The 104741-nt window shown below is 42.8% G+C and overlaps 2 protein-coding genes across 2 annotated transcripts; both read left to right on the forward strand.

Annotated features, from left to right (window-relative positions):
• The first annotated feature begins 279 nt into the window (after positions 1–279).
• On the forward strand, positions 280–38404 carry IGBP1 (immunoglobulin binding protein 1). Its single transcript, XM_082681799.1, has 6 exons — positions 280–501; positions 883–1176; positions 9536–9731; positions 11304–11383; positions 12096–12208; positions 37991–38404. Exons 1-6 carry the CDS (start codon positions 311–313, stop codon positions 38128–38130), a joined length of 1014 nt encoding a protein of 337 aa, XP_082537925.1. The 5' UTR covers positions 280–310; the 3' UTR covers positions 38131–38404.
• Positions 38405–47995: 9591 nt separating this feature from the next.
• Positions 47996–72608, forward strand: LOC309839333 (diacylglycerol O-acyltransferase 2-like protein 6; the record flags this gene model as incomplete). Its single annotated transcript, XM_082681066.1, is given in 11 exon segments — positions 47996–48086; positions 59630–59720; positions 59722–59738; positions 60270–60317; positions 60320–60339; positions 60708–60912; positions 62320–62494; positions 71799–71889; positions 71892–72012; positions 72461–72538; positions 72541–72608. Coding segments are annotated over 11 exon segments (1005 nt in total).
• Between the last annotated feature and the right edge of the window lie 32133 nt (positions 72609–104741).

The following is a 104741-nucleotide window of genomic DNA, read 5'->3' on the forward strand; positions in this document are numbered from 1 at the left end:
CCTACGGCACTGCCCAGACCCGGATCGGCGACGAGTAGCCACGCGAAAAGCAGCACCTAGGGTTTGCTTGTTTGCGCGTTGTGTGTCTGTAACAGATGCCTACTACCGGTAATAGGCAGCCTGGTAAAATGAGTCTATGGAAACAGTTGCTCGATTTAGCTAACAGCCGCTTCTGGCAGTTGTCCGACGCTTAGTTAACAGTGGAGCCGCTGGACCGATGCTGCGCCCCTTCCGGTTTCGTTGCTGGCAGCCCAGCCCATCTGTCCCAGGGCCGGAAGTGAGCTCTTCCCGTGTTCGTCCCTTCCCCAAGATGGCAACAGCCGGAGACGAGTTGCTGCTGCCGCGGCTCCCCGAGCTGTTCGAAACCAGCAAGCAGCTTCTGGACGAAGTGGAAGTCGCGACTGAACCCACCGGCTCCCGGATTATCCAAGATAAGGTGTTCAAGGGACTGGACCTCCTGAAGAAGGCTGCCGAAATGTTACTGGAGCTCGACTTGTTCAGGTATGGCGAGAGGGTAGTATGACTGAGAACGTAGGTAATAACAGTTACCAATGGCGGAACCATTGATCCTGGGTGCAGGAGACCTTTAAAACCCGGAGCCTTTCTTTCCTACCTCCCACTGCGACCTTGTGTACATTGTTTACATTCTCCACCTCTCTTCCGAGATACTTAGTATCACACGATTGTGCTCCCTAGTGTTGGCTATTTGCATAGGCATTGGGTGTGAGCGCACAGCCACTGTCAGTGAAGAAAACTGGCAGCTGTTCCCGGTGCCTCCTCCCTTTGTCCCACCCACACCCCAGCCCTTCCCTCCCCCAGGAAGCCAGGGCCACAGTTTGAATGCCCAGCCAGACTTCACAGCCTCCTCTTTGCTCTTTCCAGCCGAAATGAAGATTTGGAAGAGATTGCTTCCACCGATCTGAAGTACCTGATGGTGCCAGCATTTCAAGGAGCATTCGCCATGAAACAAGTCAACCCCAGCAAGCGTCTAGATCATTTGCAGTGGGCTCGAGAACACTTTTTAAACTACTTAACTCAGTGCCGATACTATCATGTGGCAGAGTTTGAGCTGCCCAAAACCAAGGCCAACTCTGCTGAAAATAACACTGCTGATTCCTCCATGGCCTATCCTAGCCTCGTTGCTATGGCATCTCAGAGACAGGCTAAAATAGAGAGGTGGGTCATTTGAAGACTGCCCAATGGCAGTGCTGTTGGCGGGGAGGGGTGCATGTTTTTTTTTTCTGGGGGGGTGGGAAAAAAATGGTGTGTGTCACTCTTTGGGTTCGTATTTAGCATAGGCCCTGGTGATAGAAAACTCCTGAGTTTTTCAAGAAGCCTCTGCCTTGGTTGAAATGACTATACCTAACTGTCAGACCCCTAGCACCTTATGGTTGCCAGCAACAGCAATGTAGTTTAGCAGAGTGTCTCCCAGTCTCTCCCACATCACAGCATAGCAATACTCACATGGTACAGTGAGATAAGTATCTCTGAAGGGCACAAATATCTTGTAGCTATAGTCCATTTATGGTCAATTGATTGAGAAACTCTGTTCTAACAATATTGGATCAGGTGTATAACATCCTGAACTAATCTTAGTACTGGCATAGCGTCATTATGTGACCTTGAACACCTTGCTTACTCTCTTAGTTTAGTTTTTTAAAAAGAGTGCTCACAGTGTTTAGGAGCTATACTAGGCACCGGGGATTCAAACTGAGTATGGGCGTTTGTATGGATATGGGTGGTGTCTGCCTTGGAGGAGCATACAGTGTGGTGAGGAAAAGAGGCATAGAAACAGTATAAATTATAAAATGATGTGATAGGGAAATGCACAAGGTATCGGGAGAGCAGACAGGAGGGGCACCTAACCAAAGAGGGAGCAGGAGAGACCAGAAGGCTCCCTGGATGAGGTGACTCCTGTGATGAGTTGTTTAAGGATGCATAGGAGTACCATCTAGAGGAAGAGGAAAGGAGGGCCAGCAGAGATAATAGCATTAGTAAAGCTACAGGGACATTGAAGACCACAGTGCTGGGGTGGGGAACAACCGTAAGCAATTAGGTGATGCTAGAACACAAAGTGGGTGGTGAAGAAGGGGAAAGAATGATGCTGAAGAATGTTGTAGGGTTCAGACCAAGGAGAGCTTGGGGTGTGAGGAAGGTGAAAGAACGACCTTGTTCCTGAGAACTTGGGAAGGGGGTTTGAATCCCAGCTCCAAAATTTAATCTTTCTGATTTTGGGTAGGTTGCTTAATCCCTCAGTGCCTTAATTTCCCCAGATGGCAAATTGGATAATCATAGGTCCTATAAAATAGAAGAGAAATGCATATAAAGCTCTTACCACATTGTCTGATACAGTAAGCACTCAAAGTCAGCTATTGTCGTATCTTTGTAGCTGAGTACAGGTCGTGGAATGAGAGACCTGGGTTTGAGACCCAGCTTTACTTATAAGCCATTGGATTTTGGGTAACTTGTGTAACCTGTCTGAGCCTCAGGTTTCCTCATATGTGAAGTCTAAGTAACAATGGTACCTATCTCATAGGGTTAAGAGGCATTAATAAAATAAACCACATAAAACAGCTAGCACAGTATCTGTTACATAGTAAATATTCTATAAATGTTACCTATTATTAGGCCATGCTAAAGAGCCTGAGATTTGTTTGGTGACTAGGGATCCACTGGAGGTTTTTTTTTTTCCTTGAAGAGTCGGAAGGTCATATTTGCATTTTAACTAGCATACTCTAGCAGCAGTTAGGAAGCATTCTGAGGGAGAAATTAGATCCAGTTAGGTCACAGAGGTGATGAGACTTTACTACTGCAATGGCAGAAGGGATGGAGGGGATATATTTATTTATAGGGTTGAATCTGCAGAAAACGATCAGTTGGTTGTGACAGGTAGGGTAGAATGAAGCAGCAAGGAAGATGTCCATGTTTCTGATGTAGGTGGGTGGCTGTGGAACTCATTGAGATGGGGGAATAGAAGAGGAAGAACAGATAGGGGAGAGTATGAATTGTATATTGAGACATGTTGCATTTAAGGTGCCTGGGAGACATCCAAGTCAAGGTATCTGTAGCATGAAGCTCAGTGGAGAGGCCTGGTCTAGAGAGCTGTAAACTGATTGATTCATTTAGCATATTTATTGAGCCTTTACTGTGTGCTGAGTAATGGAGACCCAGACAAAGTCCGTGCCCTCATGGAGCTCTTGTTTTGGTGGAGGAGATAGACAGTAAGCTAGTAAATAAAAATGTGATTTTAGGTGGTAAGGGCTTTAAAGAATAATAAAGTATGGTTAAGAGCTGCTGAGTGACAGAGAATGATTTTTGAGGAAATGGGATAGACTGATATGAAGTGGAATTCAGTATCATGTCCTTTGTGAGAAGGTCGGGGCAGCCCGTTGGCATATAACAGATAGTTTAAACAGTGAATTTGGTATCCAAATAATCGTAATATATCCAAAAAAAAAAAAAAGACTGTAAATGCACTAGAGAGATACAAATGGTGTTGTGGACAAAGACCAGGGAGTGATCACATCTGGTTGGAGGGTTAAGGAAAAGGTTTCCGAATGTAGTAGCATTTGAGGTGAGACTAGAAGGATGCAAATTAAAAATGCAAATTACAGGTTAGCCTGAATGTAAAAGTAATAATACTCATTGTAGAAAGTTGGAAAACAACATTTTTTAAATTAAAAATAAGTCTTCATCCTAGCACTCAGATGAGCTTTGTTAACTATCTGATGTATTTCCTTCCAGATACATAGTTATTTTAGTTAATAAATTTGGAAGAATACCATAAATATAGTTTTTTATCCTTTTTTTTAAACCTAACATCCTGATTTCCCCGTGTCTTTTGAAGCCATGGTATTTAATGGTTAAATAGTATTTCAGCTTACAGTCATATAATTATTTAAACTAATCTTTTATTGTCAAATGCTTAGCCTGTTTATGGGTTGATTTTTTATTTGCTATTCTAAGTAATGTTATGAGGAAACATAACTGCATCTGTCACTGTTCCTGTAGGACAGATTTCTAGAAGGACCAGTGCCTAAATCAAAAGGTTTGAATATTTTGACTCTTGATGGTAATTATATTGCTTTCCACAATAACAAAGTTTCAAAGTATGTCCCACTGCAATAGTACTGAATGGCAACACTTAGAAAATCCAGATGGGCAAGCAGGAAGGATACCTCATTGTTTTGATTTGCATTTCTTTGGTTAGAAAGCTTGATCTTTTTTTTTTTTTCTGTATGCGGGCCTCTCACTGTTGTGGCCTCTCCCGTTGCGGAGCACAGGCTCCAGACGCACAGGCTCAGCGGCCATGGCTCACAGGCCCAGCCGCTCCGTGGCATGTGGGATCTTCCCGGACCGGGGCACGAACCCATGTCCCCTGCATCAGCAGGCGGACTCTCAACCACTGCGCCACCAGGGGAGCCCAGAAAGCTTGATCTTTGAATTTTTTTTTTTTTTATGCCTGACAGACGGGATACCAACACTATCTTTTCGCTAATGGCTCCCATATTTATATCACTAACCCAGACCTCTCCTGACTTTGAATACCATACGTGGATGTTTCACAGACATCTCAAACTTAACATGCCCTAAATTGAACTGCTGGCTTTTTAATCCCCCAATGTGCCCCCACACTCATGTCTTTACCATCTCAATAAACAGACCACCACTCACCCAGGTTTTAAGCTAGAAACCTAGGAGTTAGCTTCAGTTCCTCTCTTCTGAATTGCCACATCCAGTCCATCAACAAGGCCTGCCATTTCTAGCTACAAAATGTACCTTATGTCCTTCTGTTTCTGTCTTTCTCCACTATCATACCTTCATCTAGGCCACCAGCATCTCTCACCTGAAATATCCAAGCCATTAACTATAAAGACCTGGATGATCTGGCATCTGCCTCTCTCCAATCTCGTCATATATCACACTCCCCTTGTTCACTAGACTGCTGCCATAATAGCCTTCTTTCAGTTCCGAACAGATCCAGTTCTTTCTTTCTACAGAGTCTTAGTACATGTTGTTCTCTTTGCATGGAATGCTCTTCATTTATCTGTCTTTCTGGGTTTTGTCTTTCTCCCCTACTAGAATGTATACTCCATGAGAGCAGTAGCCATTTCTCTCTTGTTCTCTGTGTGGTATGTCTAGCACAGGGCTTGGTATATAGAAGGTGCTCAAAAAATATTTATTCTTGACAAGCAAGGGGGAGCAACATGAGCAAGAGCCCAAGGCAGGGTAGTTGGAGGTATGTACAGGAAATGGAAAATAGTCTGATTTGGCAGAAGGTAAGAGTAGTATGGTTGGAGGACTGTAAGGAAGTGATGTGTATGGAACATTGAAAAGGAAGAGAGGGGCAGAAAGACAAGTTAACGTGTTATAATAGTACTTCAACTGGGAAGAAGTGATAAAAATGAAGTTACAACTATCAGAGATATTACTTTTGCAAGAAGCATTTATATGATTAGAAAACAAATTGTTCAAATCCTTATTTAATTTCTGTAAGTCCTCCATCCCCCACCTCATGACTTTACACAGTGAGGCCATCCGACATAAAACACCTAAATGGTATGTCCTCTCTCTCCCTCAAAACCTGTTTCTTCACATATCTTCTCTACTCTAATTCCCATCTTTGAGGCGTAAGTGTAAGTCTTGATTAACTGTACCTACATTCTTTTTTTTTTTTGCAATACGCGGGCCTCTCACTGTTGTGGCCTCTCCGGTTGCGGAGCACAAGCTCCGGACGCGCAGGCTCAGTGGCCATGGCTCACGGGCCCAGCCGCTCCGCGGCATGTGGGATCTTCCCGGACCGGGGCACGAACCCGTGTCCCCTGCATCGGCAGGCAGACTCTCAACCACTGCGCCACCTGGGAAGCCCTGTACCTACATTCTTTTGACAGAAATGGAGAAGTAGAAGCTGGGTAAGTAATGAGTCTAGTTTTAGATTTACTGAATTTAGGTCCTAAAGTGACAACTGGACAGCCATGTCCATAGACAGATGGAAACGTGTAACTAAAACTTATCAGGCTGTTTTGCTGCTAGTGGTAAAAATTCAGGAGTGTTGCTGGGTGTGGATAGTTTGCCAAGAAAAAACATGTAGAGAGAAAAAAAAGCCAAGGATAAAACCTTGGGGCAAATTAAGGGAGAAGGAAGAGGAAAGAAAGAACAGAGGTAAGAGACTCAACAAGGTACAGGTAAAAGTACTTATAGAAAGAAGCCTGGGGAAGAGAGAGGACAAATGTCATGTCCTCTATGAAGCTTCTCTCTACCTGTCTCCCCTCCCAGATATTGTAGCACTTAGTTTATGTTACTTATCAGGCCATAACAATCTGTTATGTTCTAGACTTGGAACTTCTAAAGGTCAGAGACCTTGACTAATTATATCCTTAATATCCTAATTATATCATCATATCCTTGGTACCCAACCAGTAATTGGATCATAGTAGATACTTGAGGTATCTTTGGGAAGGACAGATAGAGTGGTCATCAGAAAGATGGAAACAATATGGTATAGCAGAAAAAGCCTGGGCTTTGGAGTCAGACCTGGGGTGACCAGTCCAATTTCTGCCACCTAGTAGATGGGGCATCATCTAGCCACCCTTAACCTCAATTTTTCCCATCAGATAACAATATATTGCTGCTTACAAAGCACTTTCGTGAGTATTGTTCATTTGGTCCTCTTAACAGCCCCATGAAGCAGATATTATCCCATTTTAGAAATAAGGAAATGGGCTCTGAGTACTGACTTGTCCAAAGTTACATGGCTGGTAAGTGGCCAGGCTTTAAACTTAGGTCTTCAAATTCCCAGTTCTAGTGCTGTTTAGAAAAGAGAGAAGAGTGGTCATTTGAAAAGGCAGAACATGGATTGAGGGAAGGTGTTTCTAGGATAGGGGAAAGGCACCAGTAGGGTGAAAAATTGTAACTGCTAATGACAGGGAGGATGATTGATTGAGTGAGGCTTGGAAGAGTGTGGGTGGAGACAGGATTGATAGCCAAAGTGGAATGGTAAAGACAACATAAGCTCCTTAAAGGCAAGAGGAGAGGAGGAAAGGTGAAGCTATAGAGATTTTAAGGTAAAAAGGGAAATTGAATTTCTACATTGGCTGGCCATCTGGTGAGCATGATGTTGGCATGGATCCACAAAAGATGAGCAAAAAGATAGCTGAACAAGAGTGACCGTTCCGCTGAAGTTTGATCATATGAATTTGTAGTTGACTCATCTGACACAAATTTGTAGTTCGTTACCTCTCTTCAGCAGCTTGGGAACAGAAAAGGGGAATGAATGATGAAAGTGGCCCAGAGTCAGAAGGGTGACAAGCACTGGGGGATTCTAGGGTGATAGGGAGTGTTTGCATGCAACAGCTCACCATAGGAAATCTAGAACAGTGACAAAGGTCTAGGACAGTGGTTTACAATCTGTTCCTTCGAGCCCTAAGATTTTACCACAGTGCCTGGGTAGGGGGCATGTTGGGAGCCCTCCTCTGATTTAACCAAGGCGGATTTTATCTTTTATTACTTTCTGGAGTTCCAAATAAGCTCTCATAAGAAGAAAGGGTTCTTCTGCTAAGACAGAAAGGTTTAAAAAACACTGGCCTCAAAGAATAGGAGTTCAGGAACTTAGAAGTCCCAAAGATGACTAGGAGCAAAGTCATAGAAGCAAAGGAAGTAGAGAAGAAGGAAAGACCAGAGAGTGTGACTAGACCACATGCATGCAGAGGATGGGAAAGGAAGCACAGGAACCGAGTGGCACCAGAGTTAAATGTTCTCAAGTGATATCTGTAATAGCATTCATGAACTAGGAATTGACCTGTGTAGTGTTTTACTCAGAAGGCCACCTATGATGGTGCTGTGACAGTTACTTGTAACATTACATAAAGTGCCCACTTGTTGATTAAAAGGAGCAGAAGAGCCTAAGTTTTTATAATAAAGAATGTTTCCAGAGTGGAGGTTCTTGACTTTTTGTGGGTCATGGACCTCCTTAACCTCTCCCCAGTAAAAAAAAAGAAGAAACATACATGTAGAATTCTATACAAAATTTGGGGGAGTTCAAGAACACCCCTCCCTCCAAACTCTGTCCATGGACCTCAGGTTAAGAACTTCAGATTTGGGTGAACACCCACAGAGGAGCATCTGATTCTGGAGGACTAGAGTGGGGTTCCAGACATAGATATTTCAAGATACTTCTCTTGGGAGTTGTGGAGTTTTCCCTTGATTCCTCTCTTTGCCTCAAGACCTTACATCCAATAAACCAACAAATACTGTTATATTTTAATTATGTCCACATCTCACCACCTCCCTATTTCAAGTCGCTGTCTCTCGCCTGGATTGTGGCAATATCCTCTTAATTGATTTTCCTGCTCCACCCTTGCCTCCCACCACCCCCCACAGTCTACACACAACAGAGTAGTCCATTAAAAAAAAGTTCATTTCATGTATTCTATTTTAAAGCTTCCAGTGGCTTTCTCTTCTCAAAATATCATGACATTTGATATTTCGTGTATTCTTGGCCTACAGGATTCTACAAATTATGGCCCTGGCTATCTCTCTGACCTCACTTCCTATTATTCTTCACACCATGCCAGCCACACTGACCTCCTTGCTATTTCTCAAACATGTCAGGCCAGTACTCTCCCACCCCAGGACCTTCATATTTGCTTTTCCCCCTTAGAACACTGTTTCAGATACCGGCATGGCTTCCATCCTTATTTCCTTGAAGTCTGTGCTCAAATGTCATCTCTTCAAAGAAGTCTCTCCTGATCACCCGTACTTTCACACCATCACTCTATCCACTTTACCTTGCTTTTTTGCTTCTTCAGAGCACTTCACCACCACCTGACTCATCTATTTCTTTTTGTCTGTCTTCTCACACTAGAATGAAAGCTTCAGGAGAGCAAGGACTTTCTTGTATGCACTGTTGTGTCTCAAGCACTGAGAACAGTACCTGTCACACAATAGGTACTCGGTAAATAGTTGTCCAATGAGTGATAGATGACATACTAGAATGCATCTTGAAAAGGGCAGGCAGGGTAGATATGAGTCTTCAAATTATACTAGGATGAGTTAGAGGAGCTGGAAATGTTTTGCCCAGAAGAAAAGAAGAGATGACCATTTTTTAGGCTATTTCACAAGGAATTCCTGCATCAATGGCAGGTAAATGACCCCTAAGATCCTATGACTATTTGAAGCTGTAATTCCCAAGTGGACATTGTATATACTAAGCACCCAACCTAGTAAAGGTTGATGTCATAGAATTACTAAGGCACTCCCATCTCAAAATACGATGGGAAGAGTTGCTCATATCAGGTTACTTCGATTTTTTTCTGGTTTCAGGATGTATTTCTCAGCTTCTGCTGATCCCTTCCTTGCCTTGTAGTCTTGAGAGAACTGACTTGGTGGCAAATTCTGAGGTATAGAATCTGTATTTTTGCCTAAATGGAAATCGGTGTACCTGGTCATTTGTAAAGGTAAAATTGTATTGTGTCCTTCTTTTGAAGGAACACCTCTTTATTTTTAAGTTCATGGCTAATGCGTTTCTGTGGAACAGATACAAGCAGAAGAAGGAGGTGGAGCATAGGTTGTCTGCACTGAAATCTGCTGTGGAAAGTGGTCAAGCAGATGATGAGTGTGTTCGTGAATATTACCTCCTTCACCTTCGAAGGTGGATTGGTATCAGCTTAGAAGAGATTGAGAGCATTGACCAGGAGATAAAGATCTTGAGAGGAAAAGACTCTTCAAAAGAGGTAAGCCTGGTCACTGCCTATATCCCTAAAAAAGCTACTGTCAGAGATTTGGATCTTCTACAAGAGAGTAATCGAATTAAAATCCTTTTAAGTCTCCATAAAATCATTGTTCTTATTAAGATTAGTGGAGGAAGGCTGAAGGTTCACTAGGATAGCTTTCTTTCTAGTTTATAGTATTGTTCCCCAGTGCTTTCTAACCTGTAACACACTTCCAGTCTTTTGTAATTTTGTGACATGCCAGGAGGGAAGGAGGCTTCTCTGAAGTGAAAATTGGTTTGGGCTGTGAGCACTCATGACTCCTGAAAGAAGGCATAGGGAGGTGGGCCTTGAAAACCTGTGCTTGACTGTAATAAACAGGAAGAGGGATAGGATGGGAATGAAGAAGAAGAGTGTAACTGGAGAAGAGAGAGAAAAGAGTAAAAAGATAAAGCAAAAGACATGGAATGTGTTTAGGTTGGGGGAGAAACCAGGATTTAACATTACACAATGATACACCCTCACACCTTAGGTCACCCAAGTATGAAACACAGCAAGGACATCTCTGCACAAAATGTCGGGCATATTGGTAAAGAAAACTTGGTGTAACCCCACTTTGGCTGTCTCTGAAGATCATAACTGTGTTTGGGAGCTGCTACTTCAAAATATTAGGCTCTGCTGCCACTTATTTTTTGGTTCAGAATATAACATGAATTCAGTTGAATTTATCAGTTAGTCACAGGCATTTAAGTCCTCAGAGAAACCTCTTGCTAATTCGATTTGCACTAATTAGCCCAGGAGCTTTTGCCTCAGGGTAACATCAACCTAGTTTCTCTGTGTGAAGGGATCAAAGAATGAACAATTAGTATTCTAAAGCCTTAAGGCCCCTTGGGCATATCTAGATGAGTGGTTTTCAAGCATCATGAGGCTGGACTCCTCTGGCTCCTCCCATCTCCTTAGTTTTTTGTTTTTATGCTCTCTCATTTGGTATTGGGATTGGCTCTGGAAGTGATGGAGTTTAGAACCAAGTGAACATTTTTCTTGACCATAGTTTGTTTTGGTGTGCCCCCGGACAGCCACGTTTCCTTGAAACATTTCTGTGCACCTATATATGAAAGATACTAACCCATTCTTCCCCCCTTGCATTTAGGAACATCCACTTCTAAAACACCCTAGGGAGCTCATGACAATTAATAGCAAAATTACGTTGGACAGGGTTTTAGCAGAAGGGTCTTCATAATTCAACTTTAGCACTGAAGGCCAGGCTAAGGAAAGGGGCTTCAAATTGAGCTCAAGGGTTTTAGATGGAACATGGAAGAAGGCTTTGGAATCTTCCTCTTTGGAGGGGAGTATTTTAAAGTCAGGTAATTTTTCACTTGTGGTGAAATGATTCCTGGGAGAGCTTTCTCTTGCTCCCTTTCCAGCAAGATACTTGGGCCACCTCAGGAGAGCTAACCAACCTCCACCATTAGTACTCTGCAAATATATCTTAGAGACTGATAAATAGGGCTTTTCAAGCACCTAAAGACATAAGAGCCTGCATAGTGGGATGGGCAGAATGACAAGTACACTTCTGATAATTAATTTCCTTTTTAGGCATCAACTTCTCACTCATCTCGTCAGGACAGGCCTCCAATGAAACCGTTTGTTCTCACTCGGAACATGGCCCAAGCCAAGTAGGTAGTATGAAAAAGTGGGTTGCCTTTGCAAGCCCCCTGCTTTTATGGTTCATTTACAGTGCATGAGTAACAGAAGGTAATGGCTTCACCTGGGGAGGCTGTTCTTGCATCAGAGGTATCTCCTCTGATACTTTCTCTGTCTGTCTTCATCAGACATTTCCCTCACAAACTTGAGCTTAAAAATAGGCTAGAAAGGAAACCAACAAAAATTAATTAATTAACTAATTAAAAACAGAAAGAAGAAAAGAATCTAAGGGAGAATTGTAGACCTTAAAATTGTTTCCCACTGTTTCCTTCAGCTGCAGTTCTCAAAAGGACATGTTTGCCTATCTAGGTTTTAATTCTGAGTTTTGGGATGCTTTTCCGTAGGGTGGCAGAAGAGTCTTCTTCCTCTGTGTATCTTTTATACCCTCCAAGTATAAATACTCCTTCCATCGTATCATCACTCCTCTGTGGGGCATTAGCCTCCAGGATTGCTTACTGGGAGATGATTCTGGGCTATTTATCTTCTCATGAAAGCTCTTGCCTTTAATTCTCCTTCCTGGATGCCTCATTTTACATATCGTAACAGGAGTTTTCACAAATCCTCAGAAGATAGCTGGGTAGGGGAGCAAGGATGAAACAGACACAGGCTTTATCACTAAAGAGAAGAGGCTTTTTAATAGAGCTCTTTATGTTTACTTTTCTAAATGCAGTGTGATTCTTGCAGAGTATTTGGAGCTGGTTATCCAAGTCTGGCATCTATGACAGTGAATGACTGGTATGAACAGCATCGGAAATTTGGAGCATTACCTGATCAGGGTATAGCCAAGAAAACATCAGGTATGGAGGGGTGGGAGGAGAGTCGTTATACTACTACACTACCGGTCCCTAACTCTCGAGCAATTAAATTCAGACCAAGTATTGTTGCCCTTTAGATGCAAAAGAAATCTGGACAAAGATTCTGAGTAATAGAAAGATTCTAGTCAGTATTTTGTTTCATTTATTATTAAATAGCACATGATTTTGGGAGGATGGGGGCAGTGGGACAGCATAGTTTTTTAATTTCTCCAAATATCATGGCATAAAAACAGACTGAGCAGCTAGACAGCAAAGCCAAACATCCATAAATAGCAGTTCTGCTTCTGGTAACAGCAGAGTAGGTTGTATCAGACCAACCCCTCCTATAGATAACAGTTACAGACTGGACAGAATATATCAAAACAGCTATCTGAAGGCCCTGAGAGTGACCAAAATCAGACATAGACTGTAGGGCAGTCAACACTTATATAAGAAGGGAACGGTACTTGGAACTTCCTGAGGGCAAGGACTTTGGCTTACTGTGTTCTTGGTGCTCAGTTTGGTAATTAGATCATGGTAGGTACTTGGAGGTGTCTTTGGGAGGGAAAGGTGGAGCTGGTAGTCATTAGAAAGATGGAAGCAATATGGCATAGCAGAAAAAGCATGGACAGATCTGGAGTAACCAGTTACTCCTACCACTTAGATAGGACATCATCTAGCCCCTCTGAGCCTATTTTCCTTATCTCATGTATGATCTCACTTGATACTCTTTAACAACCCCATGAAGCAAACATTCTTATTCCCATTTTAGAATGAGGAAATGGTGTCTGAGGACTAACCCAAAGTAAACATAGCTAGAAAGTGGCCAGGCTAGGATGTTAATACAGGCCCTAAAATTCCCACTTCCAATGCTGTTTCCACTGTAGCAAAGAGAATAGTGGTCATTTGAAAAGGTTTCCTGGGTTTTTTTATAGCTTTTCACCCATGGACAGGCTGCACTTGCTGTAATATGGAGGTGGGTAAAACTTGGATAGAAACCAGTCTTATCGGATGAGGAAGGAGAGAACTGAGTTCAGGGTGACTGTAGCAACTGAAACCTGAGAAGATATCCCAGGAGAGAACCACAGAGGAGGAGCCCTAATTGTATAAAGCCTGCCCAAATCTCTGGCAGACTACTAAGCTATACAGGATCGACTCCAAGCACCCTAGATAGAGCTAAAATAACTGAATGGATAATCCAGCTACTGCCCAATGCAGAGGAAACAGAATTTTGAATTTTCGTTCTAGACAAATGAAAACTAACTAAAATGAAAAATCAGTATGTTTTGGAGGAACAAAACGGAATTCATAATCTCTACAATATAACCATTCAAAAAGTCTGGGATTCAGTCCTCAACTACTATACGTATGGGAAACAAAAAGAAAGAAAACGTGACTTATACTCAAGAGGAAAAGCAATCAATGAAGACCAACCCGAAGATGACTCAGATGTTGAAATTAGCAGATAAGGACTTTAAAGCAGCTTATTTCTATGCTCAAGGGCATAGGGGAAAATATACTTGTAATGAATGAAAAAGTAAGAAATCTCAGAGAAGTAGAAACTATGCACAAAAAATTCTGGAACTGAAAAATACAATATCTGAAGTTTAAAAATCAAACCAGCCTCATAGATACAGACAAAAAAACGGGTGGTTGCCACAGGAGAGGGAGGTTGGAGAGGGGAAATAGGTGAAGGGGATTAAGAGCTATAAACCTCTAGTTATAAAATAAATAAAGCCACGGGGGTGTAATATACAGCATAAGAAACGTGGTCAATAATATTGTGATAACTTTGTGTAGGGACAGATGGTTACCAGATTTATGATGGTGATCATTTCATAATGTATGCAAATGTCAAACCACTGTAATACACCTGAAACTAACATAATATTGTACATCAACTATATTTCAATTTTTTTAAATTGGATGAGATTAATAGCAGATTGGCAATGACAGGAGAAAGGGTTGGTTAACTTGAAATAAGCCAATCTGAAGAAAAAAAAAAGATTGGTTAAAAATGAAGAGCCTCAATGACCTGTGGAACAATGTAAAAAGGTCTACCTTATGTACAATTGGAATACCAGTAGGAGAGAATAAAGAGAGAGAAGGGGCCATTAAAAAAAATTGAAGAAATAATGGCTGAAATGTTCCCCAAATCTGTGAAACACAAATTTAGAAATTTAGAAATAGCAGTAAGCCCTAACTAAGCAGGTTTTAAATACAGTGAAAACCAAGCATAGAGACATCATAGTCAAACTGCCGAAAACAAAAGAAAAAGAGAATCTTAAAAGCAGCCAGAGATAAAGTACATATTACACACAGAAGAACAGTGATATGAATTGTTGTCACCTTCGCATTTGAAAGTGGGTCCCAGAGATAGTGAAGTAATGCCTCAATTAAACACCCCAATTTTATTTATTTATTTATTTATTTTTCATTGTGTTGGGTCTTCGTTGCTGTGCACGGGCTTTCTCTAGTTGCGTTGAGTGAGGGCTGCTCTTTGTTGTGGTGCGTGGGCTTCTCATTGCGGTGGCTTCTCTTGTTGCGGAGCACAGGCTCTAGGCACTTGGGCTTCAGTAGTTGTGGCACGCGGGCTCCGTAGTTGTGGCACAGGGGCTTAGTTGCTCTGCGGCACGTTAGATCTTCCCAGACCAGGGCTCGAACCCGTGTCCCCTGCGTTGGCAGGCAGATTCTTAACTACTGCGCCACCAGGGAAGTCCCTAAACACCCCAATTTAAAAATGAGTAAAAGACCTTAGACACCTCACCAAATAAGATTATAAAGAGGGGAAATAAGCATATGAAAAGATGCCCAACATCATATGTCATTAGGGAATTGCAAATTAAAACAACAGTGATCCCACTACACCCCTATAAGAATGGCCAAGATCCAAAATACTGACAACACCAAATGCTGGCATGGATAATGGAGCAACAGGAACTGTCATTCATTGTTGGTGGGAATGTAAAATGGTACAGACACTTTGGAAGACAGTTTGTCAGAACTAAACATTTCTCTTACCATACTATCAAGCAGTCATGCTCCTTGGTATTTACCCAAATGAGTTGAAGTTAGGTTCACACAAAAATTGCACACAAATGTTTATAGCAGCTTTATTCATAATTGCCAACATTTGGAAGCAACCAAGATGCCCTCAGTAGGCAAATGGATAAACTGTGGTACATACAGACAATGGAATAATATTCATTGCTAAAAACAAATGAGCTATCAAGACATAAAAAGACATGGAGGAACCTTAAATGCGTATTACTAAGTGAAAGAAGCTAATCTGAAAAGGCTACATACTATATGGTTCCAGCTACATGACATTCTGGAAAATGCAAAACTATGGAGAGAGTAAAAGGGTCATTGGTTGCCAGGGATTAGAGGAAAAGGAGGGATGAATAGGCAAAACACAGGATTTTGGGGGCCAGTAGACTATTCAGTATGATGCTGTAATGGTGAATATATGTCATTATACATTTGCCCAAATCCATAGAATGTACAACACCAAGAGTGAACCCTAATGTAAACTGTGGACTTTGCATGATAATGATGCATCAGTGTAGGTTCATTGATTATAACAAATGTACCACTGTGGCTCGATGTTGATAGGAGGGGGGAGGCTGTGTCTGTGTGGGGCAGGGGGTATATAGGAACGCTGTGTTCTTTTAATTCAGTTTTACTGTATACCTAAAACTGCTCTAAAACTAAGGTCTATTTTTTAAAAATAATGCAAAGAGAGAAAGCTATAAAGTCAATGGAGAAATTAAAAGGGAGGAAGGCAAGAAAGAATGGAGAAACAAAAAACAGATGAGATGAACAGGAAACCAATAGCAGAATGGTAAATCCCAATCCAGCCATGTCAGTAATTATGTTAAATATAAATGGAGTAAACCTTCAAATTAGAAATCAGAGATTGATTACCAGACTCAACTGCATGCTGTCTACAAGAGGTGCATTCTATTTGGTTCTTTTTGGGTTTTTTTTTTTGCGGTGCGCGGGCCTCTCACTGCTGTGGCCTCTCCCGTTGCGGAGCACAGGCTCCGGACGCGCAGGCTCAGTGGCCATGGCTCACGGGCCCAGCCTCTCCGCGGCATGTGGGATCCTCCCGGACCGGGGCACGAACCCGTGTCCCCTGCATCGGCAGGCGGACTCTCAACCACTGCGCCACCAGGGAAGCCCCTCTATTTGTTTTTTAATTGAAGTATAGTTGATTTACAATATTAGTTTCAGGTGTACAGCAAAATGATTTAGTATTTTTGTAAATTATGCTCCATTATAAGTTATTACAAGTTAATGAGTATCATTCCCTGTGCTATACAATATATCCTTGTTGATTATCTATATTATACATAGTAGTTTGTATCTGTTAATCCCATACCCCTAATTTGTCCCTCCCCACTTTCCTCTGCCCCCTTTGGTAGCCACAAGTTTGTTTTCTATATCTGTGAGCGTGTTTCTGTTTTTCATATCCGTTCATTTGTATTACTTTTTAGATTCCACATATAAGTAATATCATACAGTGTTTGTCTTTCTCTGTCTGACTTATTTCACTGAGCATAATACCCTCTAGGTCCATCCATGTTGCTGCAAATTTCAGAATTTCATTCTTTTTTATGGCTGAGTAGTAGTTCATTCTCTGTGTGTATGTATGTATACATATATACATATATATATACCACATCGTCTTTATCCATTCATCTGTTGATGGACACTTGGGTTGCTTCCATCTCTTGGCTGTTGTAAATAGTGCTGCTATAAACATTGGGGTGCATGTATCTTTTCGAATCAGTGTTTTCATTTTTTCTAGATATATACCTAGGAGTGGAATTGCTGGATCATATGGTAGTTCTATTTTTAGTTTTTTGAGGAACCTCCGTACTGTTTTCCATAGTGGCTGCACCAATTTACATTCTTACCAACAGTGTAAGAGGGTTCCCTTTTCTTCACATCCTCTCCAACATTTGTTATTTGTAGACTTTGTGATGATAGCCATTCTGACAGGTGTGAGGTAATACCTAATTTTGGTTTTGATTTGCGTTTTTCTAATAATTAGTGATGTTGAGCATCTTTTCATGTGCCTGTTAGCCATCTGTATGTCTTTGGAAAACTGTCTCTTCAGGTCTTCTGCCCATTTATTGGGTTCTTTGTTTTTTTTGATGATGACTTGTATGAGCTGTTCATAATATTTTGGATAGTAATCCCTTATGGGTCACAGCAGTTGTAAATATTTGCTCCCACCATCTAGGTTGTCTTTTCATTTTGTCAGTATTTTCCCTTGCTGTGTAAAAGCTTTTAAGTTTAATTATGTCCCATGTGTTTAGTTTTGCTTTTACTTCTTTTGCCTTAGGAGACAGAGCCAAAAAAAATATTGCTACGATTAAGTCAGAGTGTTCTGCCTATATTCTCTTCTAGGAGTTTTATGGTTTCAGGTCTTGTATTTAGGTCTCCTAATCCATTTTGAGTTCATTTTTGTATATGGTGTGAGGGAATGTTCTAATCTCATTGTTTTACATGTAGCTGTCCAATTTTCCCAGAACCACTTGTTGAAGAGACTGTTTTTGCTTCATTGTATATTCTTGCCTCTTTTGTCATAGATTAATTGACCATAGCCTATTTCTAGGCTCTCTATTCTGTTCCATTAATCTGTATGTCTGTTTTCGTGCCAGTACCATGCTGTTTTGATTACTGTAGCTTTTTAGTATAGTCTGAAGTCTGGGGGCACTATACCTCTGGCTTTGTTCTTTTTCCTCAAGATTGCTTTGGCAATTCAGGATCTTTTGTGGTTCCATATGAATTTTAGGGTTATTTGCTCTAGTCCTGTGAAAAATATCATGCATATTTTGATAGGGATTGCATTAAATCTGTAGATTGCTTTGGACAGCATGGCCATTTTAATAACATTAATTCTTCTAATCCAAGAGCACAGGATATCTTTCCATTTCTTTGTATCATCTTTAGTTTCCTTCATAAATGTTTTATAGTTTTCAGAGTATAGGTCTTTCACCTTCTTAGTTAAGTTTATTCCTAGGTATTTTATTCTTTTTGATGCAATTTTAAGCAGGATTTTTTTTTTTACTTTCTGGCATTTTATTGTTAGTGTATAGAAATGCAACAAATTTCTGTATATTGATCTTGTATCCTACAACCTTGCTGAATTCATTTATTAGTTCTAATAGTTTTTGGGTGGAGACTTTAGGGTTTTCTAGATATAGTACCATGTCATCTGCAAATAATGACAGTTTTACCTCTTCCCTTCCGATTTGGATGCCTTTTATTTCTTTCTTGTGTGATTGCTGTGACTAGGACTTCTAATACTGTGTTGAATAGAAGTAGCGAGAATGGGCATCCTTGTCTTGTTCCAGAATTTAGCAGGAAGGCTTTCAGCTTTTCACCATTAAGTATGACATTGGTTGTGGGTTTGTCCTAAATGGCCTTTGTTATGTTGAGATATGTTCCCTCGATACCCACTTTCAGAGTTTTTATTATTAATGGATGTTGAATTTTGTCACATTGGTCTTTCTGCATCTATTGAGACAATCATGTGATTTTTATCCTTCCTTTTGATTATGTGGTGTATCACACTGATTAATTTGCATATATTGAATTACCCTTGTGACCCTAGAATAAATTGAGCTTGATCGTGGTATATGATCCTTTTTATATATTTTTAGATTTGGTTTGCTAATATTTTGTTGAGGATTTTTGCATTTATATTCATCAGATATACTGGCCTGTAATTTCCTTTTTTTGTAGTGCCACACTGTGGCATGGAGTGAGCAGGGCCAGAACATTCAGCTTGGGTTAGGGTACACACGCAGCAAAGCGGCTGTGGGAAACCCAGCAGCTCTGCTGCCATCAGAAGTCTGGGCTGCTTCTGGGGCACCTCTTGAGTAAATTCCAGCAATGGTCACCACTGCTGCCCCACCTGGGCTCCACCCCAGAGCTGGGTCACCTCTCCATCTCAAGGTCAAGTCTCTTCCCAGGTCCTGGCCACCTTAGATCCAGTGTCATGCTTGTGGCATGAAGTGAGCAGGGCTAGAACATTCTTTCAGCTCTGGCTTGAGAGCGCAGCATGGCTGTTGCATGAAACCAGTAGCCTAGGACAGCAGGCTACTGGTTTCTCTACCCTACCTGGGGCCAGTCTACCCACACAGTACTCATGAGTGGAGCCCAGACTTCTCTGTGGACTTCTGTGTATCTTTCTTACAACCTTGGTTGTACAGGAGTCTTTCTGCCAATTTCCAGTTAGTTTTTGGTGAGAATTGTTCCACACGTTGATACATTTTTGATGTGTTCATGGGGAGAGGTGAACTCCACATCTTCTTACACCACCCTCTTGATCTCCTATCAAGAGATGCATTTAAATATAAAGGTACAGATTGGTGGAATGTAAAAAGATTTTTTAAATATACCATGCTAACAGTAAACATAAGAAAGCTGCAGTAGCTATATAATGTCAGATAAAGTAGACTTCAAGACAAAAGGTGTTACTGGACTTTCAAAAGGACATTTAGTGCTGATAAAAGGGGCAGTTTATCTGGAGGACATAGCAATCATAAACATGTTTGTGACTAATAACAACCTTCAAATTACATGAAGAAAAAATTGACAATTAAATGGAGAAATAGAGAAATCTATAGCCATAGTTAGAGATTTTCATACTTCTCTTTCAATAACTGAAAGAATTTCTGGACAGAAAATCAGTAAGGACATAAAAGATCTGGAGAAAACTCGCAGCCACCTTAACCTGTTTGACATTTATAGAAAAATATATCCAATAGCTGCAAAATACACCTTTTTTCAAATGCACATGGTACGTTCACTAACTTAGACCATATTCTGGGCCACCAAATAAGTGTCCATAAACTTTCTTTTTTTAATTAATTTATTTTTTTTTATTTTTTTTTATTTTTTTTCTGGTACGCGGGCCTCTCACTGTTGTGGCCTCTCCCGTTGCGGAGCGCAGGCTCAGGGGCCATGGCTCACAGGCCCAGCCGATCCGCGGCATGTGGGATCTTCCCGGACCAGGGCACAAACCCGTGTCCCCTGCATCGGCAGGCAGACTCTCAACCACTGTGCCACCAGGGAAGCCCTAATTAATTTATTTTTAAAATTAATTAGTTAATTAATTTGGCTGCATTGGGTCTTAGTTGTGGCACGTGGGATCTTCGTCGCGGCACGCGAGATCTTTCGTTGCGGCATGTGGGCTCTTCATTGCAGCGCTTGGGCTTCTCTCTAGTTGTGGCGCATGGGCTCTAGAGCACGTGGGCTCAGTTCTGGCGCACAGGCTTAGTTGCCCCGTGGCAGGAGGGTTCTTATTTCCCCAACCAGGGATTGAACTCTTGTCACCTGCATTGGAAGACAGATTCTTAACCACTGGACCACCAGGGAAGTCCCTCCATAAACTTTCAAAGATTGAAATTGCCCTATGTTCTCTGACCACAACCTAATTCAGTTAGCAATCAATGACATAGGAAGTCCCTAAATATTTTCAAATTAAACAACATACTTATAAATAACCCATCAGTCAAAGAAGAAATCACAAAGAAAATTAAGAAGTATTTTTAACTGAATGATAATGAAATACATTAAAACTTGTGGGATACAACTAAAGCAGTGCTGAGAGAGAAAGGTATAACTTTCAGTAGTTATATTAGAAAAAAGAAAGGTAAAATCAGTTACTAAGGTACTAACTTAAGAAGTTGGAGAAAACAAGAACAAAATAAGCTTAAAGTATATGGAAGAAAGGAAACAAAGATGGAGAACCTCGGGGGGGTTGGTGGTCGTAATGTTGCACAAAAGTCAAACATATGTATACCCTCATGACCTGGCAGTTTCACTCCCACGTATATACCTAAGGGGAATGAGACCATATTTCCTCAAAAGGCTTGTACAAGAATGCTCATAGCAGCGTTATTTGTAATACCCCAAACTGAGCACTACTTAAATGCCCATACATAGTAGAATGGATAAATAAATTTTGGCATATTCACACAGTGAAATACTATTTAGCAATAAGGTTAAACAGACTATAGTTCTTTACTTATAAGTAACAAATATAGCTAAGTTTTACAAACATAATTTGAGTAAAAAAAGTCAGACACAAAAGAGAATAAAGTTCAGACATGGCTGAAACTTGTATATGCTGGTTAAAAGCCAGTATGGTGCTCACCCTTAGTGGGAGATCATGAATGGAACTGGACCTGAGGGGAACTTCTGAAGAGTTAGTAATGTTTTGTATCTTAATCTGGGTACCGATTACATGGATGTGTTCAGATGTGAAAATTGACTGAGCTATACTGTGTCTGTGTATTTTTCTGCATGTATGTTACATTTCAGTAAAAAGACAAAAGAAAAAATTCATGGGTAATATTTACAGCAAAACTAAGTGACAGTGTATCCCCATGAAACTCAAAATAAAAACAGTTAAGGGCAAATCATTCATAGCCACAAGATCAACAAGGAATGGACATCTGTGTAGGAGAAAGCAGAAGGAGTTGACAGACCATGTGAAAGACCTGACAAACAGGAGAATTCCAAAACAGCAAACAGGTATTCACTAAAAAGCGTGGCATTCTGACAAGTGTGAGGTGGTATCTCATTGCATTTGAGGTGGTTTTGATTTACATTTCCCTTATGATTAGTGATGTTGAGTACCTTTTCATGTACCTGTTGGCCATCTCTATGTCTTCTTTGGAAAAATGTCTATTCAGGTCTTCTGCCCATTTCTTATTCAGATTGTTTGTACTGAGTTGTATGAGTTCTTTATATATTTTGGATATTAACCCCTTAACAGACATATTATTTGCAAATATCTTCTCCTATTCAGTTAAGTTGCCTTTTTGTTTTGCTGGTGGTTCCCTTTGCTGTGCAAGTGTTTTAGCTTCATATGGTTCTGTTTGTTTATTTTTGGTTTTGTTGCCATTGCCTGAGGAGACAGATCAAAAAAATATTGCTAAGACCAGTTTCAAAGAGCATACTGCCTGTGTTTTCTTCTAGGTGTTTTATGGTTTCAGGTCTTACATTTAAGTCTTTAATTCGTTTTGAGTTTATTTTTGTAAATGATGTGAGAAAATGGTCTAGTTTCATTCTTTTACTTGTAGCTATCCAGTTTTCCCAACAACACTAACCCATAAAAAAGAATGAAATCTTGCAATCTGTGACAACATGGATGGACCTGGAGGGTATTATGCTAAGTGAATAAGTCAGACAGAGAAAGATAAAACAAATGAGTCCTAGGCTTCCCTGGTGGCACAGTGGTTGAGAGTCCGCCTGCTGATGCAGGGGACACGGGTTCGTGCCCCGGTCCGGGAAGATCCCACGTGCCGCGGAGCGGCTGGGCCCGTGAGCCATGGCCACTGAGCCTGCGCATCCGGAGCCTGTGCTCCTCAACGGGAGAGGCCACAACAGTGAGAGGCCCGTGTACTGCAAAATACAAGCAAACAAACAAACAAACAAAATAAATGAGTCCTAAACAACCCAGAAACAGACTCATAGATACAGAGAACAAACTAGTGGTTGAGAGAATGGGAGGATGGGTGAAATAGGTGAAGGAGATTAAGAGATACAAATTACCAGTTATAAAATAAATGGGTCACAGGGATGTAATGCACAGCACAGGGAATATAGTCAATAATATTATAATAACTTTGTATGGCACATAATTGATACAAATATAGAATCACTATGTTGTACATCTGAAACAAATATATTGTAAGTCAACTATACTTTAATTAAACATTTTTAATGAAAAAAATAAAAGTGTGGCAGTTCAGTTTAAGAACATTAGTTGAAATGGGGAGGGGTTTTTCCCTCCAATAAAAACTGAATACAAGGAACCTGTGGTCAGAAGGTCTGAAAGGGATGGAGCAGTCTAACCCTTAATGAACTCCTGAAAATGAGCCACCAGATCTCCCTACTCATACACGGTCCCACACTGAGGAGAAATTGCTGAGAACAGAATTCAAATTGAGCAGAACAGGGACAATAAAGAATAAGGAAAGAAAAGGTCTAGATAAGAATGGGATAGAGGACCAGAACCAAGAACTCTCATCAAGCAAGTCATCCTATTCCTTTAACATACATAAAAACAGCAGAAAGGGAGCCTCTGTGAAGTTAGAAAAGCCACCCTGAACCATACTTCTTTCTAAAAGTTCAGGAAAGCTTAGTACACATAAGAATGAGCAACAGATTGTGATGATGGTTGCACAGTTCTGAATATACTAAAAACCACTGAATTGTACATTTTAAATGGGTAAATTTTATGGTATGTGAAAAATATCTCAATAAAGCTGTGAGAAAAATGAATGGAAAATTAATCAAGGTCAGATCCCACACAAAATTATTATAAGGAGAAAAAGGAGAGAATCAAAAGCATTCCATGTTCCTTATCTATTTTATGTATAGTAGTTTGTATCCGTTAATCCCATACTCCTAATTTGTCCCTCCCTCCCTCTCTGCTTTGGTAACCATAAATTTGTTTTTTATGTCTGTGAGTCAGTTTCTGTTTTGTATATAGATTCATTTGTATTATTTTTTAGACTCCACACGTAAGTGATATAAAGGATATAAACTGAAAAAATATATGTATATAACTGAATCACTTTGCTGTACACCTGAAACTAACACAGTATTGTAAACCAACTATACTTCAATTAACAAAAAAGAGAGAAAAAGGGGGGAGAAAAACATTCCAGAAAGACACACTCAAAAAACAACAAATTTAAAATATACTGTTTAAAAGTGAGTTGGAAGACATTAAGAAAATTAAATAAGACATGGAAGAACAATACAAAGCAGGATTAGAAAAACTCAGAAATGTAGTGACAACTTGGGGGAAGTAAGAAGGAAGAATCACTTTAGAAATGAAGGCTGAGGGACTTCCCTGGTGGTCAGTGGTTAAGAATCCGCCTTCCAGTGCAGGGGATGCGAGTTCGATCTCTGGTCGGGGGACTAAGATCCCACATGCCGTGGGGCAACTAAGCCCATGCACTCTAGAGCCCATGAGCCACAACTAGACAGCCCACGTGCCGCAACAAAGAGCCTGCGTGCCACAACTAAGATCCAATGAAGCCAAGTAAATTAAAAAAGAAATCAAGGCTGGGACTTCCCTGGCGGTCCAGTGGTTAAGACTCCATGCTTCCACTGCAGCAAGCGCAGGTTCAATCCCTGGTTGGGGAATTAAGATCCCACATGCCATGTGGTGTGGTCAAAAAATAAAAATAAAAAAAATAGAGATGAAGGCTAAGGCAGAATGCTCTTTGACATAAATCATAGCAATATTTTTATGGATCTGTCTCAGACAAAGGAAACAAAAGCAAAAGTAAACAAATGGGACCTAATTAAACTTAAAAACTTTTGCACAGCAAAGGAAACCAACAGCAAAATGAAAAGACAACCTACAGAATGGGAGAAAATATTTTGCAAATGATATGCCCAATAAGGGGTTAATATCCAAAATATATAGATAGCTCATATAACTCAAATAAAGAAAACTTAAAAATGGGCAGACAACCTGAGTAGACGTCTTTCCAAAGAAGATATACAGATGGCCAACAGGAACATGAAAAGAGGCTCAACATTGCTAATCATCAGAGAAATGCAAATCAAAACCATAATGAGATAACACCTCACACCTCTCAGAATGGCTATCATCAAGAAGTCTACAAATAACAAATGTTGGCGAGGATGTATAGAAATGGGAACCCTAGTACACTGTTGGTGGGAATATAAATTGGCGTAGCTACTACGGAAGGCAGCGTGGCAGTTTGTCAAAAAATTGAAATAGAACTATCATATGATCCAGCAATTCTACCCCTGGGGGGTTTTGGGGGGGTTTTTTTGCGGTACACGGGCCTCTCACTGCTGCGGCCCCTCCCACTGCGGAGCACAGGCTCTGGACGTGCAGGCCCAGCGGCCATGGCTCACGGGCCCAGCTGCTCTGCAGCATGTGGGATTCTCCCGGACCGGGGCACAAACCCGCGTCCGCCGCATCGGCAGGTGGGCTCCCAACCATTGTGCCACCAGGGAAGCCCCTACCCCTGGGTTTTTATCCACAGAAAATGGAAACGCTAATTCAAAAAGATACATGCACCCCAGTGTTCATAGAATCATTGTTTACATTAGCCAGTATATGGAAGCAACCAAAGGTGTCCATCAGTAGATGAAAAGATATAGAAGATGTGGTGTATATATATACAGTGGAGTATTAGCCCTAAAAAGACTGAAACTCTGCCATTTTCAACAACATGGATGGCCCCTAGAGGGTATTAATGCTTAGTGAAATAAGTCAGAGAAAGAAAAATACTGTATGATATCATTGATATGTGGAATCTAAAAAATAATCTAATAAAAGTATAACAAAACAGAACCAGACTCACAGATATAGAGGACAAACTAGTGGATACCAGTGAGGAGAAAAAAGGGAGGGAAGGGCAAGATGATAGGAAATTGAGGTACTAGCTACTATGTATAAAATGAATAAGCTACAAAGATACATTGTACAGCACAGGGAATATAGCCATTTTTTTAACATCTTTATTGGAGTATAATTGCTTTACAGTGGTGTGTTAGTTTCTGCTTTATAACAAAGTAAATCAGTTATACATATGTCCCCATATCTCTTCCCTCTTGCATCTCCCTCCCTCCCACCCTCCCTATCCCACCCCTCTAGATGGTCAAAAATCACCGAGCTGATCTCCCTGTGCTATGCGGCTGCTTCCCACTAGCTATTGGTTTTACATTTGGTAGTGTATATATGTCCATGCCACTCTCTCACTTTGTCCCAGCTTACCCTTCCCCCTCCCCATGTCCTCAAGTCCATTCTCTAGTAGGTCTGTGTCTTTATTCCCATCCTGCCCCTAGGTTCTTCATGACTTTTTTTGTTTTAGATTCCATATATATGTGTTAGCATATGGTATTTGTTTTTCTCTTTCTGACTTACTTCACTCTGTATGACAGACTCTAGGTCCATCCACCTCACTACAAATAACTCAGTTTCGTTTCTTTTTATGGCTGAGTAATATTCCATTGTATATATGTGCCACATCTTCTTTATCCATTCATCTGTCAATGGACACTTAGGTTACTTCCATGTCCTGGCTATTGTAAATAGAGCTGCAGTGAACATTGTGGTACATGACTCTTTGAATTATGGTTTTCTCAGGGTATATGCCCAGTAGTGGGATTGCTGGGTTGTATGGTAGTTCTATTTTTAGTTTTTTAAGGAACCTCCATACTGTTCTCCGTAGTGGCTATATCAATTTACATTCCCACCAACAGTGCAAGAGGGTTCCCTTTTCTCCACACCCTCTCCAGCATTTATTGTTTGTAGATTTTTTGGTGATGGCCATTCTGACCGCTGTGAGGTGATATCTCATTGTAGTTTTGATTTGCATTTCTCTAATGATTAACAGTGTTGAGCATTCTTTCATGTGTTTGTTGGCAAACTGTATATCTTCTTTGGAGAACTGTCTATTTACATCTTCTGCCCATTTTTGGATTGGGTTGTTTGTTTTTTTTGTTTGTTTTTAATATGTATAATTGTGATAGAAATTTTTTTAATTAATTAATTTATGGCTGTGTTGGGTCTTCGTTTCTGTGCAAGGACTTTCTCTAGTTGCAGCGAGTGGGGGCCACTCTTCATCGCGGTGTGCATGCCTCTCACAGTTGCAGCCTCTCTTGTTGCGGAGCACAAGCTCCAGACGCACAGGCTCAGTAGTTGTGGCTCATGGGCCTAGTTGCTCCGCGGCATGTGGGATCTTCCCAGACCAGGGTTCGAACCCGTGTCCCCTGCACTGGCAGGCACATTCTCAACCACCAGGGAAGCCTGGGTTGTTTGTTTTTTTGATATTGAGCTGCTTGTAAATTTTGGAGATTAATCCTTTGTCATTTGCTTCATTTGCAAATATTTTCTCCCATTCTGACGGTTGTCTTTTCATCTTGTTTATGGTTTCCTTTGCTGTGCAAAAGATTTTAACTTTCATTAGGTCCCATTTATTTTATTTTTGTTTTTATTTCTATTTCTGTAGGAGGTGGGTTAAAAAGGATCTTGTTGTGCTGTATGTCATACAGTGTTCTTCCTATATTTTCCTCTAAGAGTTTTATAGTGTTTGGCCTTACATTTAGGTCTTTTATCCATTTTGAGTTTATTTTTGTGTATGGTGTTAGGGATTGTTCGAATTTCATTCTTTTACATGTAGCTGTCCAGGTTTTCCAGCACCACTTGTTGAAGAGGCTGTCTTTTCTCCATTGTATATTCTTGCCTCCTTTATCAAAAATAAGGTGACCTATGTGCATGGGTTTATCTCTGGGCTTTCTATCCTGTTCCATTGATCTGTATTTCTGTGTTTGTGCCTGTACCATACTGTCTTGATTACTGTAGCTTTGTAGTCTAATCTGAAGTCAGGGAGCCTGATTCCTCCAGCTCTGTTTTTCTTTCTCAAGATTGCTTTGGCTATTCGGGGTCTTTTGTGTTTCCATACAAATTGTGAATTTTTTTGTTCTAGTTCTGTGAAAAATGCCAGTGGTAGTTTGATAGGGATTGCGTTGAATCTGTAGATTGCTTTGGGTAGTAGAGTCATTTTCACAATGTTGATTCTTCCAATCCAAGAACATGGTATATCTCTCCATCTATTTGTATCATCTTTAATTCCTTTCATCAGTGTCTTATAGTTTTCTGCATACAGGTCTTTTGTCTCCTTAGGTAGGTTTATTCCTAGGTATTTTATCCTTTTTGTTGCCATGGTAAATGGGAGTGTTTTCTTAATTTCACTTTCAGATTTTTCATCATTAGTGTATAGAAATGCAAGAGATTTCTCTGCATTAATTTTGTATCCTGCAACTTTACCAAATTCATTGATTAGCTCTAGTAGTTTTCTGGTAGCATCTTTAGGATTCTCTGTGTATAGTATCATGTCATCTGCAGTGACAGCTTTACTTCTTCTTTTCTGATTTGGATTCCTTTTATTTCTTTTTCTTCTCTGATTGCTGGGGCTAATACTTCCAAAACAATGTTGAATAATAGTGGTGAGAGTGGGCAACCTTGTCTTCTTCCTGATCATAGTGGAAATGGTTTCAGTTTTTCACCATTGAGGACGATGTTGGCTGTGGGTTTGTCATATATGGCCTTTATTATGTTGAGGTAAGTTCTCTCTGTGCCTACTTTCTGCAGGGTTTTTATCATAAATGGGTGTTGAATTTTGTCAAAAGCTTTTTCTGCATCTAGTGAGATGATCATATGTTTTTTATTCTTCAATTTTTAATATGGTGTATCACACCGATTGATTTGCATATATTGAAGAATCCTTGCATTCCTGGGACAAACCCAACTTGATCATGGTGTATGATCCTTTTAACGTGCTGTTGGATTCTGTTTGCTAGTATTTTGTTGAGGATTTTTGTATCTAGGTTCATCAGTGATATTGGCCTGTAGTTTCCTTTCTTTGTGACATCTTTGTCTGGTTTTGGTATCAGTGTGATGGTGGCCTCGTAGAATGAGTTTGCGGGTGTTCCTCTCTCTGCTATAGTTTGCAAGAGTTTGAGAAGGATAGGTGTTAGCTCTTCTGTAAATGTGTGATGGAATTCGCCTGTGAAGCCATGTGGTCCTGGGCTTTTGTTTGTTTGAAGGTTTTTAATCACAGTCTCAATTTCAGTGCTTGTGATCGGTCTGTTTATATTTTCTGTTTCTTCCTGGTTCAGTCATGGAAGGTTGTACTTTTCTAACAATTTGTCCATTTCTTCCAGGTTGTCCATTTTATTGGCATATAGTTGCTTGTAGTAATTTCTCATGATCCTTTGTATTCCTGCAGCCTCAGTTTTTTCTCCTTTTTCTTTTCTAATTCTATTGATTTGAGTCTCCTTCCTTTTTTTCTTGATGAGTCTGGCTAATGGCTTATCAATTTTGTTTGTCTTCTCAAAGAACCAGCTTTTAGTATTATTGCTCTTTCCTATTCTTTCCTTCATTTCTTTTTCATTTGTTTCTCATCTGATCTTTATGATTTCTTTCCTTCTGCTAACTTTGGGGTTATTTTGTTCTTCTTTGTCTAATTGCTTTAGGTGTAAGTTTAGGTTGTTTATTTGAGATGTTTCTTGTTTTTTAAGGTAGGACTGTACTGCTATAAACTTCGCTCTTGGAACTGCTTTTGCTGCATCCCATAGGTTTTGGGTCGTAGTGTTTTCATTGTCATTTGTTTCTAGGTATATTTTGATTTCCTCTTTAATTTCTTCCCTGATCTCTTGGTTATTAAGTAGTGTATTTTTTAGCCTCCACATGTGTGTATATTTTACAATATTTTTCCTGTAATTCATATCTCGTTTCATAACGTTGTGGTCGGAAACCATACTTGATACGATTTCCATTTTCTTAAATGTACCAGGGTTTGGTTTGTGACCCAAGATATGATCTATCCTGGAGAATGTTCCAATACACTTGAGAAGAAAGTGTATTCTGTTGTTTTTGGAAGGAATGTCTTATAAATATCAATTTAGTCCATCTTGTTTAATGTATCATTTAAAGCTTGTGTTTCCTTATTTATTTTCATTTTGGATGATCTGTCCATTGGTGAAAGTGGGGTGTTAAAGTCCCCTACTATGATTGTGTTACTGTCTATTTCCCCTTTTATGACTATTAGCATTTGCCTTATATATTAAGGTGCTCCTATGTTGGGTGCATAAATATTTATAGTTGTTATATCTTCTTCTTGGATTGATCCCTTGATTATTATGTAGTGTCCTTCTTTGTCTCTTATAATAGTCTTTGTTTTAAAGTCTATTTTGTCTGATATGAGAATTGCTACACCAGCTTTCTTTTGATTTCCATTTGCATGGAATATCGTTTTCCATCCCCTCACTTTCAGTCTGTATGTGTCCCTAGGTCTGAAGGGGGTCTCTTGTAGACAGTATATATATGGGTCTTGGTTTTGTATCCATTCAGCCAGTCTATGTCTTTTCGTTGGAGCATTTAATCTATTTACATTTAAGGTAATTATCGGTATGTATGTTCCTATTACCATTTTGTTAATTGGTTTGGGTTTGTTATTGTAGGTCTTTTCCTTCTCGTGTGTTTCCTGCCTAGAGAAGTTCCTTTAGTATTTGTTGTAAAGCTGGTTTGGTGGTGCTGAACTCTCTCAGCTTTTACTTGTCTGTAAAATTTTAATTTCTCCGTCAAATCTGAATGAGATCCTTGCTGGGTAGAGTAATATTGGTTGTAGGTTTTTCCCTTTCAGCACTTTAAATATGTCCTGCAACTCCCTTCTTGCTTGCAGAGTTTCTGCTGAAAGATCACCTGTAACCTTATGGGGATTCCCTTGTATGTTATTTGTTGTTTTTCCCTTGCTGCTTTTAATATGTTTTCTTTGTATTTAATTTTTGATAGTTTGATAACTATGTGTCTTGGCGTGTTTCTCCTTGGATTTATCCTGTATGGGATTCTCTGTGCTTCCTGGACTTGATTAACTATTTCCTTTCCCATATTAGGGTAGTTTTCCACTTTAATCTCTTCAAATATTTTCTCAGTCCCTTTCTTTTTCTCTTCTTCTTCTGGAACCCCTGTAATTCGCATGTTGGTGCGTTTTAATGTTTTCCCAGAGGTCTCTGAGACTGTCCTCAGTTCTTTTCGTTCTTTTTTCTTTATTCTGCTCTGCAGTAGTTATTTCCACTATTTTATCTTCCAGGTCGCTTATCCATTCTTCTGCCTCAGTTATTCTGCTATTGATTCCTTCTAGAGAGTTTTTAATTTCATTTATTGTGTTGTTCATTATTGTTTCTTTGCTCTTTAGTTCTTCTAGGTCCTTGTTAAATGTTTCTTGTATTTTCTCCCTTCTATTTCCAAGATTTTGGATCATCTTTACTTTCATTACTCTGAATTCTTTTTCAGGTAGACTGCCTATTTCCTCTTCATTTGTTTGGTCTGATGGATTTTTACCTTATTCCTTCATCTGCTGTGTGTTTCTCTGTCTTCTCATTTTGCTTAACTTACTGTGTTTGCTGTCTCCTTTTCGCAGGCTGCAGGTTCTTAGTTCCCGTTGTTTTTGGTATTTGCTCCCACTGGGTAAGGTTGGTTCAGTCGGTTGTGTAGGCTTCCTGGTGGAGGGGACTAGTGCCTGTGTTCTGGTGCATGAGGCTGGATCTTGTCTTTCTGGTGGGCAGGACCATGTCCGGTGGTGTGTTTTGGGGTGCCTGTGGCCTTATTATGATTTTAGGCAGCCTCTCTGCTAATGGATGGGGCTGTGTTCCTGTCTTGCTAGTTGTTTGGCATAGGGGTCCAGCACTGTAGCTTGCTGGTCGTTGAGTGGAGCTGGGTGTTGGCATTGAGATGGAGATCTCTGGGAGATTTTCGCCATTTGATATTATGTGGAGCTGGGAGGTCTCTGGTGGACCAGTGTCCTGAACTCGGCTCTCCCACCAGAGAGGCACTGGCCTGATGCCCTGCTGGAGCACCACGACCCTGTCATCCACACGGCTTAGAATAAATAGGAGAAAGAAAGGAAGAAAGAAAAAATAAAATAAAGTTATTAAAATAAAAAATCATTATTAAAAAATTTTTAAATTTTAAAAAGTAGTAAAAAAAAAAAAAAAGAAAGAAAGAAGGAAGAGAGCAGCCAAACCAAAAAACAAGTCCACCAATGATAACAAGCACTAAAAGCTATACTAAAAAAACCCCAGAAAAACAGACAGACAGAACCCTAGGACAAATGGTAAAAGCAAAGCTATACAGACAAAATCACACATGGAAGCATACACATACACACTCACAAAAAGAGAAAAAGGAAAAGTATGTATATATCATTGCTCCCAAAGTCCACCGCCTCAATTTTGGGATGATTCGTTGTCTCTTCAGGTAGTCCACAGATGCAACGTACATCAAGTTGATTGTGGAGATTTAATCCGCTGCTCCTGAGGCTGCTGGGAGAGATTTCCCTTTCTCTTCTTTGTTTGCTCAGCTCCTGGGGTTCAGCTTTGGATTTGACCCCGCCTCTGTGTGTAGGTTACCTGAGGGCATCTGTTCCTGCCCAGACAGGACAGGGTTATAGGAGCAGCTGATTCAGGGGCTGTGGCTCACTCAGGCCCAGGGGAGGGAGGGGTACGGATGCTGGGCGAGCCTGCGTTGGCAGAGGCTGGCGTGACATTGCAACAGCCTGAGGCGTGCTGTGCGTTCTCCTGGGGAAGTTGTCCCTGGATCAGGGGACCCTGGCAGAGGCGGGCTGCACAGGCTTCCGGGGGGCGAGGTGTGGATAGTGACCTGTGCTCGCACACAGGCTTCTTGGTAGCTGCAGCAGGAGCCTTAGCGTCTCATGCCAGTCTCTGGAGTTCGCGCTGATAGCCCAGGCTCGCGCCCATCTCTGGAGCTCCTTTAAGCAGCATTCTTAATCCCCTGTCCTTGCACACCGCGAAACAAAGAGGCAAGAAAAAGTCTCTTGCCTCTTCGGCAGTTCCAGACTTTTTCCCGGACTCCCTCCGGCTAGGACTCCCTCCGGCTAGCTGTGGCGTACTAGCCCCTTCGGGCTGTGTTCACGCAGCCAACCCCAGTCCTCTCCCTGGGGTCTGACCTCCGAAGCCCGAGCCTCAGCTTCCAGCCCCCACCCGCCTCGGCGGGTGAGCAGACAAGCCTCTCAGGCTGGTGAGTGCTGGTCGGCACCAATCCTCTGTGCGGGAATCTCTCCGCTTTGCGCTCTGCACCCCTGTTGCTGCGCTCTCCTCCGTGGCTCCAAAGCTTCCCCCCACTCCACCCCCGTCTCCGCCAGTGAAGGGTCTTCCTAGTGTGTGGAAACCTTTCCTCCTTCACAGCTCCCTCCCACTGGTCCAGGTCCCGTCCCTATTCTTTTGTCTCTGCTTTTTCTTTTTTCTTTTGCCCTACCCAGGTACGTGGGGGGTTTCTTGCCTTTTGGGAGGTCTGAGGTCTTCTGCCAGCATTCAGTGGGTGTTCTGTAGGAGCTGTTCCACATGTAGATGTATTTCTGATGTATTTGTGGGGAGGAAGGTGATCTCCACTTCTAACTCTTCAACCGTTTTCCCAATATTATTAATAACTCTAAATGGAATATAATATATAAAATATTAAATCAACATGTTGTACACCTGAAACTAATATTGTAAATCTATTAGACTTCAATTTGAATAAAAGAAATGAAAGCTAAACTAGAAGAAAACAAGAATGAGTGAATATAACAGAAAATGCCTTTCTAAAGTAAAAAGGAAAATGTTTTAAATCAAAAAGAAACAAAGATGAACAGATTTCTAGAAAAAGTGACAAATATGAAAGATAGCAAAGAAGACCTGACATGGATAATAAGATTATCTGAAGAAGAATACTGAAGCAAGGAAAAAGAAAAAAATGCTTAAAACTAATATTGGATGGACCTAGAGACTGTCATACAGAGTGAAGTAAGTCAGAAAGAGAAAAACAAATACCATATGCTAACACACATATGTGGAATCTAAAAAAACGGTACTGATAAACCTAGTGGCAGGGCAGGAATAAAGATGCAGATGTAGAGAATGGACTTGAGGACATGGGGAGGGGGAAGGGTAAGCTGTGACAAAGTGAGAGAGTGGCATGGACATATATACACTACCAAATGTAAAATGGATGGCTAGTGGGAAGCAGCCGCATAGTACAGGGAGATCAGCTCAGTGCTTTGTGACCACCTAGAGGGGTGGGATAGGGAGGGTGGGAGGGAGATGCAAGAGGGAGGGGATATGGGGATATATGTATACATATAGCTGATTCACTTTGTTGTACAGCAGAAACACACAACATTGTAAAGCAGTTATACTCCAATAAAGATATTTTTTTAAAAAAACTAATATTGAGGAAACTTTAGATTGGCTTTTAAAAAGCACACCGTGTACCTACGAATTTTGACCCAGAATGACCAGCAGCAAGACACATTCTAATAAAATTACTAGACTTTTTTTAAAAAAAGAAATGCCTTGGATACTTCAGCAAAAACAGCAGGTGGGTTGTAAAGGAAGGAAAATCAGATCATCTTCAAACTTTTTGACACCAACACTTTATGCCAGAAGAAAATGGAGTAACATTTAAGATACTCAAGGGGAAAAAATGTGAGCCAAGGACATTATATCTGGTAAAAGTGGCTTTTAGGTATAAAAGGTACAGGTATTTATCAACATGCAGGAACTCAGGAAATATTCGTCCCATGATCCCTTTCTGAGAAATTTGCTAGAGAATGAGCTTAAGACAACCAAAGTGATGAGAGAGACATTGATATAAGGACTATCAGTCAGCATTAAATATATAGTTACTTGTAGAACTAAGACTAAATGAGATTTGAAAGAGAGAAAGTATTAATGCTTATATGCCCAGTGCTCTGGTAATGTAGATATAGTGTAACTTTTAATGGAGAAATGGGGAAAGAATATGCAAAAAAAGAACTGTTCTCAGCAATTATATTGGTAACAGTATTAGTGTTATTCCAGGACTGTGTAACGTGAGATAATGTTAACTGAGTAATTATGAGATATTCAAATTCCATCATCCTCTGTCTTTGAGAGCTAAGACTTTTAATGTGGAAGAATACAGATGTAATTCAAAAGAATTTGAGTTAGAAACAAAACACCCCTGTAGTCCTGAATATGAACTCATGAGAAATTTTATTGAAAAGTACACACACACACACACACACACACACTTTTGCTTTATCCACTGAAAAGGCTTGAAACAATGACCAGCCCAGAAGCAATGAGCACACCTAGTAACCCAGGTTCTGTTCTTGAAATACCATTCCCATTAAAAGAAACCAGGATGTCTTAGAGAAATAGCTAATTCCAAGCTTGCGGCAGGAAATAAATAAGATGAGCTTGGAACATCTTGTCATAAAGGATAGGAAAGAAGCTTTCAAAGACTACTATGGTCATATCAAAAGGACTCACAAGCCACTTTGAAGACGTTTCCACTGGCCAGAGACAGTTTGGCTTGAAAAAGGATAATTGCCAGTAGCAACGAGCACGTCTAGTGCCCAAATCTTGGTTTCTAATACTATTCTCCAATTAAAGGGCTCCTTAGAGAAATGGATAATTCTAAGGCTGGACAGGGAATATACAAGATGAACCTGAAATATTTTGTAGTACTAGAAAATAAAGAAGCACTCAAAAAACAACAACAGCAAAGAAAAAACTATTGAGGTATGTTAATGTGACACAGGGCCTTCTGAAAGAACTGTTACTGGCCAAAACTGGAAGAATATGAGCAGGAAAATAACAGTATTGGATTATAACACAAGGAATAAAATGTGTCCGTGAGTCTATAGTGATAGAAATAAATGATTACATAAATAGATGGGGGCGAAGAGACCAATCTCCCCTACAGAAAAATTCTAAATAATTTGTGTGTATACACCTGTCTCAAGGAGGTGCAGCACAATTCCTCACCCCTTAAGTGTAGGCTATGTTTAGTTACTTGCTTCCAAAGACTATAGTATAGAAGGAGGGGGGAGCAGTTGGGAACCCTACAAACACTACCTGAAGTGATCCCAGTTAACATCAGCAGTGATGTCATGTTGGTGGTGTGTAGCCTTGGTTTGATGTGATAAGGAGGAAACTTCACTGTTATTCTCTTCCAAAAGTCATAACCCTAGTCTAAGTATGAGAAAAATAGGAGGCAACCCCAGGTTGAGGGACATTCTGCAAAATACCTGATGAGTCCCCCTTAAAACTGTCCAGGTCATCAAAAACAAGGAAAGTGAGAAATTCTCACAGCCAAGAGGAGACAAAGGAGACAGAGGACTAATGTAATATGGAATATTTGATGGGATCCTGGAACCAAAAAAAACGGACATTACGTAAAACCCAAGGAAATCTGAATAAAGTATGAACTTTAGTTGTTAGTTATATATGTATCAGTATTGGTTCATTAGTTATGACACACAAACCATAGTAATGTAAGATGTTAACAATAAGGGAAATTGGGTACGGATGTATAAGAACTCTGTACTATCTTCTCAATTTTTCTGTAAATTAAAACTAAAGTTAGAAAGCTTATTTGGATATTTTTTAGAAATCATTGCAATTCATCGAAACCCATCAAATATGTTTAAATCCATGAGTTCATAACTATAGTTAAAACAAAAATTGTTCAATTTCAGAGGATGATAAGGAACCAATTTATTACCTTGAGAAATGGTAAATTAAAGCAGAAGAATCAAGCATTAATCTTGTTTTCTTTTCCTGGGTGACTAAATAGTAGTAGATGAGGGAAAGCCTCTCTTTATAAAAGCATTCTACTTAATAAAAAAAGAAATGTTAAAGAGTATCACCATTTTGAAATCCTGGGAAAATTAATGAATGTAGGCATTGAGCATCAACAGCTGCTAACATCACAACATAGGAGACACAGATACTATGTGCCACCTGCTGGGGGAGGACAGCACCACCTGTATTCATGAGAAGGGATCAACCCTGAGTCATATCAAGCTCTGTGTCCACTTGCCAATCTGCAGAAATACAGAAGAACATGTTGGACTCCATCATGACTATGCGGTCGGCAAAATCCAGATTTGGGGAAACTACAGGTCAAATGCCCCAGCCTCTTCAATAGAGAACTTGTAAGGAAAGAAAGGGATGGAAGAAGAAACCTGTAGATTAAAAATATATCAAAATATTTGAAAATGGATAAGACTAACCTCAAAAGCATTATGCTAAGTGAAAGAAGTCAGACACAAAAGACCACACGTTACTTGATTGCATTTATGTGAAATGTTCAGAATAGGCAACTCTATAGAGATAGAAGGTAGATTGGTGCTTTCCAGGGAGGGAAGGAATGGGGATTAACTGCCAGTGAGCACAGGGTGTCATTTGGTAGATGCTCATGGAGAAGCTTTGGGGATGGGTACAGAAAATCTATATCTTGACCCAAGTGAAGGCTATAAAGGTATAGCCTCCTTATCAACTTTTAAGTTATATATATTTTTGTATGATTTCCAGTATCTTTTATTTTACAGTAAAAGGGTTTAAAAAAAAAGAAAAACAGAACACAAGACTCCTAAGCTGTAAGGAGAGGTCAGATTCCCCACATATTTCATTCTTTATCATGGTAATGAGAGTATTTCTTGTGGGCAAATTCAAGGTAGCTAGGAAATGTTCCTTTACCTCACAAAGGAAAGAAAAAAAATAGTGCAAAAGAGACCTAGTATTTGGTACACTGCATGACAAGTGCCATTTGGACCTCAGACCCTGTTCCAAACGTGCAAAATAACACACATTCTTTTCTGGTAGGTTCAACTGCCCTGTGATTTCCAATTTTATACACACACAGAATTGTAGAACTGTAATAAAGGAAATGGATGAAGGAGGAGAAGTCACCTATAGTCCCACCTCCCTGGCAAATCACAAATCATAAAATCATAAATATTTTTTACTTCAGTGTTTTTGTCAGGCGAGTGTGATAACCACTATACTATGGAAACACTTCAGTGTTTTTGGTTTGCTGGGGTTCTGTTGGTCAGTTGGTGTTTTCGTTTTCTGTTACGAGGGGTTGGCCATTTTAGCAAGAATTCTTTCCCAAAATAGAATTCATTTTGAGGGGCAACTTTTATGTTTTTGCCTTCTCGTGAAAACCACTCAGAGGATCCTGTCTTACTATTATTTAACATGTCACCTGTTAAGTAATAGTAAGTACTCTCCCCAGTTCTGCTGGCCCCAGGGTAGGCAGCTAGGTATATATTCCTTGTTCTCTTGTTACGTGGTCGTATTCAGAGTGGAGCTGGGGCCCGTGACAGTCACTCTTTCCCTCACCCCTGCTTTCTCATTTTTCCACTTGGGCAGAGTTCAAAACAGCAGCTCAGCAACAAGATCAGGAACAGGAGGAAGAGGATGATGAACAGGCAGTCCACAGAGCTCGGGAGTGGGATGACTGGAAGGACACCCATCCTAGGGGCTATGGCAACCGACAGAACATGGGTTAGTCTCCCCACAACAAGACAGGACTACAGGGGCTTCTGTCTTCCCCACCAAGGAAAGCTGTGCAGTCTTCCCCTCCCTGGGCTCCTGCTTCAGCCGTGTACAACGAAGGCAGAGATGCTTAATTAATCATGCTTTGCGTTCATTAAAATGTCAATTAAGTGTGTATTTGTACCCTACATGATGAGCCAACAATCTTGTCTTGGAATTATAATCCTATCATGGTATATTCCACTTTTCTTAAGTGGAAATAAAAGAGTACTGAGAAATGGTTCTGTATAATCAATGGCTGTATGAATTCTCTTTGAAAAATGAAAGTCCCCTCTATCATGTGAGCCTGTGCAGAAATACGAGTATCAGCTGCTTTCTTCCAGGGGGTGAGGGGAGGGGGTCAGCTGTGGGTCCCTGGGCTTATGGAGAGATCCTCGTCATCTCCCTTTGATGTGGGCAGTGAGTTACCCAGCATCAGAGCTGCCCAGGCTGGCTGGAGCTTGCTTTCTCCTTTCTACCCCAGTGCTGTGAACTAACCCAACACTTGCTTTACAAGGGACAAGCACAAAAGCCAGGACCTGCCCTGCCACACGGCTCTATTTTCAGGAATTATAGCTGTAAATGAACAGAACAATCCTATCTACCCAATCTTCCTTGCTTCAGCCATGAGAAATGAGGAAACCGATAAGGCACTATGAGAGCCATCCTTGTATGAGCATCTGAGGCCAGGGCCTTTACTCTGGAACTACCTAGAACCCTGAGGGTAAGAGCAGCTCAGGCCGTAGCCTAGCTCCTAAGTGGGCTGCTGGAAGACCATTTTGGCCCTCTTTGCCCATGCTGTGCCATACCTGGCACAGTCCCAAGCGGTCAGTGTGCCATGGCAGTCATTTTGCTAGTTAATAAGGTACCTGCAGTCATGCCAATAACTGGGAGTGGAGGAGGGGAGACAGCACAGATGACAAGGGAGGGTACCTACTTTCTGCGGTAAAGAGAAGACACGTCCTCAGCTCCCGGGTTGATACCCTAGAAAAGCAGCCATGTGTTAAAACAAACGATCTAGAAAACATACTTTTGTTCTATGTGGCTTTGGTACACTTCATTTTCTTTTAAGATGACTCAGCGTTCCTATTCTAGCTTCTGCAGCCTAGCTTAGGACAGGGGTTTGAAAAGGAGACTCAGATCCCTCTCCTTTGTAGGGTGGTAAATGGAGGGCTGTCAGACGATGAATAGGACGTTATGTTTAGTGGAGATGACAGAAGACCACCAATAATATATTTATTGCTAAATATATACTGCTTAATAAAGGATTCATGGTACCCTCACAACATAAGCTCCTGAAACTGGTAGAGCACAGATTAACTTCCCCACAGATTTGAGAAGCAAACATTCATTTGTAGTTCTCTTCCAGTTATTGCCAGGCTGCCTCTAGCAATGGCCTATTTTGTGCCCCTGAAACTCCACCCTGAGCTCACTCCCCAAATGGGCCAGGTTGGGGTTATCCCCTTGGTCTGAGTCTACTTAAAGATGGTCCTTCCAGAAGATCCAGCCTGATGAAGCCCCCTCACATTCTGATATCTAAGAGGCAAACTAGACAAAGTGGGTTTGAATCCTGGCTTTAAAAGTTGAAAGCTGTGTGACGTTGGGCAATATAACTTCTCTGAACTGCTCCTCTGTTTCCTCTATGTTTATAGATAAGCTGTTTCATAGGGTTGTTGTGAGAATTAAATGAATAATGGCAGCCATTATAATAGGCTGAAGAATAAGTATTTTCGTCTGAGCTCAGTGACTATGGTCTGTCCACTAGGAAGGGAAAGGAAATGGACAGGTAGGTGTTGGAAACTCTGTTCTGTGCCAGGCACCAGACCCGGCACTTTCACACGCTATTAATACTCACAATGACCCTGCAAAATAGGTAGCATTATCCCCATTTTACAGATTAGAAAACAGGCCCGGAGAAGCTGAGTGATTTCTTCAAGTTCACATTAGCAACAAGCTGTGCTTCTGTCATTTTCCATGTGCTTCCCAATTGCGTGTGCTTTTAGTTCTGCATCTTAAAGCAGCTTAAAAAGAGGGAGCAGCTTGAAAAATCCAAACCCAAACCACCACTTATACGTTATTGGAGCTCTAGAAATTTTTTAGCTGACTCACCGAAGAAAAGGTTATGACAGCCCGCTTCCCCCCCCCCGCCATTTCCCCCTCAGCTGGGGGATAAGACTGAGGCAGTGAGCAAACCCATCTCCCTCCATTTTCCTCCCCAGTTCAGTCTGCCTGCCTGGCGGCTAGAGAAAACAAAAAGAGAACCACCTTCTCTACTCCCACCAGAACAAGGCGTTTCAGGGTCCTAGAGTGAGCTGGGTTTGATGGACTTCAGGAAGCTAGGACTCAGAGCATTCCACAGATAACAGTACTGCTTCATCGTTTGCACTATGCTTATTTCACATATGCTGCATATTTCATTCTCACAACCCATCAGGCAGGAGATGATGCCTTCGTTTTACAGGGAAGGAAACTGGCTTGGGGAAATGCAGTGAGTGACTTACTTCAGCACACAGCTAATACATAGACCATGCAAACATATCAGTGTAGCCAAAATATTTGCCCTCTGTAGCTCTCACATGGAGGCCAATTAGTTATTTGGAAAAGGTGAACGCTGGGCACTACTTCTTTTAATGCCATCATGCGGTGATTTGTCCTTTCCACTCTTATTCTTTTCAACACCCCTGTGAGAAAGACAGGGCAGGGGACCGAATGAGCTGATTTCAAGCCCAAGAAGTTGGAGTTAAGGTTTCTGAATTGAGTCTCAATCCTCAGGGCTCTGCCCCTCCCTAGCCGCGTGAGCCAGGGCCACCCAGGTCACTGGAGTCACTGCTGTCATCTAAAACAACGTGCAAAGGATAAAACTTTTGAACCTAAATCCACCTCTCTTATGGCAACTGAATTCCAAAGTCCTCCTCTGCTTACTGTGGGCCTCAGGTTTGCTCATCAGCACAACAGATACACTGCCACCCGGCTCTTTCAGACACCCAACAACAAGACGGCAGGCACTGTGACCTTCCTTTGTCTCCTTGCAAAACAGCTCCCTCCAACACCTGCACATCATTTCCTCACAGATTGCTTTTCACCCATTCATCCAAGGTTTAACCTGGCTCAGTTCACTCATGCTCCATAGCAAGGAGTTATGGGTTCTAATACCAGCTCTGTCAGTTTTAGCCCCTCCCAGATGCTGACAACATCTGGCCTACTTACCTCACAGGCCAGAGAAAGGAGCAAATGAAATCAAATATGGAAAAGCACTTTGAACAATTAGAAAACATGGCACAAATGTAAGTTTGGCGGCCAGAGGAGGGGATGCATTGTTTTTTAAATTCAGTATTTCACAACTTATTTTAACCCCTGCCCCCCTATTGCTTTCTCAGTCTTCTATCTATATCACCACCAGCGAAAAGGTTTGTGAACATGCTTTTCTTTGTGTGCTAGAGATGACCAGCACAGGAGAGAATTGTTACGTGCAGTGGAAATTGAGAACCGGTTTTTACTTATCTGCCCACCAGGCCGCCTTTGACAAATGTATGTGAAAAGATGGTAAACAAAAGATTTCAGTTTCTTGTCCCAACTGGCAATAAATCCCTCCAAGAGAGGACAACTCAGCAATGACTTAGGCCATCCTATTCCCATGTGGTAGCACAAATAACAGGAATTCGTGTATTGAGCAGCTACTGTATACTAGGAGTTGACTATTTCTAATCCTCACAACGTCCCAAGGTAGATATTATTATTGCCTCAATTTGTAAATGAGGAACTTGAGGCTCAGAGAAAGGATTTCCCAAAGATCACTCAGCCCTAAGTGTCGAGCTGGGCCTGGATTCCAGGTGGGCCTGATTCCACAGGCCACGTCCTTCCAGTCTGCCACACTCCCCGGGAAGCACAAAGCACGGGGGACATAGGAAGGTGGGCGAGATACCCCGCTGGCACACTGCTCTGGGGATCACCCCTTCCCTTTCTCTGTCTAAATTTTGAGCAACGATTGTATCAGCTTTGCCGGCCAGGCCCTTTAAGGGCACATCTGAGACCTGCTCACTAGGGGAATACCCCGGACTCAGAACTCTCCCCTTCCTGGGGCCCTACATCCCTCAACCTGTAGAACATTCCTGCTCCCAGTGCCAGGCCCACCTGTTTCCAGCCCTATCCGATCTTGGTACAAGTGAATCTTTTAAACCCTCTCTCTATTCCACCCTCTCACTTAAGGGTTCCTACACATTTTCTGAGCCCGTCAAAGCCCCCGCTCTTGATCTACCAGGCCCTCCTGGACAGCTAAGACCAGACCCAGGTTGTGAGCGCATGAGACTTGGCAGCCAGGGGCTGGGAGGGAGGATTTCTGCCTGAACTCTGAGGCCCTCCCACACTCAGCGACAGATACCGCCCCTGCTACCCTGGTGCCCTTGTCCCCGGCTCAGGGACATTGAGTGATTGGCAGAAAGACTCCTCACCCGCTTTACGGAACCTGTCTTCTCCTTTCCTTGTCTACCTTCTGCCTGGGTGAGCTCACCCCACCTCCGGCTTCCATGACTCACCACATGTATGCTGATGGCCAGTGCTAGCCCTGACCTTTCTGCTGAGCTCCCTGACCCATATCCTGTCATCTACCACACCGCTCCTCTTGATGAACAAAAACTCAAATTCAACAGCCTGGCAATGAACTCATCACACTCCCCACCCCTCTGGCTCCATTAGAGTTTCTTAGGGCCTGTCGCCTACTTAGTGCTCTTCCTGGGAAACTCAGCACTGTTTCTGGCCTTCTCCTGACAAAGCCGGCATTCAGTGTCTGCAGAATGAATTACTGAATGAATGAGTCCCATCATGAATCACGCTTCTTCGTCAGGCAGATTCACAATAATGCAGCCTCTTTCTTTTCATATTCAAACAACCTTACATAAAAGGAAACCCAGACTCCCTTCACCTTAAAGCAGCAATCATTTCTCTCTCAGACCCCCTTTCATCCTATCACGGAAGGGACCACATTTTCACAAAGTGTATTCAGTGGAGAGGTCTGCTTTATACTCTGCTTTGAAAGCTTACCATATCATATACTACAGAGTCTACCTTATAATAATTTTAATGACTGCAGATTGTCTATAAGATTGCTATATAATAGCTTACTTAGGCCCCCCCAGATTTTGACCATTTGGATCGTTTCCCGGTTTCTACTGTTATTTCCTTTATTCATTTAACAAAGCAAATTACCTTATTTGCTTGGGCACGCATAAAATTTCCCTGGAGGAGGAGGAGGGGTGTGGAATTGTTAGAGGCCAGGAGTGGGAAGGAGACTTTTCACTGAATTTCCCTATAGACCCTTTTGAATTTTGAATCATGTGAATATGCTGACTATTCAAGATATATATACCAAAAGCTTACTGTACATGAAGCATCTCACTAGAAGCTGGATATAGCAGTGGGGTCTACACTCTCAAACTAACTTCCTGATATGTGCTCTCCCAAAAGTATGTATAACGTACCTTGGGAATCCAGAGGAGAGAGCAGGGTGGAGAATCTCAGACAATGACATTTTCACAGTCACTTGAAGCATGCGTAGGACTTAGGCTGATGAGAGACCACCGTGGGCAAAGGCCCAGAATAGCAAAGGGCACTTCCCGGTTGGGAAAGGAGGCTGTATCTGGTGGGGTGTGAAAGTTATGGGAAGTGAGACTTTCAAGAAGGGCAGAAACCAGTGGAGCAAGGGCTCTGGAGGCCAGGCTCTGGGCTTCGAACTTGATCCCGGAGGCCATGGGAACCTTTGGAGGGTTAGAAACAGGGCAGAGGGTAAGAGCTGTGTTTGATAGCAATCCTCTAGCAGCAAAGGACCAAAGGAAGGTAGAGCAGCTGGGAGCAGCCTTCTGGAGTCCAGGAGACAGTGACAAAGGCCTGAACTAGGGGACCAGCTGTCCCAATGAGCCCCAAACCACCCTGGTTTTAGCACTGAAAGTCCTGCATCCCGGGCAACTCCTCAGCCTCTGGCAAATAGACATAGTCAGTCATTCTAGCCTGAACCAAGGCGCTAGATGCTGCTGTTCCCCAGAGCCTGCCTGCCCTGAGAAGTGATCCAGTGACTTCCAAGAGATTTTGAAATACTCACCCTGTTCTGTCCCACCCTCCACCTCCTCAGTCCCCACCTCCAGCCACTACTCCTGGGTTCATTTACTTCTGTAGGTTCCTTCTAGAGCTGCTGATCTGCAGACATAAAGGGATTTATGAGGAAGACATCCCCACTTACCAACGTCCAGTCTTCTTTCCTTCTGCTCCCCTCCACAAACCTGAGGCTCCCGTCAAACGAAACTAGTCCCTGTGCCAAAGCAAACCTGCAGACTTTTGTGTCTCCCCAGCCGTCACAAGACAGATCACTCTCCCTACTTCTCTGCCTGTTGAAGCCCACTGCAAATGCCACCCCGCCCCCCCGCACAGCTGAGTACCAGTACCATGGAAAAGCTCCTGGGTGGCAGACACCGCCCGAGAACTTTTCAAACATTACCACTACTCCTCACAGCAAATAAATATGATTAGTTCCTTTTCCCAGAGGAGGAAACCAAGACTCAGAGAAGGGAAGTGTCTTGTCCAAGGTCACACAGCTACTAGCCTTCCCCTCCATCTTCTTTGTACTTCTCTGATGGCCCCAATCCTTGTATTGATGATGTGTGTACTTCTTTCACTCCCTGCCAGCCCCCTGACCCACCACACACACGATTGTCAACCTAGAATAATGCCAGGCTTGTAGTAGAACCTCAGTAAAAATTTGGTAAAAGAAGGGACTATGTATGTCCCTTGTATAGTACCTAGCCCATTGACTGGCATTAAATAGGTTCTCCTGTTCAGGTATTGCTGAAATTGCAGTACCGAACCAAGTAAGAGTATGATTGAAGGGGAACGATCAGAAGAAAACACATTATGGCAAAACCTCAGCTATCCAAAGCTTTCTAGAAATGAGTCATTCTGAAGGCTGAGGGTGAACCTTCAGAATCCAGGAAGAAGAATCCTAGGGCTGCTTCTTTCTCAGCGTTTACCTCGCTTCCACCCACTTCTTCTGAGCTCCCCGGTCCCCTCACTCTCCTTTTCCTTCCAGTCTTCTTTGGTTTTCTGTTGTTCCTGCAAAGCTTCTTAGCTTCTGGTTTGGCGAGCTAATTGCAGTCTTCCCCTTGCTGTCCTTCCATGCCTTTTGCACCCTTTCTCCTCACCACAGCACCCCCGCTTCCATAGAGGCTTCCCTGCCCTCCTCAGGCTGGTGGATGCTTCTCTCATCTGCGTCTGCACACCCCACGGCACCCCATACGGGTGTCTGTGATTCCATCCACCTCACATGCTGGACTGTGGGTTTCTTGAGGGTTAGAATCATATCAGCCCTAAATGTCTATGAATGAAATTACCAGACCCTTTTGTGCTTCTTGGCCACCTCTCCTTTGGTACTGCTTACTCCGAGGCAGCTAAGGGTTTGCTTGTTGGTTGGTTGGATTGTAATTGGGAAATCATGAGTGCTGGTTATTCAGGATTTGTCTGCTCACCTACTTCTCTTCTTCCTGCTTTTACTACATTCACTGGTGTTCATGTTATACTTGTCCAGTTGGCTCACGAAGGCTCCAGCTCAGACAGTATGCTCTTTGTTTAGGAAGGGAAAGGGCTGGCAAATCAGGGTCATGGCCCAGCCCTGCCAGTCCATCTTGCTTAAGGAACCAGGAGACCAGACCTCATTATTTGTTCCACAAGCATTCACTTGAATGCCTACACTGTATCAGGCTCTGAGCCGGACATTAGGGAGACAGAAATGGAAATCGGTGTGTCCTTGCCCTGCATCTAGCACCCTGTGTGAGCCCTTTCTAGGCCTCTTCCATTTACCCATCTGAAAGTGAAGCGGGGTAGAGACCTGATTGGTAAGCAGCCTTGGAGCTGGCAGCACTGTGGAACTCGTCTATCCGGGATACTCTCGCCCTCCCCACATCTGTGCTTTGCCCTGGAAGAGCCCAGGCCCACCTCTTACCTCTCTCCCTTCTCCCCTGCAGATTCTGAGCAGACGTGATCTAATACGTCTCACCCTGTATGTGGCCAACTAGCCCCCAGGAAGCAGCTTGGTAACCCCAGCTAGCCAGGGGGAAGAAAAGAAAGAGGAAGAGGAGGAGGGGTGGCATGTCACGTGGCCACGGAGGGTACACTGGGGGAGGACAGTACATCCCATGGGGCACCAAAACCGTCCCCTAAGCTCAACTCTGAAGATTCATATTAGTCAGTCTAATCGAGGAGGCCCAAGCCAGAGTGGGAGGTAGGGAGGGAGAGAGAGTCCCACTAATATTCCTGGAAAAGGCTAAGGAATCAATATTTCCTTGTACTTGTAGGACACTTGATACCTTTTTGTATTTAATTTTCCCAGCAACCTTTTTGATTACATTCAGATTTTTTTGAGCACCTACATTAGAGACCTTATGCTGAGAATTACTGGCCTTTTCCTTTAGGGCACTTATCAAAAATTCAAGTGTATAGACAGTTTTGTAAGGTTTTTTTTTGTTTTGTTTTGTTTTGTTTTTGCGGTACACGGGCCTCCCACCGCTGCGGCCTCTCCCACTGCGGAGCACAGGCTCCAGACACACAGGCTCAGCGGCCATGGCTCACGGGCCCAGCCGCCCCGCAGCACGTGGGATCCTCCTGGACCGGGGCACAAACCCGCATCCCCTGCATCGGCAGGCGGACTCTCAACCACTGCACCACCAGGGAAGCCCCTTTCGTAAGTTTATAATGTCTGTCTCCTCCACTAGACTGTGAGTTCAATGAAGGCAGGAATCATGCCCATCTTCTTCCCCAAAGAATCCTCAACACCTAGAACAGCACCTGGCAAACGGTAATCACTCAACAGATAGTTACCGAAAAAAGGAATCCACAGGCCTGGGACCTGGAGACAATCTTTAATTTTGAAAGGGCTGGTGTGCAGAAGCAAGCCTTTTAGCCTGAAACATAATAGATGTTCAGTAGACATTCATTTTATTAAACGAAGAATAATAATAGGAAACACTTACAGTAATACCTCCTGTGTGCCAGGCCCAGTGCTAAGTGCTTTACATTCACTCACTCAATCCTCAGAACAACCCTATGAAGCAGGTACTATTATTATCCCCATTTTACAGTTGGGGAAACCGAGGCACGGCAGTTTGCCAACTTGTAAGTGGCAGAGCTGAGATCTAAACCCCAGCTATCTGGCTCTGAAGTCCATGCCTTTAGCCGCTAGATTGCCTCCCAACAACAGATCTAGAGAGACAGAGCGATTCCCCCACAGCGTCCGGGGAGGAACTTGGCGGAGCCAGGACCAAAAGCCAGGTCTGCTCTCTGTGCAATGCTTCTCCCATTGGCCACTGGTACAGAACCCCTGGGAACAGAGGCACAAGGAGGGATCTGAGAAGTCTAGATATTCATGCAGAAGAAGGCTCTAGTCGACTAGGTGGCTCTCAGCAGAAGACAGGAGGAGTCAGAGAGCATCCACCAGGGCAGACTGCTTTTCAGAGATCCTATTTGAGGCCTAAGCCATTCCCTTTTCCTGCACTAATATATCAGGGACCCCTCCTCACACACACACACACACACACACACACACACACACACACACACAGGGCGCTAGAACCAGCCCGAGGCAATTGAGCACCTGTGGGGAAAGGATGCATATTAGAGAGATTAGAAAGTATGATCTAAAGCCTGGTGTGTGCATAGGAAGTTGTGGGGAGAGAACAGGGAAGACTGGAGAAAAGGCTAAAACCTCCAGCAGATAGAGGGACTCAGTGATGAGATTAAAGCAAAGCACCTGCAATCAGCTCAGCTCTGGAGGCACCAGCCTTCTTATCACAACAGAACAGCACCATGGCCATGGCCTTCCTCTCCCATCTGGATCTTCAGGAAAGCCTCCAAACACTCTCTGTTTTGCAGTGGATCCCAGTCTATGTCTTTTTAGGTGAGTGAACCCCAGGGGCTGGAAAGCACAAGGGAACAGATGAAGAAAGAGACCAGGAATCTCCAGATGAGGAGGGCTCCAAAGAGATCATGTGGTTGGTCCCCTCTCTCTGGGAAGGACTGTGCCTCTCCACCCAGAGAGATGGCTACTGTTGAGTCCATTAGATTTCTCTCCTCCCATCTGAGGGGCATGAAGGCCAGGAGTGAGGCTGCAGGTTTCCTGGTTTAAAGATCACCCCAGCCCTCTCTCAGGACTGCCCCCTGTGAACTAGCTGAAAAGAGTCCTATTCGGGGGCAGGGGCAGAGTTGGTGTTACTGGGTAGATGTAAGGTGATTTTCCAGTATAAGACTATGATGAGAGAATTATGGAAAATCTGCGGGCTGCGTGAGTGACTCATTAGACAGACTTTTGAGAAAGGGCCAGTTCTTCAATGGACTCAGAGAATGACAGTCATCAGTGCCGGGCAAGTGGGCTGAGAGCTCGAAGCTTTTCTCAGTCAGAAACCAGGCCTTTGTGAGCAGCCAATTACAGGGGCAAGTTTGGAAACTGGACGTGGAGAAATGTCATCCTGAAGGATGGGACAGGTTAGGAGGCTGCCAAGTCCAATCTGCGGGAGGCTATATGACCCCGTAGAGCAGTGGTTCTTAACTAGGGACCTATAGACCTAGAATGAGGCAGGGAGGGACAACGTTGAATTTGGATGGAAAAAATTACCTGTTTGTTTTCACTAACCTCATATTGAAATGATGAATGTAGGCAGCAAACCACAGAAATACCTGTGAATTTGTCGGTAATAGACATCACAGAGATTTACATTTCACATGCCAGTTGTTGCAGTCATCTCAAAAGTTCATTTATGGGCTTCCCTGGTGGTGCAGTGGTTGAGAGTCCACCTGCCGATGCAGAGGACACGGGTTCGTGCCCCGGTCTGGGAAGATCCCACATGCCGCGGAGCGGCTGCGCCCGTGAGCCATGGCCGCTGAGCCTGCGCGTCCGGAGCCTGTGCTCCGCAACGGGAGAGGCCACAACAGTGAGAGGCCCGCGTACTGCAAAAAAAAAAAAAAAAAAAAAAAGTTCATTTATGCTCGTTACCACTTCCAAATTCCAACAGTTATTGGAACTACCATTAGGCGTGGTTATTTAATGCATAAATCAAGAAGCCCATGTTACTGTATGACATTTTTGGCAATATTTTGATAACGGTGTTTTACTATGATGAGTTTCCTTTGTAAGTCTGTGTATTTTATTTTGTGCATTTAAAAATACTATTCAGAAAAGGGCTTCACCAGACTGCCAAAGGGGTCCATGGCCTGGTTCCCAGTAAATGCTCCTTACAGAAAAGTGTTCTTCCTTCCTTCCTCCCTCCCTTCCTCCTTCCTAATTCTTTTCTTCCTTCTTTTTATCACCCTCTTTCCTTCATTCTTTCTGTCTTGCTCAGAGCCTCCCTCAGCGCTTTTCCTCCTTCCTGAATGATGTTCAGAATCATGGCTGATTACTGAGCACAACTGGGAGTGATGGGGGAAAACGTAGGGAAGAGGGGGAGAGAAAAGGCAGAGAGAGGGACAAGAAGGAGGAAAGAAGCGATGAGAGAAGAATGAAGAGATGGTTTGGGGGAGGTGTGGAATATAAATATTCATGACCCTTGGAATTAGGCAATGCTCCTGAGAGCCCCTCTGAGGCCCAGCTTCCAGTTAAAGGATGGCTCTCCATCTGTCTCTTCTTTTCTGGGCTTGTATTGCCATCTATCTAAACTGTTGCAATATCCTCTTTCCTGGACTTCTATTCTCCACCCTCTCCCATATATTCCACTGCCTACAGCCAGAAGAGTCTTTCAAAGGCATCTTTGATTACAGCCCTCTGCTGCTCAAAAATAGTCAGCGGTTTTCCCTTGCCTTCTTGATGAAGTACAAATGTGTTATTGTGGGCATTCAAGGCCCTGCTCCACTCTCTGCCTCAAACTTTTTTTTTTTTTTTTTTTTTTTTTTGCGGTACGCGGGCCTCTCACTGTTGTGGCCTCTCCCGTTGCGGAGCACAGGCTCCGGACGCGCAGGCTCAGCGGCCATGGCTCATGGGCCCAGCCGCCCTGCGGCATGTGGGATCTTCCCGGACCAGGGCACGAACCCGTGTCCCCTGCATCGGCCGGCGGACTCTCAACCACTGTGCCACCAGGGAAGCTCCCTGCCTCAAACTCTTTACCAGCTCATCCCCCTACTCTTCCCCTAGGTGAAGCTCGTATTCCAGGCAATCTATTCACAGAACAAATAGAATTACCATACGACCCAGCAATCCCACTACTGGGCATATACCCTGAGAAAACCATAATTCAAAAAGAGTCATGTTCCACAATGTTCACTGCAGCTCTATTTACAATAGCCAGGACATGGAAGTAACCTAAGTGTCCATCGACAGATGAATGGGTAAAGAAGATGTGGCACATATATACGATGGAATATTACTCAGCCATAAAAAGAAACGAAACTGAGTTATTTGTAGTAAGTTGGATGGACCTAGAATCTGTCATACAGAGTGAAGTAAGTCAGAAAGAGAAAAACAAATACCATATGCTAACACATACATATGGAATCTAAGAAAAAAAAAAGTCATGAAGAACCTAGGGGTAAGGCGGTAATAAAGACACAGACCTACTAGAGCATGGACTTGAGGATATGGGGAGGGAGAAGGGTAAGCTGGGACAAAGTGAGAGAGTGGCATGGACATATATACACTACCAAGTGTAAAATAGATAGCTAGTGGGAAGCAGCTGCATAGCACAGGGAGATCAGCTCGGTGATTTGTGACCACCTAGAGGGGTGGGATAGGGAGGGTGGGAGGGAGGGAGATGCAAGGGGGAAGAGATATGGGAACATATGTATATGTATAACTGATTCACTTTGTTATAAATCAGAAACTAACACACCATTGTAAAGCAATTATACTCCAATCAAGATGTTTAAAAAAATGCCAAGGTTACTTACTCTCTCACTCCTTCACTTCTGCTCCATTTCCTACACTTAAAAGATTCCCTGGGCTTCCCTGGTGGCGCAGTGGTTGAGAGTCCGCCTGCCGATGCAGAGGACACGGGTTCGTGCCCCGGTCCGGGAAGATCCCACATGCCGCGGAGCGGCTGGGCCCGTGAGCCGTGGCCGCTGGGCCTGCGCGTCTGGAGCCTGTGTTCCACAACAGGAGAGGCCACAACAGTGAGAGGCCCGCGTACCGCAAAAAAAAAAAAAAAAAAAAAAAGATTCCCTGATCACCCTTCCTGGACTATCCCTGGACAACCCTTCCTTTGAGATACTGCTCAAGTCATACCTTCTCTGCAACATTGTCCTGGCAACCTGAGACTACATTATCTGTGAAAGTCCAGAGCACTTTGGAAAATTCGTTTGCATAGCAGCCTTTATACCCTTTGCCTCCTCTACCCAATAAGCTCCATGAAAACAGGAGCCACGTCTTGTCATTGTTCTATTTCTTGCAAGACCAGGCTTGACACTGTTGATTCTTCCAGATTTCTTCTCCTCAGTAAAGACCTTTAAGTCCACCTCTTGTTCTTTTTTCTCTCTCATGGACATCTTTTTTTTTTTTTTTTTTTTTTTTGTGGGTCTGCCTCGTATCTCTGATTGCTGATAATACAAAAAATAGAACATACTCTTGGGAGTCAGACAGACCAGGTCTGCCATTAACTTGTTATGTGAGCTTGTGCAAGTAAGTCGTTCACCCTCTACCATTGTAGAACAGAGCTCTCAAGACCATTCTGATAATCAAAGAGGAAAGAAAACCCTCAGTCAATGTTCATTTTCTTTCTGTGATAGAAATTGACATCGGAGCCCAACCACCCCACCTCAGAAGACGTTTGATCAACAGAAGAGTGACTACCACTTCTAAGACAGGCACCTTAGACTCTGATTTCATCGCACCTTCAGGAAGAATAATGAGTAACTAGATCCTAGAAAATGAGGCAGACACTCTGATACCTTCCAAGCATTCCCACAGGCCCTTTCAAGGCATCGTTCACTTCACTACTCCCTCTCCTTCACCCCCTACATCCAGTCAACTGCAAACCCCCGAACATTCTCCCTCCATAGTATCTTTCAAATTGATTTCAGAAGTAGTAGCCTATTTCAGGTTCCCATTGCCTCTCATCTAAGTCACTGCAACTCTTAGCTGACCTCCCTGCCTACCGTTTCTCCTGCTCGCACAGTCATCTCAAATGATCTTACTGATACACAGATATGATCACGCTCTTCCTCTGCTAAGAACCATCACTGGCTTCTCATTCCATTCAGTATGGGACCTGAGCTCCCCTGCTTCCTTCCCAGTGTCATCTCCTGTTCCATGGCTTCCCATGCTCCCTGTACTTTTTCAGGTTATGGTATTACTCACAGACCTTGGACTCTTCCATCTCCAGGCCTTCGTTCGAGCTCTTCCTTGTGCGTGGAAGGCCCTTCCACCACTAATCCGTCTGTCAAAATCCTACTCTTCCTTCAAGATTCAATTTAAATCTTACCTTCTGCATGAAGCCTTTCTAGGTTGCCCGGTAGTAAAGAATGGCCTTCTCCTTTCGTCCCCATATAATGACATTTGAACCCTAACTGTATTGTTCTCACCCTCTAGGATATATCCATTATTTATGGTATCAGTTTTCCCCTCTAGACTATGAGTTTCTGGAAAGCAGGAACTTTATTTTTTACATGTCTTAATATGACTTAAAATTAATTAAGCATACACAAAGTGCTTAAAGTAGCTCTTGGTTCATAATAAAGACACAACAAATGCTACATACTTTTTTTCCCAAAGCTTGAAATGAAGATACATGACCTCTCTGAGCCTCAGTTTCTTCATATGTAAAATGGGGATAATAAAATTATCTACCTCTCAGGGTCGTGAGAAGATTAAATGAGATAATGCACATTAAGTGCTGAACAGAGTGCCTGTTGACAATAAATGCTCTATACAAGGTATCAGTAACCATATTTACATTATTTTCATCGTTTTCATACTTATGCTCTTCACCCTCCTCCTTCCAGGCCCCAAGCCTGCCCCCATTGCTTCTAGCACAGGGATTTCACACGAGGTATGCTCAGTCTATGTTTGCTGAATTACTAAATTATCTTTTTTTTACTCCCGCGGGTTCTTACATTTATAGTAATACAGATCCAATAAGTAATCACAAAGCCACAGAAATTCGTCTTTGACAAACCAGCCACGTTCTTGGATTTCTGAAGGCTTTGAGCCAACTGATTAAGACGCCAGGTTTTCACTTTACACTAGAAATGACAGGCTGCCCATAGCCTTACACACTCATGCACACCCTGGAACCTCAGAAGGCCTTTCTTTATTTATTTGGAATAAGGGCATTGGTGGTTTCTTTCCCTGTTACCGTTCACGTGCCACTTAGAGAATTTTGAAATCAAACTTCCCTGTGCTACAACTGAATGTAACAAATATATTTATCCTGAGTCATCCTCCTGTGCTTGGCATTATGCTGAAGGCTGTTTTCAAGAAGCTTACTGTCTAGGGCTTCCCTGGCAGCGCAGTGGTTAAGAATCCGCCTGCCAATGCAGGGGACACGGTTCGAGCCCTGGTCCAGGAAGATCCCACATGCCACGGAGCAACTAAGCCCGTGCACCACAACTACTGAGCCTGTGCTCTAGAGCCCGCGAGCCACAACTCCTGAAGCCCGCGTGCCTAGAGCCCATGCTCCACAACAAGAGAAGCCACAACAGTGAGAAGTCTGCACACCGCAACGAAGACCCAATGCAGCCAAAAATAAATTTATTAAAAAAAAGAAGCTTACTGTCTAAAAGGCAAAGGGCCAGACATGTAAGGTGCTAACTACACAAGCAGCAAAATGAAACAGGGCCAAATAGATGCAGAAGTAATGTGCTGTGGGTGTGTAGAGGAGGGAACTCTTCATTCTGACCAGAGAATAAGCAAAGATATCATCAAGGAGGTATCATTTGAGCTAAGCCTTGACGGCTGAGAGAATTTTGATATAGACAGAGAGTTGGAGAGAGGGTAGTCAGAATAAGGGAACAGCATCACCAAAGGCATGGAGAAGTGAAATTGCATGGTGGGTTGAAAGAATGGGGAGTAGACTAAGGTGGTTGGACCCCCGTTTCCCATTCTTCAGCCGTTTGCCTCCCACCTTCTGGTTCTTTCCACAGCTGAGTACCACCTGTGCTATTATTACTTAACATTTTTCCCCAAATTGACTCATTCCTGTAAACTAAATTAATATATTCTTTTTTAAAAAAATTATTTATTTATTCATTTATTTAATTTTTGGCTGCATTGGGTCTTCGTTGATAGGCGTGGGCTTTCTCTAGTTGCGGCGAGCAGGGGCTACTCTTTGTTGTGGTGCACAGGCTTCTCATTGCAGTGGCTTCTCTTGTTGCAGAGCACGGGCTCTAGGCACACGGGCTTCAGTAGTTGTGGCACGTGGGCTCAGTAGTTGTGGCTCGCGGGCTGTAGAGCACAGGCTCAGTAGCTGTGGCGCACGGGCTTAGTTGCTCCACGGCATGTGGGAACTTCCCGGACCAGGGCTTGAACCCGTGTCCCCTGCATCAGCAGGCAGATTCTTAACCACTGCACCACCAGGGAAGCCCCTAAATTAATATATTCTAACAGGAAACTTTATATTACCACCATGAATTCACTTTTATTCACTACACATTAAAATAACTTTCCATCCATGAGCCACTTCAGATCACCCCATGTCCTTACAGTGGTGTGGGTATGATCACCTCATGCTAGATCATAAGGGGTATGAGTGCCGGTGCTGAGAGATGAGGCCAAGAAGGTGTATGTGGTCGGCCCATGGAGGGCCTTAAACACCAGGCTAGGGCTTCCCTGGTGGCGCAGTGGTTGAGAGTCTGCCTGCCGATGCAGGGGACACGGGTTCGTGCCCCGGTCCGGGAAGATCCCACATGCCACGGAGCGGCTAGGCCCGTGAGCCATGGCCGCTGAGTTTGCACGTCCGGAGCCACAACAATGAGAGGCCCGCGTACAGAAAAAAAAAAAAAAACCACCAGGCTAACATGTTCAGACTTTATCCTGTCAGCAGTGGGAAAATACTGAAGGCTTCAGAGGAGGCAAACAACATTATGACTGTGCCTTAAAAATATATCTGCGGCATGGAAAATAGACTGGAGGGGAAGAGACCAGCAGGCAAGAATAGACAAAAGCCTGCAGTCCAGACCAGAGGAGATCAAGATCTGGACCACAGCAGTGGCAGTGGAGACAGAGGCAGGAGGATGAATGGGAGAGATTTTTTTTTGGAAAGGGAGAGAAGTTAAAGATAGCTCCAAAATGTTGAAACTGTGACATTTATCCTGAGGCCTGAAATATGAATAGGAGCTAGCCAGGCAACGAGCTGAGGAAAGAGTCTTCCAGGCAAAAGGGACAATATGCACAGAAGCCCGGAGGCTGGGGAACAGAATGAGTTGAAGAAACTGACAGAAGAACAGTATGGTGGCATGCAGAGAACTAGGGGGTGGCCAGGGGCTCCATCACGGAGGACCTTCAGAACCAAGTTTATGAGACTGGACTGGATCCTAAGAGTCATGGGAAGCCATGTGAGTTGTTGAATTATTGAATTACCATTAACCCCCAGAGGTTCTCATATTTATCATTAAGTTTGATCCGTTAAGTAATCACAGAGCCACAGAAATGTCTCTTTGAAAAACCAGCCATGTTCTTGGTTATATGCTATAGAAGGACAGAGATTTGCATTTAACATGCTGGCTGCATCATGGCTCAAATCGAAGCAGGTAACCTGTTTAGAAGACATTGGCAGTCGGCTTAGAGAGAGAGAATGGTGGCTTGGACAGGATGGTAGCATGGAGGTGGGGAATAGAATAATTTGAAAGATGTTTGGAGGACAGAACTGACGGGAATTAACAATTGACTAAAGGAAAGCGATAATTAGAGCTCAGTGGTGAAGAGTACAGTCTCTGGAGGAAGAGTGTGAGTTCTCAACTCTGGCTCACCCACTAGCTGGCTGTGTGACCTTAAGTGGTTATTTAACTTTTCTGAACCTGGGTTCCTCATTCACAAAATGAGAATGCTTATTGTCCTAATGGGGCCTTTATGAAGATTTAATAAAATACACATGTAAAATACTTAGTTTTACATGATGAGTGTACAGTAAATGTTGGCTATTACTATATGGGGAAAGTGAGCAAGAAAGATGAATCAGAAATGATTTGAAGAAAGGACCCAGTTAGATTCATATTGGTACCATCTTTAACTTAAGCTAGTAATCATTAGTAATTGGAGGGTGTACAGGTTTACATTTATTTTTTTTAAGTCAAGACCAAGGGTGAAAAAGGATATTACATAATGGTAAAAGGGTCAATTCACCAAGAAGACATACTATCCTAAATGTCTATGCACCTAGCAATAGAGCTTTAAAATATATGAAGTGAAAACTAACAGAACTGGAAAAAAAATAGACAAATTAACAATTACATTTGAAGACTTCCTTGAAAACCACAAACAATCAAAACTCACCCAAAATGAAACAGATAACGTGTAACTATTAACTAAATTAAATTTTAATTTTGGAAGGTTATAAACCTTCCAAAACAGAAATCTGAAGACCCAGTTGGTTTCAACGGCATATTCTTCCAAACATTTTAAAGATGATATATCACAAATTCTACACAATCTTTTTCAGAAAATAGAAGACGAAAGAACACTTGCCAACTCATTTATGAGGCCAGACCCTGATACGAAAACCAGACAAAACAGTACAAAAAAGAAAACTACAGACCAATATCCCTCATGAATATAAATGCAAAAATCCTCAAAAAAAAATACTAGCAAATCAAACAAATATACCATGACCAAGTGGGCTCTATCCCAGAATGCAAGGGTAAATATTTGAAAATCAATCAACTTAACCTAGCATATTAACCACCTAAGGGAGAAAAAACACACACAATTATATCAATTGATGTAGAAAAAGCATTTGACAAACTTTAATCCATGATAAAATCTCTCAGCAAACTAGGAATAGAAGGCAACTTTCTCAACTTGATAAAGAGCATCTGTAAAAAAAAAAAAAACCCTGCAGGTAACATCATTCTTAATGGTGAAAGACTGAAAGCTTTCTCTCTAAGATGAGGAGCAAAGCAAGTATGTTCACTCTCACCATTTGTATTCAACATCATACTAAAAGTCCTAGCAAGTGCAATAAAGCAAGAAGAAAAAAAAAAGAAAGAAAAGCATTCAGATTGAAAAGTAAGAAATACAACTGTCCTAATTCACAGATGACATGATCACCTGTGTAGAAAATCCCATTAAATTAAATACTTTTAAAATCTACTAAAAAAAATCCCTCTAAGGGTGTGGAGAAAAAGGAACCCTCTTGCACTGTTGGTGGGAATGTAAATTGATACAGCCACTGTGGAGAACAGTATGGAGGTTCCTTAAAAAACTACAAATAGAGTTACCATATGATCCAGCAATCACACTCCTGGGCATAAATCCGGAGAAAACCATAATTCAAAAAGACACATGCACCCCAATGTTCATTGCAGCACTATTTACAATAGCCATGTCATGGAAGCAACCTAACTGTCCATCGACAGATTAATGGATAAAGAGGATGTGGCACATATATACAATGGAATATTACTCAGCCATAAAAAGGAACGAAATTGGGTCATTTGTAGAGATGTGGATGAATCTAGAGACTGTCATACAGAGTGAAGTAAGTCAGAAAGAGAAAAACAAATACCGTATGCTAACACATATATATGGAATCTAAAAAAAAAAAAGGTTCTGAAGAACCTAGGGGCAGGACAGGAATAAAGATGCAGACGTAGAGAATGGACTTGAGGACATGGGGAGGGGGAAGGTAAGCTGGGACAAAATGAGAGAGTGGCATGGACATATATACACTACCAAATGTAAAATGGATAGCTAGTGAGAAGCAGACACATAGCACAGGGAGATCAGCTCAGTGCTTTGTGACCACCTAGAGGGGTGGGATAGGGAGGGTGGGAGGGAGACACAAGAGGGAGGGGAGGGGATCTGGGGATATATGTAAATGTATAGCTGATTCACTTTGTTATACAGCAGCAACTAACACACCATTGTAAAGCCATTATACTCCAATAAAGAAGTTGAAAAATAATTAATAATGATTCATATTTAACTTTATCTGAGTTTTCTTCTGAAGCTTACCCAGCAAATTTACTCTCATCTTTTTTAAAAAATAAATTTATTAATTAATTTATTTATTTTTGGCTGTGTTGGGTCTTCGTTTCTGTGCGAGGGCTTTCTCTAGTTGCGGCAAGTGGGGGCCACTCTTCATCGCGGTGCGCAGGCCTCTCACTGTCGCAGCCTCTCTTGTTGCGGAGCACAGGCTCCAGACGCGCAGGCTCAGTAGTTGTGGCTCACGGGCCTAGTTGCTCCGTGGCATGTGGGATCTTCCCAGACCAGGGCTTGAACCTGTGTCCCCTGCATTGGCAGGCATATTCTCAACCACTGCGCCACCAGGGAAGCCCCCTACTCTCATCTTTTATGAGGGTCAGAGGTAGCAAGATTTGTATCCATGGCAATCTTCCCATAAAATTCCTCCCCCTGCTATTTCCTATTTAATTAGTATGCTTACAACAACCACTTCAGCCAGCTCTTGTAAGGGGAATTCAGCCTATCACTAAGGTTTCTTCTACTCCATAACACGACTTTTTTTTTAAATGCCCATTCCATCTTTTTCCTGTTATTTTCATCTAAGCCCAAGATGCTAGAGACAAACCTGCTGGCAGGTAACTCTTGAGTTTCTTCCCCTTCTCTGAAACTTTTATCTACTATGATGTTATCTGGTCAAAGAAGTCATTCCTTTAGCTGGGTATTTTTAAATTCACAATATGTGTACTGAGCCCCTCTTTCTCATGAATGCATATTTTAAAATGGAATTCAACTCCCACTGCTGTAAGATGTACCATGTCTGCACTTCACAGCCTGCTGTGACCCTTTCTTTGCTAACAGAGATGATTTTTTCCCCTTCTGAACTTTTGAGACATTTTGAATGGGACAAAATCGAACAAAGTAAAGCAGTTTCTAATATGCGTTTTCTTCTCAGCATCAAACAGCCCGTACACTGCAGGCCGCCCCTCTCCACTGGAATGTGCTGACAGAGCAGTTCCACAAAGGAAGGAGGGCTGAGCTTTCAGAAAGGACTTCCTGAGGTCCCAGAACGGGGATGTAAGCCACCGGCCCAAGATGCTGTTTCCTTCCAATTGCCAAGTAGTGCTGTCCTTTGACCCCAGCTGAGGACCTACTCTGAGAACGTCATGGTTCTGCTGTCCTCAGTTAAGATCTCAGCCACCAAGGGGACCCAGATCCAGGGACTCAGAGGTCCTCCCGGACCACAGCAGAGCTAGGAGGGGGTTAGGGGGTCGGGGGGGATGAGGAGAGAAGAGTCTCACACCAGCCTCAACCTGCTCCTTCACTACAGAGCAGAGATCGGGGTTATGAGAGGTGTATTAAACTTGAAGGGAACTGAAGGGCATGAACCCTTTGCGTCCCCTCAGGAGCTATTCCTATTCTTCTTATACCCTACTTTCTAGTGTTCACTAAGTTCGGCATGCTGTCCGTGCTCGCCTTAGCCTGGCTCTCCTATGACGAACACCCACAGTCAAGGTAAGAAACAGGGGAAGAGTGGTGGTCCCTGTCTGTACCAAGGATGGAACCACAGGGCTGGGGTGGGGGTGGAAGGAGAGAGTGAGAGAGACAGAGGGAGAAGAGGTGGGGAGAGGAAAGAAGAGGAAAGGGAAAGGAAAGGAGGTCAGGGAGGCGAAGCGAAGGAGAGAGGGAGAGGAGCACAGGAAGGTAGAGGGAAGGGGTGGGAGACAGGAGGGCAAAGCTCAGCAAGTAACAGAGGTCTCTGCCAGGATGCCCAGGAAGAATTGAGGCTGGTTTCTGGGTGGGTGCTCCCAGCCTCCTGCTATTTCCCTCCCACCTTTCTGACTGCTCCAGAGGAGCAGGGGCTTCCTGTGTCTCCTTGAGGGTTGGATTCAGGGACAGTACCTATAGCTCTGTGCCCGATATGGAAATGTGAGAAAGAGGCCCCTCTAGTGACCTGAATGTTTTAGGAAGAACCCTCCACCTCCAGGAGAAGTAGAAGGATTGGCAAGATCTCACCCAGTCTTTCCTTCCCTTCTGTACCTGCAGGTGGTAGGCGTTCAACTTGGGTACGAAACTGGACCCTCTGGAAGTATTTCCAAATTTCTTCCCAGTAAAGATGACTACGCTTCCTCTGGGTGCCCTCAGTCCCTGTTGCCCAGACACTCCCTCCCCATTCAGCCCTATGTTTTCAAAGGCTTTGGTGGCCAGCAGTGGACATCAAGGCCCAGAGGCATAATGCAGAGCAGGGACCCAAGATGGATGGGCAGGTGGGGAGACAAATGGATAGCACCTTGCCTCAGAGTGGCAGACCCAGGTCAGCCTCTCTGAGCATCATAACCCCTGGCAATCATGTGACAGTGAAGACATCCCAGTGAATAGGGATTTGGAGCTCCCCAAGGGAAACACAGGCTACCTACCGGGATCTGAGTCCACATGTCCTCTCTTCCTTCTATCCACTACTCTGATTCAATCTCCCTCTAACAGCTGGTGAAGACTCATGACCTCTGTCCCAAACACAACTATATCATTGCCAACCACCCCCATGGCATTCTCTCTTATGGTGTCTTCATCATCTTTCCCACTGAGGCCACTGGCTTTGCTCGGATTTTCCCAGCCATCACTCCTTATGTAGGGACCTTGGAAGAGATCTTCTGGATCCCAATTGTGCGAGATTATGTGATGTCAATGGGTGAGTACAAGAAATCATTCCATTCTCTGACCTACCTCAGGGCTCCAACTTCTATAAGCCTTGACAGTCAGTCCAGTTCTCACTCCCTGCTGGAAGAGGACTTAGTAGAAAATGAGTCCAGAACACACTGAGCCAGTAACAGGAATATGTGGCCAAGCCTCAGGTTCTGTCCAAGATCTGGGAGGCGGGGTTTGATTAGGCAGCAGGATAAGTTATAGGCATTCATAAGAGTTGCCAAGGATCCTTTCAGAAGAGGAAGCAGAAGCCTGGAGTTCAGGATCAAAGCCAAAGTGGAAAGCAGAAAGCAAAAGCCAAATATCAAAACCAAATATAAGGAAAATGAGGCATGAATGGTACAGCTCAGATGAACTTTGCCTGACTCTTGGGGGATGTCAACTGGCTTCTTTTGGCCAGTCATTTATGTAGCAGCTCTCATCTCAGGGCGTCTCAAAGACACTTTCAAGTCTTTCATACTAGCTGGTACCCTCCTGGCCCATGACCCTCATCTCCTGCGAACCCCTTTGAACTTGCGTAAGACATCAAGGGATAAAGGATAGGCATCCGTCAGAATCCAGGACAACTTCCCCATGCCAGGCTTCAAGCCGGGGTACTGTGCCAAATGTCCTTCTCTTTGGATGAATATCCATCCTTCTTGACACCAGAAAACAACTGAAGCCAAACATTAAAAGGTAAGATACATTGATATCTGGAGGGGCCAGGTGGCACCACTAGAGTCCCAGAGGATGGTTCTGCTCCCCTCTGAGGTTGGTATGAACCTGGATCTCAAGGACTGTGGCCTGGAGCCAATGTCTTCCATCCCAGGAGGGAACAGAAGGTGAGCACAGGGCAGAGTTGGGAAGCAGAGGTGAGGAAAGACTCTGTGACTGTTGTAGAGCAGCAAGATGTCATTCCATGGTTCATCTACATTTCAATTTGGCTTGGACAGGATCCTGGGTCTGCCTACTCTCCAGAACCCGCAGCCACTGGCTTCCCTTTGCCGGGTTGCTCTAAGGAGGAAGCAGGATGGTGGTGGCTATTCCTCATTACTCCTAGGGAAGAGAACTCTGGAGAGCCTCAATTGCCATCAGCCTGGGGAGAGTGGAAGACAGCTGTAGTTCCTGGGTAGAGAAGGAAGGAATGGGCTTAAATACTATAGAGCTAAGAGAAAGTAGGCAGAAGAACTCAATGTAGCCCCAACTGTTGTAGCACAGAGCTGCAAGGCAAGCAGCTGACCCTAAGGACCAACCTCAGGGCTAACCCAGGATGTGGAGGTTAAAGACAGAAGAGTGGAAACAAGCACAGTCTGGTGACAGAAGAACTGTCTCCAGCAGGAAGACCCTGGAGGAACCCCTTACCCCGTCCTCAAGCACCAAGTTTGTTATACCACTTGACTCTTTGGTTTCACAGGTGTGTGCCCAGTGAGTGAGTTGGCCTTGAAGTATTTGCTGACCAAGAAAGGCTCGGGCAATGCTGTGGTTATTGTGGAGGGTGGATCTGCTGAAGCCCTCTTGTGCCACGCAGGAGCCTCTACCGTCCTCCTTAAACAGCATAAAGGTTTTGTGAGGTTGGCACTGAAGACAGGGTGGGTCCCTAGGTTCTGGTGCCCTATCATCAGGGTACCATAGGTCCCCTGTAGCACCTATCCAGAATGGTGCCCTTCCTTGGAAACCTGTTAGAGTGGGTTCCCTCTTCATTCTGACTGCTTCTCTCTACTCGCTCACACTGTGCCTTAAGGGTGTTTGGGCCTCCAGACACATTCTGGTGGGTACTTTTAAAGCTTGAAGTTAGAGAAAAAACAGTAAAAGACCTTTACCTTCTGCCCATTAGCCTGGTAGGCTGGGGGTCTGGGGAAGTGGGGCTTCAGTCTATATCAACCCATGAACTGCGAGGCCCAGAGAACTTACCCAGGGCAAGGAAGGCACTGGGCTTGGTGCTGTGGGGATTGCAAACATGCAAAAGACATGGATACTGCCCCCAAAGAGCATATAATCTGGTTTGAGAAATAGAATGCATTCATTCCACAGTTACTGAACAGCTACTGTGTGTCAGGCATAGTACTAGGCATTAAGGATATAAAAATAGATAAGACCTGGTCCTTGCCTTTAAGGAACTCAGAGTCCAATGGAAGACAGACATATTCACATATAATTACAAAATATTTCCAGAAGCCAGCCACTTACCATCTCAACTATCGCCCCCTGGTTTACCACCCCATCGTCTCTCCCCTGGATTATTACAACAGTCTCCTAAGTGCTCTCTCTGCTTCTACCCTTGCCTCCCTCACATCCAAGAGTCTATTCTCAACCGTGGCCAGGATGATCCTATTCAGCGTGAGTCAGATCATGTCACTACTCCAAATGCTCCAGTGGCTCCCATTTCACACCGAGCAAAACCAAAGTCTTTACAAGGGCCTGCAAGACCCTAACTTATCTTGCCACATCGCTGATCTCATCAGCCACTGCCCTCCCCCTTGCTCACTCCATTAGAGCTACACTGGCTTCCTTGCTGTCCCTCAAACAAGCCACACGCTCCTCCCTTAGGGCCTTTGTTCTACTTGTCCCCTCTGTCTGGGACATTAGTCCTGCAAATAACTCTTTGGCTTATTCCTTTACCTCCTCCAGGTCCTTGCTCAAATGTCTCTTCTCAATAAGGTCTATCCTGACCATCCTGCTGGATCTTTTTCCCATTGCGCTTATCATCTCCTCATACGTCATCAATTTTATTTCTTTACATATGTGGTTTTCTATTTGTTCATTATTATTGTTTGTTGTCTGTCTTCTCTCAATAAAAGGTAAGCTCCATGAGGACAGAGATTTTTTTTAAATCCATTCTGTTCACTGATGTGTCCCCAGGGCTTAAAAAAGTGCTGGCACGAAGAGGTGGTAGGAGATCGAGAAGATGGCGGAAGAGTAAGACGTGGAGATCACCTTCCTCCCCACAGATACACCAGAAATACATCTACACGTGGAATAACTCCTACAGAACACCTACTGAACGCTGGCGGAAGACCTCAGACCTCCCAAAAGGCAAGAAACTCCCCACGTACCTGGGTAGGGCAAAAGAGAAAAGAATAAACCGAGACAAAAGAATAAACCGAAACAAAAGAATAAGGACGGGAGAGCGCAGGGGGAGGACTGAGGTTGGCGGCGTGAGCACAGCTGGCAGGGGGTTGGTGCACCATGGCTGGCAGGGAGGGAGTCCGGGGAAAAGTCTGGACCTGCCGAAGAGGCAAGAGACTTTTTCTTCCCTCTTTGTTTCCTGGTGCGCGAGGAGAGGGGATTGGGAACGCTGCTTGGAGGAGCTCCAGAGACGGGCGCGAGCCGCAGCTGACGGCACGGACCCCAGAGACGGGCATGAGATGCTGAGGCTGCTGCTGCCGCCACCGGGAGGCCTGTGTGCGAGCGCGGGTCGCTGTCCGCACCTCCCTTCCAGGGAGCTTGTGCAGCCCGCCAATGCCGGGGTCCCGGGATCCAGGAACAACTTCCCCGGCAGGGCGCACGGCGTGCCTCGTGGTGGTGCGGCATCCCGACGGCCTCTGCCATCGCAGGCTTGCCCCGCATCCGCGCCCCTCCCTCCCCCCGGCCTGGGTGAGCCAGAGTCCCCGAGGCAGCTGCTCCTTTGACCCCGTCCTGTCTGAGCGAAGAACAGATGCCTTCCAGCGACCTACACGCAGAGGCACAGCCAAATCCAAAGCTGAGCCCCAGGAGCTGTGCGAACAAAGAAGAGAAAGGGAAATCCCTCCCAGCAGCCTCAGAAGCAGCGGATTAAAGCTCTACAATCAACTTGATGTACCCTGCATCTGTGGAATACATGAATAGACAACGAATCATCCCAAATTGAGGAGGTGGACTTTGAGAGCAAGATTTACTATTCTTTTCCCCTTTTCCTATTTTTGTGAGTGTGTATGTGTATACTTCGGTGTGAGATTTTGTCTGTATAGCTTTGCTGTCACCATTTGTACTAGGGTTCTATCCATCCATTTTTTTTTCTTTTTAAAAAAATTTTTTTCTTAATAATTATTTTTTATTTTAATAACTTTATTTTATCCTTTCTTTCTTTTCTTTCTTACTTGCTTCCCTCCTCCCTTCCTTCCTTCCTTCCTTGCCTCCTTCCCTCCTTCCATCCTTTCTTTCTTTCTTTCCTTCTTTCCTTTCCTTCTTTCTTTCTTTCTACTTTTTCTCCCTTTTATTCTGAGACATGTGGATGAAAGGCTCTTGGTGCTGTAGCCAGGAGTCAGTGCTGTGCCTCTGAGGTGGGAGAGCCAACGTTAGGACACCGGTCCACAAGAGACCTCCCAGCTCCACATAATATCAAACGGCAAAAATCTCCCAGAGATCTCCGTCTCAACACCAGCACCCAGCTTCACTCAACGACCAGCAAGCTACAGTGCTGGACACCCTATGCCAAACTAGAAAGACAGGAACACAACCCCACCCATTAGCATACAGGCTGCCTAAAATAATAATAAGTCCACAGACACCCCAAAACACACCACCAGACATGGACCTGCCCACCAGAAAGACAAGATCCAGCCTCATCCACCAGAACACAGGCACTAGTCCCCTCCACCAGGAAGCCTACACAACCCACTGAAACAACTTTAGCCACTGGGGACAGACACCAAAAACAATGGGAACTAAGAACCTGCAGCCTGCAAAAAGGAGACCCCAAACACAGTAAGATAAGCAAAATGAGAAGACAGAAAAACATACAGCAGTTGAAGGAGCAAGATAAAAACCCACCAGACCTAAGAAATGAAGAGGAAATAGGCAGTATACCTGGAAAAGAATTCAGAATAATGATAGTAAAGATGATCCAAAATCTTGGAAATAGAATAGAGAAAATGCAAGAAACATTTAACAAGGACCTAAAAGAACTAAAGATGAAACAAGCAACGATGAACAACACAATAAATGAAATTAAAAATACTCTAGATGGGATCAATAGCAGAATAACTGAGGCAGAAGAACGGATAAGTGACCTGAAAGATAAAATAGTAGAAATAACTACTGCAGAGCAGAATAAAGAAAAAAAGAATGAAAAGAACTGAGGACAGTCTCAGAGACTTCTGGGACAACATTAAACGCACCAACATTCGAATTATAGGGGTTCCAGAAGAAGAAGAGGAAAAGAAAGGGACTAAGAAAATATTTGAAGAGATTATAGTTGAAAACTTCCCTAATATGGGAAAGGAAATAGTTAATCAAGTCCAGGAAGCACAGAGAGTCCCATACAGGGTAAATCCAAGGAGAAATACGCCAAGACACATATTAATCAAACTGTCAAAAATTAAACACAAAGAAACATATTAAAAGCAGCAAGGGAAAAAACAACAAATAACACACAAGGGAATCCCCATAAGGTTAACAGCTGATCTTTCAGCAGAAACTCTGCAAGCCAGAAGGGACTGGCAGGACATATTTAAAGTGATGAAGGAGAAAAACCTACAACCAAGATTACTCTACCCAGCAAGGATCTCATTCAGATTTGATGGAGAAATTAAAACCTTTACAGACAAGCAAAAGCTGAGAGAGTTCAGCACCACCAAACCAGCTTTACAACAACTGCTAAAGGAACTTCTCTAGGCAACAAACACAAGAGAAGGAAAAGACCTACAATAACAAACCCAAAACAATTAAGAAAATGGTAATAGGAACATACATATCGATAATTACCTTAAATGTAAATGGATTAAATGCTCCCACCAAAAGACACAGACTGGTTGAATGGATACAAAAGCAAGACCTATATATATGCTGTCTACAAGAGAGCCACTTCAGACCTAGAGGCACATGCAGACTGAAAGTGAGGGGATGGAAAAAGATATTCCATGCAAATGGAAATCAAAAGAAAGCTGGAGTAGCAATTCTCATATCAGACAAAATAGATTTTAAAATAAAGACTATTAGAAGAGACAAAGAAGGACACTACATAATGATCAAGGGATCGATCCAAGAAGAAGATATAACAATTGTAAATATTTATGCATCCAACATAGGAGCACCTCAATACATAAGGCAAATACTAACAGCCATAAAAGGGGAAATCGACAGTAACACATTCATAGTAGGGGACTTTAACACTCCACTTTCACCAACGGAAAGATCATCCAAAATGAAAATAAATAAGGAAACACAAGCTTTAAACGATACATTAAACAAGATGGACTTAATTGATATTTATAGGACATTCCATCCAAAAACAACAGAATACACATTTTTCTCAAGTGCTCATGGAACATTCTCCAGGATAGATCATATCTTGGGTCACAAATCACGCCTTGGTAAATTTAAGAAAATTGAAATTGTATCAAGTATCTTTTCCAACCACAATGCTATGAGACTAGATATCAATTACAGGAAAAGATCTGTAAAAAATACAAACACATGGAGGCTAAACAATACACTACTTAATAACGAAGTGATCACTGAAGAAATCAAAGAGGAAATCAAAAAATACCTAGAAACAAATGACATTGGAGACGTGATGACCCAAAACCTATGGGATGCAGCAAAAGCAGTTCCAAGAGCAAAGTTTATAGCAGTACAGTCCTACCTTAAAAAACAAGAAACATCTCAAATAAACAACCTAAACTTACACCTAAAGCAATTAGAGAAAGAAGAACAAAACAACCCAAAAGTTAGCAGAAGGAAAGAAATCATAAAGATCAGATCAGAAATAGATGAAAAAGAAATGAAGGAAACGATAGCAAAGATTAATAAAACTAAAAGCTGGTTCTTTGAGAATATAAACAAAATTGATAAACCATTAGCCAGACTCATCAAGAAAAAAAGGGAGAAGACTCAAATCAATAGAATTAGAAATGAAAAAGGAGAAGTAACAACTGACACTGCAGAAATACAAAAGATCATGAGAGATTACTACAAGCAACTATACGCCAATAAAATGGACAACCTGGAAGAAATGGACAAATTCTTAGAAATGCACAACCTGCCAAGACTGAATCAGGAAGAAATAGAAAATATGAACAGACCAATCACAAGTAATGAAATTGAAACTGTGATTAAAAATCTTCCAACAAATAAAAGCCCAGGACCACATGGCTTCACGGGCGAATTCTGTCCAACATTTAGAGAAGAGCTAACACCTATCCTTCTCAAACTCCTCCAAAGTATAGCAGAGGGAGGAACACTCCCAAACTCATTCTACGAGGCCACTATCACCTTGATACCAAAACCAGACAAGGATGTCACAAAGAAAGAAAACTACAGGCCAATATCACTGATGAACATAGATGCAAAAATCCTCAACAAAATACTAGCAAACAGAATCCAACAGCACGTTAAAAGGATCGTACACCATGATCAAGTGGGGTTTATTCCAGGAATGCAAGGATTCTTCAAAATACGCAAATCAATCAATGTGATAAACCATATTAACAAATTGAAGGAGAAAAACCATATGATCATCTCAATAGATGCAGAGAAAGCTTTCGACAAAATTCAACACCCATTTATAATAAAAACCCTGCAGAAAGCAGGCATAGAGGGAACTTTCCTCAACATAATAAAGGCCATATATGACAAACCCGCAGCCAACATCATCCTCAATGGTGAAAAACTGAAAGCATTTCCACTAAAATCAGGAACAAGGCAAGGTTGCCCACTCTCACTACTCTTATTCAACATAGTTTTGGAAGTTTTAGCCACAGCAATCAGAGAAGAGAAGGAAATAAAAGGAATCCAAATTGGAAAAGAAGAAGTAAAGCTGTCACTGTTTGCAGATGACATGATACTGTACGTAGAGAATCCTAAAGATGCTACCAGAAAACTACTAGAGCTAATCAATGAATTTGGTAAAGTAGCAGGATACAAAACAAATGCACAGAAATTTCTGGCATTCCTATACACTAATGATGAAAAATCTGAAAGTGAAATCAAGAAAACACTCCCATTTACCACTGCAACAAAAAGAATAAAATACCTAGGAATAAACCTACCTAAGGAGACAAAACACCTGTATGAAGAAAATAATAAGACACTGATGAAAGAAATTAAAGATGATACAAATAGGTGGAGAGATATACCATGTTCTTGGATTGGATTAATCAACATTGTGAAAGTGACTCTACTACCCAAAGCAATCTACAGATTCAATGCAATCCCTATCAAACTACCAATGGCATTTTTCACAGAACTAGAACAAAAAAATTCACAATTTGTATGGAAACACAAAAGACCCCGAATAGCTAAAGCAATCTTGAGAACGAAAAACGGAGCTGGAGGAATCAGGCTCCCTGACTTCAGACTATACTACAAAGCTACAGTAACCAAGACAGTATGGTACTGGCACAAAAACAGAAATATAGATCAATGGAACAGGATAGAAATCCCAGAGATAAACCCATGCACATATGGTCACCTTATCTTTGATAAACGAGGCAGGAATGTACAGTGGAGAAAGGACGGCCTCTTCAATAAGTGGTGCTGGGAAAACTGGACAGGTACATGTAAAAGTATGAGATTAGATGACTCCCTAACACCATACACAAAAATAAGCTCAAAATGGATTAAAGACCTAAATGTAAGGCCAGAAACTATCAAACTCTTAGAGGAAAACATAGGCAGAACACTCTATGACATAAATCACAGCGAGATCCTTTTTGATCCACCTCCCAGAGAAATGGAAATAAAAACAAAAGTAAACAAATGGGACCTATTGAAATTTCAAAGCTTTTGCACAGCAAAGGAAACCATAAACAAGATGAAAAGACAACCCTCAGTATGGGAGAAAATATTTGTAAATGAAGCAACTGACAAAGGATTAATCTCCAAAATTTACAAGCAGCTCATGCAGCTCAATAACAAAAAAACAAACAACCCAATCCCAAAATGGGCAGAAGACCTAAATAGACGTTTCTCCAAAGAAGATATACAGACTGCCAACAAACACATGAAAGAATGCTCAACATCATTAATCATTAGAGAAATGCAAATCAAAACTACAATGAGATATCCTCTCACACCGGTCAGAATGGCCATCATTAAAAAATCTAGAAACAGTAAATGCTGGAGAGAGTGTGGAGAAAAGGGAACACTCTTGCACTGCTGGTGGGAATGTGAACTGGTACAGCCACTATGGAGAACAGTATGGAGGTTCCTTAAAAAACTACAAATAGAACTACCATATGACCCAGCAATCCCACTACTGGGCATATACCCTGAGAAAACCATAATTCAAAAAGAGTCATGTACCAAAATGTTCATTGCAGCTCTATTTACAATAGCCAGGACATGGAAACAACCTAAGTGTCCATCGTCGCATGAATGGATAAAGAAGATGTGGCACATATATACAATGGAATATTACTCAGCCATAAAAAGAAACGAAATTGAGCTATTTGTAATGAGGTGGATGGACGTAGAGTCTGTCATACAGAGTGAAGTAAGTCAGAAAGAGAAAGACAAATACCGTATGCTAACACATATATATGGAATTTAAGGGGAAAAATGTCATAAAGATCCTGGGGTAAGACAGAAATAAAGACACAGACCTACTAGAGAATGGACTTGAGGATATGGGGAGGGGGAAGGGTAAGCTATGACAAAGCGAGAGGGTGGCATGGACATATATACACTACCAAACGTAAAATAGATAGCTAGTGGGAAGTAGCTGCATAGCACAGAGAGATCAGCTCGGTGCTTTGTGACCACCTAGAGAGGTGGGATAGGGAGGGTAGGAGGGAGGGAGACGCAAGAGGGAAGACATATGGGAACATATGTATATATATAACTGATTCACTTTGTTATAAAGCAGAAACTAGCACACCATTGTAAAGCAATTATACTCCAATAAAGATGTAAAAAAAAAAAGAAGAAGAAGAGGTGGTAGTGTTCTTCCTCAAAAAAAAAAAAAAGTGCTGGCACATAGAAAGAACTCAATACATATTTGTTGAATGAAAGATGTGCCATAATGGACATATGTATAAAGCACTATGGGAGCACCAACTGATGGAAAGCCTTCCACCCAAAGTAGAGGTTTCATAGGTGGGTGACATCTGAACTGTGAATTGAAATATCAGTAGGCATTACCAGTTAGACCAAAAGGGAGAAAAATACAGGCATTCAGTGAGGTCCTATGATGACATGTCTGGCACTATGCCAGGCCCTGGGGTTCAAAGATGAATAAGACATAGTTCCCCCTTTTGATTAGCTTGCTGTCTACTGGGAGTCAGCCAGGCAAGGTGATGACTGTAGTACAGAGTTGGGGTAGTGTTAGTGTAGGAAAGAGGTAAGCACCAGATGAGGGAGGTGGGAGTGGGAGGAAATGGAGGGGCTCAAAGAACTGGAGGTGGTTCAGGGGATGAAATTGGAGCTAAGTAGTGAAGGGCGAAATAGAATTAGTCACGTGAAGGCAGAGGGAAGGCGTTTCTGGCAGAGGGAGCAGGATGTACTAAGGCGCATAGGCAAGCAAGAACGTAGCACACTTAGTATGGCTAAGCAGATTGCAACAAAGGGCTGAGGAGAGGGGAGGCTAGCCAGGTAGGCAAGGCTAGAGCACAAAGGCCTTGCTAAGCAGCGTGGCACAAAGTGAGGAGCTCTGGAAGAGTTTTAAAGAGAAGAGTGACATGCCCAGATACACAGTTTAGGAAGATCACTCTGGATGCTGGGTACAATAAGGGCTATTAGATTTCCTGAGATTACTTTCCTCCCATCACAAGACAAGGTGCAGCAACTCCCCTCAAAGGGTTCACTTGTGGGAGGTGGGTGTGGAGCATAGCAAGAATGAGACACAAGGCTGGAGATGCTTGGGTTCTTGGACTCTTGTCCTGTAATGGGGAGATTGTAGAGGTTTCCTACCTTGGAGAGGGTTTCACTGCGGGGAGCTTCCTGGGAGAACTCACACTCCTGCACGTCTCTTTGCAGATCATACCTTGTTCCCTCCTATTCCTTTGGAGAGAATGAGGTTCACAATCAAGAGACCTTCACTGAGGGCACGTGGCTAAGGTTCTTCCAAATAAACCTTGCAGGACAGAATCAAAAAAAACCCTGAGACTAAGTTTCTGTACCTTCCACGGCCGGGGCCTCACTCGAGGATCCTGGGGCTTCTTGCCTTTCAATCGGCCCATTACCACTGTTGTTAAGTTTTTCAGCATCTTTGGACCACTCTGGTTCTTGATTCCCCCCATTCAGGTCATCCCTCAAGTCTCAGGGGACCCGGCACACAGCTGGGACAGGCAATGGGAATTCCAGTGGCCGTGGTTGAGGGCAGGGTGGGGAGGACAACTAAACAGATCAGAGTTGTGGCCATTCACGGGAGGGACACAGTTCAGCAGCTGCCATGAGGGCATCATTACTCGCATACATTCCTTCAGCACTCTCTGAGTTTACTCTCATTGTCTTAAGCATGCACGAGATTAGGTATTTGGAGAACATGGGACAGTATGGGGTTGGAGCAGAGGGAAAGAACAAAGGAAGGGGAGGGGACCCAGATACTGAGTTTCAGTATGTGGCTCCCTCTGAGGAATGGGTAATTTGAGTTGGGTGGGGGGAAAGGTCTGATGCTTGTCCCTCCTCCTTCCCCACAGTTGGGGAGCCCCTGCCAATTCCCAAGATTAAGAAGCCAAACAAAAAGACGGTGGACAAGTACCACGCACTCTGCATCAGGACCTGTGCAAGCTGTTTGACAAAGTACAGTATGGCCTCCCTGAGACCCAGGAGCTGACAATCATATAACAGGAGCTGGATTTCCCCATTATTGAACCCCCAACGCATTAAGGGATCCAAGTAGGGCCACATGGAAAGTAGAATCTGGGGAGGGGGGAGATCTCAGGGTTGAGTGAGGAGGCCAACCAAGCCAGAAAGTACTTAATGAGTCCAGCTTACAGGAAGGAACCAGAGGGATGGAGAAGAGTGGGCAACAACCCAGTTTAGTAAGCAGAGTTTTGTGAGTCCACAGATCTTTTTTGCCCCCCTGACTCCAGCCAACTCTGATCAGAGGAATGAGAAGTTAAAGAACACCATGCCCTTTCCTCCTGAGCCTTAGTGACACCATCACTATTTAGGTTGAAGCTTAGAAGCCTTGTTGAGAAAAAGGATGGTTTGTTTCCTCCTAGGCCCTTGGCCCTTGCCTTACAATTTGGGGGCCACCACAAGGTAAACCAGGGACCTGAGCTATGCTTTCCTGATCCAAAGCAGACACGATTCCCTCAGCTGTGTTACAGTTCTACACTGCTAAAAACTTTATTAAAAATAATTATGCCATTTCTTCTATAAAAATAAAGCTCTAGATATATAAAACAGGATATGACTATTTCCTAATTACAGTGTGGTTCACTACTGGGCTTCCCTGAAATCTAGCCAGAAAGCTGGGCTGTGGAGAGCCATTTTCCTCTTCTTTATCCACCCTTTACTCTGTAGCTGACAGAAAAGGTGGAGGAGTGGAACCAGAACTGCTGTACAGTGTAGGAGACAGGACAGAACCATGGGAACTGGCACAGGCATGCCCTGAGTAGCCCATCTCTCCTGATCCTACATAACCACCCTGGGTGAGGAGGGAGGGCACCTACAAGACCACGTACCAGCTGTGAGTCTACTTTATGTCAAAAACCTACTGCAGGGAATTCCCTGGTGGCCCAGTGGTGAAGACTCAGTGCTTTCACTGCCGAAGGGCCGGGTCTAATCCCTGGTCGGGGAACTAAGATCCCACAAGCTGCATGGTGCAGACAAAATAATAATGATAACAACAACAATAATAATAAAAAAGCCTACTGCGTACCAGAGACTATGCCATCATTTTCGCAGCCTCTGTCTCTGAATGCTAACACAGCCCCATGAGATTGCCATCATCTCCATTTCACAGTAGCTAAAACTCCTAGAGGTGAAGTAACTTGCCCAAAGCCACAAAATCCAGGTTTTGCTAGTTCCATTCCAAAGCTCTTTCTAATTCAAAAAATCACCACACCTCCCATTCCTCATTTCTTGGAGACCTATTAATCAGCTTCATTTTCCTAAATGTGGTCCTGTGGCACCCTACTTAAATTAGCTCGTAAGTGTGGGTAAAAATTACATGGATTCTACTCCAAGTGGTCCCAGGTTAGGCCTCACGGAAAATAATGTATTAATTAAATAAACTTTTTATAGCGACAGAATGGAATTGAGAGTCGAGAAACAAACTCTACATTTATGGTCAATTGATTTTTGCCAAGGGTGCCAGGATAATTCAATGGGGGGAGGGGAGAATAGTCTTTTTAATAAATGATGCAGGGACGGATGGATGGAGGATGGCTGAGTCGGGGTGGGCGGATGGATAGGCAAGTGGTTTGACTGGAAGTGTGGGTGGGCTGAAGAACAGATAGATGGGTAGGTGAGAGGGCGGCTGAGTGGGAGAGTGAGTGGGCAGACAGACGGGCCATTGAGGAAGGATGGATAAATGATGGTAGATGGGTGGGTGGATAGGTGAACAGCAACGGCACTGGGACTGGAATCAGGGGTGTATCTGACTTCAGACCCAGGACCCTCACCCAGGGCTGCTCCAGAAATGTCTTCAAGCCCCAGGGACCTGGACCCGGCTGGAGTGGAGGGCCCTGAGGACCAGAGGGACCCTCTTGCCCCAGGTGGAGTTTCATGGAACCACCTCTGCTCCCCACTTCCCGAGATCAGAGCCTCTCAGCTGCATGCCCCACTGCCTGGGCCTCCTTGGGAGGGGAAATAGGGCCCTACCTTTTCCAGGTAGTTAAACTCCATTGCGATCTCCCGGAAGAAAAAGTAGATGTGGCTGCCCCACTCCACCACGGGGACAAAGTAGGGCTCTGTAGGAGAGGAGGGGTCAGAACTCAGCCCATGACAGGAGAAAGGGAGTTTCTGGGGCTGGGAACACAGTAGCCTGGGTGGCTGCTTTTACAGTGAAGGGGGGAATATAAGCTGATTACCCAGGCAAAATAAAAGAGACCAAAGTTTTTGGGGTTTTTTGGAGGGAGTAGGTGTCAGAATCCTAAAATCACCGTGTCTTCTTTCCACAGACAGCAACGTCTACTGTTTTGTCACCTTCCTCCTTCATGTGTTGAGCTGAGCTCCTACCATACCGCTCATGCTGTTCCATTTCAGGTTGCTAAGCCACCCATTTCCAGCAAGTTCTGCTTTAGATCCAACTTAAATCTTTCCTCTAACTTTATCTTCAAAGAGGCTAGTAGGTTCCAAAGATGAGAGGGGAGTTCCCTGCCTGTCTCCTCTGGGACTGTTATTCTGGTGGGGGAATTTGATGAATGCCAGCCCTACCAGGTCTGCCCCTATCACCCCACCTTTGAACCACTTGGAGTCGTGTTTCACGGTGCGCAGAGTGGGTCGGTCCCCGAGGCTGTGGTAGATGACTGCGTCGATGGCTAGGAAGTCGGTAATGGTGGCTGTGAAGAGCATCCCTTCTGGATGGGGGTGAGTCAGGGGGAGGCAGGTGAGAGATTAGATCATAGAGGCCGGAGGCTGGGTGGGTCAAAACTTGACTTCAAGACTGAGCCCTGAGCCTAAGTGAGCCCTAAGCCCCAGGCTGAGCCCCAACCCTGCCGAGGCCCTGACTTCAGGCTGATCCCCAACTCCTCAGCTCATCCCCAACTTCGGCTGAGCCCTACCCTTGAGATTCTGCCTGTTTTATAGCTGGAGAGATGGTCTCCCAGCCGTCTTCTAAATGACCTGACTCCAAGAGTGGAAAATGCCATTTCTTGCTGTGGACTGGGGCCCCATAAGATGGTCAGAGTTGGGGGCACTCACCAGAGAAGAGGGCAACATTGGCGTGTTTGGGGTCGTATGGGCAGCTGGCCATACCTCCGATGTTGTCCCCGAGGGGCTGCAGTGTGTCCATCTGCAGGGGGGACAGGGACTGAGTGACAGAGCTCCTGTCTATACCTAGCAGCCCCTGGCTCCCCCAGCCACCCCCTCCAAGGGGAATCCTGGCGCCACCTTGGATGTTGTGTGACTTGGTCAGTCATTTAACCTCTCTGGGACTCAATTTACTGATCTGTAATAAATGGGTCTGAATCGATCCTAATTCATCCTATAACTGGTTTGTAGTTTAAGTTGCTGCAGCCTGTACAGGCCTCCTTTGGAAGCCTCCTCTGGAGCTCCGGGTGAGGGGTCTGGGAGGGCGTATCCAGTAAGGCTTCCGGTAGGAGATGATGTGGCCTGGGGATAGGGCATGACCAGTGGAGGGCCGGTGAGCAAAGGCGTGGAGGTTGAACCTGGGGCAGTCACGGCTTCGAAGAGCGATGACTCACGCTGTAGTTGGCACACACGGGGTTGAAGGCATTGGAACCACACACAAAGAGGGTGGATTCGTCCCGAAGTAGAAGCACCTTTACAAAATTTCGACACTCGCCCTGGACTGGGGCGGCGGGAAGAGAGAAGCCAGGGTGGGTGTGGTCACGGGTGTGGGCGGGGCCAGGGAAGAGGCAGGGCCTGCAAGGAGGGGCCAGGGATGTGGGCGTGGCAAAATCAGGGGGCTAAACTAGGACTAGGCTGGGGGCGAGGCCATGACTAAGGGAGGGGCCCAGACAGGGAAATAGGGCACTTGAAGGGGTGGAGCTATGGCAAGACGAGGGCTAAGGGCACGGCCACGACTGAGGACCACCTTGGGGGCGTGGCCAGGCTCTGGGAGTAGCCATGGCAACACCAGGGCCCTGGCTTAGAATGAAAGCAGAAGATTTGCCCTGGGGGGTGGCCGGGACGGATTGGGGCGTGGTTGGAGGCGTGGCCAGTGCCCACTTACCTCCTGCTTGCCCTTCATCCGACACAAGCTGATGTCGCTGGGGTTGGAGCACCAGGTCAGCTTCTGGGACACAGAGAGCTGGTGAGGTGAGCGGGGTCCTTGACAGTCCTAGGAACCCTGCTAGGGAGGCCCGAATCCACCTTGCTCCCCAGCTCAGTGTCCGGGCCCCCTGGCGGGAGCCCCAAGCATTGCCCCCTCCCCTCCCGCCTGCACCCGCTCCTCACCCGCTGGTACCGCAGCTCCATGGACGTGGGGGGCTCCAGCTCCACCCGGTACAGGTTGTCCCTAGAGGAGGGGTGTAGTTAATGAGATCGGAGAGCCTCCCCTCCCCCCCCCACTATTCTGACAGCAGACGTGAGGTCCAACACGTGCCAAACAGGGGCGTGCCAGCGCCTCTGCCATGTGCAGCTCCGCATGTGCATGCCCTAACACGCCTTCTTGTGCCCTAAAGTGAGCCACGGGTTCTAGCACACCCCACATGCCTTACCACGCCACCTCACGCTTACACACCCCATGGCGTACACCCAACACAACGCACTGTCTGATGGCTTTACATCCGCTGTCCCCCCCCCAGTCTCCCCCAGGCTCTCACCCTTCCCCCCATGCCGCAGAAACTGCCCTAATCAAGGTCACTGGGCCCTGTTAAGTCCAGCGGTCACTTCTCTGTCCTCCTCCCCCTCTCCACAGCACCTTCCCCGGCCAGTCCACCCTCGTCCTGGGAACTCCATCCTCACTGGGTCCTTGGACCCTGCACTCGCCTGGCTTCCCTCCCACCTCTCCGGGCCCTCTTCTCTCCCTGGTGGGCCCACACCTGGGTTCTCTGGCCTCTTCCCTCCCCCACCCATACCCCTCCTGGGTGCCTTGTCCGCTCTCAGGGCTGGAACCACGTCTCTGCCCAGATGACACCCACAGCCCTATCTCCAGCCAGGGCCTCCCCTGAGCTCCAGATTTGGGGTCCAGCTAACCCTCAAGGTCTCCACGAGGGGGCTCAAAGGTGTCTCATACTCTGTCTCACACTCATCTTGGCCACATGGCACCCGACCATCCCCCAAATCTGCTCCCGCCCTGTCTGCCATCTCGGCTGAGACAACTCTATCCCCATGACGTGGGAGTCACCTTCAACTCCCTTCTCCTTCCCTCCCAGTGTCACCTCTGCCTTCAGTATCTAGCGAGGGTTCACCCACTTCTCACATTCTCTATGACCACCACCCTAATTCAGCCCCCATTACTGCCCACCTGGAGCAGCATTGTCCCCTCTGCCCTAGTCTAGTGGCTCCTGCCCTCACCAGTACAGTCTGTCCTCCCCCAGCCGCCGCCAGAGGGCACCTGTGAGCACCTGAGTCAGGTCCTGTCCCTCCTCTGCCCACAGCCCTCCAGGGTCCCACCTCCCTTGGGGGTAAAAGCTCAAGTCCTCCCCTGCAGCCCACAAGGCCCTGCCTTTCCTGACCCGTACCCTCCCTGCCCTCCCCTCCTCCTCTCCCCCTCACTCACTCTGCTCCAGCCACACAGGCCTCCTTGCTATCCCTCCACCATGCCAGGCAGAGTCCGGCCCCAGGACTTTTGTGTGGGCTGTGTCCTATGCCCTGACTTCTCCCTCTCCTGCAGATTTCCTTATAGCTGGCTCCTCATCATTCAGTTCTCAACTCAAATGTCACCTTCTCAGAAAAGCCTTTGGTGTGCCACTTCAGCACCCCCTCTAGCAAAGAAAAATAAATAAATAAATAAATAAATAATGCAGGGACAACTGGATATTCACATGCAAAAGGGTGAAGTTGGAACCCTACCTCATACCATATACAAAAATTAATTCAAAAAGGATCAAAGACCTACAGTGAGAGCTTAAACTGTAAGACTCTTAGAAGAAAAAGTAGGGTAGTTTTCTGGCCTTGGATTTGGCAATGGTTTCTTCTGTATGACACCAAAAACACAAACAACAAAAGAAAAAATAGGTAAGTTGAACTTCCTTAAAATTAAACACTTTTGTGCTTCAAAGGACACTATCAAGAAAGTGAAAAGACAACACAGAGAACAGGAGAAATTTGCAAATCATGCATCCGATAAGAGTCTAGTATCCAGAATATATAAATAACTTACAACTCAACAACAAAAAGACAACCCAATTAAAAATGGGCAAAGGATTTGAATAGACACATTCCTCCAAATAAGATATACAAATCAAAAATGGTCAGTTAACCATTAGGGAAATATAATACAAAACTAAAATGAGATACCATTTCATACCCCCTAGGATGACTATAATTAAAAAGACAGACAATAACAAGTATTGGTGAGGATATGGAGAAATTGGAACTCTTAAGCATAAAATGGTACAGCCTCTTTGGAAAACAGCTTGGCAGTTCCTCAAAAAGTTAAAGTTATCATATGAGCTAGCAATTCCACTCCTACATATATACCCAAAGAACTGAAAACACATGGTCACACAAAAATTTGTATATGGATGACCATAGCACAACTATTTACACAGGCATGCCTGGTTTTATTGTGCTTCACTTTATTTTGCTTTGCAGATAATGCATTTTTTACAAATTGAAATTTTGTGGCAACCCTCTGTGGAGCAAATCTATCAGCACCATTTTCCCAACAATATTTGCTCACTTCGTGTCTCTGAATCACTTTTTTGGTAATTCTTGCAATCCTTCAAGCTTTTCCTTTATTATTATGTTTGTTATGGTGATCTGTGATCAGTGATCTTTGATGTTACTACAAAAACTCACTGAAGCCTCAGATAATAGTTAGCATTTTTTTAGCAATAAAGCATTTCTTAATTAAGGTATGTACATTGTTTTTTTAGACACAGTGCTATTGAATACTTAATAAACTACAGTATAGTGTAAACATAACTTTTATATGCACTGGGAAACCAAAAAATTCACATGACTCACTATACTGCAACATTTGCTTTATTGTAGTGGTATGGAACTGAACCCACAACATCTCCTAGGTAAGCCTCTAATAGCAAAAAAAGTGGAAACAGCCCATAGGTTCACCAGTTGATGGATGGAGAAACAAAATGTGGTACATCTATACAATGAAATATTCGGCCATAAAAAGAATGAAGTACTGATACATGCCACAACAGGATGAACCTTACAAGCATTATGCTAAGTAAAAGTAGCCAGAAACACAAAGCCATATATTGCATGATTCCATTTCCATGAAATGTCCAGAATAGGCAAATATGTGGATACAGAGAAAGAGAGAGACAGAAAGTAGATTAGTCATTGTCAGGGACTGGGGAAAGAGGTGATGGGGAGTGACTGCTAATGGGTACATGGTTTCTTTCTGAGGTGATGAAAATGTTGTGAAAATAGATAGTGGTTATGGCTGCACAACCTTGTGAATATGTTAAAACCCACTAAATTGTATGCTTTAAAATGGTGAATTTTATGATATATTGTAACCAAGTTCAAGCTGATACTACTTGCTGCACAAGAGGCCACTGAGTTGAGACACAAGGTGTTGGGGCAAGGAAAAATGACTTTATTCAGAAAGCTAGAAAACCAAGAAGATGACAGACTAATGTCCTAAAGAACCATCTTAATTCAGGGTAGAATTCAAAGTTTTTTTATTGTAGGGAAGAAGGAAGCAAGAAGGGGTTAAGATCAGGAAGTGACATGTGGTCACCAGCAAGGGTCCGAGGATGGTTGTGAAAACTTTGTTCTTGGTCAGCTGACTTGGGTTGATTGAGTCTGGTCACAATGTTCCTTTAAATCTGGACAAAACAATAGTTATTTTTTTGTTCATACTTCCTTATCTCCCTGTGGGAGACAAGTTTCAGGTGAGGGGCTGTTTGCACAAATCTTAAGCTGTAAGCAAAATTCCTTTAGTGATTAACATGTGTATGTGTAGAGCTAAGCAGAGGTTTATGACTCAGAGATTAAAGCAGCAGAAGAGATAGATACATTATGGAGTCAAAGATGCCAAGCTTCTTCTACAAATAAGATGCAGGCAGGGGACATTGTGTGGAGGGGAGTCTGTCCCCAAGAGGGCCCCACACAGTTCTGCTTTGTTACAATATGAATTATACCTCAAAGAAAAATTAGCCTTTTAGTTTAAGGGAAAAAGTGTGAGCTATATTAAAGTTTCAAAACCACAATAAAAAATTTTAATACTTTTTATTTTGAAATGAATGTAAATTCACAGGAAGTTGCAAAAATAGAGTTCATCTGACCCTTTACCCAGCTTCCCACAATGGTGACATCTTATATAATTGAAGTACAATATCAAAACAGGAAATTGACACTGGTACAATACCGTTAATTAGACTACAGGCCTTATTCAGTTTTCACCATCTTTATACACACTCATTTGTGTGTGTGTGTGCATGTATGTGCGTCTATACAATTTGACCCCATATATAGATTTGTGTAGCCCCCATGACCGTCATGATATAGAACTGTTTCATCACCATAGAGGAACTCCCTCATACTATACCTGTATAATCACATACCTCCACCTTCGTCCCTGTCTCCTGGCAATCACTGACCTGTTCTCTATTTCTGTTGCTTTGTCATTTCAAGGATATTACCCTCAGTCTTCTGTATCCAAGGGTTCTGCATCCACGATTTCAACCATGGATCAAAAATATTTCATCAAAAATATTGTCAGGTCAAAAATATTCAAAGTATTCAGAAAAAAATTCCAGAAAGTTCCAAAAGGCAAAACTCGAATTAGCCACAAGCCAGCAATTATTTACATGGCATTTACATTGTATTAGGCACTATAATATAAGTAATCTAGAGATGATTTTTAAATATATGAGAATGGGACCTAATTCAACTTAAAAGCTTTTGCATAGCAAAGGAAACCATCAACAAAACAAAAAGACAACTTACTGAATGGGAGAAAATATTTGCAAACAATATGACCCATAAGGGATTAATACCTAAAATATATAAACAGCTAATACAACTTAATATCAAAAAACAAACAACCCAATTTAAAAGTGGGCAGAAGACCCGAACAGACATTTTTCCAAAGAAGACATGCAGATGGCCAACAGGTACATGAAAAGATGCTCAACATTGCTAATCATTAGAGAAATGCAAATTAAAACCACAATGAGCTATCACCTCACACCTGTCAGAAGAGCTATCATCAAAAAGACCACAAATAACAAATGTTGGTGAGGATGTGGAGAAAATGGAACCCTCGTACACTGTTAGTGGAAATGCAAATTGATGCAGCCACTATGGAAAATAGTATGGAAGTTCCTCTAAAAACTAAAACTAAAAATAGAACTAAACATGATCCAGCAATTTCACTTCTGGGTATATATCCGAAGAAAAAGAAAACACTAATTCGAAAAGATACATGCACCCCAATGTTCATATCAGCATTACTTACAATTGTCAACATATGGAAGCAAACTGTGTCCATCAACAGATGAATGGATAAAGAAGATGTGGTATATTTATATACAATGGAATACTGCTCAACTATAAAAAAAGAATGAAATTTTGCCATTTGCAACAACATGGATGGGCCTGAAAGGTATTATGCTTAGTGAAATAAGTCAAACAGAGAAAGACACATACTGTATGTTACCACTTATATGTGGAATCTAAGAAATACAACAAACTAGTGAATATAACAAAAAAGAAACAGACTCACAGATATAGAGAACAAAGTAGTGCCTACAAGTGGGGAGAGGGAAGAGGGATAGGGTAAGGGATTAAGAGGTACAAACTACTATGTATAAAATAAATAAGCTACAAGGATATATTGTACAGCACAGGGAATATAGCCAATATTTTATAATAACTATAAAAGGAATATAATATATAAAAATTTTGAATCACTATGTTGTGCACCTGAAACTAATATGATATTATAAATCAACTATACCTCAATAAAATAAATATATAAAATAAAATTTAAAATAGTAAAATATAAGGGAGGATATGCATAAGTTGTATGCAAATGCTACATCATTTTATATAAGGGACTTGAATATTTGCAGATTTGGGTATCTGCAGCAAGGTGGGTGGGGTCCTGGAACCAATCTCCCTCAGATACCAAGGGACAACTGTATACAAATGGAATCACACAGTATGTAATCTTTTGAAATTGGCTTTTTTCCCTAAGCATAATGTCCTTAAGATCCATCCAAGGTGTCGTATATCAATAGTTCATTCCTTTTTATTTCCGAGTAGTATTCCATGGTCTGGATGTACCAAAGTTCATTTTACCACTCACCCAATGGAAAACATCTGGATTGTTTCCAGTTTTTGGCTATTACAAGCAAAGCTTCTATAAGCATCCATGTACAAGTTTTTCTGTGAACATGTTTTATTTTTCTGGCATAAATGCCTAGGAGTGCAATTCATGGGCTATATAAGTAATTGCATGTTTAGTTTTATAAGAAAGAGTCACACTATTTTCTAGAGTGACTGTACCACTTTACATTCCCATCAGCAATATATGAGGCAGCAAGTTTCTCTGCATCTTAGCCAGTATTTGGTATCGTCACTGTTTTTATTTTAGTCATTCTGATACATGCGTAGTGATATCTCGTTGTAGTTTTAATTTGCATTTGGGGGGGTCAGTCTCAGCCTACCAATGGTGATGCTATTAGTTAGAAATGCCTGGGGGCACTCACCTGGGCCCTACTACTTGTGGGTGAGCCCCAAGGACATTTCCCTAACAAGAGCCAATGTTGTGGCTGGATCGGCTCTCGTGGTTCTTAATTATGATTGCAAGACCATCAAGGAAATTTAGAAAAACGAGGTTCATTACTCATAAGTCCTGGATGGTACGTAGCACTCTGAGGGCCACACAGAGAGGTCGTGGGGAGAGAGAGAGAGAGCATGTGAACCTGGGGTTCTGCCTTTATTGGGGTTGAGGGTGGGGTGCCCAGGATTTCACGAGTTCATTCTTTATTGGTGAATTTAAAACATAAGAGTGGGAATTAAAGCATAGGAAGGGAAAAGCAGGGTCACGCATCCTTTCAGTTATCTAGGTCGCCCAGAGCTTTCTAAAAGGGGAACTACAGGAGTGGGACAGCCTGGCTCTTTATCTCATTGTGTAGCTGGCAATGTGTTTATTCAAGATGAATGTTTTTGAAACGGATGCCTCAGCAATCAAAAGCTTAATGACAGGCACTTACATTACAATAAAAAAGCTAATTATTAAGCACTTACACTACAATTTTCCTAATGGTTAATGACGTTGAACATCTTTTCATGTGTTTATTTGCCATCTATCTATCCTCTTCAGTGAAATGAAGACTTTTGCCCATTTTCTAATTGGGTTGATTAGCTTTTTGCTGTTGAGAGTTCTTTATATATTCTGGATACTAGTCCTTTGTTGGATACATGGTTTACAGATGCTTTCTCCAAGTCTATACCTTGTCTTTTCATCCTCTTAACAGGGTCTTTTGCAGAGAAAATATTTTTAGTTTTGGTAAAGTCCAATTTATCAAATTTTTCTTTTATGAATTTTATCAGTTTACTATTGCAGCTATAACAAATTACCACAAACACAGTGGCTTAAAACAACTAATATATTATCTTACAGTTCTGGAGGTCAGAAGCCTGAAAAAGGCTCTCACCAGGCTAAAACAAGGTGTTGGCAAGGTTGCATTCCTTCTGGAGGCTGTAGGAGAGAATTCATTCCTTGCCTTTTCCTGCTTTTAGAGGCTGTCTGAATTCCTTGGTTCATGACCCTCCTCCAGCAAAGGTGTCACTCCAACCCCTGCTTCTGGCATCACATCTCTTTCTCTGATTCTTACCTTCCGGCCTCCCTCTTATATGGACCCCTGTGATTACATTGGGCCCACATAGATTATTCAGGATAATCTTCCCATCTCTTAATCATATCTGCAAAGTCCTCAGCCACGTAAGGTGCAAATTCACAAGTTCCAAGGATTAGGACGGGGACATTTTAGGGTCAACCATTATTCAGCCTACTACATGGATCTTGTTTTTGGTGTCATGTCTAAGAGTCCTTCACCAAGCTCTAGGTCCCCAAGATTTTCTCCCATGTGTTTTTCTAACATTTTTCTAATTTTACATTTTATATTTAAGCCCATGATCCATTTGGAATTAATTTTTGTGTAAAGTATGAGGGATTAATAAATTTTGACTATGTATAAAATGCCACCCTGAGCAAATAGAACCATTGTACTTACTCACAGAAGGCCACCAAGATGGTTCATCTCTTTCAAGTGTTTTCATTGACAGTACCTGATTAAAAACAGAGACAGCACACATGCCAAAAAAAGGAAACTACAGAATAATATCACCTACAAACAAAGATGTAAACCTCTTAAATAAAATAAGAATAAATTGGATTCAGAGTTCCCTCAACAGAATGCTCCACCGGCAAGAAAGATTTATCCCAGGAATGTAAATATGGCTAAATATTAGGAAATCTATTCCTAGGACACAATAGGTCAACAGAGAAGAACTGTATGGTCATCTTAATACTTGCTTAAAAAGCATAAAATAAAATTAAATGTCCATTCTTGATTAAAAACTCTTTAAAACCTAGGAATACAAGATACTTCCATAATATCATAAATGCTACCTATCTCAGGTCAATAGCCAGCATCATAAAATGAAACCCTATAGACATTTCCTTTAAAATCAGAAACAAACCAAGAATGTCTTTTGTCAACACAGTTACTTACTACTATTTTCAGATTCCTGGCCAAAGCAATAACAAGTAAAACAGAATTGAGAGGAATAAATATGGGAAAGAAGGCGACAGAATTATGTTTAGAGGTGATTCCTTTCTTATCACGACTAAAATCCCCACTGTAATACCCAAACTGCTATTTACACTGATACAAATTCAATTGATAATAAGCTGAGGTGTGGGTAAACAAGGAGAAGAATAAGAACAGGGTGGGAGGGGTAGGCAGGGATTCAATTACATAAGGTCTTGGAGGTCATCGTAAATATTCTGAGTGAGATGGGAAACCGCTGAAAAGTTTTGAATGAGGAAGTGACAATATCTGGTCCCCTTTATCACTTTTTTTATCAGTTTTCTTCAAATTTGAAAAAAATTTCACTTTCCCCAATATATGAGAAAAGAAATGCCAAATCAATAAAGAATTGAGACTATAACTTAAAATTGAAATATGATATTTTGACTCCATTAATGCATAATGAGCCAAGCAATAATGTGGACAAAAACATTGTCTCTCTTAAGAACACATAAAAATAGGCAGAGAGATCAAAAGAAAACATTTCATCCTGAACAAAGTACACTTCTGTTTTAAGAGCTACAACAAGAGAAATTTTACTACGATATCAGAATTGGGGGAGAGGTAATCTGCAGGTCCTGGCACAGAAACATTGAAGGAGTTCCGGAAAAGTTAATTGAAATCATTGAAGAGGAAGGCTACTATTTCCATACAGGTGTCTAATATCAATAAAGAGGGAATTTTTGTAATCTAATGCTGTCACAAATCTCCAGTGTCAAGAAATATAAATCAAGCCCTGGCTATAAAGCAGAGGTGGTTGAATTGTTAGGTCCTCAAAGGAACTCAGCCATGAAGATTTTATTGAAATAGGAGAGCAAGGGGTCACTGTTCAAGTTGCCATAGAAATTACCCCTCTCTAAACATTTACCATGTGTCAATATGCAGCTCACTGGCAACAAAAACTTTCCAGAAGTATGACTCTATTTTAAAATGCACTTGGAAGGTCATAAAGTAATAAAGAATGCCTATGTTCACTTGATATTTAGCAGAAAAATATGACATCTTCATGCCAAACTTCAAGGACTATATTTTCTTTTTTAAAAGATTGGGATATACTTCACATACCACAAAATTACCCTTTTAAAGTGTACAATTCAGTGATTTTTTCGTATATTCACGATGGTCATCTTAGCCCAGCCCATGAGTAAAAATAACTCCCCAAGAAAGAAGCATTTTTAATGTAGCATTAAAAGCATTTTTAATGTAGCATTTTTTTAACATCTTTATTGGATTATAATTGCTTCACAGTGGTGTGTCAGTTTCTGCTTTATAACAAAGTGAATCAGTTACACATATACATATGTTCCCATATCTCTTCCCTCTTGCATCTCCCTCCCTCCCACCCTCCCTATCCCACCCCTCTAGGTGGTCACAGAGCACCGAGCTGATCTCCTTGTGCTATGCAGCTGCTTCCCACTAGCTATCTGTTTTACATTTGGTAGTGTATATATGTCCATGCCACTCTCTCACTTTGTCCCAGCTTACCCTTCCCCCTCCCCATATGCTCAAGTCCATTCTCTAGTAGGTCTGTGTCTTTATTACCGCCTTACCCCTAGGTTCTTCATGACTTTTTTTTTTCTTAGATTCCATATATATGTGTTAGCATATGGTATTTGTTTTTCTCTTTCTGACTTACTTCACTCTGTATGACAGATTCTAGTTCCATCCACCTCACTACAAATAACTCAATTTCGTTTCTTTTTACGGCTGAGTAATATTCCACTGTATATAGGTGCCACATCTTCTTTATCCATTCATCTGTCGGTGGACACTTAGGTTGCTTCCATGTCCTGGCTATTGTAAATAGAGCTGCAGTGAACATTTTGGTACATGACTCTTTTTGAATTATGGTTTTCTCAGGGTATATGCCCAGTAGTGGGATTGCTGGGTCGTATGGTAGTTCTATTTGTAGTTTTTTAAGAAACCTCCATACTGTTCTCCATAGTGGCTGTATCAATTTACATCCCCACCAACGGTGCAAGAGGGTTCCCTTTTCTCCACACCCTCTCCAGCATTTATTGTTTCTAGATTTTTTTTTTTTTTTTTTTTTTTTTTTTTTTTTTTTTTTTGCGGTACGCGGGCCTCTCCTGTTACGGAGCACAGGCTCTGGACGCGCAGGCTCAGCGGCCATGGCTCACGGCCCTGGCCACTACGCAGCATGTGGGATCTTCCCGGGCCGGGACATGAACCCCTGTCCCCTGCATCGGCAGGCGGACTCTCAACCACTGCGCCACCAGGGAAGCCCTCTAGATTTTTTGATGATGGCCATTCTGACCGGTGTGAGATGATATCTCATTGTAGTTTTTTTTGTTTGTTTGGTTGGTTTTTTTTTTCCGTTTTTTTTTTTTTTTTTTTTTGTGGTACGCGGGCCTCTCACTGTTGTGGCCTCTCCCATTGCGGAGCACAGGCTCTGGACGCGCAGGCTCAGCGGCCATGGCTCACAGGCCCAGCCGCTCCACGGCATGTGGGATCTTCCCAGACCGGGGCACGAACCCGTGTCCCCTGAATCGGCAGGCGGACTCTCAACCACTGCGCCACCAGGGAAGCCCTCATTGTAGTTTTGATTTGCATTTCTCTAATGATTAATGATGTTGAGCATTCTTTCATGTGTTAATGTAGCATTTAAAGCATTTATAATGTAGCATTTTTTTAGTGTTTTATTTAGTGTTTTGTATTACATAGTTGATAAGTATATTTTAAAAACATATATTTGGGGGCTTCCCTGGTGGCGCAGTGGTTGAGAGTCCGCCTGCCAATGCAGGGGACACGGGTTCGTGCCCCAGTCCGGGAAGATCCCACATGCCGTGGAGCGGCTGGGCCCGTGAGCCATGGTCGCTGAGCCTGCGCGTCTGGAGCCTGTGCTCCGCAATGTGAGAGGCCACAACAGTGAGAGGCCCGCGTTCGGCAAAACAAAACATATATTTGGATTTTCTTTTCTTCATTTATTTTCATTATCAATTTTGGTATTTTTAACGTCAGATGAGTTTTCAGGAACAAATTACAATGTATTATACTGCACCAGTAGGATATGAATCTACCTTATGACAGCTTAATGACTGAACTTGGTCCAGGAACCAATAGGTTACAAGTTATTTGCAAACAATATGATTCTTTAATTTAAAAACTCAAGAGAATAAACTAAGAAATTGTTAGAATTGATAAGAGAGTTCAATTAAGTGGCTAAATACAAGATAATATATGCAACAATCAAATTTTCCTGTATACTAATAATAACCAATTCGAAATGTTAAAGAGAAAAACCACAGACCCAAATGGCATCACTTGTGCTAAAGGCCACGATGCCAAAACTAACCTAAACCCATGATAGCTAACCTAATTGCAGTTTTGACCTTCCCCAGGAATGTAATCTTAATCAACCAGTCCGGAACTTTCTGGTCAGCACCAATGAGGTAACCCCTCACGTGGGCCCTCTCTATCTGCCCCACGCCCCCCAAGAGTAGGAAGAGGCAATCTGCTAGTTCCCTTCCTCACAAAAAGAAGATGTCTTGGGGGCTTCTCTGGTGGTACAGTGGTTAAGAATCCGCCTGCCGATGCAGGGGACACGGGTTCAAGCCCTGGTCCAGGAAGATCCCACATGCCGCGGAGCAACTAAGCCCGTGCGCCACAACTACTGAGCCTGCACTCTAGAGCCCATGAGCCACAACTACTGAAGCCCACGTGCTACAACTACTGAAGCCCACATGCCACAACTACTGAAGTCAGTGCACCTAGAGCCCATGCTCCGCAACAAGAGAAGCCACCACAATGAGAAGCCCGCGCACAGCAACGAAGAGTAGCCCCTGCTTGCCACAACTAGAGATAGCCCGCTCGCAGCAATGAAGACCCACTGCAGCCAAAAATAAATAAATAAATGAGTGAATGAATGAATAAATAAATACATAAATTTATAAAAATAAAAAAAGAAGAAGATGTCTTGGCCCAAAATAACCCTTTCTTTTCTTTTCTTTTTTTATTTTAAATATTTATTTGGCTGTGTTGGGTCTTAGTTGTGGCATGTGGGATCTTCATTGCTGCATGCAGGATCTAGTTCCCTGACCAGTGATTGATCCCAGTCTCCCTGCATTGGGAGTGCGGAGTCTTAGCAACTGGACTACCAGGGAAGTCCCCACCCTTTCTTTTCTTTTGCTAATGACTTCCTCTCCCCAACTTCCTTTCTATAAAAGCCTTCCGTTTTTGTACGGCTCCTGGGAGGTTCCTTCTGGTTGCTAGATGGGATGCTGACAGATTCATGAATCATCTAATAAAGCAAATTAGATCTTCAAATCTACTGGGTTGAATTTTGGTTATTGATAGGATTTAGAGTCTCTGTGCTTACAGTTCCCTCATGGTCTCTTCCCTTGGGAGAAAATGGAGGGGGTTTCCTCAGGGCCTACGAAGATTTGTCCTTGACAGTGGTGCTTTCTAGGCCAAAGCAAGACCTCGACCCAATGGCAAAACACTATTGTCTGAGTGCACAGCAAAATCAGTGGCCAAGGTCCCTCAGAATTTGTTGAGCTGAAGAATTGAATAGGGTCTCTGCACAGACATCTCTGAACAGGCTTTGTTCAAGAGTGCCACAGGCCCAAGCTCACATCTCTCCTGTGGCTGCATAACAAGAGGGTATCAAGAGGGACAATGCAAAGAGGTCAGAGGGAATACAGATGAGGGGCAGGGTTCCTTGTTGGGGGTGGGAAGAGACCCTCAGACTTACTGCTGCCCCCAGGTCCAAGGTTATCACATGGATCCTCCCACTTTTTATGCCTCCACAAAAACCACCACAGTGTCAAGGCATAATGACTGAGGAAAAACTAAGAAATTTTAAGAGCCTAATCTCTGGTTCTCAGGACCTGGTGCTTTTTCTCAATAGGCAGTTTGCCTTTTTTCCACAGTAACTGGAAGAAAACTGAGTTTAGGGATTGCCCAGAACTGGGAACTTGTGAGTCAGAAAACAGAGCAGTCATGCTGATAGCTGGAGGGGGACTCCACCCCCTTGACAACCCAACAGCCTGGAGACACAGCCCCAAAACATCTGTGCAAACAAGTCCTCCCTAAAGACAAGCAGAGTCTGGGAGATGCCTCACTTCTTATCCCCAAGATCTCTCCCACCATATGACATATACAGAGCATCACAGCACACACTGTTCCTAGAGGATTAGCAGTTCAGCAAATGTGTCAGCATGAATTGCTATCTGTGCCACGTCACTCAGGGCTTTTAAACTGTCACGACACTATTCTTTTGCCATTTCAACAAATGTTTTATGGAGCTCCTACTATGTGACAGGCACTGCTCTAGATGCTAGGATTGGAGCACTGAGTAAAACAGAGACCTTGCCCTCACAGAATTTACATTCTAGTTAGGGGAGGCAGATTAAGCAAGCAAGCAAGCATCTTCAGATAGTGCTAAGTGCCATGAAGAAAAATAAAGCCAATAAGGGACCAGTGTGTGATGCGGAGTCCTATTTCAGCTAGGGTGGTGAGGGAGGCCTTCCCTGGAAAGGTGTTGTTGGAACAGACATTTGAATGAAGTGAGGCATCCACTCACATTAGCATGGGGGGGGGAGAACAGTTCTAACAGAGGGACCAGCAAGGACAAAGAGCCTGGCATGTTCAGGGAATAACAAGATTGCCTGGCAGACATAGAAAACAAACATATGGTTACCAAAGAGGAAAGCGGGGTTAGTGGGAAGGGGGTAGGGATAAATTAGGAGTTTGGTATTAACAGATACACACTACTCTATATAAAATAGATAACTAATAAGGACCTACTGTATAGCACAGGGAACTATACTCAATATTTTGTAATAACCTATGAGGGAAAAGAATCTGAAAAAAATAGATATAGATGTATATATAACTGAATCATTTTGCTGTACACTTGAAACTAACACAACATTGTAAATCAACTATACTTCAATTTAAAAAAATTTTTAAAAAAGATTGCCTGGTAACTGGTTGAAGCGGAATGAACAACAGGAGAATGAAAGATGAGGTGACAGAGGTAGACAGGGGCTAATCAAGTAGGACCTCATAAGAAAATGTGGTAGCATTGGATTTTCTACTAAGTGAGATGAGGAGTTGTTGGAAGGTTTAATTTGTTTTTTTTAGTGTGAAAAATTTTAAACACATACAAAACTAGAGAGAATAGTAATCATGAACTTCCATGGAAGTTCTGGATTCCACAACTATTAAGATAATGCCACTTGCTTCATCTATCCCAACTCTTTTTTTTTAAGCTGAAGCGCTTTAAAGCAAATTTCACCCTTATGTATGGCACATCTAAAAATTATGACCGGGCTTCCCTGGTGGCGCAGTGGTTGAGAGTCTGCCTTCCAATGCAGGGAACACGGGTTCATGCCCCGGTCCGGGAATATCCCACATGCCGCGGAGCGGCTGGGCCCGTGAGCCATGGCCGCTGAGCCTACGCGTCCGGAGCCTGTGCTCCGCAATGGGAGAGGCCACAACAGTGAGAGGCCTGCGTACCACAAAAAAATAAAAAAATAAAAACTATGACCATTATGTAACAATAAAGCCATTATCACACCAAAAAAAATTAACTATGCTTCCTTAGTATCATCTAATACGCAGTTCACAGTCACATTTCCCTCCTTGCCTTCAAAATAGTTTTTCTTACAGTTGGTTTATGATGTTCCATCAATTATTTTAATCTAGAGCGGTCCTCTCCCCCAACCCCCCACTTTTTTCAAACCATTGACTTATTGAAGAAACTAGACCATTGTCTTATAAAAAGCCCATATTCTGGATTTGTCTGTTAGCTTCCTCATGGCGTCTTTTAAGTTGTTCCTTTATCCTTCCTATTTTCTGTAAACTGGAAGTTAGCCAGAGGCTTGTTTAGATTCAGGTTCAATTTTGAAAGTAAGAGTACTTGATGGGTACATGCTTCACATTGAGGTTATCCCCCCTTTAGTGCTTCTGAGATTATTCTGAAGTGTGGGTGGCGATAGCCTGATCTTTTCATTGTAACATTCCACATCAACCTTCACCTCATGGTTACAGCAGTCAGTGATGATCGTTACATGTCACAATTAATTTCATCAGAAGTTGTACAAGGATGTTTTTCTATTTCTATCATCCCGTCCACACTTATTAGCTCACATAATGCAGTGTACTGATAAGCTTCACTTCCAACTCTACCCCCTCTAAACTTTTCCTTCCCTGTCTCTACGGGGAAGGTTAATTTGGTTTTTTTTTTTTCCTTCTAGAGTTCTTTTTCCAATTAGAAGCATTTATATGATATATTTGTATGTACACATATATATTCATATCCCTCCTCTTCTTGACTAAAGGTTGCATAGCTGTATATGCTAGTCTGTATCTTACTTTTTTCACTTAAACTATATCCTGGAAATCACTTCATGTCTGTCTCGAGATCTTCCTCATTATTGGTTTTGAGCAAGGGAATGACAAAATCTGACTTATAGTTTAGAAGCCTTCCTCTAGCTGCCTTGTAAAAAATAGAATTTAAAAGGACAAATACCAGACTTCCCTGGTGGTGCAGTGGTTAAGAATCTGCCTGCCAATGCAGGGGACACAGGTTCGATCCTTGGTCCGGGAAGATCCCACATGCCGTGGAGCAACTAAGCCTGTGCACCACAACTACTGAGCCTATACTCTAGAGCCTGTGAACCACAACTACTGAGCCCACGCACCGCAACTACTGAAGCCCACGTGCTTTGGGGACCCGCGTGCCGCAACTACTGAGGCAGTGTGCTGCAACTACTGAAGCCCATGTGCCTAGAACCCGTGCTCTGCAACAAGAGAAGCCACCGCAATAAGAAGCCCGAGCACTACAACGAAAAGTAGCCCCCGCTCACTGCAAGTAGAGAAAGCCTGCACGCAGCAATGAAGACCCAATGCAGACAAAATAAATAAATAATAAAATAAAATAAAACAATATTTTTAAAAAAAGAACAAATACCAAAGCAGAGAGGTCATTTAGAGGCTGCCATCTTGGATCATGCAAATAAAGGCAACACCTTAGGGATGGAGGGGCCTGGGCCCCTGACAACTTCACTGAGTAGCCTGGCACAATAGCCACTTCATCTTTGGGTCTGAAAGAGAGAGAAATAGATCTTTATCTTATGTAAACTACATTTTATTTTGGATCTCTGTCACATTCACTGAACCTACATCCTAATTAACAAATCATTCTTATTCTAACATGCTCTGATTATTATGACTGGAGTCAAGACAACTGGCTTCTTGTCTTGACTGTATTGATCATGTGACCTTGAGCAAAGAAGAGGTGAGAGAGTGTTCTGGATAGAGGAACAGCATGAGTAAGTTTTCAGAGGCTGTGTAATTTGGCTCTTATCTCATAAGCAATAGAGGACCCCTGAAAGTGGTAGTACAGAAGGAATTCTCAAAAGATTAAGTGGGTAGTAGTATAGAAGGGAAGAGAAACCAGAGACCAGGAGACCAGAATAGGAAGCCAGCCCTAGGCCTTGCTTCTACCCAACACGTAGCCATTGATGATCCAAGATAACTTATTTCCTCAGTGACTTACCATGGTTAACCTTACCACCATCCTTCTAACTCCACTTCCTACTATTTTCTCTACTTGTTGTTAACTCCACTCCAGCCACAAGATCTGCTTGCTGTTCCTTGAATAAATTCCTTGAACAAGTATGCTCCTGCCTCAGGGCCTTTGTATTTGCTGTTCCCTCTCTCTGGAATGGCTCTTCCCCTTGATAGCCACATGCCTTCCCCGACCAATCTACCTAAAATGGCAGCCCCATCCCCATCCCCCTTACTCTGATTTCTTTTACTTCACAGAATATATCACCATTTGGCACTATATATTTATTTTGTTGTTGTTGTCATCCCTCCCTGGAATATAAGCATCATGAGGACAGGAACCTTGTTTAGTACACTGCTGAAATCCCAGCACTTAGAACACTGTATACAGTAGTTGGCACACAATAAGTATTTGTTGAATGAACGAATGAGATATAAAATAGATTTTACTTATGTCATTCTATGAGTAATTGACTTTAAGAAATTTTAGAGAAAACATGAGGCTAAAGAGGTGAGGGGGGAAGGCCTAGAACGGAACACTGAGCCCTGAGGCTAAGAACATGGAGGAATGAGCTTGAAGAGGAGATAAGAGGCTTAGCCTAATCCCATTTACAAACTGAAAAGCACTCAAATCGACTTTTGTGACGATTTTAACGTTTTCTGTAAGTAACTAAACCTGCTATTTTTGCATCTCTGTCTTTTTCCCAAAGTTATTAAATTTTTTTTAAGAACAACAAACTTTTAAAATTTTGGAAGCAAGTATAGAAAAATATCTTCATATTCTCAGATGGGGAAATTTTTATTAAAACAACGCACAAAGGATTGATACATTTACATTAAAACTAAGAACTTTTTAAAATCTTTAAAGAAAGAGAAAAGACAATCTACAAACGAGGAGAAAGATCATTCAACAAATATTATTGAGCACCTACTATGTGCCAGGCACTGTTAATGGTCCCTAGGATAAATTAGTAGACGAATCAAAACAAAATCCCTGCCCCTAAGGAACATTCTATTGAAATGCATATGTTGATTAAAAGGGGCCAGGTACCATCCTAAGTACTTTACATATATTAACTTATTTAATTGGCACAGTAACTCTGTGGGTTAGGTACTCCACGGATGAGAAAAATGAAGCTCAAAAAGGTTAAGGAAACTGAGGCACAGAGAGGTTAACTGCCTGAGATCACACAGTTGGTGAAGGGTGGAGCTGGGATTTGAACCCAGTCTGGCCCTAGAGGCCAGGTACTCTATTCCTTATTGTAAATTGGTATACTGACACTCACAGCACCCAACTGACAAAGGATTAGTATATGGACTGTGCCAAGAGCTCCTACATATCATTAAGTAAAAGATAACCAATAAAAAAAATGAGTAAAAGACATAAGCAGATATTTTCCAGAAGAAATATGGCCCATAAGTATAAGAACCGATGCTCAACTTCTTTAGTAATTAGGGAAATACAAATTAAAACTGCAACAAGGTAGCATTTGACACTAAACTGATTGGCAAGAATTTAAAAGTCAGTTAAAGCCAAGTGTGAGGATATGGAGCAATGCGTACCCACACTCTGCTGAAAGCATATGATATAATCACTTTGGGAAACAATTTAGCATGTCCTAGTAAAACCAAATCTGCACAGAACCTATGACTCAGGAGTTCCACTCCTAGGCATATACCCTAGAGAAACTTTTACGCATGAGCCCTACAAGACATGGATAAGAATGTCCTAGAAACAGGGTTCATAATAGCAAAAACAAGCTGGAAACAACCCAAATGTCCATAAATAAGACCGTGGATGAATAAACCATGGTACATCCACCCATATTCATACAATGGAATACAAAAAGCAAAGCTACATATGTCAACAAAGATGAAACTCAAAATCTTAGTGTTGAGTGGAAACAATCAAGTTAGAGAGAAATACCATATATATGTGTGTATGTGTGTATATACACGCACACATATATACACAAAAGTAGGCAAAACTAAACAACATACGTGATAAAACTACAAATAAAAGAAAGGGAATGACAGACAAACACATCAGCACAGAGGTTATTCAAGGTAGGGGAGGAGATGAGGGGAAGGAGATTAGGGAGAGGCACTCAGGGGCCTTCGAAGCTACTGGTAGCATATTATTTCTTTAGCTGGGTGGTAAATACATGTGTGTCCTCATTATTATATAAATATTAGTTATTATATATTATAATTATAAAAATGAATAATATAGAACAATATATCATAATAATGTCTTCATTATTATTTCAATTCTTTTATACATATGATACATCTCACAAAAACACGAAGAAAAGAAAAAGCAGACCCCTAGCCGATCTGAAAAAGATTATATATTCTTTTCAGAAACAAGAAGGTTGGGGAGGAGCAGGAAGGCCATGCCCATTTCTGCTGGTCCCCCCGTTGCTCTGTGTAGGAGCTCTCAGTGTTAACTGGGTGTTAACTGGACTCCAAAGACTTCCTCTTGGCTCCCCACACTTGGTCTGTGTCCAGTCCTTCCCCAGTGATCACAAATGAGCAGCCCTTGGGCCAAATCTGTCTGCAGTTGTGTTTTGTTTAGACAATCCAGTTATTGTCATTTTAAAAATTTTAAATCGTTCAGAAAAAGAGAACCCACATACATACATATGTACCTAATTCCTATAGAGAGAGACAGATAAAATAAATATGTGAAATACTGACAATTGTTGACTTGAAGAGGTAGATGATATACGGGTGTGTATTATACTATTCTTTCAACTATCCTGTATGCTTGAATTTTTTTTACAAGAAAAAGTTGGAAAAACTAACTTTGAAGGCCTTTAGAAGGAGCACGCCCTCTCTAGTTCACCACAATCCCCACCATTCCCTATTATAACTCTCAGCCTGTTCCCTTATTTCTAGTACCCCTGGTTCCTAGAGACATTTGAGTTTGCAACTGGTAGCTCAGCTTGGAGGGCTTGGCCCCTCTTGCATCTCCATGTCTCCTGCATGTATGTGGTTTGTTCGGCCATTCCCACAGGCCGAACAAACCTTATGCAGAGAGGACAACACAAGCTGATGTAATTCCCCACTACCGTGCAGTAGGGAGGGAAGCCCTCTTCACCCACCTCCCAGCAGCTACAGAAACTTCAGCAAGTGTACTCTACCTTATAAGACAAAGGTGGGGCCTTGAAAAAGACAAGCCACACCAGTTAGCTTCTCCTAGATGATAAGATGAAGAATTTGATGATTCTTTATGACTCTCTGGCATCAAAGGTGAAAAGGATGGGGAAGGAAAATCTTCCAGCAACATCAGGGGGCCTGCGAGGCAAACAACTATACCAGGGATATAAAGTATGAGATAAATGTGAAGTATGAGATAAATGTGCCTGGACTTATGAGTTAAAAAGAATCCCTTGAGGGTGCTTAGGCACCAGTTTGCAACCAATAAACCGTTCCTCTTTAGAATGATCAGTGCTTAGTCCCTCAGAGTCCAGTGGCATCGGGGAAACTGAAGCAGCTTCCTAGTTAGCATCTGCCCAGCCATGTTCGGTGATATGACAGGTTCTTTCTTTGCAAACTCTGGTTTTCACTCCCACTGCACTAAACAAATCCATGATTCCTGCCACCCACAGTTTGGCTATTTCTGCACACACCACACAGCATGAATTCATCCAATTGTTTAGCAGCAAAACAGGCTTAGAAAGGAATAGGCAGATAGCTAGAGGCAGGCAGTGCCACTTGAGGGATAAGGCCATTTTGGAATGGCCTTGCCTTTTGGTTTATTCTTGCCTTGACCTCCACACCTTGCTGACTTCCCGGATCTTAGAACTTCAACTCGTTTCTGATATCCACCTCTCCATAGGACCAGGCATCAGCTTTAGGGAATATTGATGCCTGTCCATCCTTCCCCATGACCTACTTTGGCTATTTGCCATCCACATCCTATTGTGACAGAACTCACCTAAGGATTTGATGCTGCGGTCATGAATCCTTACCAGGTCAGGGACTGAAGATAAGGAAAAGAACTCTATTACCAAAGCTGTAGCATCAAGACGATACCCTCAATATATAGAATGGATAAACAACAAGGTCCTACTGTGTAGCACAGGGAACTGTATTCAATATCCTGTGATAAACCATCATGGAAAAAAATATCAAAAAGAATATATATGTATAACTGAATCACTTTGCTGTATAGCAGAAATTGACACAACACTGTAAATCAACTACACTTCAATAAAATAAACTAAAAGAAGAAGAAGATACCTTCTGATGTCTGAGAAGGAAGTGAAGGCCAAGACCAGACAAGTAGCTGCTAAGTTGTGACACAGGGGCAAGACAGTACTTCTCATGTGTAGTGCTTAAGAGAGCAATTCCTACTCCAAAAGTAGATAGATAAATAGATAGACAGACAGATAGATAGATAGATAGATGATAGGTAGATAAATAGACGATAGGTAGGTAGATAGATAGATAGATAGATAAGAGGGAAGGGGGACATCCATAAACAATGAGAGTGCGTCATCAACCAAGGATTACAATTAGTACAATTCTGTGAGGTCGTGTTAAAATAAAAAAGGGTGAGGGAAGAAAAGAAAGGATCAGTGTACTTACTAACAATCAGTTCTCACATTCCCAGGTTTCCTAATTTCTTTGATACAATTCATGGTGACCAGGACCACCCACATACCAAGGAAGTCTCTGGCCTAGGGAATTGCAATCACTCTCATTCTTAGTTCAGGTGAGACTAGATTAAAAAAAATTTTTTTTCTCAAAAAGAAAAGAAAACAATATGAAAGCGTAGAAACCAACATATTGATACAACAGATTTCTTGTACTGATCTTTGCCAGATACAGGCTGATCTCAGTGATCCACACCTTTCAAGACCCTTTTTTTTTTAATTTTTATTTTGCGGTACGCGGGCCTCTCACTGTTGTGGCCTCTCCCGTTGCGGAGCACAGGCTCCGAACGCGCAGGCCCAGCGGCCATGGCTCACGGGCCTAGCCGCTCCGCGGCATGTGGGATCCTCCCAGACCGGGGCACGAACCCGTGTCCCCTGCATCGGCAGGGGGACTCTCAACCACTGCGCCACCAGGGAAGCCCCAAGACCCATTTTTCTACACTTCACCTCAGCCCCGGACTTGGCTTGTGTTTAAACGCTCCTGAGCTTGAGCGGAGGTGAAACTAAGCAGCAGCCCTGCCAGGTCTAGTATATAGGGGGCCTTCAAGAAACCTGTTTCCTGAGCTGTTTGGAGAAGAGGGTCAAGCCCTTTCTTCAGACCTAGTCATTTCCTGGCAGAGAGAGGCCGACTCTACTGACCACACTACCTGGTCCCTGGACCTCACCTGGGTTAACTGAGGCTTGAGGAAGTGGTCCGCTTTTTGCACCAGTAAATCCTAAAAACTGCTGGGAAAGAGGAAGCTGAGCAGTGCCCACTGAAGGGGCTGCGGGTACGTGACGGTTTCTGATCAGTAACCTTTCACCTACCATTAAAAGACCTAGAAGTCTGACCAGATAGTGAAAGAGGCATGTCTAAAAATTAGTGCTTCCTCCATAATAGGAAATTGGTTAAATGAATCATGGCATAGCCATACAATGAAATGACGATGTGATAGAAGAATATTGACATGAAAAAAATGTCCATCATATACTCTTAGGTGAAAAAACAGGTTACAAAACAGTACAGAGAATATGATTTCATTTTGATTAAGAAATTATACATATAACTAACATTTATTGAGCTTTAAATATGAGCATATAAATAAACAAGGCACTGAAGAAAAAGCTTTACATTAATTACTTACCCTCATGACAACCCAATGGTATCGGTAGGTATTTACTCATCTTTTAGAGATGAGGAAACTGAGGCACTAAGCAGTTAAGTAATTTGCCATAGTTCACTTAAGTGGCAGAGCTGAGGTACAGACTGGGATCTGTTGGACTCAAGAGCCCAAAATCTTCACAGTGACACAATATTTATCTCTATATTCATACAGGAAAAAGTCAAGAAAGAGAGATACCAGGATGTGAACAGTTAACAGTTGTTATTTCTGGATTGTGAGATTATGAGTCACTTTTGTTTCCTTTATGTTTCCTTGTGTAGTCTGAAATTTTTATGAATTACATGGATTATTTTTATAATCAGGAAAAATAATAAATCAACCTCCATTTTGAAAAACGCAAACAAGCCATTGTTTCTAACCTGTAAGCAGCAAACCACTGTGGGGGGCAGGGAGTAACTTAATTATTACAAGCGTTCTGGAAATTCCTATATGGCCCAAGCACTGTCTAGAATGAATAAAAAATATGCTTACACATATTTTTTTTTCAAATGTCACAATGTATACTGTCATGATGTATAGCCATAGTGCTTTCATTGGTTATATATTTCTCAATCAATGGATATTAAAAATACAACTATTATTATATGGAAGTCTATGACATTTTAAATATTAAAATTTGAAAACAAAGGATGCGATCTGCTGTTAAAAGAAAAAAATATGTGTACAGATCAACACTCTGTAGCTTGAGTGTCTTCTCAACAACTGACCTCTTTTTGGGGGGGGGTGAGGGAGGTGGGAGGAAATAAAGGGGAAAAACTGAAAATGCACAAATTATTAAAAGTTAATCTAGGAGCAGTCCTGAGGAAGACAATTTACAAGGACGAGAGGGCATGGAGAGGGAGTTAATGTCGCCCCAGAAAATCCTATTCTGGAAAGACAGAATGCTAATCTCCCCTGTATTGCCAGGGGCTAGTCCTCACCTTCAAGCACAGGGATGTCAGCACAGATTGCAGGAGACGCTGTAATGCCTGAATGCTCAAGCTTGCTACAGGGCTGGGCTGATATTCAATTAGCAGGAAGAGCTGGAGTGGGGACAGCCCTCCAGGTGCAGAGAAGGCAAAGTATGCAGAACTCTGTCTTTTGCCAAACCGACTCAAAGGTCAACACTTGCCTTCCTTGCTCTCATTCTTCTTTTCCTGTTTTGTAATGTGCCCCTTGTCCTCTATTTCTGTACAGCCTTTTGTCCCCCAACTCATGTCCCCAGGACACACTCCTCCATAGGACTCCTGTGATTTCATTACCCAGAAGAAACCACAGACCTCAAACTAAGATACTCACTCACTGATTGTTTATTTAATACTGAGGGCCTAGGACTTTCCAGGCATTATAGGAAGATGCATTTAAAAATAAGATATGGTCCATATCCCTTTAGAAGCATACCGACTTCAGGTGTGAAAATCAAACAAAAACAAAGAAAAAAAAAACAAAAAAGTCAACAACTCAGTTTGCTTCATTGGGCATGAAGTTATAACAAGGTAAGAGATGGGAGTCAGAAAGAAGAATGAGGGCTTTGCTGCCCCCCCCCACTTTGGCCTGTACGTGGGGCTCACCCCTGCTCATGGGAGGTGGTGCTGCCGTCTGGAAGACAGGCTAACTCCAAGGGAGAACAGTCTTTGACAGGTCAATGGCAGGGGGAAAAGGAGGGTAGGAAGTGGGATTGTTCTGTATTAAAAGTAAATGAAGGGGCTTCCCTGGTGGCGCAGTGGTTGGGAGTCCGCCTGCCGATGCGGGGGACACGGGTTCGTGCCCCGGTCTGGGAGGATCCCACATGCCGCGGAGCGGCTGGACCCGTGAGCCATGGCCGCTGGGCCTGCGCGTTCGGAGCCTGTGCTCCGCAACGGGAGAGGCCACAACAGTGAGAGGCCTGCGTACAGCAAAAAAAAAAAAAAAAAAAGTAAATGAAGATCTTGCTGAAGGGCTCAAACCTGAGTCTGATCCAGTGTTTGAATCCAACTGCCAATCTGGGGGAAATACAGACACGCAGCAAGCGAAGTCCAGGCTGTAGGAGATTCTCCAGGTCAAATGTGGGTTGTTCAACAGATAAATGATCAGGAAAAGAAAGGGATGGAGGGGGAAGCTGGAAACTAAAACAGACCTAAACTCTTACAAAATGCCAAGGTCATAAAAGACAAGGAAAGACCAAGAAACTGTCACAGACTGGAGAAGACTAAGGAGACACGATGAGTAAATACAACATGGGACTTGATGGCACCCTGGAACAGAAATGGACATTAGTAGAAAAAAACTAGTGCAATTCGAATAAAGTCTGGAGTTAACAGTAATGTTACAATATTGGTTTCCTAGCTGTGATAACTGTACTATGTTTACATAAGACGGTAACATAAGGGGAAGCAGGATGAAGGGTATAGGGAACTCTCCGCACTATCTTTGCAACTCTCCTATCAATCTAAAATTATTCTCAAATAAAACGTTTACAAAAAAGAAATTTTAAGGGTTATAATAATCTTTTTAATGGACAAGACTAAACCATAGTCATTAGGGAAGTGTGTTTGGGTAATAAAACCATAGAAATGCAAGGGAACGATTCCTCTAAATGTCAAAGATAATGGTTACTTTGGGAGGAGAAAGAGAGCTGTGACTGTAACAGGGCACATGGGAGGCTTCTGGGGTGGGTGAAAAACTTCTATTTCTTGACCTAATGGTGGCCACAAGGTATTTGTCTTATGATAATCCATTAAGCCATATTTGTTTTAGGTGGTTTTCTGTATCTGGGTTTTATTTTACAATGAACAATTAAAGAGAGAGACTTAACAGACATAACATCCAAATAAAGTCAGTGGACCTTGTTTAGATCCTGATTTAAATTAACCAACTATTGGATTGGCCAAAAAGTTCGTTCGGTTTTTTCCATACAATGGTTCTAGTAGCACTTAGTTGTCTTTAACTTCATTCGAAACAATTTTGTTAGATTGTATTGTGACAGCTGTCATATCAGCGTGCATTAAAAAGAAAACTTACCAAAACTGGTGAATTTTTGTGTAGCTATTTTGATATTGAAGATGGAAGAAAAAAAGCAACATTTTGGGCATATTATGCTTTATTATTTCAAAAAAGGTAAAAACGCAACTGAAACACAAAAAAAGATTTGTGCAGTGTATGGAGAAGGTGCTATGACTGGTCGAACGTGTCAAAAGTGGTTTGTGAAGTTTCGTGCTGGATATTTCTCACTGGACAATGCTCTATGGTCGGGTAGACCAGTTGAAGTTGATAGCGACCAAATCGAGACATTAATTGAGAACAGTCAACCTTATACAACGCGGGAGATAGCCGAAATACTCAAAATATCCAAATCAAGCGTTGAAAATCATTTGCACCAGCTTGGTTATGTTAATCGCTTTGATGTTTGGGTTCCACGTGAGTTAAGTGAAATAAACCTTCTTGACCGTATTTCCGCATGCGATTCTCTACTTAAATGTAACGAAAACGTTCTGTTTCTAAAACAAATTGTACAGCAGAAACTAACACAACATTGTAAAGCAACTATACACCAATAAAAATTTAAAATAAAATAACATGATTATAATAAAAAAATAAATTAAAAAATAAATTGGGATGGGCGATGAAAAGTGGATACTGTACAATAATGTGGAATGGAAGAGATTGTGGGCAAGCGAAATGAACCACCACCAACCACACCAAAAGCCAGTCTTCATACAAAGAAGATGATGCTGTGTATATGGTGGGATTGGAAGGGAGGCCTCTATTATGAGCGCCTTCCAGAAAACCAAATGATTAATTCCAACAAGTACGGCTCCCGATTAAACCAACTGAAAGCAGTACTCGACAAAAAGCGTCTGGAATTAGTCAACAGGAAATGCATAATATTCCATCAGGATACCCCAAGACTGCATGTTTCTTTGATGACCAGGCAAAAACTGTTACAGCTTGGCTGGGAAGTTCTGATTCATCCGCCGTATTCACCAGACATTGCAACTTCGGATTTCCATTTATTTCAGTCTTTACAAAATTCTCTTAATGAAAAAAATTACAATTCCCTGGAAGACTGTAAAAGGCACCTGGAACAGTTCATTGCTCAAAAAAGTAAAAAGTTTTGGGAAGATGGAATTATGAAGTTGCCTGAAAAATGGCAGAAGGTAGTGGAACGAAACGGTGAATACGTTGTTCAATAAAGTTCTTGGTGAAAATGATAAATGTGTCTTTTATTTTTACTTAAAAACTGAAGGGGGCTTCCCTGGTGGCGCAGTGATTGAGAGTCCACCTGCCGATGCAGGGGACGCAGGTTCGTGCCCCGGTCCGGGAAGATCCCACATGCCGCGGAGCGGCTGGGCCCGTGAGCCATGGCCGCTGAGCCTGCGCGTCCAGAGCCTGTGCTCTGCAACGGGAGAGGCCACAACAGTGAGAGGCCTGCGTACCACAAAAAAAAAAAAAAAAAAAAAACTGAAGGAACTTTTTGTCCAACAAGTATAAAAAGACATTTGTATATGGACTGGATATTAGATATTATTAGAGGAGTATTAATTTTGTTAAGGGTGATAATGGCATTGTTATTATCGAAGAAAACATCCAAATTTTTGTAGATGCATAGTGAAATTTAGGGGTGAAATGACATGATGTCTTAGAATTGCTTTAAAATAATCCAAGGGGGGAAAAAAGAGCTGGGAGATAGATGAAACAAGTATGGCAAAATGTTAATAGTTGTTGAAGATGAACATAAAACATGAACACAAAAATGAAAATTTCTTGCATTCTCTAGTTTTGTGTGCGGGGGCAAATTTTTGTAATAGAAAATTAAAAGAGGGGGACAGCCTCGAACCAGGCTGCCTCAGGGCAACGGCCGCAACAGATATCTAATCCCAGGTGCTCCCCCCCCCACAAACCCACAGCGCTCCCTTCCCACCAGCCATCTCCCTGAGGTCACAACCCCAGCAGTCTCAGAGTGGCCTGTGATGTGAGGGGTGTTTCCCTTCTCTGGACCTCTGCGTCATTAGGACCAGATAGCAGCCCTTCTCACCTTTTCTTCATCCTTATGTTCTAGTA

Source organism: Grampus griseus (genome assembly GCF_964374135.1).
Source record: "Grampus griseus genome assembly, chromosome: X".
Taxonomy (NCBI): Eukaryota; Metazoa; Chordata; class Mammalia; order Artiodactyla; family Delphinidae; genus Grampus; species Grampus griseus.

What these genes read in the sequence shown, in the direction of transcription:
- IGBP1 (XM_082681799.1), top strand. Translation starts at nt 311, where the DNA reads ATGGCAACAGCCGGAGACGAGTTGCTGCTGCCGCGGCTCCCCGAGCTG. An exon ending in AGACAGGCTAAAATAGAGAG is followed by an intron (nt 1,177 to 9,535) that starts GTGGGTCATTTG and finishes TCTGTGGAACAG; the next exon opens with ATACAAGCAGAAGAAGGAGG. An exon ending in GAAAAGACTCTTCAAAAGAG is followed by an intron (nt 9,732 to 11,303) that starts GTAAGCCTGGTC and finishes TTTCCTTTTTAG; the next exon opens with GCATCAACTTCTCACTCATC.